Below are 121,896 nucleotides of genomic sequence, written 5' to 3' on the forward strand. Positions count from 1 at the left end.
TGGCGCCGAAGCGTCTTGGCGATGGGCTAGTGACCAGCTGGCCTCTCCGGTGATGTCAGCCCCAGCGACCTTCTCCGCCCCGTCCCGCGCCCTCAAAGCCCATCTCGGCTTCTCCCGGTTGCCCACATTCCCGAATTTCTGCCTGCTGGGTTGGTACTCATAGGTCATGTTTAAAAATAAAATATGATTTAAAAGATGGGACTTCTGACATCTTACTTCCCAGCCTCTTTGGTGGGAAATCTCATTCGGTGTTAGCGCGCAAGCACCTCGTGTGGTTTTGCAAAATGGACAGCGGTGAGCTTTGCTGGCTCGCATCGAAGTTCTCCTGGTTTCACAATCAGGTCCCCAAGTCGTGACTTGAGCAGAATTGAAAGGCAGCAAAGCAGCTTCTGTACACAGCCAGGACGCGGTGTCCCGGGATTCACTGCAGGCCAAGAGAGAGTGGGCAAGGGAGAGGCCTGTTGGGGAGCAGCAGGCACTGACACAGACCCATCATCCAGGAAACACTCAGACACCAGACCCTTTGCACATAGTCTGCCATTTAACAGGAAGGAGCCATGTAGAAGGGAAAGAAGTAAAGTCTCCAAGCTAGCGAGACCTGAATACCCATGAAGACTCTAGAAACAATTGATGTGAGGTTGGTTCTGATTGGTCAAGACCCAATGCACAGTGAAACAAAAAGCCACCTGGTCCCTTGTCATCCTCACAATGTTCTGCTGGAACCCATCGGGGCAGCCATGATGTCAGTCCATCTCGTCAAGGGCCTCCCTCTTTTTCGCTGACCTGCTTTAGCCAAGCATGATGTCCTTTTCCGGAGACTTGGAACATGTCCAAAGAAAGGTCTCGCCATCCTCACTTCCAAGGAACATTCTGGAAGTACTCCTTCCAAGACAGATGTCTGTCCTGGCAGGCAGTCCTTTCAATATTCTTCCATGTTCTACATCATTGTCATCGTTCACATGCATCAATTCACTGGGAACAACGCTCAACTTTCAAAACAAAACTCGCTGCCATCAAGCTGATTGAGACCCATAGCAACCCTGTAGGATAGGGTAGAACTGCCCTGTGGAATTCTGAGATTGTAACTTTTTACCAGAGTAGAAAGCTTCATCATTTTCCTGTGGGGTGGCTAGTGGATTCAAACTCCTGACCTTGTGGTTAGCAGCTCAACTCGTAGCCATCAAGGCTGACTTGTAAAAATCCTAGCAATCTGCTCTGCGTTGGACTTACAACCAAGGTCAAGTACAACTGCGTATGCACAAAGTCAGCTTGCTCCAAATCCAGGGTCCAACTGATGATCTCTTTCCATTCATTGGAATACTGTCTGGATCTGGTGTTGTTTATAATGGTGTTTCTGCCTCTGAGGTTGGAAATGGCCTTTCCCCACCTTTAGACAAGATGGGAAGCTGGCCTCTCAGGTGACTTTCCCTGCTAAACCTGAATCATGTGTATTCGGTGACAATGGCGTTCCCTATCCACTGTAAACATACTGTGTGACAATGGAGCTACTTGTACTTCTTGCTGACTTCCTCTCCAGCAAGGTTCCCTCTTTGTAAGCCATCTTCTCTTTGGGGCACACACCCTGCCCTCTTCTCTGTTCCCTCCCTCCCCTCCCCCCATCTCTCACAACACAAGGTCCATGCTGTTCACCAGCCTTTTCAGGGCTCCTGTCTCCTTGGTTGATCCTCTTTCAAGCAAATGAATAATTAAGTAATGTAAAAGTCTCCCCCAACTCATTATTCAGTGACTCAGCAATTCAGCGGTTCAACTTCCATTCATTATAAATACATACTTAAGGGCCAGCTTCTGGGCCAGGTAGACTGCTGGCCATAGAAGACACTATACAAAAGGATTGCTCCCTGCTTTCGAGAGGCCCCAGGACCCCTCAGTTCTTTTTTCCTTCATATTCAAGCTGGCACAGGCTCTTGCCATATTTGTACGGTGCTCACTTTCCATGTGTCTCTTTCCTGACTGCAGTGTGGCTTCTGTCCCTGCTACTGCTACGCGGGGGTGGGGGTGGGGGCAGGCTCTGCTTTTCCCCAGAAGAATTTTGAGCTCGTCAAAAGTACCGGGAGTCTCTCGGGGCGTTCTTTCTGCAGCATTTCTCACTCTCCATGCTTGTTCCTTTTCTGGACTCTGCTTCCTGACTTCCGGGATTCCCACGTCTCTGGGGTCTTCCAGCCACTTTGAGGGTTAGTTGTTACCCTTTTTCTCAGGACCCCTTTTCCCAACTCTGACCCTGACACAGGGCTCCCCGAGGCTCCAACAACAGCCCTCTTCTCTTCACCCTTGGCATAGGTTCCCAGGAAAATGTCACTCTCCATCACTTCTTCACTGTTCACTTTGCGTGCATGACGTCTAAATTGCTACTACGCTACTATCACCCACACTTCCCTCCCCTGGCCTCCAGATCCCATGCCCAGCCGCCTGTTGGGCTGCTTCTCGCCAGTTGGCCCACCTTGACCCACCTCTTCCTGCAGTGAACTTGTTCTGTTTGCTCTGCATTTTAAACCCGCTTCCACTGAACTGGTTTCCTCCCTGCGCTTCCTGCTGCTCCGTCTTGAGCTTGAGGCGTCATCTTCTGTTTTCCATGAAAGGAACTCTCTGCTCTAGACTCATTTCTCTCACCCTTTCTCCTAGCTCTGCTGGGATTCCCTTTCCCAAATGCCCTCAAGATTCTCTTGCTCCTCCATCTAAACGTCCTCAATACAGGCATGCATTGCACTGCCATATTCCTCAGCATGGTATGCGGGGGTCCTTGAGTGCGCCCCAATCATTTCTTCATTGCTGTTAGGTATACTGTGCTCTTTAGCCTGGCACCCCCACTTCATCGGCTTGCAGCATCGTTCCCTACCTTCGCCCCCTTCTTTACCAAACTGCCCACCCACCATGCATTCTCCTCATTTGAAGTTGTACCTCTCCTCCACCCAGGAAGTTTCCTGACACCTCCCAACCTGCCAGCTTGGCTAAGTGCCACCCCGAGCCTAACATCCTACACATGCCTGTTACCTCACTTCCCACCTGTTGGGACACTGAATTTTATTTGTTTTTAAATCGAGTATTAAATTGGTCTATAGCAGAGATTAAAGCTGCTCCGTGGTGTGGAGCCGGCCATTTCTCTCTACGGTGTTGTAGGGGCTGTTGAATTGTTAGTCACAAGGTCTAGTGGGTGGCTCTTGTGAATCCAGCGTTCCTTGGAAATTCAGTACTCAGCTCTTTCTCTGGGGCTCCTGGTTCTAGAAGGTTCTCAGCATAGGGACCCTGCGTCTAAAGGATCCCATGGAGTCCCAGCTCTTCTTTCTTGTTATGGAAGACTGTTCTTCGCTGCTGGCTCTAGTCAAACCCCGTGTGACAAAGAACTGCCCCACAGTATTTTCCACGGAATGATGTTGAATACATTTTTCATGTTGTCTCCCCATTATTGCCATCTCAATCCAAAATGCTCCACCATCGTCAACATAAACTCAGTGCCCCTGATGCAAGCATCTTCCTCGCCTCCGTCTGATAATATTTTCAGGCTGTCTTATTTCCCCAGAACAGATCACTAGCGTTTTCTCCCCTGGGGCCACTGGGTGAGTTCAAAGCACCCGTGGCAAGGACATAATGTCATGTCAACTTGAAGATATAATAAGGGTGGAGTCTAGCCTGTCCATCAGGTCACAGCCTAATGGTGCCTCCTTGTGGGTGTGGCCTTCTCAGAAGGAGGATCTTGGGAACCTCCCCTCTATCTCGGCCTTCGTCTTCCCGTGGCAAACCATGCTGAGAAATGCACAAGCCCAGTGATGCTGTGACAGCCATTGGAGCCACACAACTCTGCACCTACCGGCCTGTGGTCTCCCTGCCTTCTGCGTCATTGCAGGACGCCGCGTGAGTCTGAAGAGGGACTTATGGACCAGTTTTGGACTTAGGGACTTGAGTTGGACTGGGCTGGGATGTTTTATTGATGTGTGATTACTTCTTGATCTATAGCTCTTTCTTATACATATATGAGTGTCTCTGGGTTTGTTTCTCTAGTCAACTCAGCCAACATCACTGCCCATCTTCTGGCTATTAGACCATTGCTAAAGGCCTCCTTCCTCTCTACGCTCCCAGGCTGCCAAAGGAAATACACTTCTGTCCTTTATCCTCTCACGCTTATGTTTTGTAAATGTATTTTTACCATAATAATTTTTTTTAAAGAAAACAAAAATCCATCTGTTTTCCTTTGCCTTTAGGGACAACTCAGCCTAATTCTCTTGAGTGGCCAAGACCTGCGTCGTCCAGGGTTAGAAGTAGCTCTTGTTTGGAGGCCATGAGTGGAGAGGAAATAAAGGTCTGGCCACCCTTTTGGAAGTGTCTCATCTATTCCTTCTTGATGTGTCTTCAACAAAACACAGAGATCTGTTTAGGGATTGTCTTCGGGAAGTGCCGTATATACTTGAGTATAAGCGGAGGCACCTAATTTTACCAGAAAAAAAACTGGGAGACCTTTTCAGCACACACACACACACACACACACACACACAATCGAGTGTGGAATATAAAAAGACTTCCCCCCATCTTTGTCTCCCCCAAAGATAAGCCAAACATTAGAGGCTGTTGGCCAGCACATGGTGGGAGGTCAGATGCTTAAGAGATATTCTACCTGAAGGCATTCAGCCATCAGTCTGATCCACTGTAGGTGGGGCTCACACCCTACTGATAAGTACAGTAATTGTTTCCATGGAGATCCAGAGAACAGGTCAAACCTGCTCAGTGACATCCAAAGTTAGGCTGCCATCCTGAATCCAAGATCTGCCTATCTTGCCACATGTGCCCCTCAACCTTCCCCTTCCTACTGTGTGTATATCCCTAGATTGTCCCCCTCTCGTTGCTGTATTACCCAGAGCACAACCCCTTCCTGTGACGTATGTCTTTACCTATAATTAGGGGCTTGCACAGCCCCCAAGAGGCCTCTCTACCCGATTCCTTGCTCCCCTGCCCTCTCTTCCCCATCCTCCTTCTTTCCCCTCCCCCTCTCTCCTGCTCTCTCATCTCCCATCTCCATGTGGACCACGAAGAGGGGCTGAGGTAAGCATGCTACCATGAAATGTGTCTGACTCCTTCATTTTACTCTCTCTTCCATCTCTCTTATTTTCGATGACTTTACTATAATCTTTACTTATTATCGCCGTACAACTGTGCCTGCCGGGCCTGTGATGGTTTGTTAGGTGTTGGCTCTCCTGACACTTGAGTGTGTACAGTACTTATTTCTGTTGTGTTTGTTTTCAAACTTGAATGCCCAAAAGGGGTGCAAAGGAAAACAAGCGTGACTTTTAGGTTATACCTGCAGAGATGTAAGACAAGGCCACCTCTTGATGAGTTTTCTTCAATATCTATTCTGTCCTATAGGGTCAGGTGGAAGAATTATAATCTCGTGTCAACTTGACAAATAGAGTGAAGGGGCGGAGTCTAGCCTGATGATGCATTCTTGTGGGCATGATCTTTTCATGAGGATTCTGGGAAGTTCCTATCTTCCTGTCTGGAGACGGGACGCACTCTTTCTCTGCTTGACATTCCTGTTGACAAGCCACATGGAGCCATGCTGATGGCAGCCAGAGCCCTGGAGATATAACCAACACCTTGGGATCCAAGGATTTTGCACCCACTAACCTGTGATCTTCCTATATTTTGTATCATTGCATGAGTCTGAATGGGCTAATATCAGACTTATGGACTTGATCTGGACTGGGCTGGGATGTTTTCTTAATATACTATTACTCGTTGATAGAAAGCTCTTTCTTATTCATATGTGAGGGTCACTGGATTTGTTTCTCTAGTCAACCTGGCCTAACACAGGTCACTATCAATTGGAATTGACTCGACAATAATAAATGGGTTTATGGGAGGTGGGATGAGGGAAGGAACAAATCAGGTATCACGCCAAGATTTTTCGATAGAAAATAAATTATTAAATTGGATTTTTTAAAAAAGGAATAAAAATGAAGAAAATAGTTTTTTCAAGATTTAAGAAATAAAATATAAAGAGCAAATGTTGTAGAGAAACTCAAATCCATTGCTGGTGAGATGTAAAATGGCACGGGCACAGTGGAGACCAGTTGGGTGGTTCCTGAAAAGGTTAACCATAGAGCTAGCACCTAAGCCAGGGTTCCATGCTTCAGTGTGAGCCTGAGACACTTGGCAGTAGGGACACAAACAGCCATGTGCATTAATGTTCACTGCAGCTCTACCCACAATAGCCAAAGTATGGAATCAACTGACATGCCCATCATAGCTCACTGGATTAAAACAAAAAGTCATGCACACAATGTTATGCTATGCAGCCTTCAAGAGAAATGACATCTGGTCCATGCACATCATGGATGAGTCTTGCAAACATTATTCCCAGTGAACTAAGTCCGTTGCAAAAGCAGATACAGAGAAATGGAAGATCATTAGTGATAAGACGGAGTACAAAGGAAGGGGAGAGGAAGATATTTGTATCAGGGTCACTGAGTTTACGTTAATGGTGGTGGAGTGTTGTGGATGAGGATAGAAAACATGAGCAGACAACCTGAAAAATGAAAGTGATATAGTTGGATTGTAAGTGTGGAAGTTGGGTTGATGGAGGTTTTGGTGTGTATGTTTCACCACAATAAGAGAGAAAGAGGGGGGAGTGGGGAGGGAAGGGGAAAAATGAGTAGCCAATATTAAGGGCTTAAGTAGAAGGCAAATATTTTGAGAATGATGATGGCAACAAATGTACATATGTGCTTGACACAATGGATGGATGTTGGGATTGTGATAAGAGTTGTACGAGCGCCCCTAATAAAATGTAAAAAAAGAAAAGAGGAGAAAAAAAAGAAAATGATTAGGGCAAAGAATGTACAGATGTGCTTTATACAATTGATGTATGTATATGTATGGATTGTGATAAGAGTTGTATGAGCCCCTAATAAAATGTTTAATAAAAAAAGTAAAAAAAAAAAGAATTGTACAAGCCCCCAATAAGACAATTTTTTAAAAAGAGAGAGAGAAAGAAGACAAAGCTATCGTAATCAGAATAATGTGGGACAGACATATTCTTGATTCTTAACATCACTGAGCATGTTCAGTTGACCAGGCACAACTCTTTTTTAATCATTTTATTGGGGGCTCATATAATTCTTATTGCAATCCATATGTACATCCATTGAGTCAAGCACATTTGTACATTTGTTGCCCTCATCATTCTCAAAACATTTGCTTTCTTGAGTCCTTGGTATCAACTCCCCATTTCCCCTTCCTCCCCACGCCCCTCTTCCTCATGAACCCTTGATAATTTATAAATTATTATTATTTTATCAAAACTGACACTGCCCAATGTCTCCCTTCCCCCAATTTTCTGTTGTCCATCCCCCAGGGAGAAGGTTATATGTTGATCCTTGTAATCGTTTCCCCTTTCTACCCCACCTTCTCTCCACCCTCCTAGTGTCGCCACTCTCACTTCTGGTCCTGAAGGGTTCATCTGTCCTGGATTCCCCGTGTTTCCAGTTCATATCTGTACCAGTGTACATCCTTTGGTCTAGCCAGGCTTTTAAGGTACAGTTAGGTTCATGATAGTTGGGGGCAGAAAGAATTTAAGAACTAGAGAAAAGTTGTGTGTTTCATCGATGCTAAACTGCATGTACCGTGAGTGACTTGTCTCCTACCCGCTACCCCTCTGCAAAAGGGGGGTAGTTGCATACAGATGGGTCTTGGGTCCCCACCCCGCACTCCCCCTCATTCACGGTGATATGATTGTTTTGTTATTTGGTGCTCGATACCTGATACCTTTGTACACCTCGTGAGCACACAAGCTGGTGTGCTTCTTCCATGTGGGCTTTGTTGCTTCTGAGCTAGATGGCTGCTTGTTTACCTTCAAGCCTTTAAGACCCCAGACGCTATATCTTTTGATAGCCGGGCACCATCAGCTTTCTTCACCACATTTGCTTATGCACACATTTGTCTTCAGCGATCTATAGAGAAGGTGAATATCATGGAATGTTTCTTTAATAGAACAAAGTGTTCTTGTATTGAAGGAGTATTTGAGTGGAGGCCCAATGTCCATCTGCTACCTTAATACTAAACCTATAAAAATATGCACATAGATCTATATCCCCATCATCATATATAACTATATTTACATATGTGAGGTAGTTAGTTTATTGTGTCAACTTGGCTGATAAACACATGTGGGGTTAATTATAGGGTGGAGGGATAAATGGCTCGGTGAGCCTCGTCTTTCGAGTTCTTGTGTCTCTTGCTTTCTGATGGTTGGACCAGGGTGCAGCTGCCTTAGCCAGTTCCCTGCTTTAGCTCGCAAGGCTCACTTCCTGCAAGACATCCCTGAGGAGAAGCCACATGAACTTACCCCGATGTAGCACTGGGTGCTGGAGCACCCGTGTGGAGACCCTTGCCAGCACTGAGATGCTTACACATTCACTGACTCAGTTTTCTTCCTTCAGTTGGCATCATTGTGTGTGTTTTGTGAGATGGAGGACTTTGTGGATTGGTGTCGGACATATGGGTTAATGTTGGACTTGTGGGTTAGGCAGCACTGGGTTGAAATGTTTTCTTGATGTGCACTTAACCTTTATATAAAGCTCTCTTATGCATGCATTTCTGTGGATTTGTTTCTCTAAAGTACCCAGACTAACACAATATGTACATGCCTATATTTAGGCCTCTATATATGCCCATTGCCTCCTGGTTCTTTCCTCTATTTCCTTTTACTTTCCACTTGCCCCACTGTCATGCTCAGTCTTTATGTGGGTTTCAGTAATTCCTCTCAGTTAATTGCCCTTGATCACTCTCTACCAGGCCCCCCACCCCTTCCTTGCCACTGGTTTTGAACCACTTGTTCCCTTGTCCCTGGGCTGGTTAATTCTACTTCCTTTCCCCCACATCCCCATCTCCCATGTCCCTCTGGAACCATTGGTCCTGTTGTTTTCTTCTCCACATTGTTTATCCAGCCTATCCTATATAGATAGACCTGCAGAGATAATAATATGCACATAAAAATAAGACAGTCACAAACAAACACAGAAAAACAAAATGACGGCAACAACAAGAACAAAAAGCAATGACACACAAAATCAAAAAGAAAAACAAGAGAGAGGAAAGAAAAAAAAGCCTGTAAAAAGTTCAAGGTCTGTTTGTTGACCTTGAGGAATGTTTTCCAGTTGGGTCTGATGGAGTGCCAAGCCCTGGCCCCAAAGTCTGTTTTTGATATGCCCTTGGGACTTCCTTGTTCTGCTCCCCTTGCTGTTCTATTGCACGCCTTTAGTGTTTTGCCTTGGTGTGGTGGGGTCAGCTCAGTCACACATCCCACACTGTGTCTCCAGTGTTGTCCCATGTAGGGCTGTGGGTCAGTGCAGGAAGTGGCGCCTTGTAGTGGGGCCCGCCATGTGGTCCTCTCTGTGCATTGGCTGCTCTGAGCAGGGCTATTGTCCTTAGGGCTTGATGGGCCATGGTATGCCCCAATCCCTCTTTCCCCTTCATTTGTTTCCACTTCTATCTGTGTATGGTAGGTCGGCTCTCTTCCCTCACCAGAAGGTCTATGGTCATTCTCTGTGGCACACCCTTCCATGGTGGGGGTCAGGCTGATTCTGGTTGGGGCCAGGCATATAGTCCAGTCTGTTTTCTAGATTCCTCCACGTGTTACATTGTCATCCTGCTTTGGCACGTCATAGTGGGGTCTGTATGCGCATTCCAATTCTGTGGGGACACAAACAGGGTTAGTGCCCTGTTCCCCCATGTCATAACCTCAGTTTCTCCCCACCCCCATTCTCCCTCCTCCTTCCCCTTTTCCCCTTCTTTATGTTGGACTCACATGTACCTCCGTGGGTGTGGTCTGCCTTCCCCCCGGCTACCTATGCTGCCACCTGTTTATTGCAAGATAAGTGTCTGTTCTGTTCCTGCCATGATGCTTGTACTTACCTCAGGGGGCTCATGGTATACCTGTCCTTTTGAGATTGGTTTATCTCGCTTAACGTGATTCCTTCCAACTCTTCCCACGAGACGATGTGTTTCATGTGATCATCTGTGCTTTTCGGTGCTGCATAGTCCTCCATTGTGTGTATGTGCCAGAGTTTACTAATCCACTCATCTATCGATGGAAACTTAGGCTGTCTCCAAGTCTTTGTGATTGTGAATTGTGCCACAATAAACATTGGAGCAAAGATGACTGGTCGTGTTTTATTTGTTACCTCCTCTGGGTATGTGCCCAGTAGTGGGATGACTGGGTCATAAGGAAATCAGTTTCCATTTTCTTTAAGTATCTCCAGATTGCTTTCCACAGTGGCTGTGGAGGAGGGTTCCTACTTCACCACAACCCCTCCAACTTGTGTTGCTCTCTGGTTTTCTGATTTGGGCTAGCCTTGGGGGTGTTAGGTGGTATCTCATGGTTGTTTTAATTTGTATTTCTGTTATTGCTAAGGACCGGGAACACTTACTCATATGCTTGTTGGCCATATGGGTCTCCTCCCTAGTGAAAGTTCTTTTCAGTTCTTTTGCCCACTTCCTTAGGGGGTTAACTGTTTTCCTCTTTTTGCAGGTCATGAGGGTGTTGCAGGTTTTAGTAATGAGCCCTGTTTTCCTCTTTTTGCAGGTCATGAGGGTGTTGTAGATTTTAGTAATGAGCCCTTTGTCCGATGTGTCATTACTAAAAATCCTCTCCCAGTCTGTGGGTTGTCTTGTCACTCCTTGGTGAAGTCTTTCGAGGTGCACAGGTGTTTTATTCTTATTAAATTCCATTTGTCGATTTCCAGTTCACCTAAGGATTTACCCTTCCCTATTGCAGTGAGCCTATGAATTCCCTGGGCCTGATTCCCTCCTTGATGGTCCTGATGGTTTGGGGTTTTACTTCTACAACAGATAGGAGTCTACTATCTATTTTAAATCCTAACGCTTAGAATGTTAATGAGGCAGGATCAAGGCAGTTTCATTATAAAGAAACATGCAACCTAAAGGGCTCAATTGCATCTCCAGTCCATTTCTATTAATATATAAAAGAGACTAAACAGGGCACCAGAGAAGGAAGGTCCTTACGAACAAGAAAGAAGAGCTGGGAGCTCAGGGGAGCCTTTAGACCCAGGATCCCTATGCTGAGACTCTTCTAGAACCCGGAGACATAGAAAAATGACAGAGTGCCTGAATCTCCCAGAACACTGGATTCACAAGGACCACTCTCTAGACCCAGGAGAGAGACAAAGACTTTCCCTAGAGCTTGTTCTCGGACTCTGGACGTTTAGCTTCCAAAACATTGAGAGAATGAATTTCTGTTTGTGTGGGATTTCAGTAAGAGCAGCACTGACAACCAAGACAATAGCCAACTCATTTAATCTTCACAATACGTCCACAAGACAGATACCGATTAGCACGGACCCAGGCAGGAATTCGAATGTCACAGAGTTCTTAAGTGCTGGGGTACGCGGATCCCCGGGCACTTGAGGTCCAGAGTGACCGCGCTCTCACCACAGTGAGTTCTCCCTCAGCAGACGCAGATCAGATTGCTAGAGTACACTGATCGATTGGAAGATGGCCAACCCAACAAAGAGAAATGCTGCTCGGTCATCTGTCACCTGCATGATAGTTGTAGATCAGAAAATGAGGCACTGCGACCCACTGCCTTTTCATTGGCTGAATGTAGACCACCACATCTTCCTTCCAAGTCTGTTTCAGTCTGAAAGCCACGCTGAAATCTGCTCAGTTTCACAGCAGCACACAAGCCCCACCGACAGACAGTGGCAGTTACACGTGAGGTGCCTTGGCCTAGAACCTGTCCCCAATCCTTCTTTGTGAAGGCAAAGATTTTACCAATAAACCACCAAAGCTCCCCACCAGCCAAAATCTTAGTCGGTCATAAAGACCCCCTCCCAAATGAATGGAACTTAATAAATGGTGTCTCATTTTTCCCCCCAAATGATTTTGTAAAAGATTTTATTCAAATCTCTCTCGCTCTGTCGACGGAGCAGTGGTTTGAGGAGGAGGCTTGGAAGAAAGGTCTGGAAATCTACTCCCTGCCCAAAATCATCCATTGAAAACCTTATGGAGCATGCCGTGTTTATGAGTTGGGATGCTAACTGCAAGGTTGACAGTTTGAAACCACCAGCCACATGGAGGAAGAAAGAAGAGGCTTTCTACTTCTGTAAAGAATGACAGTCTCAGAAACTCACTGGGAAAATTGGACTCTGTCCTCCAGGCTCACTCTGAGTCAGTGTGGCAGTGAGTTGGGAGTTTGGGCCGGAGGGTGCAAAGGGCTTGCATTTGGCTGGCAATTGAAAGGTTGTCCCTCACCGACTCATAGCCCTACAGGGGACAACACTGGAGACACAGTGAGGGTATTCCGCCCGATCTGATCCCACCACACCGAGGCAAAACACTAAGGATGTGGAACAGAACAGCAAGGGGAACAGCACAACCAAGTCCCGAGGGAATACCAAAAATAGACTTTGGTGCCAGGGCTTGGCACCCTATCAGACTCAACCGGAAAACACTCCTAAAGGCCAACAAACAGCCCTTGAACTAACTACAAGCTCTTCTTTCTTGTTGTTTTGTTTTCTTGTCATTGGCTTGCTGTTATTGTTTTGTATTATTTTGTTGCTTGGTTTGGCTCTGTCTTGTTTTTGTGCATGTTATTATCTCCACAGGTCTGTCTAAATAAGATAGGCTGGATGAACAACCTGGAGAAAACAATGGGGCCAACAGTTCCAGGGGGACATGGGAGAGGGTAAGGTGAGGGAAAGGAAGTGGTGTTAACAAACCCAGGGACAAGAGAACAAGTGATCCAAATTGGCGGTGAGGAGGGCGTGACCATGGGAACTGAGAAGAATTACTGAAACCCAAATGAAGGCTGAACACGATAGTGGGACAAGGGGAAAGTCAAAGGAAATAGAGGAAAGGGCTAGGAGGCAAAGGGCATTTATAGAGGTCTAAATAAAGGCATGTACATATGTAAATGTATTTATATATGATGATGGGGAAATATATCTCTGTGCATATATGTATAGGTTTAGTATTAAGGTAGCAGATGGACATTGGATATCCACTCAAGTACTCCCTCAATGCAAGAATACTTTGTTCTATTAAACTGGCATTTCATGATGCTCACCTTCCCAACACAATCACTGAAGACAAAGCAGCTGCATAAGCAAATGTGGTGAAGAAAGTTGATGGTGCCTGACTATCAAAAGATATAGCATCTGGGGTCTTAAAAGCTTGAAGGTAAACAAGCAGCCATCTAGCTCAGAAGCAACAAAGCCCACATGGAAGAACACATCAACCTGTGTGGTGATGAGGTGCTGAAGGGATTGGTTATCAGGCATCAAAGAACAAAAAATCATATCATTGTGTGCTCACCGCCCCCCCCCCCCATACAATTGCTGAAGACAAATGGGGGCATATGCAAATGTGGTGAAGAAAGCTGGTGGTGCTCAGCTATCAAAAGATATAGCATCTGAGGTATTAAAGACTTGAAGGTAAACAAGTGGCCATCTAGCAACAAAGCCCACATGGAAGCACACCAGCCTGTGCAATCACGAGGTGTCGAGGGAATCAGGTATCAGGCATCATCAGAACAAAAATATCATATCATTGTGAATGAGGGGAGTGTGGAGTGGAGACCCAAAGCCCATCTGTAGGCAATTGGACATCCCTTACAGAAGGGTCGTGGGGAGGACATGAGCCAGTCAGGATGCGATGTAACAAAGATGAAACATATAACTTTCCTCTAGTTCCTAAATGCTTCCTCCCCTCCCATTATCAAGATCCCAATTATAACTTACAAAACTGGCTAGACCAGAGGATGTACACTGGTACAGATAGGAATTGGAAACACAGGGAATCCAGGACAGATGATACCTTCAGGACCAGTGGTGAGAGTGGCAATACCGGGAGGGTGGAGGGAGAGGGAATTGATTACAAGGATTTACATATAACCTCCTCCCTGGGGGATGAACAACCGAACAGTGGGTGAAGGGTTATGTCAGACAGGGTAAGATATAACAAACTAATAATTTATAAATTATCAAGGGCTTAAGTGGAGAGAAAATATTTAGAGAATAATGAGGGCAATGAATGTACAAATGTGCTTTACACAATTGATATATGTATGTCAATTATATATATCAATATATCAAATATATGGATCATGATAAGAGTTGTATGAGCCCCTAATAAAATGATTTTAAAAAAAAAGAAAAGAAAGGTTGTCCGTGAGAATCCACTCAGGGGCACTGTCAAAGAAAAGGCCTGGCTTCCATGCAATGTACAGCCATGAAAGTCCTATGGAACCGTCTGCTCTGTAACCCGTAAGGACTTCCTTCATGAGTCAGACTTGACTCACTGCAGCAACGGGTTAAATCTTTAACACAATTCACTGATAAAGAGACAAAAATAGTTTAAGGCGTTCAATGTAAGGAGGGGAACTTATTTTAAAACCAGAATTAAACATAGAACAAGGAAGCCTTTGTGGTTGCAAACAAATTACTAAAAAACACCAGACTTCACAAAACAAAGGGCTTGTCTGCAAAATAATTTAGAACCTAAATTGAAAAATAATTTGCTTTCCAAAAAGACAGTACCAGTTGATAGTGTGACTCACCAGATTGCACCCATTGATCCTCTTGCATGCAGCGCTGGACAGCACCCATTGTCCTCAGGCAGTGCGCTCCACCAACTTTTAGAAACATTTCTAAATTGACAAGGAGAAAAAAGAGGCATGCTTCTGTAGTTATAATTAGCATTTTTTAAAAGTCTGGTAGCTCTGAATGCTTCTTTGATATCTTGATTGGCCATTTGGCTCTTTGCATTTCCTGTTTGTGAAATAGTTGCTCATGCCCTTTGTCTATTTCTCTGTAAGGGTCTTGGCCTTATTGATTTGTGTGAGCACTTTAGAGATCAAGATGAGAATAGCTTTTTTTCATATTTGTAGAAAATGTATTGGCCCAGTTCATTGTTTGCCTTTTAGTGTCTATTTTCTATTTTCTTCTTTCAATTTTTATAGTTATTGTTAATGAGAATTTTTTGTTTATTTCTCAAACCAATTGTTGTGTAGATAGGAAGGCTATTGATTTTTTCTAGTTTTGTAACCTAGTACCTTATTGAACTTGTTATAGCTCTAAACATTCTCAGTTGATTCTCTTTAGTTATTTTAAAGCTTATAATATAATTTCTAAAAGGGAAGAAAGAGGGAGGGAGAAGAGGAGCAAGGGGAGAGAGAGAAATACTTTAATAATAGAAATACTTATTGTTTAGGGGTGATATGCTATTTCCATTTGGCCAAAACGTACAGAAAATTTGGTGACAACACTCAGAGCTTGGCCAAAACGTACAGAAAATTTGGTGACAACACTCAGAGCTTTCCCCTTATTCCATTGAGAATGGCTCCAATTTCATTATGAAATGTCAAGTTGGTGCTTGATTTGATATCAATATTAATGATAATATTTGGAATTTTCCTTCTATACTAGGCTATTTTTAATTAAAGAAGGTCTTCCTTGTGACCTTATGTAGTGTGGTAGTTATATAATCTGGTGTCAATTTGGGACTTCAGAGGATTAAGAGTGAAGGGGAGGGGTCTAGTCTGTCACTCAGATCATAGCCAATGAGGCCTCTGTGGGCATGGCCTTCTCCTGAGGATTCTGGGAACTCCAGGATTTCCTCCTTGGAGGTGGGAGATATCTTTCTCTCTCTGCTCACACCCAGGAAAACCTAGCGGCTGACAAAACACATGGACCTACCCTGATGCAGCCCTTGGTGCTGGAGAATCCGCGTGGAGACCCCTGCTAGTGCTGTGATGCTTACAACACTTTGGATCCAGACTTTCTACCTACTGGCCTGTGATCATCCTGCATGCAGTGCCTTTGCATTTGTGTCATGAGTCTGAAGAGGGCTTTATTGATTGGTGTTGGACATGTGGGCTAATATCGGACTTATCGGCATAGATTGGACTCGGTTGGGATGCTTTCTTAATGTACAATTAACCTTTATATAAAACACTCTCTTATACACATATGAGTTTCTATGGATTTGTTTCTCTCGTCTACCCAGGACAACACATACAGGTAGTATTATGGCTGCGTATCATTGCTATCGATTAATGATGATGAGAGCAGTCATTAAATAAATCATTAAAAAAAACAAACATCAAGAAAGCACATTGGCAACACCAGCCATGTGTTCAGTGGAGAACAAGGAAAAAAATCCCCCTCAGTTATTCTCTGTGTGGTGGACAATTGTACCTGGATTTTCCATGATGGGATCTCCCTCCTTTCTTTTTTTAAAAATTAGCCCCATTGAAGTTTAACTTGCATGCCATAAATGATGTTGGCTTAAACGTCTGATGTGTTGAATGTGGACAGACAAACACAGCTGAGAAAACACTGCCACCATGAAGAGACTGGCCATTTCCATGGTACCCCACCCCACCCCACACCACCCACACACATACAAGATCCCTCCTGAATTTTAGTAGCTCGTATTTCCTTTTGCTCATAGGCCCAAGCAACATTTTCTTTTTCATTAGAGATTCAATTAAAATTAAAATTATAGATGAAAAATTTTAAAGCATTGCTTTTTTTTAAGGACTTTATGTAAAACCCTGGTGGTGAAGTGGTTACATGTTGGGCTGCTAACCACCAGGTCAGCAGTTCAAAACCACCAGCCACTCCTTGGGAGAACGATGACGCTTTCTGTTCCTGTACAGAGTTGCAGACTGGGAAACCCATAGGGGCAGTTCAACTATCCTATAGAGTCATTGTGAGTTGGATCAACTCGATGGCACAGAGTTTGAGTTTAGGGAAAATACCATGGGGAAGTTGTACTTGTAGCACATGAGTCGCCTGAGCGTTGGAAGCGGAAACAGGACTGGCTCCACTCATGCTTCCTGTTCACTCATTGACAGAAAGGGAATAGTGCATCTAATCGATTGTTCTGAGCACTGTGATCATATGGGAAGGAACACTTGATAAAAAGTGGTTATCTTCAAAATTAAAACGGAGTTATTTCCAAATATCTTATAACTTTTCATGCTAGCTAAAAATTACTGGTCATTTATGCCAGTTGCAGAAACCTTGCTGAGAAGAAAAATCAAAATAGGCTGGTATGCCAAATACAGATCTTGACAGGGCCAAAGAGAGTACTTACGGTCTTAACGACATACATTTTGTTTTTAAAAGAGCAACCTGGGGGCCCACGGGGCACAGGGCTGGAGTCACGGTGGACATGCACCAGGCGTACAAGCACCTCTTCGAGCAAGTGGTCTCTGGCTTCCTCAGAAAGGCTTGCTGAGATTGCCTGTATCATCCCGTGGTACTCTAGTGTCCGCATCCCATGGATAAACAGGTCATTGCTGTGGAAACCATGCAGGAAAAAAATTGATGCATCCACAGGAATCATTTACAGGGAAGAGGGCCTCAGCCTGTCAAAAGGGGGTCCCAGATATGCTGTGGAAGGTGGGCATGTTAAAGAGACTAAAGCTCTGGTTAGGATAGGGCTCGTGGCTCAGTCTTCAAGGAGGCAACACGGCCCTACAGAGAGAGTCCCTGCCTTCCTGGACACAGTGCGCAGCTAGGAAGGAAGGATCTGTTTGTCAGGAAAGTGTGGAAAATCCAAATGGGACAGAATTGATTCCAAGAGGCAGGGCGTTTTTAAAACCGGGTGCCCAGCAGGGAAGGAGAGTCATGGAGATGCTGCTAAAGGGGCAGGGCCGTGCCCCGCTGCATAGAGTATCATAAGGGAGCTGTGCCCATGCCTGCATTTTCTCAGGAATAACTTTCTGGCTTCAACACATCCGAGACGTGGGCTCCTGGCATCCAAGTTTGACGACACAGTGTGGCAGTTTGAAGAAAATGAGGTCTTCCTACCAGTCCACGAAGCGACGTAGTCCAAACAGCATGTTTGAAACGAGGCTGCTTCAAACAGCAGGACTACGGCCATGAGACCTCCAAGCAGGATTTTTATGGCATCATCTCTTAACGATTTACAATAAAAAGACAACCCCCCCATGTGGTGGGTACAGAACTCCATGCCAACTTGTCAAATATAAGGGTGGAGTCTCACCTGTCCATCAAGTCATAGCCAATCATGCCTCTGTGTGAGCATGGCCTTCTCCTAAGGATTCTAGGAATTCCTGTCTTCCTCCCTGGAGGCAGGACACACACTCTCTGCAACACATTTCTGTTCACAAGCCACATGGAGCTACGCTGATGGAGCCAGAGCCCTGGGGCTGGAGGAGCCACATGGAGACCCACGACAATGCTAAGATGCTTCCGTTGCCACTGGATTCAGAAGACTTTCCACCCACTGGCCTGTGATCTGCCTGCATTCGGCATCATTGCATGTGTTGTATGAGTCTGAAGAGGAATTTATAAACTGGTATTGGACATACGGGTTAATGTCAGACTTATGGACTTGATCTGGATTGGGCTGGGATGTTTCTTTTTATTTATTTATTTATTTTTGGGGGGAGGGGTTTCTTAATATACAATTACTCTGATATAAAGTCTCTCTTCCACACATATGATTGTCTCTAGATTGGTTTCTCTAGTCTACCCAGACTAACACACACACCCCTTAAAAAAATGAAAAGATCAAACAAACGGAAAAATGCGTATGACGCACTCTACCAGATTCCACCAATTATAACAAAGGCACTTTCAAAAGCAAGGACAGACGGGCCTCACTCTTTGCAAGCCCCTCCCTTCAAGAATGTCATGGCTAAGAGTAATCATCGTACCTTCCCTGCTGAACCCCCGACCCACCCTTTAAACATTGCCTTAAAGCGCCTTATTCCACCTTTCTGCTTCGATGCTCCCTGTTCAAGAACAGCTTCTCGCCTCAATAAGCCACATTGATTCTCACTGAGTTCTTGATCACATGGCTCTTTCCCACATACCTTGGTGAATTGTCTCTCTGTTGACTCCTCGGCCAGGAGGGAGAGCTCTGCGCTCTCGGCTTCTTGTCAAGGGAGAGCGGATGTGAACCTTGCGGAGGTTAGCTGGGCCTCTGTACCAAACTCGCATGCACACAGGGCGGCCCATGTTTTAAAGAGTAAAACCAGTAACTAGCTGACCTGCAACAGGACCAAAATGCAATCAAGTGGCCTTTGAGGTGCTTTTAGCTCATTTGGATAATATTCCCGGAAAACCTTTCTCTCTGGATGGGCTGCAGATCTGTATGCCCTTGGATGGTGACATCCTCTCCCTGAGCGGCTAAAGCCATGGTTCTCACCGTCCTCACGCCGCGACCCTTTCATACAGTTCCTCATGTGCTGGTGACCCCACCATAAAATTATCTTCAATGCTACTTCATCACTGTAAATTTGCTACTATCATGACTCATAATGTAAATAACTGATATGCAGGGTGTATTTTCTTTTTCAAAAAATCATTTTATTGGGGCCTCATATGACTTGTATCACAATCCATGCATCCCTCCATTGTGTCAAGCACATTTGCATATTTGTTGCCATCATCATTCTCAAAACATTTGCTTTCTACTTGAATCCTTGGTATCGGCTCATTTTTCCTCTCTCTCTTCCACCTCCCTCATGAACCCTTGATCATTTATAAATTATTGTTATTTTGTTATGTCTTACACTGTCTGATGCCTCCCTTCACCTATTTTTCTGTTGTCAATTCCCCAGGGAGGGGGTCATATGTAGATCCTTGTAATTGGTGCTTTCTTTCTACCCCACCTTCCCTCCATCCTCCCGGTATCACCACTCTCACCACTGGGCCTGAAGGGTTCATGTGTTCTGGGTTCCCTGTTTCCAGTTCCTATCTGTACCACTGTAAGGATGTATTTTCATTGTTACAAATTGAACATAACTAAAGCATAGTGATTAATCACAAAACAATATGTACTTATAACAATATGTATAATATTTATTCCTAGTTATAAATTAAAAAAGCATGGTGTAGCATGGGTCTGCATGTGGGCCGACCTGGAGATGGAGGAGGAGCTGTGTCGTGGTTCCTAAGGCCATCAGAAATATGTGCATTCCAATGGTCTGAGGCGACCCCTGTGAAAGGGTCATTCGACCCCAAAGCGGTTGCGACCCACAGGTTGAGAACCACTGCTTTAGAACATAGGTTCCCAAACTTATTTGGCCTACCACCTTTTCCAGAAAATGAATGAATGAATAAACAAATAAATAGCTCAGCCAGGCAGTTAAAAACTTTTGCCATCAAACCAGTTGAACAACAGAACACAACCCTGCCCAGTCCTGCGCCATCCCCACCATTGTTCTCACGTCCGAGCCCGTTGCTGTAACCGCTGTGTCAGTCCTACTTGTCAGGGGTCTTCTTCTGTTGGCTGCCCCTCGACTTCAACAAGCACGAGGCTTCCAGGGGCTGGTCTCTCCTGACGACATGTCCAACTACGTGAGATGAATTCTCCCCATGCTCACTTCTAAGGAGATTTCCAGCTGTGCTTCTTCCAAGATAGATTTACTTGTTCTTTTGACAGTCCATGGGTCTTTCCTTAATCTCTGTCTGCACCATCCTCCATCTGCATTGATTCTTCGTTGGTCTTCCTTATTCACTGTCCAGCTTTCAGATGCATATGAGGCAATTGAGAATACTGTGGTAGTTACATAATTTTATGTCAATTTGCAATATAGAAGTGTAGGGGGCGGAGTCTAACCTGTCAGGTCATAGCCCCATGGCACCTCCTTGTGGGCGTGGCCTTCTGAAAAAAAGGATCTTGGGAACCTCCCCTCTCTCTCTGCCTTCACCTTCTTGTTGATGAGCCATCCTGACACTTGTGATGCGGCCACTGCCACGGGATCCACAAGACTCTGCACCCCCCAGCCTGTGATCCTCGTGCAGTCTGCATCATTGCATGTGGCTGCGTGAGTCTGTAGAGGGACTCATGGACTTGTATTGGACTGGGCTGGGATGCTTATAATACTTCTTGATATAAAGCTCTATCTTACACATATACGAGTGTCGCTGGATTTGCTTCTCTAGTCAACCTGGCCTACCATACTGGCTTTCTTCTTACCACTAGGCATACCCTGGTGAGTAAAATAAAGGTTTGTTCTCACGGAATTTAAATTTAGAAGAGAGAGATTATGTGGTAGGTAGAATAGTGCATCCCAGTACCATCAAAAACTTTTCACGTCTTAATTCTCAGAATGAAGCTTTGAATATGTTATGTTACATGACACAGGGGGTTAAGTTGGCCCAATGTAATCACTCAATCTAAAATCCCATGGTTGTCTAACTGAGTCTGACTCATAGGGACCCTATAGGACAGTCTAGAACTGCCCCATAAGGTTTAGAAGGCTGAAAATCTTTTTGGAAACAGCCTGCCACACCTGCAGTGTTCCTTAAGTGTAATCACCCCCCCCCCAACTCCCCACTGCCATCAAATCCATTCAAACTCATAGTGACCCTGTAGAGGCTGTCTGCAGCAGTACATCTTGATGGGCATGGGCAGCCTTGTCTTTCTCCCGTGCAGCAGCTGGTAGGCTTCAAACCTCTGACCCTGCGGTTAGCAGTGCGACGCTTACTCAACAGCGCTGCCATAGCCCCTTTAATGGAATCACATGGTCCTTAAATGCGACAGAGGGAGCCAGGGCCAGAGAGATGGATGGCCTGGTGAGATGCAGCCTGCCATTGCTGGCTTTACAGATGGAAAGAGTCTTTCCATGCATATGTCATGGATGTTGACAGCCTCTTGCTTTTAGGTCCTGTCAAGTTGGTTCTGATGCATAGGGATCATATGTTCTACAGAACAAAACACTGCCCAGTCCTCTGTCAGCCTCTCAATTGTTTCTATGCGTGAGTCCAGTGCAGCAGCCACTGTGTCACTCCATCTCGTCGAAGGCCTTGCTCTTTTTGTTGTTGCTGCCCCTGCACTTTACCAATCAGAATGTCCTTTTCCAGGGACTGGTCCCTTCTGATAACATGTCCAAAGCCCAAGCAATGCAGTCTTACCATTCCTGCTTTTAGAGCATTCTGGCTGTACTCCTTTCAAGACAGATGTGTTTGTTCCTTTGGCAGACCATGGTACTTTGAATATTCTTTGCCGCCACCATAATTCAAATGCATTGATGCTCCTCTAGATTTCCCTCCAGCAAGTGGGAAAGAAAAGGAAACAGGGCCCTCCACCAGAACCCAGAAGTAGCCCAGCCCAGACGACTTAGAGCATTCCCGTTGGAACGGCATCTGTCCTCTGGAATTGTAAGTGAACTTGTGTCGGTGTCAGCCTCTGAGCCTGCAGTGATTTACTATAGACAGCAGATCCAGAGATATGAAACAAAGTCAATAAATGCATAATGTCAGGACACATTAAGGGCTCAGATGAAAACAAACGGAAGCACAGTGAGGAGACGGGAAGTGAAGCGGCAGAGTGATGGCTGACATAATGGAAGTAGAGTTTTCTAAAGATGAGCCTGCTGCTGGGGGAGGTCAGAAGCAGGAGAGCTTGGCAGCAGAGAGCCCAGGCGCCACATCCCCTGAGGTGACCAAGGAAAGTCACCAGTCAGAGCACCAGTCGCCCCTTGTAGGTCTCACAATAGCTCTGAGCTGTGGAACTGAATGGGTATAAAATGCTAGTTTCTAAGCTAACTTAGTGCTTAGGGAAAGATAAATTGACTTAATATTCCAGGCAAGTAATTTGGAAACCGATGTGCCTCTTATTTCCTTGGTCTAATCTGTGACTGAATCTTTTTTTTAAACCCATTCATTGATTTTCATTCATTTATTCAATGAGCATCTGCGGAGCCATTTCCTAAGCCTTGCATACACAAAGGGGATTCTTTTTGCTTTTAATTAAATCATTTTATTGAGGGCTTGTACAACTCTTATCACAATCCACACATGCATCCATTGTGTCAAGCACTTTTGTACATTTGTTTCCCTCATCATTCTCAAAACATTTACTTTCTACTTGAGCCCCTGGTATCCGCTCATTTTTCTGCTCCCTCCCCGCTGCTCTCTCCCCCATGAACCCTTGATAATTTATAAACTATTATTATTTTGTCATGTCTTACACCATCCGATGTCTCCCTTCACCCACTTCTCCACTGTCCGTCCCCCAGGGAGGAGGTCACATGCAGATCCCTGTAATCAGTTCCCCCTTTCTACCCAACCTTCCCTTCACCCTCGCGGTATCTCCACTCTCACCACTTGTCCTGAGGGGTTCATCTGTCCTGGATTCCCTGTGTTTCCAGTTCCTATCTGTACCAGTGTACATCCTCCGGTCCAGCTGGATTTGTAAGGTAGAATTGTGATCATGATAGTGAGGGGGAGGAAACCTTCAAGAACTAGAGGAAAATTGTGTTTCTTCACTGCTACAATGCACCCTGACTGGCTTGTCTCCTCCCTGCGACCCTTCTGCAAGAGGATGTCCAATGGCCCACAGATGGGCCCTGGGTCCCCAATCTGCACTCCCCCTAATTCATAATGCTATGACTTTTTTGGTCTTTAATGCCCAATACCTGATCCCTTCGATGCCTCGTGATCTCACAGGCTGGTGTGCTTCTCACATATGGGTTTTGTTGTTTCTCAGCTAGATGGTCGTCTGTTTATTTTCAAGCCTATAGGACCACAGATTCTATATCTTTCAACATCTGGGCACCATCAGCTTTCTTCGCCACATTTGCTTGTGTATCCATTGTCTTCAGTGATCGTGTCAGGAAGGTGAGCATCTCAGACTGCAGAATTGTTAGAACAAAGTGTTCTTGTGTTGAGGGAGTACTTGAGTAGGGGCCCACTGTCCATCTGTTTCCTTAATACTAAACCTATAAATATATGCACATAGATCTATTTCCCCCTCATTGTACATAAATATATTTACATCTGTATATGCCTGTATTTAAAATGCCCTTTGCCTCCTAGTTCTTTCCTCTATTTCTTTGTATTTTCTTCTTGCTCCACTATCATGTTCAGCCTTCATTTAGGTTTCAGGAATTCCTCTCAGTTAATTGTCCTTGATCAAGCCCTGCCAGACCTCCCACACCCTCCTTGCCACTTACTTTGGATCACTTGTTGTTCCTTTGTCCCTAGGTTTGTTAACACCCACTTCCTTTCCCCTGCCACCCCCTCTCCATGTCCCCCCAGAACTGTCACCCCTGTGTTCTCTGTTCCGGCTTATTTATGCCATCTGTCCCTTCTGGGAAGACATGCAGTGACAACAATATGCACCATCACAAGACCAAGAACAATGAAGCAACATGGGGTGCCATGCCCTCGCCCCACATCTATCCCTGGCATTCCCTGGGGACTTCATTGCTCTGCTCCCCCTGCTGCTTTGCTGCGTGCCCCATGTTTGTGTTCAGCGTAGTGGGTTCAGGGCAGGCCCGATACCCACCGTGTGTCTCTAGTGTTGTCTCCCATGGTGCTATGGGTCAATGAGGAACATTGTGCCTCGTGGTGGGGCCAGCCCTGTGGTCATCTCTGTGCATTGACTGCTCTGAGAAGAAACATTTTCCTCAAGGCTTGGTGAGCCAGGTTATGCTTCACTCTGCCCATCCCCTACCCCCCACTGGCTCCTGTGTGCTCTGATCAGACAAGTCCCTCCTCTGGAGCTGTAGCTTCAGCGCTGTCCTCTGAAGGGAATTCTTCTGGCGGGGAGGGTGGTGCTGTCCACTTAGTTGGTAATGGGGCCGGCCCCTCAGGCCTCTCTATCGGTTCCCTGCTTATGTCAGTGTATTGCGTTCTTGTCTTGGAGCTCCAGGTTGAAGTCTGGTCCCTCTTTCTCTGTGGAGACACAATCAACACCCTCCCCCTGTTGGGGTTAGGGCCCTGTTCCCCCGGCTACACATGCCTTTCCCCCTCTCCTTTTTAGTGGGCTACCATATGTATCCCATATGTATCCCTGAGTGTAGTCTGGCCCCTGCCATATTACCTGGACCTCACCCCAGGGACATATGTATACAGTAGCTTCGTCCCTATGACCCACAAAGGGGATTCTTGATTCTGTTGTTGTTGTTCTAGCATAATCATTGTACTTTGTGGTGTCTTGATTATAGCTCTTTATGCCTTGAAGGCCTTGGACCACAGAGTACCAGTGCATCAGAAGTGGATGCTGTCGCTGCCGATATCTTAAACTGGCCGGACATTGAAGGTATATGCATAGAAGATTTTTTGGGCTGTGGTTGTTTTAAAACTTTTGTTATATAAGTGAACATTTGCGGAGCAAATCCGTTTTCCATTCAACAATTCATACACATTCAGTTTCCGGTCATTGATTGTAATCCCTGCTTCTGACTACGTGCCCCTTTTCCATTCCTCCTTCTACCCTAACCTGCTTGGCCTTCTGAAATTTGTCCTCAGGTAAGTGCTGCCCTTTGACCTCCGATTGCTGATTGGTCCAGGGAATGCGTAGCGCGTAATGCTGTTGCTCCCCTCACAGAGCCGTCTGTGGTCTGACTGCAAAGTGAGACATCCTGAGCGAGCTGGATTCCAAAGTTGAGGGTGATTAAGGCACACTCTCAGGGCTTCTATCAGTCTCCATTTGACCAGTCAACCTCGTCTTTTCTTTTTTAATTTTTAGCTTTGTTCCATATATTTATATATATATATATATATATATATTTATATCTGTATATAAATAAAGACTTTCTAATGTGATCCCTTTCCTTCCTTCCTTCCTTCCTTCCTTCCTTCCTTCCTTCCTTCCTTCCTTCCAAAATCACGTTGTTGGGGGCTCTCACAGCTCTTATAACAATCTGTACATCATTTGTATCAATCACATTTGTGCCTATGTTCCATCATCATTTTCAAAGCATTTTCTTTCTACTTGAGCCCTTGGTATCAGCTCTTGATTCTGTTTATGTTGCGATACTAACCACTACTATTCTCAGTATAGGGGTCCAGGTGACCTAATGGATATCCACTAGGCTTCCAACTGCAACTTCAGCCTTTTGAAACCACCAGGAGACAAAGACCAGGAGACAAAGACAAAGTAGAAAGACAAAGCTTTCTACTCCCTTAAAGAGCTGCACTCTCAGAAGCCCACAAGGGGAATTCTACCCTCCTATAGGGGTCACTATGATTCAACTCGATGGCAGTGAATTTGTTTTCTAAATAAAGGTTATTCCTGGCATGAGGAGCCTGTGTTAGGCCAATTGACAAGAGAAACAAATTCAGCGACACTCATATATGTGTACGAAAGAGTTTCATATCAAGAAGCATTTATATCAGGAAAACATCCCAGCCCAGTCCAACTCAAGTCCATAAGTGCGATACTAGTCTATTAAGTCCCTCTTCAGACTCACACGGCCACATGCGATGATGCAGACTGCAGGAAGATCGCAGGCAGGCAGGTGCAAGGTCATGTGGATCCAATGGTATAGTTCATCCCAGATCTCTGGCAGGTGTCAGAGTGGCACCAGCAGGAAGGTGGAAGCAAAGAGCGAGGGGGAAGTTCCCAGGACCCTACCTATGAGAAGGTCATGCCCATAAGGAGGCAGCATCAGGCTGTGACCTGATTGACAGGCTAGACTCTACCCTACACTTTCATATCTTCATGTTGACATGAAATTATGCAACCACCACAGAGCCCTAGTGACACTGTGGGTCAAGCCCGAGGCTGCTAAAGGAAAGATGGGTACTTCAGCCAAAATTGTTCTATTCCATCTGTGGGTCTGCTCTGAGTTGGAATTGTCCGGATGGCAGTAGGTGTTCGTGACATGCCTCCTGGTCTGTTTGGGGATACAGGAGCACAATGAAGTCTTCTGGAATCCCCATTCTTTACAATGCTGTTCATAATTTCTTATGGACCATGCAGCTGGATGCCTGCTGTTTTCTTCTTTTAGCCAAGATCTCTCTGACATTAACAATAATATGCCTCATCTCACATCCTCTTGTGAATCCAGTTTGAGTTTCTGGCACTTGTCTGTTGATGTACTGCTGCAACCATTTTTTCAATTCTCCTCAACAAAATCTTGACTTGTATGTGATATTAAGTGGTCATTTTCACATATGCTATTTGATAGCCTTTTGGGGGGAATGGATTTATAGAGGCATCTCCTTTAGTTGGTTGGCTAAATTTCTCCACAAAAACAAGCGGCGGCTTCCAGCATCATATCCATGTTTGAAACCTCTCAGTATTTCATCAATCCCTGGAGCCTTCATTTTGACAGTGCCTGTGCCGTTTTGGTGCAGTAAACCCTGTGCATTGCTTCCATCTCCCTTTGACGTGTCCTGCGTCCTCAATACTTTGCCCATTGTAGTTGTTAAGGTAGTCTAACCACTACCATGAAATGGATTCCAACTCATGGCCATTTAGGGCAGAGTAGAACTGTGCTTGAGTTTCTGAGGTTGTAAATCTGTACAGGAGCAGAAAGTATCACTGTTCCCCCTCCCAGGGACAGATAGATTTGAACTGCTCACCTTGTGGTTAACAACCCAACTCATAGCCCACTGTGAGTGGCGCTGGTGGAGACCAGGGCTCGTGGCTGTTGTTAGGTGCTGTACACACAATTCTCACTCATAGCGGCTTCCCCTTCTGCTTTGTTCGCCAGGGATCTTCAGGTGGCCTCTGAGAAATGACAGGGATCAGGGCTCCTGGACAATGTTCACTACTGAGGCCCGAGGCACTAACTTCTCCAGAAGCCATGTGCACAAGCAGACCCGCAGTTCCTCTTGGTTTGCAGGATGCCCTATTAAAACCTCCTAACACAGTTTATGAGTGTGGTTTTATTGCTCAATCAGTCCACCGCTGTAAGTGCAAAGACTAGCTTTGTAAAGCAGTCTCTGCTGCAATGTGAAATGTTGAGAAGTTGCAGTGAGTAAGGAGATCTGGAGGCATAGTGGGTGGGCTGGTTACACATCAGGTTGCTAATCACAAGGTCAGCAGTTCGAACCCACCATCTACTCAGTGGTAGACTGACGAGGCTGTCGACATCTATAAAGATTTATTGTCTCAGAAACTCACAGGGGCAGTTCTACTCTGTCTTGTAGGGTCGCCCTGAGTCAGAATTGATTTGATGGCAATGAGTTTGGAGTTTTGCTTTTGACCATCCATCTGTACATACCAATGAAATAAGTTTCTTTGTCATGAAGAGAAACAGTAATGTACTTAGAAGTGTGGTGTGTGTGCAAATCAGCAACTCTAAGGAGTGCTCTTTGACAGAAGCAGAGGGAATGTCAGAAATGTGATCGACGAAGCTTATTTGGCTTTCCACAACACATGTGGCTCATGGGAGCAGCGATGGCTGATGAGAGGACAAGGCTCGCCTGCTGCGTTGTCCCTGGGCCATGTCTACTGCCCCTCCACTGTTCACGGTACCATTGCACCGTGAAAAACGGCTTTTGCATTTATTGTGCAAATGTCTGTTGAGAGGAATTCCCAGGCTAATGGCTAAGGGGGCTTTAAAAAAAGAGGTAGAAACATGTGCTGGGCTCAGTGGCCAAGAGGGCATAGAGAATCCTGGTTTGACAGAGCAGGGACTGAAAGTTGTTGAAATTCTCCCTGGGTTTCCTTGGTGGTGCTGTTGGGCTGCTAACCTCAAGGCTGACCATTCAAATGCACCAGCTGCTCTACTGGAGAAAGACCAGACTTTCTCCTCCTGTGAAAATCTCCTACTTTGAAAACCCACAGAGGAAGGTCTACCCTGTCCTCTTAAGAATTCCGGATTGGAATAGACTCGATCGCAGTGGGATCTGTTTTCTGTTTTTTCCCCCCTAGTGCTGTTGTAACAGACATACCACAAGTCTCTTCAAAACAAAACAAAACACCACTTATATCTGCACAATTCACAGAACAGCAAGTCTAAAGCCAGGGTGTAAATCTTGTGTGAAGATCTCGCCTTGTCTATTGAAGCCCTGGTGACATGGGTCTAGTGGTGACTACTGGGCTGCCAACCCCGAGGCCAGCAGTTTGAAACCGCCAGCTGCTCTGAGGGAGGACGAGGCTGTCTACTTCTGTGAACAGTTGCAGTCTCACAAACCACAGGGGCAGGTCTGCCCTGTCCTATAGGCTCATGATGAGTCCTTATCAACTTGATGGCAAGGAGTGGTTTTGAGTTTGCCTACCCCAAGATGTCTTTGATTCCTTGGAAGTTTTGGTGTGTCCCTGGCCTTCCCAATCCACCCCCCCAAAAGTCCCCGCTCCCCACCCTGACACTCTCCCTTCATGCTTGTTTTGGTGTGGGATCTGCTCTCCTAATAACCGAGAAGGGATGAGGATTCATACATACCCTTACTCTACGACCACGTTCACACAATAGGGACTCAGGACCCCAACCAGGATTTTCTAGGGCACACAAGTCCCTCAAAACCCCTCACGTGACCTCAAACTACAGCTCATGCAATTGGTACTACAGGCTTGGCAGACTCTTGAACCCTCTCTTCCAGGGCATCTTCGTGGGGGGAAACTGGGGCCACTTTAATAGAGCTGTGGTCCCGCAGAGCCACAGACATTCCTTTTCTTGGTATTAACAAACATATATTTATTTTCCGCACAGTTTGGGCTAGATGTGTAAAGCCAGGGTGCATCTTTAGGGAAGACTTTTTTGCTGTGTCATCTCTGGGGAAGGCTCTTGTCTCATTTTTAGCATCTGTCCCTGGTCTTTTTGTTTGTTTGTTTTTAACATAGACATCTTACACAGGACAAAAAAGACAGAGAAACATCACGTGGATGAGGGAGACCATCGGCATAAGGCCATCATGACATCCAAAGTTCTACGGAAACAAGGCTGTTACCCAGGACATGGGAGGGCAAGGGACACTCGCAAAAGGGCAGTTGCTGGCAGAGCTATCTCTCACCGTTGCAGGTAGGACTACAGAAGCTGGCATGGGATTTTGTCGCATATATCATTCTGCATAGAAAAGTTGGCAAGGTTGTCTCAGGGCTCCGCTGACCCAGGGAGTGAGGCTACGACTCCTGCCATGCATGCACCCCGTGGTACCATCAAGGGAAAACACTCCCACGCTGCACTCACGGGAAGCAATGCTCCTCTGCCTGCGGAGACGGCTGGAGCAGAGATGGGGAGAGTGACAGCCGCTGCGGTGCTGTGTCACTTCCTTCTTTGTTCACACCACCTGCTGTGGCATCAGCTGCAATCCATGACTGCTCCCGTGCTCCATCGCTTTCACGGCTGGTTTTTCTGAAATAAATTTCTTCCAAGGTGTCTTTAGATCGGTGGTTCCCAACCTTCCTAATGTCTTGACCCTTTCATACCGTTCCTCATGTGGTGGTGACCCCAGCCATAAAATTATTTTCATTGCTCCTTCCTCACTGTCATTTTGCTACTGTGATGAATCAGGTGACCCCTGTGAAAGGTTTGTTCGACCCCCAAAGGGGTCACAGCCCACAGGTGGAGAAGCAGTGCTCTAGATAGACTGATTTTGCTAAATGGTCAAGCACAGTGACAGTTTGCACCAGCCAGGGGACTCGGGACTTAGAAGCCCAGCACACTAGAGAATTGTGAGGAACATTCTTTTGGTGCTGCTCTATGCCAGGATCTGCTTCACTTGCATAGAAAGACTGCCCTTCAGACGGTCTGGTAGCACAGGGTTAAGCAAAGGTCTGTCATCTGGGGCGCCTTGGGAGAAAGCCATGTCCATCTGGTCTGTGGGGTTATAAGGAGACTTTCCCCCAGCTTTGTCTCCCACAAAGACATACCAAACATTAGAGGCTCTTTGCCAGCATACGTGGGAGGTCAGGTGCTTACAGACATCCTCCCTGAAGGCAGTCAGTTGCAGACTACTGTCTGGTCCCACCACAGGTAGGGGCCACTTCCTACTCTTAAGGACAATGGGCTACTTCTCCCTAAAGGCTTGCAGCCGTCAGTCTGGTCCCTGTAGATGGGTTTACATCCTACTGATAGTGGTTTCTATAGCGAGCCAGAGAACAGGTCACACCGGCTCTGTGACATCCAAAGTTAGGCTGCCATCCTGGATCTAGGATCTGCCCTTGTCACATGTGTGCCCCCAATCCCTCCCCTTCCTATTACGTGTATATCCCTAGATCGTACCCCTCTCATTGCGGTATAACCTATAACGTGTCTTTACCTGTACTTAGTGGGCTTGGATGCCCCCAAAGATTTAAAAGCCTTGGTTAGCAATAAAGATCTCTCCCTTTCTCCACGTGGACCGACAAGTGAGACTCAGGTGAGCATGCTACTATGAAATGTGCTTGACTCCATTATTTCAATCTCTTCTCTCATGCTCTCTATGACTTTACTATAGTCTTTATTTATTTTACCCAGTTTCCATGGAGACCGTCAAAAATTGCCAGTGCCAACGATATTTCAAGTGGTCACGGCGGGGTATTGGGAAAAGTTTTCAATTAGCAATAATCGCTCCTCAGGTAAACCTCATTGGCTACGACATTGCCACTGCGCAAGGCTGTCTTTACTTATTACCGCTGTACAGTTGCACCTACCGGTGATGATGTGTTAGGGGCTAGTCTACCCCGACACTGCTCGGTGCTGTTGACTTGGTCTGACTCAGGCATGACAGACCACGGCCGGCCTGGTCTCGCCCCCTCAGCACTATCACTAGGTTGGAGCCCACTGTCGCCGTCACCTGTCAGTGGATTGCTGACCATCATCTCCTTTTCAATGCCTTGCTCTTTGAGCAAGCATGCTGCCTGCCCCAGGGACAAGTTCTCCTGAGAACATGTCAAAAGTCGGTGAGATGAGCTTTCTCCATCTTCTTGTCCAAGGAGTATTCTGGCTGTATTTCCTCCAAGGCGGACGTGCTCACTCTCTGACCGTCCACAGAGCCCTCGGTACTCTTCTTGAGCATCGTGACCCGATGCATCATTTCCTCTCCAGGCTTCCTTACTGACTGTCCGGTTTTCACGTGCATATGAGGTGACTGACAGGGCTGTGGCTTGCATCGGGCACACCTTCGTCTGCAAGGAGACAGCTGTGCTTTTGATATTTCCAAGAGGGCGTGGCAGCAGGCTTACCAATGAAGTTCGTCCTTTGACTTCTCCACTGCTGCTCACTTGGTCAAGTAACATGAAACCCAGTGCCAACTTCACTTTTTCCTCCATTCATTCTGATGTTGTTTATTGGTCCAGTTAGAAGGGTGTTTGTTTTCTGTATAGAATCTAAAGTCTTGTCACCCTCAGAGGACAGAGCCACTCTGTCCTATAATGTTGCTATGACCTGGAATTAACTCATGGCGACTGGTTTCTCTCTAATGGGTCTGTTTCTCCCTACTTAAGAGGTGACTCAGAAGTCCTGAAGTTAGTGATCCAATAAGATGGCATGGAAGCACATCAATCCACTGCTCCCGGGCAACTCCGACTGATAGCAACCCTCTAGGACCCGCAGAGTTGCCCCATAGGGTTTTCAAGTCTAAGTCCACAGTTTCGTTGGAGGGTCAAGAGGATTTCGCTGGAGTGGAGCTGGATGGCAGTGACTCTTCTGCGGGACTGATTAAACAGGCCAAGGTTCTGGGGTCTTTTTCTGCGGCTGCTTCTTAGGGGGGGTGGGTGAGAGAGAGAGAGAGAGAGAGAGAGAGAGAGAGAGAGAGAGAGAGAGAGAGAGAGAGAGAGAGAGAAGAAACACGGACAAAGAGAGACAGACAGAGAGACAGACAGAGAGAAGACTAGTTTCTTTTTCTGGCTGCAGGTGCTTCCTTAAACTTCACTCCGTGTGTGTGTGTGTGTGTGTGTGTGTGTGTGTGTGTGTGTGCGGTTCGGCTTCCGTCAGGCCACCTCGTCTTCAAGTGGAGCGGTTCAGCACCACTTGGGTCTGGTTCGGTGCTGCTCAGCAGGCTCTGAGTCCTGGCGATAGGCACCAGGGGAGGACAGCCCGCTGGGCCTGGCGCCATCCGCACGGCGGCTCTGATGTCGCGGGTGTCGCGGGAGTGTGACAGCCCGCGTGTCGTCCACCCTCCTGGCAGAGGCCTTCACGCCGGGCCCTGGGCAGGCGGCCCCTGCGCCCTGTGAGCCGCCATCCGGAAGCGGCCTCTGGCGAGCCGCGGGGTTGGGGCAGGGCCGCTGGGTCAGGTGACGCCGCGGAGCCGGCGAGGGCGAGCCGAGCAGGGAGGCGGCCGGGCGGGCGAGCTGGCGGCCATGGGCCCGGGGCGGCCCCGCCGGGCGCTCCCGCTGCTGCTGCTGCTGCTGCTGCTGCTGTTGCCGCCGCCCGCGCGCCCCGCCGGCGGCCCGCGCTACGCGCCCACCTGGGAGGCCCTGGACGCGCGGCCGCTCCCGCGCTGGTTCGACGAGGCCAAGTTGGGCGTCTTCCTCCACTGGGGCGTGTTCTCCGTGCCCGCGTTCGGCAGCGAGTGGTTCTGGTGAGCGCGACCCCGGTCCCGGTCCCGCGGGCTGGGCCCGGTCGATCCCCGCCCCCGGGGCGCCCCGCCCGTTCGGCGTGGGGTTCCTTGCCGGCCTTGTCCAGCACCCCCTGGACTCCGGGCTGAGATCACGCCGGCAGGTGACTCGCCCTCCAAGAAATCGAGCGATTTGGGTTGGCCCTTGCCCTCGAGTCGCTTCTGACTCACAGCGACACCACGTGTTCCGGAGCACAACTGGCCCGTCGGGCCCCCTCTTGGAGGCAGGAGCCCTGGTGGTGTCTTGAGCACCTTGTGACCGCGGAGCTTGGGCATCAGGGCTGGCCTTGCGGTCTCTAAGCTTCGCCCAGCGATTAGGCCACGTTCTCCCATGAGCACAACCCTCTGAGCCGGACAGCCGGAACCCATGTATTCCAACGGCCATTCGCACATCCCAAGAGCAAGTCAAGAAAAACAGGCGAGAGTGCGGGAGAGTTCTGCTTTGTTGCAGCGGTCCAGAAACTCTCCCCTCTGGGCTGTTAGCTGGGGGGTTGCTATACGATTTTGGGGGGTGGGGTGGGGTGTAGCCATAGGTGTTCAGTACAACCTCAAGTGTTTAGTCCATAGCCTTGTGTTCTGGCCAGTTTCCGTTTTGTGGCTGACTTCTCTATTCTTGGGGGCCACTTGTCAGCCTTGGTATTGTCTATGGTTACTCCATTTTTGTGTTGCTCTAGTCGTAGTGGTAACTCCTGGCTTAGGTGTGGTTCAGGATTGCTTCTGTGCAACCAGGACTGAGGCGAGTAGTTGCACCTGGAGAAGATGCTTCGGGATCCCTCCATGGGACCAGCCACCTCTTCCATCAGTGGCCCTCCCATCTTTTCCTTTGTGGCTTCTGATGGAGTAGTGGGTCCTGTGGTTGGGCTGCTCACCAGAAGGTCAGCAGTTCAAGATCATCGACCGCTCGGCGGGAGGGAAAAGGAGACTTTCTACTTCTGTAAAGTGTTTCAAACTCCAAAACCAACCTCACTGCCATCAAGTCGGTTCCAACTAGCGACTGGGAGAACTGCCCCTGTGGGTTTCTGAGACCATAACTCTTTTTAAAAAGCCCAGACTCTCTCCCACAGAATGGCTGGTGGCTTCGAACTGCTGACCTTGCAGATTGCAGCCCAATTTGTAACCACTATGCCACCAGGGCTCCTTGTAAAGCATTACTGTCTCAAAAACCCGCAGGGCAGTTCTAGCCTGCCCCTAGGGGTCAGAATGGACTTGATGACAGAGAGTTTAACTTTGACCTTTTGGAGGCAGATCACCAGGTCTTGCTCCTGTTCAGCTGTGGGTGGTGATGGGTGGGTCCAAAACCGCTGGAGTCATACATGTGTGGTGAAGGCTGGGTCTATGGAGGGACCAGTCCCTGGGAAAGGGCATCATGCTTGGTAAGGTAGAGAGGGTCAGTGAAAAACGGAAGTGTCTCCAGGAGATGGATCGATACACTGGTTACAACAAGGGCTCAACCAGAAATATTGTGAGGATTGGCGCAGGCCCGGGCTATGTTTGTTCTGTTGTCCTTGGGGGTTGCTGAGTTAGAATGGACTCCTGGGGATGACGACAAGGACGGTGACAAGATCTCTTTCAGGGCAAGACAAGCTAAGGGATGAATCTAGGCAGTACTTGAGTAGGGCTGGCACTGCGGGCTGGTGCAGCGCTGGCCTGTTCACGTGCATGCCCTTTCCTCCCTGTAGGTGGTACTGGCAAGGGGAAAAGAAACCGGAGTTTGTGAAATTTATGAAGGAAAACTACCCTCCTGATTTCAAATATGAAGATTTTGGACCACAGTTCACTGCACGGTTCTTTAATGCCAGTCAGTGGGCGGATCTTCTTCAGGCTTCTGGCGCAAAGTACATGGTCCTAACCACCAAACATCATGAAGGTAAGTGAGACGAACGTTGCCCCTGCTTAGGAAACGTGAAGTCGTTCTTAGGGGAGAAGAAACCAATAGCAAGATTATCTCTATGGAATCAGATTTTCTGCTTAGGAGCATCCAGAGCCACTACTGACACCTGCTGATAAATGAGGGACTCCAAGTTCCACCCAAGTGGGCAGGCATATAGAAAAATCACCCTCCGGGAAACAGGAAAAATGGCCACACTCTGTGCGTGTATCTTTAACAAGATTCCCAGGATTGGACGAAAGCACTTAGGGGGTGACACAGAGCATAAGGCAAAGTTTCTCATGACACCACTCCCTTGCACTCCACCCCTGTGATGGATCCTGGAGCTGGGCAGGGGGCCCCTGCGGGTCAGGAGGTGGCAGTCCCCTGTGATGGCCAGACTGGGTTGTACTTTTGGCCACCTGTGGAGGAGTTGTAGTGATGAAGGAGATTCAGCTCGCCTGGCAGAAGGGATTGGGTTGAGAATGGTGCCCTGGTCCATCAGAGGTGGAGGAAGAGCAGCTGAGGGAAAGAGGGCTGCGGCAGTGTGAGAACAGATGCCACTGGCTACCGTTCTCCTGTCTATAAAATGGAGAAAGACCCACACGCTGATACTGCCCACTTTCACGTAAAATCATTAGTGGCTTCTTGTGCGTGGCCATCGTGGCCTCAGCCTGCCTCACTGTTTTCTCCAGGGCCGGGGATACGAGAAATCAAAACCATGGGACGGAGTTCTGAGATGATTTTTCTCCTTGGCCTCCTTTTGGGCACTCCATAGTGATTTCTGCCCCCGCGCCCCCCCTCCCCCAACTGACATTTTTCCTGCAAAGATGGATATTTACAAAGTCTAGTTGCTTGTGATTACCTTGGTTTTCTGATGGCTAGGAACTTCCCTAACCGTATGGTACAACGTAGCCCCTCAACAACAACAACAACATCTCCCTGCCATTGAGTCAATTCTGACTCTTAGAGACCCTCTACTATGGGGTAGAACTGGCCTCTTTGGGTTTTTGAGGCTGTAAATCTTTACAGGAGCAGAAAACCTCATCTTTCTCCTGAGGAGCAGTTGGTGAGTTTGAACTGCTGCTCTTGCAATTAGTAGACCAAGATATAACCCCTATACCAGGAGGATTGGTTCGTCAGTATTACAGAAAGTTGAGTTTTGTTCTTGTTTTTAAAATAAGCTCACTAAGTATTATTTGTTGAATATTTCTAAATATTAGTAAGTTTATTTAGAAACACAAACAAATCAAAACCAAACTCATCATACAGAAGACTCAGCCCACAGTTATAAAATTCCCCGCCCCATGTAATCAAATGTTTTCATTGCTTCTATAAAATGCACCCGCTGAAGTATTAAGAGGGAAGGCCAAAGTGTGCGCTGTACCTGTGGTGACCACAGAATGGCGGTGACATTGTAAAGGCCCCGGTGGTTTTAGTGCCTTAGACAGGATCTGCCAACGTGGAAAATCTTCAATCGGCATACTGAGATATTGATACTGCTTTGAAACTTACTATGAAAATCTTTGAAAAGTTTGTTATAAAGAATCTAGAGAGTGAGTTGATCTTGTGCCAATTTCAAAGTGTTTCACCAGGAGCACTTTATACACACAAGAACCATTGTATTCCGACGCACTAAGGTTGAGACATGTGTGCTATTTTAATTCATACGACCTCTTCTACTGTTTTTATATAGAAAACCCTGCAGCCTAATGGCAAATTCCTTTTAAAATATGAATTGTTTCAAAAGGCTTGTACAGTGGCTTCCATTATCTTTCTTTTCCATTTAGGTGCTAGATAATTAATTCACTTTTAGGTAATTGAAAGATTGACACCCACGCATGTGGCTCTTGAGCAAGAGGGGAATGCAGTGGGTGTGTATGAAATTATAGAACGAGTGGGGATGGGCCTCATTAGATGAGAGTAAAGGCGAATTATCATACGTGGGTCGTTAGTGCTTTCAGAATCACAATGTAGTAACACACAATCCTAACAAAAACTGGAATGTGTGGTGGAGTGATATAGTTCTTCTACCCAAGTCTCTATAACTCCCACTAAATGATTGGGGGGACTATGCGGAAGGTTATGTGGCACACTCACCGAGGGGGTTGGCCAGTTTTCGGCACCCTCCCCCTGCCTATCAGGATGAGCCATCTTTGAGGGAGCAGTGGAGAGGGAAACCTGAGAACCTTGCCAGAGCACCTCCCAGATCTGACCGGAGGGGTGGAGGTCACCGTGACCAGCTGCATCAGAGACGGCAGCACCAACACGAAGGGGTATTTCCTCCTCATCTGGCCCAAGACTGTGGGACTGCGAGACAGAGTGACACATGGGCTGGCATGCTGGCCCATGCAAGCAAAGACCCAGGCTGAGGGCTGCAAAGAGACGTGGCTCCTGGCCAAGGAGAGCTGTTGTTGTGGACACGATTGTGTCCTTAGTTTGCAGATCCTGACTTGTGGTGACCTATTAACTGACCTTGATTGTGAATACTGTCTGCGGGTTCGGTGTGACCGCTGCAATGAACTATCCATGCAGCCAGCATAGAAGTAGGGGGCCGTGGGAGGACTAACTGGTATCCAAACAGGTAAAGCAGGACGGAGTATGCACCCTTAATTCTAGTTCCAATCTAAGAACAGTTGGTTCTTGTGATCTGGTTCTGCTTGATGCTCGCCCACATGAAGAGATCACTGCAGATATTGGTGTCATAGCAAGTTTTGCGAGGAAGCTAAATGGCACCTGGCTATCAGAAGGAGTAATGTCTGAGGTCTTAAAGGCTTGTCTTCAAGCAAGCAGGCTTTTAAGCGAGGCAACAACTAAATCCACATGGAAGAGGGATACCAGCTTGTGTGATCCAAGGACTGTAAACACTAAAATCCAAGTCCAAAGGAAGGAATGGTATCAGAGCCTAAATTGTGAAAGCCTGGTTTGCAGAAGGCTATCGATGACAGTGGAAGCCCAAAATCCGTTTGCAGGGATCTGCATAAATTAATCCTCTGGCTAATCCCACTGATCACAGTGGAAGGATGAGAACAGCCTTGTTATCAGACAGAAAGCAAGGTAAAATGGATTATGGCAGATGGAGTCAGGGTAAAATGTATTATCATTTGATCTCACTTTGGACCCATTTTAAAATTGTTTTGCTTTTTGTTTTTAACAGTGAAGGGGGAAAAATGTGTAGGGGAATGAAGTAATCCTCTGATCAAGCCCCTCTGGCCTTCAGTCAGAGAGACGAAGAACCATGCTATATGCAAAATAGTTTGGAAAGTGTATTATTGCAGATGTAGTTAGGCTAAAATTTAACGCCTCATCATTTGATTTCTCCCTTTTGATCTATTTTAAATTTGTTCTAGTTTTTAACATTTTCTGCTTTCTTTTGACCAAGGCTTTTCTCTATCATTGTTGTTTTTGTATATGAAATCCAGGACAGATGTACACTATCTGTCTATATATCTATTGAGATAGTAAGTGGAATAATGGTTTCTTGAGAGTCTGGCAGAAGGGGTTGGGGTGGGGAACAGGGGAGCTAATGACAATGACTATCAGAAAGAAGAAAATGTTCTGAAATTGATTGCAGTAATGATTTGTACAACTTTTAATATGATCGGATTATCAAATTGCATGACATGTGAATTATATGCCAATAAAATGTTATATATACAAAAAAGAAAACCAAGAAAGAGAGAGAGAAAATAGAGCGTGCGTGTCTGACCCTCACCTGGTGGCATTCGGGAAGCCAGAGGTCCGCTGTGGTCCAGCAGGCCGTTACTGCAGTGTCCTTTCATGGCTGGTTTCCAAGACTTCCGGGAGTATGCCACCGGACCATTATAAAGAGTAGCTACAGCCATTGTTCAGCCTGGCCCACGTGGCAAATGTTCTCTGTGGCCAGCTGTTACCTGCTATTGTCTTTGTGTTTGCCCCTGTGCTAGGAGGAGGCTGCAGACATGATGCTATTCCTCACGCAGCATATCCTCTGAGAAGGAAAATTGGGGCAACAGGTCAGATCCTAGAAATTGAAGGGTGGATCCTGGAAGTAACTTAAAAAACAAAAAAGGATCTGGTTCTACCCGTGGTAACCTCTCATTTATTTCTTGTACAGAAGTAGTATACACACTCTGAAAAAAAAAGACCATAAACTCATCATTTGTAGAGTAAGTTCTTCATGTATTGCTGAGATCCCCCGTGGCACCACCACTTTGGCAGTTGGAACCACCCAGTGGTGCTGCTGAAGAAAGGGCTGGCGGCCTGCTTCTGCAAAGAGGGCAGACCCTAGGGAGCAGGTTGGTCTGTGTCTCGCTGGGGTGCCATGGGTCAGAACGGGCTCGGCGGCACAGGGTTGGGTTGGGGTTGCGCGTCATCTGATTTAACAACAGGCAAATGGATTTGTGTACACACATTTACAATCCTCATCTTCTCCAGGCTTCACCTTGTGGGGCTCAAAGTACTCGTGGAACTGGAATGCCGTCGATGAAGGGCCTGCGCGGGACATTGTCCAGGAACTCGCGGTGGCCATTCGGAGCAGGACTGACCTGCGCTTTGGGCTGTACTACTCCCTCTTTGAGTGGTTCAACCCACTCTTCCTTGAGGACAAATCCCGTTCATTCCGTACGCGGCAATTTCCAGTTTCTAAAACACTGCCTGAACTCTACGAGCTAGTGAACACCTACCAGCCCGAGGTGCTGTGGGCGGATGGCGATGGAGGGGCCCCGGACGACTACTGGAACAGCACCGGCTTCTTGGCCTGGCTGTACAATGAGAGGTGGGTGTGCTATCAGATCGTCGTGCTGACCTTGACCTTCTCTTACACATGTCATGTTTTCATCCCCTTGCTTGAAATACTTCCGTCTCCCTTGTGGTAAGGGGCGTGGGACTCAATGCCTACAAGATAGGTTAGGGGCTTCAAAAAGTTTGTGGAAAAACGGAATGAAAAGATAATGGAATTTATGAACTCTCGGAAGTCTCATTATCAAGATGAAGAAGCATCAGGAACAAATAAATCAGAAGTCAAACACAGCACAACAGCCTCATGTTGAGATCAGACTATTAACGACAGGATCAGGGAGCTGGAAGATATTCCCCCACCGCCCCCACTACTGCCTCTGTTCTGGCATGTTATTGACCACTGTCATGCTGTGACATACTTTCAGTTCCTCCAGCTGCTTCTGTTTATCTGCTAAGCGGCGGTTAGTCCTTGCTGCCCAGTCAATGCCGCCCTTGTTCGTCTTCTCTTTTCCGTCATCATTGACATTCTCACTTCTTGTTCCTTCTGTGGCATGTTCAGGGCTGACCCCACTACATCAGGGCGTTCTGGGTGTCTTTGTTAGGCTGAAACTATAAGGCCCAAATGTATAGCTCGAATGTACTTGGTATTGTGCTGTAACAATCAAGGAACGATCTGCTTCTGCTCCATGGCCCACCATGGGCACCTGTAGCAGTATTCTGGCTAGGACTGGATTCTGGTCCAGATTCTAGGCCGCAGTTTTCCCAGTTACTTCCTATAAGGGAAAGGACTGGGAGCAATCCACTTTCAGTCGTGAACCAAATCGTCCCACCACTACCTGCCAGGGTAAAAAACCTTGTGGGGATGTTTTATGCCACAGGGGGTTGGTTATATCATGGGAGCAGTTACTTTTTCATGACTGAGTACAACCATTAGCTAGAGTGTAATGTATGAGATTGATTCAGTCCCTGGAGAAAAAACACCCGAGTGGAAATCCGTTTGGCTACTATTTAAATTATATCAGGGGGAAGTTTCAAACATGTCTACTACTTTTTACAAACACTATATATGCTGGGCCCCAGACTAGATTGTATAGCCGTTATCCCTGTTTGAATCAGCAGGTGAAGAAATGGGTTATCCAGTAGAATTAAGTCACTCATTTTGTCAAGGAGCTAAGAAATACAAGTGCCAGGATTTCAAGCACCCGAGCTTTATTTAACTTCTGACCTGCAGAATTTCCATGACAGTCTGCTGAGGTCATCTTTCAGGAGTGGATTGTGGTTAGAGCACTTAGCAGTGATGTTTTCTTGTATATTAAAAAGATTGTTTGTTTGCATTGAAAAAGTTCATTTTCATTTCAGCCCAGTTCGGGACACCGTGGTCACCAATGACCGTTGGGGAGACGGGGACATCTGTAAGCACGGTGGCTACTATACCTGTAGCGATCGCTACAACCCAGAACACATATTGCAGCATAAATGGGAAAACTGCATGACAATAGACAAGGTATCCTGGGGCTATCGAAGGAATGCTGGGATCCAGGACTTCTTCACAATCGAAGACTTGGTAAAGGTACAGTCAGCTCTCTGGTGACTATTGCTGGCATGGTGGCAGTAGTATGGGCGTGTGGGCGCTTATTAGGATTTGTATAGTTCAATGGCCTATGGAACATGGGCATATTTTTCCTTTTTGTTTGTTGGGCGAGATAGTGACTGCCACACGCGTGTCAATAAGGCAGTCCACTATACTGATGCCACATTTGATCTATTTAAGAGCTATATATACTCTTCATTTTAGGTTCTTGTAGAAACAGTTTCATGTGGAGGAAATCTTCTGATGAATATTGGGCCCACTGAAGATGGCACAATATCGCCAATTTTTGAGGAGCGATTGAGGCAAATGGGGGCCTGGCTAAATGTCAACGGAGAAGCCATTTATGGGACCCACCCTTGGAAATCTTCAAATGACACTGTGACTCCGGATGTATGGTAAGTCACTAGTGAAACCAAACGGTGTGCTAGAGGACGGCATTGAACATTTCCCACAGTTAGAAAGAGAAGACCAGGGGGACTTGGAGGAGTGCCTGCCTGCACAAGGTGCTGTCCAGACTTGACTCACTCGCATAGAAAGAAAGGAAGGGAGGGACCTAGCATGTTGAGGGTGTATGGTTTAGCGTCACTAGACATCTCCCATTGTTAGGTGTTGCTGAGTTGACGCTGACTCAGAGCGACCTAAAGGGCAGGGTAGAACTGTCCCCTGGGCGTTCCGAGGCTGGCCTCTTTATGGAAGCCAGATCTGGTCTCACTCAGAGCTACGGGTACATCCAAGCCACCGAGCCTTTCACCATTAACCACTGTGCCAGCGAGGCACCTAGAACTGAATGGTGGGTAATTTTGGATTCCAACAGTCACTGCACACAAAAACCAATTCAAGATGGATCAAGATCTAAATGTAAAACCTAAGACTCTATAAAGACTATCAAGGAAAACATAGACAAACGGAAGGCTCCCCAAAATGGCATAAATACACTATCAATCGAAGATGAAAATGTACAAAGAACAGAAGACAAACTAGATGACTGGGGACTCCAAAAACCTAGATACTTACACACATCACAATATTTCACCAAAAGAGCGGAAAAAGAGAACCAATCTACAGACTGGAAATTAAAATTTTTTATTTAGTTGGCTCTTTTGATTTTATTTTCTTCTTCCTATTTTTTAAAAGACTAATTGGCATATGCTTCATATGTCATGCAATTTATCGTTTAGTCATATTAGGAAGAGTGCAGTCATCACCACATCGTCAATTTCAGAACACTTTCTTCTCATAGTCATCGTTATCAGCTCCCTGTCTACCCCCAAGCTCTCCTGCCGTGGCCCTGGGTAATCATTAATCCAGTTACTGTCTCTATAGCGCCCCCGATCCTGGATTTCATAGAAAATAACACAAAACACAAACAGGGAGTAAAAAAAAAAAGAGCAACAACAATGAGCAGGTAAAGAGAAAAACCTCAAGAGAAAAGAAAGTAGAAAATATTAAAAATGCACAAAACTTTAAAATGGGTCAAAAGGGAGATGGAATAGTAAATCATCACATGGTGAGCTAGCCACGTCTGCCATAATCGACTTTACAGTGCTGCCTAATAGCAAGGCTTATCACCCGTCCATTGTGGCCAGAGGGCATTCCCTGCAGACTTAATCCACGTAGGGACCCAGCAGGTGGATTTTGGGCTTCCACTGTTACCCCATAGCCTTCTGCAAACTAGGTGTTTGTGATTTAATCATCCCTTCTTTGGATTTTATTATTTACAATCCTTCGATCACAGAGGCGGGAATGATTCTTCCACGTGGCCTTAGTTGATGCCTTACTTAGATAGCTGCTTGTTTAAAAACAAGTCGTTAGGACTTTAGATCTTACTTTTCCTGACAGGCACCTCCTTGTTTCTTTCCCACACTTTACTATAGCACCTGTATCTTCAATGCTCACTTCATGGAGCTACCTTTTGACCCTTTTAAAGTTGTCTCTATTTTAATATTTTCTGCTCTTAGTTTTGAGGTTTTCTATCTTTTGTCTAGTCATTGTTGCATATTTTGCTTGTTTGTATTCTGTATGATTTTCTGTGTATGAAATCCAGAACAGGGAGATCTATAGAGACAGGAACTGGGTTGATAAGTCCCTGGAAGCATGGCAGGGGAGGGAGGGGGAAATGGGAGCTAACAGCAACGAGTCTAAGAGAATGTTCTGAAATTGGCTGTAGTGATGATCGCACCAATCTTCTTAATATGCCTGAATGATTAAAGTGTATGATGTGTGAAGTAATGCCAATTAAACTATTTTTAAAAAGCAGGCTACTGAGGAGTTGTAGTAGTTATGTGCTGGCTGTTAACTATAAGGAAACCAACAGATGCTCCGGCGGGGAACCATGAGGTGTTGGTCTCTTGTAGAGTTTAGTGTCTCAGAAACCCAGTGGCAGGTCGACCCTGTCCTATGAGGTCACTCTGAGTTGGCATCAACTCCAGGGCAGTGAGGTATGTCTGTGTGTTAATAACGAATGACCCTACAGGTGTGGGACCACACTCCTCCCATGTTAGAATAATCAACCTTTTAAAATGGGAAAGGCAGCATTTACCCAAGGGTATTTACAAAGTGTGAGGAAAGGGGGAATGGAGACAGGAAACAGGGAGAAAGTGGGATCAGCGAGGGTCCACTGGGGATGGCAAAGGATGAGCTGAAACACAGCGTGTTTGGAATGTTGAAGGTACAGCTGACTGACCTGTCCTGTGAAATGTCACCTAATGTATAATCCTAAGTTTTAAAACCTGTTCTCTTCTAAGAACTTCCTTTTAATATTTGGGAGATGGGAAGGGAGAGGTTTTTAGGTCACCAAAGGCTAATTTTCTTTCCTTTCTTTAATGAAGATGTTGGTAAATGGGCCCCTGGAACATAATTGAAGACTTGGCCCTCACATAGGCAATGAGAAGAGTGGGACATATCTCTGTTATTACAGTTTTATTGTTGTCCACTTTAACTAGGTATACATCCAAACCTAAAGAAAATGTTGTCTATGCCTTTTTCCTTCAATGGCCCGCATCGGGGAAGCTGTTTCTTGGCCAACCCAAAGCTACTTGGGGTTCCACAAAGGTAAGAGGGGTCTTTGCTATCTCTTCACTCCCTTAAATTGCTGGCAAGGATAGCCTCTGGAACTGTACAACCTTTCAAACTTTAAGAAAAAAGGACTGCATGTGCTTAAAAAAATACCTTATAAAAGTACCTCCATCAATGGCAGTGTATTTGGCCCAAACTTTTGAAATTTTGTTTTCATTTCCTAGAAAACCAAACTTTCAAAGAGCTACACCATCTCTATGTACACCCATGCAAAACAGACGTTAACCTTTGCAGTGATTCCATGGTGTTGAGTCAGACTGCATGCAGTCAAAAGGATTCTTTCTGCAAGACTGGGATCCAGGTGCATGCCTGATGCCCCACCCAGAACATATCTGAATAAGAGAGAGCATGCTTTTCTTACAAATTTCACAAAAAAGCTTTGGAGAAAGGTTATGATTCATTTAACCGTTACAATCACTGTCATAGGTCTGACATTGGGCTCATTGTTTTATAGCTTAGTATCATTAAGAAATTAGACTCCAATGGAGGTGAATTGTCCATATACAATGCCTTTTCTACGTAAGCCTCACCTTTGTGGCTGGCAAGGCAGAGAGATGGAGTTCAGTGTTCATATTTTGTTACTGGATGAGTGGCCTGGATACGACACTGCTGATCTTGTCGTTGCCTGTGCTCTCACTGACGCCAAATAAACGTGCTGTCTCAAAATTCATGCAGTTTGCTTTTATTACTCCAGAAAGTTCTGGTTTTAATGAACCCCAGGACATATATAAAACTACTTATTTTCCAAGGACAAGGGAACAAATTAAGTGATCTAAAATCGATGGCGAGGAGGGTGTGGGAGGCCTGGTAGTGCTTGATCAAAGGCAACAGTAATCAATTTGATCAAAGATCAAATACCGATAGGAATTCCTGAAACCCAAAGGAAGGCTGAACATGAGAGTGGGACATGAGGAAAGTACAAGGAAATACAGGAAAGAACTAGGAGGCAAAGGGTCTAAATATAGGCAAGTATATATGAAAATATATTTATAGATGATGGGGAAATAGATCTATGTACACATATTTATAGGTTTAGTATTAAAGGTAGCAGATGGACATTGGGCCTCTACTCAAGTACTCCCTCAACACAAGAACACTTTGTTTTATTAACCTGGCATTCCATGATGCTCACATTCCCAACATGATTGCTGAAGATAAAACGGGTGCATAAGCAAATGTGGTGAAGAAAGCTGATGGTGCCCGGCTATCAAAATATATAGTGTCTGGGGTCTTAAAGGCTTGAAGATAAACAAGCGGCCATCGAGCTGAGAAGCAACAAAACCCACATGGAAGAAGCACACCAGCCTGTGTGATCATGAGGTGTCGATGGGATCAGGTATAAAAGACCCGGAACAAAAATCATCTCATTGTGAATTAGGGGGGAGTGTGGAATGGAGACCCAATTCCCATCTGCAAGCAACTGGACATCCTTTTACAGAATGGTATCGGGGAGGAGACAAGCCAGACAGGGTGCAGTATCGCACTGACAAAACATACAACTTTCCTCTAGTTCTTTAATACTTCCTCCCCCCTACTATCATAACCCTAATTCTACCTTAAAATTCTGGCTAGACCAGAGCATGTATACAAGTACAGATAAGAGCTGAAAACACAGGGAATCCAGGACAGATAAACCCCTCATGACCAGTATTGAGAGTAGTCATACCAGGAGGGTAAGGGGAAGGTGGGAGGAGAAAGGGGGAACTGATCACAATGATCTACCTATAATCCCCTCCCAGGGGATTACAACAGTAAAGTGGGTGAAGGGAGACATCGGACAGTGTAAGACATGAAAAAATAATAATTTATAAATTATCAAAGGGCTCATGAGGGAGGGAGGGGAAAAATGAGAAGCTGATACCAAGGGCTCAAGTAGAAAGAAAATGTTTTGAAAATGATGATGGCAACAAATGTACAAATGTGCTTGACACAATCGATGGATGGATGGATTGTGATAAGAGTTGTACAAGCCCCCAATAAAATGATTTAAAAAACAAAAGTACTTATTGCATTCACTTAGTCTAAGGATGTCCTGGGAGCTTTAGAAAGTTCATGGGAAAATTCCATTATCTTTTAATTCCATTTTTCCATAAAAATTTGGAAGCCTCCTTATTGTATAAAGTTAACAGTAATGACTGATAAAACACATGTCTTGTTGACTAGTGGTGATTCCTGGGGAGTCCGGGCCCAGGGTGTGGTGGGGTAAGTGGGAACAGTACAGGGTAAGCGAGGGCAGCCGTTCTCCCAGCATCCTGTGCAAGGAGTGGGCAGGCCATCGTTGGGCAGTTACTTTTCTACCGCCCCTCCTCTCTTCAGCAGTACCCCCACTTGGCCACTCCATCTAGTCTCTCTAGAATTCTTTCCCCGGGCCTTTGCTCTTTTACTTCCTTCGGAGAGTAGCATAGGAAGGAGCAAGACAGAGGCATGTACTCAGTTGAATCAAGGATTAAAAATCTCAAACATGAAAAGGTAAACAATGAATTGGTCTTTAATGCTTTTTAAAAAAAAACAACCACGCCATTCATTCCTTCCCAATTAAAAAGTGGGTGAATGAGAGGGAAGAACGTTCTGACAGTTGTGTATACATTTACAATTTCAGGTAAAACTGCTGGGACACGGACAGTCACTTAACTGGACTTTTGGGGAAGAAAGTGGCTTTGTGGTACACCTGCCACGGCTCAGCATCAGTCAGCTTCCCTGTAAGTGGGGCTGGGCCCTGGCACTGACCCACGTGCTCTGACGGGCAGCAGCACAACAGGGCTCCTGGAGAAACTCACTTGAGTACAAGGAAGAAGAAAATGTTCAAGAATTGATTGTGGCGATGATTGTACAACTCTTCTCGATAGGGCTGAATTACTGAATTGTAAAGCATCTGGGCGAAGGGCCAATAAAACTGTTAAAGAGAAAGCACATAAGTGAAACATATGCCACATTGGTCAAGGAAAGTGATTATTTAGGTAAGCGAACCCTTTCTTGGGTCAATGATCTTCACGGTGACATAACGCTCCCTGGTCTAACTTTCTACCACACTTGCACTTTGCCACTGAAGTCTTTCATAATGACCTTGTTTCAGCTTGTGGTTCAGAGCTGGGAATGTTTTCAGAGTAGCTAGGAATTGGTGATCTATAATAACTTTGCCTTAGTTATATTTCCAATGGTTCTGGTCATTGTCTTTTTATTAAAACTTATCTTTTAAAAATAAATAAAATGTATCATTTCACAGTAAATATTCTGAAATATCTAGAATACTCAAAGAAGAAAACAGAAATTTCAGGTAAACTTACCATTCAGTTAACTACTTGTAGTATTTCAGTGCAGATTCTTTCTGGTTTTGTCTCTCTCTCTCTCTCTCTCTCTCTCTTTTTTTTTCCTTTTCTTGGTGGAGATAAAGGATTGACGATATGGAGGTATTTTTGTAAAGGGGCTAATTTAAGGTTCAATTAAGATTTATGAATTTCCTTAGAGTATTTGCCTTTAATCAATTAAAAGTGAAAACCAAGGTGAAATAGGACACCTACTCAGATCTTCTCTAAGAACAAAGCAAAAGTGATCTGAATTTTGATATAAATTTAAAGAAAACTGATTAAACATCTACTCCAATTCGAGGTGATCCATCAATCTGGCTTTATCATTGGTGGAAGGGCTACAGGTTCACATTAACCAACGGCAGACAAACATTTTGTTCTCCCAAATGTTTCCAAAGAGCGTTGACAAAACAGACCATCATGTCCTTAAATCATGCTGCAGTTTAAAAACAAGCAAACAAAGACCCTCAAGCACCAAAAAAAACTTACTAATTTTTGAAGTTTCTACAACTATCAGAGTTTTGAAACCATCAAAAGTATTTATGTGGATACTTTAATAGCCTTAACTTGCAAATGAACAGTTTATTAGCAATCCAATATGCAGGTTTTTATATGATTCCAAGTATTAGATGATAGTACAAAACAAAACCCCAAATAAGTTAGAGGAAGTTTAATTCAAAAGTAGATCAGCTTTTTGTTTGAAACATGTGTTTTCTAAATTCTGACCCTCCTTTTCAAAATGAGGAAAGGGACAAAAAGAAGCATTTGGGTAAATTATTCCTAGGTATGGGGTTTAATGAGTATTTGTAAGTGGAGGACAAAGATAGAGCTCGACATCTGGTTAAGCACTGATAGAAGAAGACCAAACGATCCTTTTGTCAGCGTCAATACCCCAAGTTCACACTCAAACCACTGCCATGGAGTTGATTCGGAGGCATAATGATCTCATTTGGCGTAAGCTCACTAACTTCTTTGGTCTACCACTCCTTTTCAAGGGGAAAATTACTCAGCTTCCTCTTCGAAATTAAAAACTTTGTACTATAGCCCATCACACAGGAGAACATGTAGGTATCTGCTTGAACAGCTCCCTGGATTGTCGCGGCACCCCCAGCGGGCAGACGCATACAGTGTGTGGTGCACTGCGCTCTAGCTTCCAAGACGAAATCGTTACAGGCGCAGGCAGCCTCATTTTTCTGTAAAGTGGCTGGTGAGGTTGAACTGTCAACCTTGTGGTTAGCGATCCAGTGTTCTCTCCTAGCACCCCCAGGGCTTCCCAGGTTGCATAAGTGGTAGAAAACCACTGTTTGATTTTCAGTAACTTGATTTGCATTTAAGTTGAGAAATACTTATGATAAACTCTGCCAGATTATTAGAATAAACTAGACATGATGTTCATTTTCCTGTTTTAAATATGACCATCATTTCCCTATGAATGCCATATTGAAGCAATTCAATTGCTCCAGAAGGGAAGGCTATTCAAATAAACATGGATTAGGATAGCAGGTCTTTGGCTGAGGTCTTTGCTATCTCAGTCACGTGTTCCCGTGGTTTATGCCTTTGGGGGCTGGGAAGCTGCCTCTGCTCTGCCTCACAGGGTCACATTTTAAGCTCGCTCCTGTGCTCTGTCTCAAGGTCTCAGCCTGGCTCCGTTGCTCTGTTCCATGAGCTCTGTGCCAGAGCGTTTGGTGCCACCATCGCTTCAGACAGGGATTGTGTTCTTGAATGTGCTCCGCTTCCAGTGGTCCCGGGATTTCTCTCTGTTCCTACTTCTGAGGTAGTTCTTAGACACACAGCAATGGTGTTGGTGGTGGTGTGGTGTTTGTCTTCAAGTAGCCATACTCCCAAGGAAACAGGGTGGTATCTTGGCTCACGCCCTCTCCTAAACTGGAGACTTAATCTTACTGTTATCGGAGAGAACTCCTTCCTAAAGGGATGCTAGCCACAGGCACAGTGAGCAGAATTATAATACATCACAGAAAGAATTATGGCCAGAAGGGCTAGACTGACTACATTTCACCTCCTCTGCATCTTCCATACACCTGTTTTTAACCTTGTAGATCGGTGTTTCCCAAAGCGAGCAATAACGCACCCTGGAGCAGGGGTGGCTAGAATGATCCAGGGAGGCTATACAAGCAGATTCCCAAACCCATACTTTATGCTGAATTATACGTTATAGTACAAAGATTGTAATTGCATGGAATAATTTTTTTTAATAGAAAGGGGGTGGTAAGCCAAAAAAGCTTGTGAATCTCTGTTGTAGCCAAAGACTCCCTGTTCAAAGTACCATGGAGCGCCGACAGAACAGACACATCTGTCTTGGAAGGGCATCCAGAACACTCCTCAGAGGCAAGCATGGCGAGACTTAGTCTCACATACTTTGGGCATGTTGCCTCAGAGGCAAGCATGGCGAGACTTAGTCTCACATACTTTGGGCATGTTGCCAGGAGAGACCAGTCCTGGGAAGCGCATCAGGCTTGATAAAGTAGAAAGGCAGTGGGAAAGTGGCAGGCCCTTGACAACACAGATTGACACCGTGGCTGCAACCATGGTCTCCAACGTGAGAACCAGTGTGAGGCTCACGCAGGCCCGGGCAGTGTTTGGTTGGGTTGGACACAGAGGGGACTATCAGCTAGAACTGACACTGGCACTTAGCAACAACAATCTTATGCAACTAGATGCTATGTAGGCTGATGTTACAGGAAATATTGCTAATAATTTGATGATAGAAGATGATCCATTTATTTCCACCATAGTTGTAATTGCAGAGCTATTGATTTCTTAAGAGAAAATGGATTCCGGTATCCTTTTCCAAAGAGGTCATGCATTAATTTATTTTCCCTAAACAAACAAATTAACAGAAAGTAAACTTTGTATTACCAGTTAACATGCAGGTTGAAACCCAGGGAATTCTCCTTTTGAAAACAACAACAAAAATACTATGGGACAAATAAATCAATAGTTGAAAAGTATCAACTCAAGAGACCATATTTTACCAAAATATTTTATTGCAATAAGATATTCACTGTGCTCAAAATGAACTACAAAGTAAATTACTAAAATTATTTTCATACAAATGAATAAAACTATGTAGTTATTCAGAGTAAACAGCTTCAAAACACTTTGTGTCCAGCTCAAATATATAATTTTCTAAGGCTGGTTAACAGTAGCAAAGAAAAAAAAGGCTGATCATGTTAAAATTCACTGGTTTCTATACAAAAAAAGTCCTCATCAAGACATATTGGAGACAAAGCATTTAATCCTTTGAAGAGTCACCTCCGCTGTGTGCCGTAGTCTAGCTGAGTTTAGAATTCATCATGTTTCCTACATGTCATCTATCCGAGGATCATTTCCCAAACTGATTTTCCCCTCAATATTAATGTCAAAGTATATAGCCTTTTATTACATAAAAAAGTATTTACATTTGCTTTTAGTCACTTTGGAAATCATGTTCAGGGTGTAAGAAATAATTACCAAGCTGAAATTTGCATTGCTTATACACACAGCTATGCCCACAAAACTGTTCTGTTGGTAACTTTAAAAAAGGTATCAAGATGCCAAATAAATCTGTTTCATTATGAAATGAAGACTTTGATTAAGAATATATTTTTATTAGGCATTTTGGTAACAGTTACTTTGCAGTCGATCTATCCCGTGTGATATTTTAAAAAGTAAATAAATCTCACTGTACTTTTTCTTGAAGGAAGAATTATTTCTCCAGTTGCTGGGGGCTGCTAAATGCTTCGTACACGTTAGCAGCAAAGTCTTTCACTTGTTCCATGGTCAGAAGATCCTAGCAAGAGGACAATATGTTAGTTTATAGAAAGCGCATGTAAAGGTAATCCATGTCTGCCATTAAGCAATGCATACAGCTGAGAGTTTACTAAAGACAAAAAGGAAATCACGTAATGAGAGAACTTTTCTCTTCTGATAAATTCTATGAGCTATTTATTGATTGCCTACACGGTATCATAAGTATTCTGGTATGACTTTAAGAAGAAAAAAAAAGTCTAAGTGTAAGTTTTTTTTCTGTACATAAATTTATGTGTGTCAAGTACTATAAAAGTATCCGCTGAATAAATAACTAAAATGCTAAAAATACAAAGTAAAAGTAATTTTACTGGAAGCTGACCTAATATGGTTAAGGAATATGATGTTCTAAAATATCTTGTACCTATCCTTAGATGCAATTCATGCATATATTATATGTACATGTATACAAGCAACATAGAAAATACACTTTTGAGCATGGGTTCTTAATTCTCTAAGGTGGCTGTTGTGAATATAAAGATAAGGAAAAATATTAATATTTATGTTCACTATTCTCTGTTTGAAATCTATCATTTTCTTCAGTTATAAATGTAGGCAATTGGAATATCATAAGTAGGATCTGTGACTTTATCATCAATAGAAATCACAAGCATTTTCATTTAGGAAGCAGTCAAATTTATGAACTGTGTCAGAGTCAAATTTATGATAAAGCAATATTGTAACTGGAGTCATATGATAGTTGAAATGTTTTATTTCTCCAATTTTTTTGGTTTACCTCACAATTTGAAGAACTAATCACTGACTTTCAAAGGGAAATCTTCTTAAATATCACACTTTACTATACAGCGTTAATACGATCTAAATTCAACTGACTAGCGGCCATATATAGATTCAAACAGTCTAGCAGGTGCTGGGCTCTACAATATGGGGGGGGGGGGCGGGGAATACTCCCCGGGCCTAGTCTATGCCTTCTCCATGCAATTTCACGCTTCTTTCTTTTTTAAAAAACAAACAAACCTTGAACAACACAGGATAGAAATGTACTTTTATGTTAGACAAGCAAGCATGCAATTTTATGTTTGACAACCAAAAATCAGTATAATACCATGAGCTTTCTTCTTACCTGAACAAAATAACTAGGTGTTTCACTGCAGACTGAGTGGATCTGTCCATTTACTATCGGGATTATTTTAGCTAAAGGCAAGCTCACACTGGAAAGACTGGAAAATTATCACAGTATTAATTAGTTTCTGAAACTACCTGAAAAGAATCCAGCATTTTAATAATAAAAGTTAAGAAAATAAAAACCACATAATTTTATCACCGAGAAATAACCCTTATAGGTGACATCATGATTAATCCTCTCTGTTCTCTCTCTCTCTCTCTCTCTCTCTCTCTCTCTCTCTCTCTCTCTCCCTCCCTCCCTCCCTCTGTTTGGCACTGTGTGCCGTCAGGCTGATTCTGACTCACAGTGGCCCCGTAAGATCGAGTGAAACTACCCATAGGCTATAGTCTTTAAGGGTCACCAGGACTTTACTCCCATAGGCTCACTCAGTGAGCTGCCATCGAGTCGATTCTGATCTAACAGAGAGCCTATAGGACAGAGGAGAACTGCCCCTGTGGGTTTCTGAGAATAACTCTTGCTCCCAGAAAGCAGCTGGTGGTTTCAAACAGCACTATGCTGTCAGGATTCCTCCGTGGTCTCACTAGTGGTTTGATATGCAGACGTTAGCAGCTGAATGCCTAACTACTGTGCCTTCCGCGTTCCTACGATCTATACCATATCTACGCTTTTTGTTCTATCTTTTAAACAGAAAAACGACTGTTTTTCCTTTAAGTACACACATTTGCATTTTTCCTAATGCAGTATCTCTTCATCTTAGTTATTCCAAAGTTTTTGTTTTGTTTTCTGTGACTATATATAATTGGCTCCCAAGATTTGGACTTTTACATTTCTGTCTTATTGTCCCCTAGAAATAACCTGTCATCACAGAATGCTTTGCATTCTGTGATGCTCACCTTCCTGATACGATAGCCGAAGACAAATGTGTGCACAAGCAAATGTGGTAAAGAAAGCTGGTGGTGCCTGGCTATCAAAAGATATAGTGTCTGGGGTTGTAAAGGCTTGAAGATAAACAAGCGGCCATCTAGCTGAGAAGCAATAAAACCCACAGGGAAAAAGCACACCAGCCTGTGTGATCATGAGGTGTCGATGGGATCAGGTATCAGGCTAAAGACCCAGAACAAAACCATACCCAAGGTGAATGGGGGTGTGGGTGTGGCATGGAGTGGAGACCAAATGCCCATCTGTAGACAATTGGACATCCCCTCACAGAGGAGTCACAGGGAAGAGATGAGCCAGTCAGGGTGTAACATAACACTGATGAAACACACAACTTTCCTCTACTTCTTTGGTGCTTCCTTCCTATCATGACCTCAATTCTACCTTACAAATCAGATTAGACCAGAGCATGCACACTGCTACAGATAAAAGCCCAAAACACAAGCAATCTAGGCTCGATAAACCCCTCAGGGCCAACAATGAGAGTAGAGATACCAGTAGGATTAAGGGATGGTGAGGAGAGAAAGGAAATTGTTCACATGGATCAATCTAGAACCCCTTCCCAGGGGGACCAATAACGGAAAAATAGGTGAAGGGCAACAAAGGATGATATAAAATATGGAAATAATAATCTATAACTTATCAAGGGTTCGTGAGGGAAGGTGGGTGGGGGAGGGCGGGGGAAGAAATGGGGAGCTGATCTCAGGGGCTCAAGTGTGAAGAGAATGCTTGGAAATGATGATGGTGGTGTATGAGCAAATATGCTTGGCACACTGGATGAATGTATGGATTGTGGTAAGAGATGTAAAAGCCCCCAACAAAAGTTTTTTTTTTAAACAAAAACAAACCATTGATAAAGAACAAAACACTTCACAAAAGAAAAGCTTGTAGTTAGTTCAGAGATCGTCTGCTGGCCCTTAGGAACGTTTTCCAGTCCAGTCTGTTGGGGCACCATGCCCTGGCCCCAAAGTCCACTTTCAGCATTCCCTGGGGACCTTGCCACTCCATTCCCTTGCTATTCCGCTGCACTCCCCCAGTGATTTGCCTCGGTGTGGTGGGATCAGGTCAGGTGCAATTCCCACACTGTGTCTCCGGTGCAGTCCCCTGTATCGCCCTTAGTCACTGAGGAGCATCATGTCTCATAGTGGGGCCAGCCATGTTGTTCTCTCTGTGGACTGGCTGCTCTACTCAGGAACATCATCATCACGGCCTGGTGGGCCAGGCTGTGTTCCACTCTCTCCCCCTCCCCTTCATCTGCTCCCGTGTGCTCTGATCAGATATGTCCATCTCCCGGAGCTGCAGAGTCAATGTCGTCCTTTGGAACAAATTCTTTTCGGGGGAGGGGCAGGAATCCACTTAATTTATGGTGCTGGGGCCAGCCTCCCAGACCTCTCCACTGGTTCCCACAAAAGTAGTTTAAAATAAAAAGGAAAAAAAGAAATAACACGTCCTGTGGCTAGACCTCACATTACTGTGTGTCAATGGGTATCCGTGTCTTCATGGCTTACAACGTGCATCGCCAAAGGCTCTCAGCTTTTCCAGCAGGCATGATGTTGCCTGCTCGGCCACACCTGCTTTCTAGATGCAACCCTTTCTTCCCTTTAGTTTAAATCTGAGAAGTGACCAACCCATCTCACCAACTTCTCTACTAGCAACATTCACTCTCCTTCACTCCGCGAAACTGCTCTCTATTAGGCGATCAATCTGGGAGTTGCCCTCACCAATCCCTCCAGGAGTCCGGAGGATTCTTAGACGTGCCTTCTGCAGCATCACCAAACCTGGCCATGCTAACCATTAACTCTTGTCTACGGCACTGGCCCAAATGTGTTCAATGACTTGCTGGATGTATAAATAAGCAAATATATGTGTGATTGTGTGTGATATGTAACTGTTTAATGACACAATTGATTTGTGTGTGTTGCGGACTCAGTCCTATTACATTAAAAAAACATCAGACTTCATAGATTTAAACCTAGAGTTTCACTAAGAATGCCCTTTAAAATAGTTTGAAATTTCAGACTATGGTGGCCAGTCAGTGTGTTGTTCTGAGATGGGAGGGAACGCTTGCGGAGAAAAAAGGATGCGGGGTGGTTTCTACATTCCTGGAGAATGAAGCACTATTCCTTTTCACGGCACCTTTACATCATTTCCAAACTATCATTGTTTGCTTGCTTGGTGGCTGTCTCTGCAGTCCTGTCATGGAAGTTCCATAAAGTGAGCCCTGTGTCTGACTGATTTACTACAGGGTTACAGCATGTGGTGAAGCGTCAGGGGCACAGGGAGTGTTCAATACACAACTGATAGCATCAACTAATAAAAGCCTCCATTCAACTATTCCTGTGGCCCGCCCCAAACTCGGTGCCCCGGATTCCTTCTCCATCAAGCATCTGAGTCTATGACATCATCTATGTCACATCACGCTCTTGCTCAAACCCTTCTGTAGGTCCCCAGTGTCTCAGCATGAGAACCAGACTCCAACTTCAAACTCTCTAGCTTCACCTCACACTAGAGTTGACCCTTGAACATCCCTTGGGGCCGGGGTCGCTGCACCCCAGCCCCCACCGCCCCATGCAGCTGACAAGCCATGTGTAATTTTTGACTCACTAAAAACTTATTTACTAATAGCCTATTTTTGGCCAGAAGTCTTACCAATTAATAAACATTGAGCCCATATTTTGTATGTTATATATATATATATTATATACTACACCCACCTAGAAGCTGCATCTTCAGTACAAGATAAGAAGATATTTTGCAAAAGTGGGAAGTTTCCACACCTGCTGGCATAGCCGCTGTGAAGCCTGAATGAATTTCCTTTCCTGTTTCTACCGTGATCCTTGCATTGGCTGGTTTCATTTATCCAGAAATGGTATGCACCACAACTACAGAACTCAATCTATCACACGTACCAAGCACTTCAACATTTTCTTGTAATGTCATAACTTTTCTCTGTGTTTTGGGAGCACTTTCCAGCCTTACTAGTGGCACTTTGTATGGCTTCCGTGATGTTTTTAAGTTCATAGTACTGCACCAAATACTGTTACCAATGTGGGAGAACCGAGAGCTTCCATCGATCACCTTTTATTACGATATACAACTGATGGAGAGATGGATGGCTCAGGCAGAGATGATCAGCATCACATGTCATTAAAAAATCTGCATATGAGTGGACCCTTCCAGTTCACACCTGTGTTGTCCAAGGGTCACCTGTACTCTTTCTTAGTCCCATCTGCCTCCCAACACATCTTGTGGCTTCCGGTCTTTTAAAGCTTTTCCCAGGCTCTTGGTTTCTGCCCAGAGGGTCAACTGTCCCACTCTGCTCCCTAATCTATTTGCTGACTATCTTGTAGTTCTCAGTTCACATGCTATTTTTTCAGACACACTCCATGTGACACTGCACACTTGTTCCAATTTCTTATAATACAAAACCACTGTGAGCCCTCTGATTCTGACTCATGTGTGCAGTCTGTTCAGGTTACAAGATCCATGAAGGCAGAGATCCAGTACATGGCTTGATAAATACAGGTCTTTAGGAAATAGATGTTAACTGAGCAAACAAATTGCTATCTTCCCTTGAGACTTAATGGTTTGTGTCTCAGACCATTTATTTCTTTGGGCATTTTATTCTTTTGCTGACATGTGAAGATTTTTATATATAATTAACCTCTTTGTATGACTTCCATGTTTCAAACAATGTCATTCACATTTAATATTTATTGCAAAACTTGTTTTGGTACATAGTTTCTAAGTACACAATTATGTCATATTCAAAAAACCCACTGCCATAGAGTTGATTCCAGCTCAGAGCCACCCTCTATTCCTGAGGCTGTAAATTGTTATGGGAGTACAGAGCCTCGTCTTTCTCCCATAGAATGCTTGGTGGATTTGAACTGCCAAATTTGGAGATAGCTACCCAATGCTTACCCCAGAGTGCTCCTTATGTTACTGTCACATAATAAAAATATTATTATGCTTGCTCCCTTTCTAAAAATGATATGAAATTTTCTAGATGAGATGGATAGATTTAACTTAGAAAACCAAAGTAGTAAGGATATTTTCTAAGTCTCTTTGGAAGATAAAAATGTAAAAATTGATGGCTCTGAATTTAGTTAAAAAATTGCTCTTTCCTCGTCTCACTGCATAGGTTAGAACCATAGAACAACAGTGAATAAACAGACCAAGAATAACCATCTTTATTTTTTGAATTGAATGAAACTCTTCTATTGTTTCATCATCCTCCAGTAAAACACGATTACAAATCTTTCATATTATATAAAGTATATTTTAAGTATTTTATCAATAGATAATTGATTCTTTTCAGCAGCACTGAAGATACATTTTTCCTATTAACTTACTAATACTATGGAGCAATAGAATAGCTCCTTAATGCTTCATTCCTTCTTGCACCCTTCAAATGTGTCCCAGTAAGTCACAGGGCTGGCACATAATGGTCTCAGAGGGTGGGTTCTGATGTGAGACAGAAATTATTTGCCATCTGCCAATTCTGCTTGATAGCTGCTTGATTTGAAGTTATTTGTGCCTTAGTTTCCTCATCAATAAAATGAGGGAAATATTACTACTTAATTCCTAGGGTTCTATTAAGGACTCAATGAGGTAATGTTCTGAAAAATACCTATCAAATGTGTACATTGGAAAAGCAAAAAATATTGGATGCATTTCTAGTTGTTACATATTTCTGAATTTCATTTGCTAATATTTTATTTCTGATTCTTCTATCTATGTCCATTCTTTAGATCTGTATCATTCTGATTATTGATGATATCTTTATCCATTATATTTCCTATTGGGTTATGACTAGTGCATATGGAAGCTATTGATTTTTCAAAATTGGTTCCATATAGGTTAATACATACATAAGTTACACGTATAAGTAAGATGCATTATTTGAGTTTTTAGTAGTTTGAATCAATTTTTAGATGATCTTCTTGAGGGGTCTTAAAAAATCATAAATGATTATTTGTTTTTTGTTACTTTGCCAATAGTTAAAAATTTTATTTCTTGGCTTAGTACCATGGTTAAAACTTCCACATGCTAAGCATTAGGGATAATGGGATTATTTCTCTTGTTGAGTCACAGAGTGGGAAGTTCGTTATACATATGAAATAAACTGAGGAAATATTTACTAAGTTCCTACTGTGTAGAAAGAGGTATGAAAAGGCATGATAGTTTATAATGCCACAGTGGAAATATCAACTATGATATACAATTGTTTAATACCTCTTAGGTAGAAACTTTTTAGGTACAAATTACAACCACTACTAATAACTAATAACTTCTGAGGTGTGAAATCTTTTTAATTTGGAACATCTTGATTTAGAAAGTATGTAAAGGTAGTCTTAGATTGAAATTTATTTTTCTATAAATCGTGAAATAAGATTTTAGGGTAATATTCAAATTGCTTCAGAAAATTAAATTCAAGGCTCTTAATGTTCCAAGTGCTCAATATTAACTGGTAATTATTCATGCCTACACACTATCAAAGGGTCCCAGAGAGTTGGGCAAATAATGTCTTGATTTATGTATTTAATAATTACAAGGATACTGGATATAAATAATCCATAGAACTTAAAAGTTTCCCTAATTTTGTGGCCAGTCAACACTGACTTAGTGCCCATAACTTTCTGAGTTTAATATAAAAACTGCAAAACAGAAGTCCTTAAAGTGTGTAAGTTCTGATACAAGTTCAAGGAGAACCACATTGAGATGATAAAGATAACAAAACCATAAGTTAGTAACAATTGCACTATATACTCACAACCTTATAAAAAGAGCTGGCAATAAAGTCATGTATTTATAGAGTAAGAGAGCTAATAAAATTAATAAAATGAGATTCTACAATAAGAAGTTCTAATTATTAGATTGATTAATTTCATGATTATGCTGGCTCATTGTTTCTTTTAATAAATCATTTTATTGGGGGAACTTACATATAGTAATCCATACATCCATGTAAAATTGTGGGCATGAATAATTTCTAAACATTATCTTTCTTCCTGAGCCCTTTATATTATTATTTATACATATCTTACACCGCCCAGTCTATCTTTCTCCTACTATCCTGGCACTTGCCCCCTCGCGGGGTGTTATTCTGCAATCATTGCTACTTGCTCCCCCTTCACCCCTTTACTCCTTCTCCCCTCCTGGAATCATTACTCCCATTACTGATTCTGAGAGGGTTTGCCTTTCCTGAATTCCATATATTGAAAGTGCTCATCTGTGCCACTGTATGTACATCAGTCTATCAGGATTTGCGAGGTAGGGCTGAGAAAATAAGGGGGGGGGGGGTGCGGAAGGATTAAAGAACTAGAGGAGTGTGGTGTATTTCATTGGTGCTAAACTGCCCCCTGGATGCATTTTCTGCTCCGTGCTGACCCTCTGTGCTGGAACGTCCAATTCTCCACAGAGGGGCTCTGGGTCTCCCCACCTTGACCCCTCTCCACCACCTCAATGTTGTTGTTCATTTTGAATTTCTGATGCCAGCTCCTATTGATACCTCATGATCTCACAGGCTAGTGTGCTTCTTCTATGTGGGCTTTGTTGTTTCCCTGCTAATGGTTGCTTGTTTGGCTTTAAGATTTTAAGACCCCAGACACTATGTCTTTTGATAGCCATGTACCATCTGCTTTCTTCACATTTGTTTATATACCCAGTTTGTCTTCAGCCATCACGTTGGGGCAGTGGGCATCCCCCAGTGTCACATTATTAGAACAAAGTGTTCTTGTGTTGAGGGAATGCTTAAGAAGAGGCCTAGAGTCCATCCACTGTCTCAATATATTGCCATATAAATATATGTACATAGACCGATGCCCCTTTTTTATGCATTAGAATATTTATATATTTACACCTCTAGAAGTAGTTTTGCTTCCTAGTTCTTTCCTCTATTTCTTTTCACCTTCTTCCTGTCCCACTGTGGTAGTTACATAATCTGTTATCAATCTGAATATTAAGAGTAAACGGGTAGAGTTTAGCCTGTCAATCAGGTCTCAGTTTGATGACCTCATTTCAAGGCCCTAAGGAGATAAATAGCTCACTGGAGATGGGACACATGCTTAGTCCCTGATAGATATTCTTGTTGACAAGTCACATGGAGACAGGCTGATGGCAGTCAAAGGCTCGGAGCTGGAGAAGCCATGTGGGGACCCTGCCAGCACTGAGATGCTTATAAACACCACTGGATCCACAAGACTTCTAACCCACTGGCCTGTAATCTTCCTTCATCTGGCATAATTGCTTGTGTCTTGTGAGTCTGAAGAGGACTTTGTCTATGAATTTGTTTCTCTAGCCCACCCAGACTAACACACCCACATGTTCACCCTTCGTTTGCTTCTTGATAATTCCTCATGGCTAGATTATGGCTGCTCCACCACTACCTGGAACTCTATGCCCACTAACCATCGATTTTAGATCCCTCATTGTTCCCCTGTCCATGACCTTGTTTGCTCACTGCCCTCATCCCACACCTCCTCCTCCTCCTCCCCCAAGACCCTGGAACCTTCAGTCCTGTTGCTTTCTCCTCGGGCTTCTTCTCATGCCTATCTTATATAGACGGACCAAGCAGAAACTATGAAGACCAAACCCCAACCAATCATATGTTGGTTCACTGCAACACAACTACTGGAATAACATTAGAGGTGACAGTAAAATTTAGTACATTGTCTGTTCTGTATTATAAGGAGTTAAAAAGCCAATTGGAATTTGGTTTGTTGGGAGGTAGGTTCACAACAAAGTGTTCAGAGAAGATGCAAATTTTAATCCTTAATCTGAAAGACGCTGCCAGTAATGCATGAGTCACTGACTATGAAGAGTTCAATTGTTGAAGGATAAAGCGCTCAACTTTATCCTATTAGAGTCCTGTGCTACCTGCAACAAAAATGAAACACCCAAGATGGCTTTTTCTCAGAGTGCTCATGAGATGTGACCTTACCTGTTCACGGAGCTACTGTGCTGCAGGTCCTGCTCAGTGGGTCGGAAGAACTCAGCCATATTGTCTAGAAGTCTGCTGAAGCCCCGGTTTAAGCAGGTATCCAAAACCATACTAAAATCTGGACTGTGTCGAATAAGAAACATGCGTCAGGTTTTATATTCTCAAGGGAAAGAAAAGGTCAAGATATTTTGTGGTTGCCTTTGATGGTGACTAACATTTCTGGTCAAAATCTAAAACACTATATAAGTATATTAAGTAGTCAATTGAAATTTAACATTAAAAAGAATCCATTAATTAGCACAACACAAAGAGAATATTTATCTATTTTTCTAGATTTACTTAAATTTGTCAGCACCTGGTACAATATATTTTTGAAAATGGCAACAGTATCACTTCTCTGGATGAACTCTTGAATCCTTTTATAGTGAGTTAGGTTATTTTGTTTTACCTCTTCTACCTTCATATTCCAGTGAGGTAGAAAACAGTACAGTAAAATCTGTGAATGCTGGACCCTGTGTAAGGTAGAACCTGTGGCAGACGTGAGAGAGAGAGAGAGAGAGAGAGAGAGAGAGAGAGAGAGAGAGAGAGAGAGAGAGAGAGAGAGAGAGAGAAACAGACTATATCTCATCAAAGGCAGGAAAACTTGCCAGACCTAGGAAAAGTAGGTCCTGCTTTCCCAGATTTCATGGTCCTACTGTGTGCAGATGAGTAACTGCAGGCTTGTGGGAGAGTGCTCAGAGGTCTGTAGTTGGGAGAGAAGGGGCTAGAATTTGGAAGCAGGCCTTCTTGATCTAAAAGTTGAGGCTTCTTTCATATCATGTTGCTACCTCACAAAAACCTGCTAATCTATAGACTAGCCTACAAGCATATATGTAAGTTAGACAATGCCTAGCTATGTTCAGCTTAGCATGTGAGCCTGTGTATTTGCCGGTTCTTCTTCGTTTTCTTTTGAAACAGCTTTATTGAGGTGAATTGAATTTACCTGTTTGAAGTTTACAAGCCAATGATTTCTAGTGAATTCACATACTTGTGTAAGTGTAAAGTACTACTAAATCCATGTTTAGCACATTTTCATCACCCCTTAAAAATCCCTCATTCTCATGTATAGTTAATTCCTATCCCAGCTACACCCCAGTAACTACTAATTAACTGTCTGTCTTGGTAATTTTCTGGACATTTCATAGGAATGGAATCATGTAGCATGTGGTTTTTCATGACTAGGAGGTCCACCTGGGCTGCAGCCTGCATCCAAGGCCCATTTATCAGGAGAATTCTACTGTTTCTTTATTCACCAGCTGATAGGCATCTAAAATCATTTTTGCTTTTCAACTATTGTGAGTAATGCTGCTCTGAATAGTTATGAGTACATTTTATGTGGATATTTGTTTTCATTTCTCATGGTTGTATACCAAGGAGTGAAATTTCTTGGTCCTTCCATAAATTTATGTTTAATACCACTGGTTTTCTTTTAAAGGGAATATGGTAGGGCCAAAGAAAACTAAAATGACTAAGGGGAAATTGAAGCAGGAGAAACTTAAGAAAGGATTGCTATAATACCTACTCCACAGTTGGTTGCAAGAATGAAACACATTTTCCAAAAAAATGTTAATTTCTATTCTTATTGTTAAATTGAATTCAAATGGACCAATAAAGAACTGTAGATGACTTTTTAAAAAGTAAATGATCTTGCTTACTCTTTCATACACATGGCAGAATATAAACAACTAAAAGAAAACGTCCACACACTTGACCCACGGCATCTGCCAACATACATGCATCTGTGCTCAGCCTTGGCCATGTCTCCCGAATCTCCTAGAATTAGCCTTTCTACTGTATACTGAAACCAGGTCCCTCCTACTGAAAGTCCTTGTTCTTCAAACTATCCTGTTTTCCTATACCAAGTTCTCCCTCTCCCATCAGCTCAGTTTCAATCAGTGAGCACTCATTAAGCATCTGTTGCATGTACGGTACTGCTCCAAGAACCAGAGTGCTGATCTCATCAAGTTCACAGACTAGTACGGTGCTGTTTGAAAATGTTTGAAAGCAAACAAAAAATCTTCTGGAACCCATATTTACCACCCAAATAGCACTTAATTTCTCTGTAATTCAAAGGAAAGCCTCTCATTTAAAACAGCTGTCTGTATTCATTGTCTCCAGTGCCTCAACTCTCGTTCTTTTGAATCATGTTATTTTCATCTTGACACATCCAATGGTCCATTCTCAGACCTGCTATTTGACCTTCTAGTAGCATTTGCCTCGACCGATGCAAAAGTGGATGGGCAGCAAAGAGAGGAAGACCCTCGACAAGATGGACGGGCACAGTGGCTGCAACAATGTGTTCAAACATGAGAACAATTGTGAGGCTGGTGCAGGACCAGGCGGTGTTTCATTCTGTTGTACACAAGGTTACTATGAGCCCAAACTTACTCACAGCACCCAACAACAATAATCATATTTTTTGAAACATTTTCCTCAATCGTCTTATGAATACCTCACTCTTCTGGAGTTTCTTCTATCTAACTGGCTACCATGGTTCAGTCCCCCTTGATGGCTCTTTCTCTCCTTCCTAAACTCTAAACCCTGGTTTTGACTTCTAGTCTTTATTCCTTCCTATGTCTACGAATTTCCCATTGATTTAAAGTACCGCCTATAAGCCAACAAGCCCCAATGTTGTCTTTATCTCAGAAATCTCCCTAATGTTCTAAACTTGCATATCCAATAGCAAGCGAACACATCCATTTAAATGTCTCATAGCCAAAGTCAGCCTGTGTGAACTCCTCTTTCATAATGCACATCACGTTGAACAAATCCTCTTAGTTCAACTTTCAAAATAAATCCATAGATTGACCACTTGTAATTACCTCCACTGTTACCACCCATTCCAAACTACTGCTGTCACTCATGAAGATTACTGCAACCCTTGAACTTGGCTCGCTGCTCCTATTCTTATCTCTTTATAGTTAATTTACCATATAGCAATGAGATAAAGCTTTTAGAAGAAAGGTCATGTCATTAATCTGTTTAAAACTCTTCAGTAAAACTCAGAATCAAACAAAAAAACCCCAACAAATTCCCTATTCCCTACAGGGCACCACATAATCTCCTTGCTGTCTCTGATCTCATTTCCCCCTCTCTACAGTTCCTAGTGCTGCACTGGATTGCCTTCCTGGGTGCTCTGTGAACAAGTCGACCACGAGGATCTCTGCACTGGATCTTCTGTCTAGAGTCATCTTCTCCCTGATTGTATGATTCAGATCCAGAGAAACTGCAGGTTCTATTCAAATAATGTCTTGAAGAGCCCCTTTCTGACCAACTTTCCGAAAACAGTATCCCTGTCTACGCTTCCCATCCCTCATCTTTAATTTTCTTTTCTTAAAAAAAAAACATTTTATTGAGGGCTCGTACAACTCTTATCACAATCTATCCATCCATCATATCAAGCACATTTGTACATTTGTTGCCAGCATCATTCTCAAAACATTTTCTCTCCACTTGAGCTCTGGGTATCAGCTCCTCAGATTTCTCCCTCTCTCCCGCATCCTCCCTCCCTCCGGAACCCTTGATAATTTGTAAATTATTATTTTTTTCATGTCTTACACGATCTGATGTCTCCCTTCACCCACTGTTCTGTTGTCTGTCCCCCAGGGAGGAAGCTATATGTAGATCATTGTGACCAGTTCCCCCCCGACGCCCCTTGCCCACCTTCCCTTTACCCTCCTGGTATCTCTACTCTCATTATTGGTCTTCAGGGGTTTATCCCTCATCTTTATTTTTCATTAATAAAATTAAATTTACTTGATATTTTCTAGCATCTGGGACAGGGTCATAAATGATCAATGAATAATTGATGCATAAAAATTGGAATGAAATAAATATGCTAGTGAACAAATTATGTTCTATTTTTGACACGCAAAGATTTCAATCCATGCCATTTTATTCATGGGAGTGCACGTGACTACAGGCTCTACATGTAGCAGTCACTGACCAATCACTGACAGCAAAAGCATTGAGCATACAATTGCTTAGAGCAGTGTGAGGATGGAAAAAAAACAAACATCTAGGAAGTTTAAGGAAAGAAAGAAGAACCTAAACTGAAAATCATTGGAAGCGATGAGGAGAGGACACTAGCATGGAAGCCCTCAGAGAAATGAACTTCAGAAAGACTTGATCAGCAGTGTCCACGTCAGCGAAGGGATATGGCACATGAACACGTGCAGTCAAGGGTTTGGCAAAAGACCCTGCTACCCTTTTCTAGAGCTTCAGGCAGTGGCTGGTGGAAATCTTCATGAACAAGAAAGAAAAGGGGTGATCACTAGTCTAGTCAGTCAGGAAGACTCACATCTTGAAGTTCAAGATTTGGTGAATTCAGACAGTGCGTTTAGTGGTAGAGCTAATCAACATGTTTGCCAGTTCCCTCTCTGATCATAAAAACAATATATGAGAATATGTCACTCCATAGAATGAGAACATGACAAAATGGACTTATATGACCACAAAGTGATGCATGTTAGCTTTAATTCAAAAGGAACTTGGGCATTTTTCAATCACTTAAGATAAAATTAGAGAAGACAGTGATTACTGATCATTTTTATAATGATAAAATTACCACATAGAGATCAAGAAGCTCCACAGAAGTTTAGCACATGAGAAACTGGGGAATCCACTCACATATAGGTCTCTGGATACACCGCTTGCTGATTTTTTCCCGTCACATCAGCGGAGCTCTCTTGGGATGATTTGAAAGGGAAATGCTGTTTTGTAAGCAATGGCCTGAAGGTTTCAGGGAGCAGCTCTCAGTCTGGGCGGTGATGTGTGTGGGGAGATTAGCTGGGGCCGCCTTTCAAGAGAGGCCTATCTGTGTCTGTCTCCCACCTCAGCCTTCTGTGACTTCCAGGTGGAGACCTAAATCCCGCCTCTGTGAGATGGCTACCATCACCCAATTGGCTACCATTTGCAGATGCCCTCTCCCACAGCTGGCAGTTAAACATTTACATGCAAGAGCCCTGGTGGCATAGTGTTACATGCATGTACATACCTGTCCAACATGTCCCTGGTCTCATTGAGCAGCTTAATCGTGGTAACATCTCTAGGAGAGAGTCCACAGGCCTGTAAAGAGCAAACGTTGCATGTTAGTGCTTCAAATGATAGCAAGGGGTTGTAATAAACGAATCACAGGAAATTTAACTCTGGGCAGGTCCTATCAACAGTCCAAAACAACGTGTGAATCCTGAAAAATAGTAAAAGCTCATGTGCACAGTTATGTAGAGTTTTAACCATGAGCTAAAGTAAAATTCTACTTTGAAGATCTGTGTTTATCTGCTTGGGATTTGTAGTATGTATGCAGAGGTAGACATGGACTAGGTGGTGGAGAGGCAGGGACCTGCGCTTGTTTCCAAGTGCCGACTCCCCCCTGCCACCCCCTCTTTATACTTGGAAACCTTCTCAGGCTATGTGTGTCTTTTTTCACCAACAGCCTCTGGGACTCAGTGAGTGTCAACTTTCAATTTCAAATTCCATTTGTTTCAATTCAGTTCAGGGCAGTCCAGGTCTAGCACCTTTTTATCTGCTCCTTTGAATCAGTGTCTTCTTCAGTTCTCCTGTTGAATTCTCAACTGTGGCTATTGTTCCAGAAATACTCTTTTTAACATAACAAAACAAAACAGAACTATTTGAGAGTTTTGTTCTATAAGATTCTATTCCTCTGCAGCATCTAGTAATTTGCTGCTGGTTCCACTTAGCCTCTACCTCTCACTTCTGAGGTTCCTTTCAGTGGATTAGAACTTTCCTTTGTCTAGTCATGCATATGGGGCCCCACAACACGGGCAGAGGTGCCCCCCAGGGTTCTCGGGAGAGGAGGCCTAGGGCAATGGGAACAAGCAGCTCTGTTGGAGTGGGCACTGAGGCCTCTTTGTTCTAAGACTTCTCCAGTTGCCCAGTGAGTGACAGGTAGCGAGTCTTCCTCCAACTGCAAAGAATGGGTGTGATCCAGCTTACGAAGGATGACTCAAACAACTAATTTTGCAATCATGACAGAAACAACCCAAAACATTTGGCGTTTATTATTCCTAATCAATCCCTACTGCCCAGAAAACAGGGCAGCCACACCCTGGTGGGCGGCTGTTAGAGCGGGCCTCCATGCTTTCTCATGTGAGTGATTACAATGCTCTCCAGGCGCCTTCATACTGCCATCATTCATTTAAGATGGGAAAAAGCAAATCTGCGTGTGTCCCGGGCCGACTGACAGCTGTCTTTGACTACCCCAACTCCTTATGTTTGCATACAAATGTCTTCATGATCTTAGAGGGGCCCGGGGATCCGGTCATAAGAAGAGCTGCTAACTAAGTGTCTTCACCAGCTTGGCTCAGTTTTCAGCCATATTCTGAAACTTGACCTTACATAAATACACTCCAGGCACATGAGATCGAACTTGCTTCTAGTTCCCTGGGTGAAGTAAGCACGCCTCACTGACAGCACTGAAATACATCACAGGGTCCACCACATAATGATGTTCAATAAAAATGTAAGTGGAAACCAGTCATACGTGCTGCCTCTTTTCTAGAGAATGGGATTTTACTTACGATCCTGAAATATACCCATTTCATTCACTTTCGAGACACACAGAAACTTACTTTTCACAAGAGAGTAACAAACTTAAAAAGATATAGCATGACATGTTTGGTTAAGCAGATATGAACTGAGTACCTGGACTGCTAATGGAGTTTCTTCATCAGGCATCATATAATGGCATAACAGAGATTTGGACCCATCTTTATTTATCCAAGGAGAAGATTTATGCTGCTCCACGAGATTTCTGATTCCTTTTAGTTTTTGCTCCAAGTCCAAAAGGGACAAAGAATGTTTCAGAGAAACACTAGAAATAGAGGAAAGGGAACTGGGATAAGTTAAAATTAAAACACACAGTACACACACTCTTACTAGGCTAGTATCTGAAATCCTGTTCCGGCCGGTCAAATAGGACAAGGTTAACAGTGAAATGACTGGATGAAACTGGACACCACAAACAGAGCCAAGCGAAACAGGCAAAGCGTTGTGATGTAGTATTACAGGAAATTTCACAAGAAAACTCTTACTGCAATTATAGCCCAGCGCTGGTATGTACACCAGATGTAAAACCTCAGATTTTAAGTCGGTCTTCTATGTCACAACCCAAATCTTTTTTATTTGCTTAGAAACCAATCATTAACCAATGATATATAAATGCTTCCCCGGCCCTCCTCAGTCCCCTAAGGCGGTATATGTTTTATTAATGAAGTCCGGGCGGCAGCGTGGGTTCTCAGGCAGGCTGCTAACTGCGAGGTCAGCTGTTTGGATACACCAGCCACTGCTCCTGTAAGGATCGACAGTCCCGGAAACCCTAGGGGGTACATGTCCTCTGTGCCGTCCAGTTGCTTTGAGTCAGAATCAAATCAAGAGCAGTGGTTTGGCCAGCTTCACGAAAATCATAATTCTAAGTTTTCTTTTATTGATGAGAATTAAAAAGACTGTTAAGCAGAACTCCAAGGTTTTACCTTCCTAAAATCTTCTGCACGGCTTGTTTAATGACTGTGATCAGTTCGGTCAGGCCTGAGGGGAAAACAAACAAGCTCGAGAGTCTGGCCCACTTTTTAAAGGCCGTCACTGCACAACCAATCCATCACACACACGAGGGCCTCACCATCTCCAAGGAGGTGTTGGATACTTGATAAGTATTGCTGCTGGACATCTGGGGGAGCAAGAATTGTCTGTGTAAAGAGAGGTAAGGTTCTATTAGGCAAGTTGTTTCACTTTGTATTTCAGTAAGTAAGTATTCTTTTCAGTATTAACATGAACTGAGATTTTGGGGCCTGGAATGAAAGGAACAACAATATACTTTAACATGACAAAAGGATCCATTTAAAAATAGAATAATTAGTCATTCTACAAGTTCACAATCATCTGAAGCATAAAGATACTTATTTCATCGCTATTGACAGCATGAAAAATGATATTCAGTCAAATTCTGAACCCTTTGAAAGAAAAGGACACTAGTTCGTGCATCGGACTTACAGTGCCGTCCTTGCCGGCTGCGGCGTTGTCCAGGTATATGTACCCACCAATGATGTTTAACTGGACTCTCAGAAGGACCACCAGCATACACGTGCTGTAAACAGCTACAATACTTCTCGTGAAGCCTTCATGGAAGCAAGCAAACCACCTGGTTTTATTATTAAAACACACGCACATGTAAAATCGCAAACCAACTAACTCTATGGCTGTTTTTTCATAAAGTGACTTTCAAAATATGTCTGCCATGGATGCAAGTGCAAAAGGTCTCCACTCTAAATATTCCATAATTACTCCGTCACTTGCTAGCACCCTCCGGTGAGCTTTCTTATTTAGAACAACAGCTAATACAGTATGAAAGGTACCAGAGTTATACAGCATGACGCCACTTCCCTTCTTCAGGGAAACCAGAAAGGCCTGGGAAGCACCAACAGGGCTCTTAAAGCTGTCCAGGCCATCAGTGTAGCGTCAGACCAGGAGAGAACGGAGCCTGGAAGACCGCAAGCTTTTCCTGGCAGGTAAAAGTGGATGAGGCTGTGAAAACACGGGAGGACAGTTCAGAAGGCTAAGGGAAACAGCATGGCTAGGAGTCACAGCTGCCAAGGTCAAGGTTTCAACACAAAGGAGAGCGAAGATGTTGATGCCTGTGGAGAGGTGTAGCAGGATAAGAAAAGTGTGCAAGGAGTCATAAGCAAAGCACAGGCCTTGGAGATGGGTTTGGGTGGAGACACAGTGTGTAAGCAGGCTACAGTGCACGCAAGAGTGAAGGGAGAGAAGGGAAAAATGGTCATGGAAAAAAGGTCTTTGGTCATAAGGGTGTGAGAAAGAACAAGTCAAAAGGAAATACAGGATACAAAACCCCAAACCAAACTCGCTGCCATCAAGTCGATTCCAACTAACCACCACCCTACAGACAGATCAGAGCTACCCCATAAGGTTTCCAAGCCTGTCATCTTTGTGGAAGCTGACTGTCGCATGTTTTCCACAAAGTGGTTAGTGGGTTTGAACCCCTGTGTCACCAGGGTTCTGAATAAGATACCCAAATAACTGATTCTTACTTCTAGGGACCAGGGATCTAGAGGGATTGAGTTTGTTTACAAGTCTGGGAGCATCACACAGTCAATCAGGACCCGATGACTAAATGAGGAAATAGCAGCGAGTGGCAGGATAAGGGAAGTGCTGAGACAGGTAGAGCTTTAGGCTCCAGGGCAGTCTTTCCTCTTTCTTTAAAAAAATGTTTTACTGGCATATAATCCACACAATGTAAAGCTCACTATTTCAATTACAGTCAGATTTGTGCAGTCATCACCACAATCAATTTTAGAACATTTCCTTCTTGCTTACAGTCTTTGTTGTTAGTTCCACACCCCGATCCCATCCCCAAGCTCCCTTTCCATGGCCCCAGGCGATTATGAATCCAGCTATTTCTCTACAGATTTATCTATGCTGGCTTTCATCTACAGAAAAACATACAAAATAAAAACAAGAGACAAAACCAAACCAAACCAACAAGGACAGAACAGAGAACAATCTCAACCAAAAAGGAAGAAGATAATATTAATAACTGAAACAAATTTTAAATGGGCCAAGAGAGAGATTAAAAGATAAGGTGTTACATTTTAACTGAACTCCATTTACTACAAGGCACTTTACAATGCTCTCTGTCTGACAGCCAGGCTATTCACAGCCACCAAAGTAATTTTTAGTTTCAAAGTGTCATCAATACGAAACTTTGCAAACAATAACAAATTAAAGTAACTATCTCAGTTGGCGTAAAAACTTACTTTAGGGTATAATATTGTCATTATTATCATAAAACTCTGCTATCTATCGGGTACTTTCTATGGCAGGATATTGACCTATTTACTTTCTGAGAATGATTTATTTAATCCTCACAACAACTCTCTGAAGCAAGTGAAGGAGTCACAGAGTACCAAAATTACCCTGGATCAACGCGTTAAGGCTCTATGTCACACAGAACGCGAGGGCTTACTTATTATCTTCAGATCCTCCCATATTTCTAGCTTGTTTGAAGGCCTGAAAGAAAAAACAATCAGAAAACAGTCATTTAGACCATCTAGTACAGCAACAGAAATGAGTTGATTCTGACCACTGACACTCATGGACCTGGCTCACAGGGACTAGAAGAGAAGAGGAGACCAGGTTGGCTGGTCTGAAGATGATGACCTAACCCAAGGGGGCCAGGGCTGTTGAGAATTTGTGATGGGGTCCATGGTCTAAAGGCGAGGAGGCCAATGGGCACCTGGTGAGCTAAGTGAGGCAGCCCACCTTGAGTTGACTAGAACCCAACCAGATGAAGGTAAGATTTTTGAGCCTGTAAATTGGTGCATATTGCTGTTGACTTTGTGGATGGCCTGCCCTGATTTGACTTTGCTTATGGATGTGGACTCACAGGATCCAACTGGAATGAAGATTCTTCAAATCAGAGAACATACTTGATATAAGTGGGCAGTATAGAAATTGGATACCCCAAAATGGGGAGGATAAAGCCATGAAGTGACTTGCTTACAAACTTTCAGGGGTGGGAAAATATTTTCATAGGCTTATGGTATAGGTGTTCACATAACTGCAATTGTTAAGGAAGAATATTTTTGTTTTGTTCATTTATAATTAAATTATATTTCATTTATTTTTATATTTAAATGAGGTTGGCACATTTTGAGTTGTATGCATTTTAATTTTATCCTGTTAGGCATAAATATGATTTTACTACTGCCTTTGTTTTAAAAATTCTGCATGGCTAAGGAGTTATGTACAAGTGTCAAGTTGAGAAGGGGTGGTCTGTGGTAGTTACATAATTTCACGTCAACTTGAAGTGTAGGAGTGGAGTCTAGCCTGTCAATCAGGTCACACAGCCTGCTGGTGCCTCCTTGTGGGCATGACCTCTTCCTTAAGGAGGGTCCTGGGCACCTCCTCCTCCCTCCCCCGCCCCGTTTCACCTTCTTGCTGATGAGTGACATGAAGAGCTGCTGGAGCCAGGCTGAGACCTGTGAGAACCCTGTGATACTTCCACAACCATTGGATTCACAAGACTTTGCACCTACCAGCCAGTGATGTTCCTGTGATCTTCATGCATTCTGCATCAATGCATGTAGCTGCGTGAGTCTGAAGAAAGACTTATGGACTTGTTCTGGAATAGGCTGGGATGTTTATTTGACATAATTACCTCTTGATATAAAGCACTCTCTTACGCCTACATGTGTCACTGAATTTGTTTCTCTAGTCAACCTGGCCTAACACATTCATATAAGTCAGCTTCTCTGATTATTTGCTCAGCATTCTCATTGAACAAGTATGGTGAGACAATACAACCCTGATGCATATTGTGCATCAAAGATCAATTATATACTGACAAAACATCCCAGCCCAGTCCAGATCAGGTCGATGAGTCCGATATTAGCTCCTATGTCCAATGCTAGTCCATAAATTTCTCTTTAGACTCATGAGACACATGCAATGATGCTGAATACAGAAAGGTCACAGGCTGGTGGGTGGAAAGTCTCGTGGATCCAGTGACCGTGGAAGCATCTCAGTGCTGCCGTAGGTCTCCACATGGATCCTCCAGCTCTCTGAGTGTGGCTTCTCAACAGAAAGGTGAAACAGAGAGTATGGCCCACCTCCAGGGAGAAAGAGAGGAAGTTCCCAGAATCCTTACGAGAAGTCTACGCCCACAAGGAGGCATCATCAGGCTGTGACCTGATTGATAGGTTAGCCTCCACCCATATATTTATTCCAAGGATCTGGGAATGATAGGTAGAGACCACAACTATTCAATTAAGGATATTCATAGCTACTGAAGAGACCTTTTAGTGGACAAAGCCAATTAATAGGTGTGTATGTAAGTGCTTATCTAGTAGATATTTCAGGTCTAGTTCCAAATCATTGCACCAATGCGCTCTTGGCGCACAGGCGTAATGTGCTGGGCTGCTAAGTGGAAGGTCAGCTGTTTGAAGTCACTAGATGCACGGTGGGAGAGAGACAAGAATTTCTACTCCTATAGAGAGTTACAGCTTCAGAAACCCACAGGGGCAGTTGTACTCTGTCCTGAACTGAAGGCAGTGAGTTTTTGAGTTTAGGAAGAACGACCTGGAAAGGCATGCTATGGGATTTATCTTGGAGCTGTTTGCTAAAATGATATTTCACTCTGGAAGATAAGGCTTTCTACTCCTGTAAAGCTGGTCTCGGGACCCCACAGGGGCAGTGCTATCCTGTCCTATAGGGGTGTCATGAGTTGGAACCAACTAAAAGGGGTGACTGACTTTGTGGGAGAGGACAGGGTTATAGCTACTCTGTACATTTCTAGGTATTTACATTCACCATTGTTAGACCAAGTTAGATGTAAAAAGTACTGACTCATGTTTTTTTTGGTTTTTAAAGCAAAATGTTAACATCTTCAAAATATTTTTGTTCAGAATAGATAGAACTGAACATTTCTATTATTTTTTAAATGTTTTAATGCCAAATCTAAACAGAAGAACTAGGAAAAGTTCTTTCTATGTGAAAATTCCTTTCAATGATTTGTTTGATGGAAATCCAGTGTAGTTCAATACAACTACTCTTTCCTATGACTAAAATGCCTGTTTCAGAGTCAAACGAGTCCTCTTTAAGTGTTCTGTTTCTCATGCGACGGAGAGTACTTACCATTCTGTGCCAATGGAATGTCATTGCCAATATCCATCTTGCAGAAGAATGAAAACGATTTAAAAAGCTATAGCTTTTTTGTTAGTTACTATCATGACTAGCTGAAAAATTAGCCTTCTTCCAGGTCTTAGGAGATGAGAGTTACCTGACCGCTAGCAGAAAAGCAGCAGCTGCAGAGTAAAAGGCTTAGCTGAGCACACTTTTCAGGGCTCTGGTTGCAATGGGGGTTAGGTGTCATGCTCCCAACTACAGCCCGAGGTTCAAAGTCACATGCAGTTCTGTAGGGACCGATGAAGCTGCCTGCCTCCCCTATGACTGACAGTCTCAGAAATCCCACCCAGGGCTGCCAAGAGTTGGAGTTGGGTTTTGTTTTTTTATTTTAAGGAGGCAAACTTCTCTTTTTCCAAGTGCTTTTCAAGTGAAGATCTTTCCCTCATATTGTGAATACTTTCAATCAAGACAAAAGGAAGAGTCACACCCTGGAGCCATTTAAAGAGGGCAGAGTGGGTGGGAAGAGCTGTGCCCATGAAAACCTGCATGTTCAGAGACTCCCCCTCTGGGCGCGGCGGCAGAACAAGGCACAGCTCCTTGGCTTCCAGCAGCCCAGGGGGAGCCTTCCTTTTCTGCCCTCTGCAGTCCCCCTGTGCCAGCCATGGCTTTCACTGGCACAGCACTGAACGCCATCCAGTCTGCACCATGATGGCTAATTTTTGTTGGGATGGATTTATTTGATGGCTCTTATTATTATTTTGCATTCCCTAATTCATACACATTTTATTTCACTTCAGTTTCTTGGTGTAACATCACTTTATTCCACTTCCTCCTTCATTTCTTATTTTCATTGCTTTTAAAAAAATCATTTTATTGGGGGCTCATACAACTCTTATCACCATCCATCTGTCTATCTATTGTGTCAAGCACATTTGTTGCCATCATCCTTCTCAAAACATTTGCTTTCTACTTGAGCCCTTGGTATCAGGGTCCTCATTTCCCCCCTCCCTGCTCGCCCCCCTCTCCCTCATGAACTCTTGGTAATTTATAAATTATTTTGTCATGTCTTACACTGTCCAATGTCTCCCTTCCCCCACTTTTCTGTTGTCCACCCCCCAGGGAGGAGGTTATATGTAGATCCTTATAATTGGTTCCCCCTTTCTACCCCACCCTCCCGGTATCGCCACTCTCAGCACTGGTCCTGTAGGGATCATCTGTCCTGGATTCCCTGTGTTTCTAGTTCCTATCTGTACCAATGTACATCCTATTATTTTTTGATACACACTCTGCATTTTATACAGGTCACATATGTGAAAATGTTTGTAATCAGTAAACTTTGTTATTGCATAGTCATGTCATATTTGTACATAATGTAAAACATTGAGTTCATGTGTATTGCTTACTTAAAATGCATATTCATGTGATATATCAGTTTCAAAAGGATAATATTTAAGGTAACTTTATCAGCCTTACAGCACCTGGTTCAGAAACACATTTCAAAAGCACTCAATAACTGGATGTCAAATATGTCAATTCTGACTTAAAGTGACCCAATAGGGTTTCCAAGGCTATACACCCTTTCGGGAGCAGAAAACCTCATCTTTTCCTTGAAGTGGCCGGTGGGTTTGAACCGCAGAACCTGAAGTTAACAGCCCAATGCCTAACCCAGCATGCCACCAGCGCTCCTTGAAAGCGATGTAAGATCTAATTAGTTACATGAAAAAGCAGGCTATATGCTTTGTACAACAAGGAAGAGAATATATATAAAATATGGAGTCCATGGTACAGTCAGTTAATATTTATCCTCACTGAGTCCACTAGACAGAAATATAGGGTTACAGGGACTTGGGAATAAGTCTTCCAGTTCATTCTATAAAGAAGCCTGACGCGCACTGGGTAAAGGAAAATTGCTGCCGCATGTGTTTACCTGTTTTTCAGCAGAGCGGTGAGGCTCTCAGAATTGAGTTGCTGCATTAGGGCCTCTCTCAATGCTGGGAGCATGGAAAGCACTGTAACAGAGAGAAAATAAAGGGGGTCACAGGCCTGTCACTGTCCCCACTGAGAAATCAACACACTGTGCTTTACACTAAAAGATAAAATCAGCAACTGACAAGAGTTGGGAGAGAAGGTCAGGGCCAGAGAATTCAAATTATTATTATTAATACAAATTACTTTAGATGAATAAATTATCTACTTATGTAAAATGAGCAAAATTATAGTACACAGTGTGAACAGGGTATGAACAATTACACAACAGAAAAAACATTGGAAAAGGTTATTCCCAAGTATTAAAAGTAGCGATCTTTGAATTATAGATTATAAATGGTCTTTCCCACGCCCATTTTCTCCAATTTCCTTACCATAAATATTTATTTGTTATCTAATGAAAATGATCAAAACCAATGTCTTTCTTAGCTTTTCCCTTTGATTCCTATTTTGTTTCTAATTTTAGAAAAAGGCTATTGCTTAAAAACCACAAAGCAACAAGCATTATTACAACCAAGATAAAAAGTCTACCAGGCTAGGATTTAAGAACTGCAGAGTTCTAATTCTGGTTTTGCTAATGGCTACTGCATGCCATTAACTCCTGGGAATAATGTGCAGACACAACGGAATGTCTTATTAAAATATAAAAATGTGTGCAATTTATAAGCCCACTGGCATCGACTTCTGATTCAGAGAAACTCTATAGGACAAAGCAGTGTTGCTCCTTTGGGTTTCCAAGACTAAATCTTTAACTGAGAGAAAACCGTGCTTTTCTCCCGTGGAGCAGCTGGTGGGTTTGAACTGCTGACATTGCGGTTAGCAGCCCAGCACGTAACCCACTGTACCACCAAAACACCTACACCTCACACCTCCTGTGTAACTTGTAGGAGTTCCTTTATTTATTGGCTCTATACAGGGTATCAAAATAGAAATGCACCTATAAATTGAAAAGACGTTCTTAACACTAAATTAGTAACAATAACAAAATGAAAGCATATTCAAAGATCAGAAACACCACACTGTGAACAGGAAAATTTTTGTGGATGATTCCTAGTTCTTGACCCAACTTGTCTATTCATTGCAAAATCGGAGGGTTAATCATTGGGTTACTAACCTCAGGACCAGTAGTTCAAACCCACCAGCTACTCCACAGGATAAAGATGCGGACATCTGTTCACATGAAGATTTACAGTTTGGAAACCCTGTAGTGCAATCATATTCTGTCCTATAGGGTTACTATGAGCAAGAATTAACTAGATGGCAGTGAGTGGGTGGGTTGGTAGCCTAATGTAGACATCTGTTCAATGTTACACTCTGTGGGTTGAGTGAATTGGCACAAGTCTTAGGTTTAAACTACCTATGTTATTTAGAGGAGCCCTGGTGGCATAGTGGGAAGCCCCTGGGCTGCAATCTATCTACAAGGTCAGCAGTTCGAAACCACCAGCTGCTCCGTCAGAGAATGATGGGGTGTTCTACTCTCATAAAGAGTTATAATCTCACTCACAGGGCCAGTTCTATCCTGCCCTATAGGGTCTCTATGAATCAGCATTGACTTGCTGGCAGTGAGTGCTATTATGTAGACCACTCCATAATAGAGGAGCAGTTCAGAGCCAATGGCAAGAGATGACATAGGAGTTAGTGTACTTAGTGTATATCTAGCCCAAACACAAAGTTATCTCACAAGGAAAAGCAAAGATTAGAGTCCTTGCATTCAGAAAGTGGACATAGTAGGGATTATGTAATCCATAGTAATTTAAGGATTATATAATGTAATGATATAGTTTGATAGGATACTTCCATAATTCTCCCGAGAGATAACAGTTTACTTTCCATTTCCGACTATTCAGGCAAAGACAAGACTACTCTTTCCTACTAGCCATCTCTACTAATACTGAACAAATATGTTCTGCCTGTAGAAATAGTGGACAATAGCATTCATGTCTTCCTTTAGCTAACTTTCCTCTGAATCTCTTGATCTAGAAAATGAGGCGTATTAACCAATAATAGAGCCCTTTCATCTGAAAGAGAATTCTACTTCTAAACTAGGTCATGGAAAACCTACCTTTATAAAAACTTTCAAAATCAATTGTTATTAAGGAACCTGTTAGAGAAAGCACCAAGCTTTAAATAATAAAGCAGAGCAGCTCTGACAAGGACTGAGAACTGGTTCTTCAGGGAGTCACACGAAGTGGAACATGTGCCCTTCAAATTACGGGCAGGCAGAATTAGGGCCATTTTAAAAATCATTTTATTAGGGGCTCATACAACTCCTACCACAGTCCATACAGACATCAATTGTGTAGAGCACATTTATATACTCATTGCCCTCATCATTCTCAGAACATTTGCTCTCCACTTAAGGCCCTGGCATCAGCGCCTCATTTTTCCCCTCCCTCCCCGCTTGCCCCTCCTCCATGAACCCTTGATAATTTATAAATTATTATTTTGTCATATCTTGCTCTGAGGTCTCCCTTCACTCCCTTTTCTGTTGTCCGTCCCCAGGGAGGAGGTCACATGTAGATCATTGTAATCGGTTCCCCCTTTCCAACCCACCCTCCCTCCACCCTCCCAGTATCGCCAATCACACCACTGGTCCTGAAGGGGTCATCTGTAGGACCATTTAAAAAAATAGTTTTCTTGGCATATACATCATATATGATATACCTTTAGGGCCATTCTTACAGTAGGTTTCCAGCTCTGTGGGATGACTTAGTAGTCTATGCGTTAAGATGCTAACTGTGAAGTTGGCAGTTTGAAACCACTCGTGCCCCTGTAGGAGGAAGATAAAGTGTTTTCTTCCTGTGAACAGTCTTGAAACCCCACAGGGGCAGTGCTGACTATAGGACTGCTATAAGTCAGAACTGCCTCAATGACAGCTAAAGATGCTATACTGTATCTGAAAATGTTTATTAAATGCTTTTTATATGTAGAAAGGTATATTACTCGTATATACTAGGTACTGTTTACAATCGAGTATAAGCTGACCCGAATATCAGCCGAGGCACCTAATTTCACCACAAAACTGCATTAAAAATGTGCTGAAAAAACTCGGATTATACACGAGTATATACGGTATGTTAGATTTGATCTGCACCTAATATTTCCAACTTATGTACAAATTCAACTTATAGACAGCCTTAGGAACAGAACTCATTCGTATTCTGGGTACTGCCTGTAAAGGAGATTAAAGAAGCAAGCAAAAGGGGCAGAGAAGGGGATGAGAGGCATCAAGCTGCATGATCGTCCAGGAGCAGAAACTCCAAAAACAGCAGGACACCCCTCCAGAGCCAACAGAGAGACAAAGAGAAAGTCTGCCTCCACAACCACACTCCGCATTTAGATTTCTCTCGTGTGCCTGTTCAAGGCACCCTCCTGTGTTCGCTGTTAGAGCGGCACTGGGTCACTGTGGTCTGCATTGCTCACTGGCTGGTGAGTTGTGCTTGTGTTGGAGATCACCGAGACCAGGCCCACTGCGACCAGGCCAGTGTCTGCAAGTCACCACTCTCCCTTTGTTCACGCCACTGGCCTCAGCAGCCTCTCCGGTGCATCTAGAATGTGCTGAGCTTACTTTTCTTCGAATGTCACCTCCTCAAAGAGACCTAACTATTGGTTGTCCCATCGGCTTTATTTCCCTGTGTCAGTCATGATTGCCAAAAGTTACATATCTGTGTGTGTCATCTTTTTCTCTCACTAGACTAAAATCTCCAAAGCTCAGGGATTTTGTCTTAATTGTTCACTTCTTGTTTTCACAGTGCTAAGCACAACTACCTGCAAAGTAAATAAATAAAATGATGAACAAGCATTTAATATTAAGTTTATTTTAGAAATCACTATTAAAATGATGTATTTCAGTTAATGAATGTAAGTACTTGCTAGGTTTACCATTTGTTCTTTGTCTTTTTCTACAAAGGTGATCCAGGAGGTATGCAAATCCAGGCAAATAACAAGGAGAGATAGAAATGTGTAAGATTTCTTTGTCTTACCGGTCATATTACACGTCCTCTGGTTACTCTCAAAATGATATTGTCGTCTTGCTTGAGCAATGTATTCTGCAGCCTCCCTTTCTTGTATTTCTCTGATTTTCTTCTGCCCATATTTTCCCAGGATATATACTCCTAAAATCAATATGAAACACGTTAGTACATTAATCCCACTAAGTGTTACGGATGCCAAGTAGTATGTTTAATTTGCTGTATCCAATGATAAGGCTTATGCTAATGAAAAGCTTAAAAGTTACCTAAAAAAGGAGGCGTATTCATTGGGCTGCTAACCGAAAAGTCAGCAGTTCAAAACCATCAGCTGAACCTCAGGACATAGACGAGGCTTTCGATTCCCATAAAGATTTACTTATAGTCTTGGAAACTTGCAAGGGCAGTTCTACCCTGCCTTAACATTGTCACTATGAGTCAGAATTGACTCTATGGTACTGAACTTGTTGTTTTTTTCCTAAGAAGAAGAAGAACAACAACAATAAGGAAAAAGGGAGCGGCATCACAAGTCCACAGCAAAGGGAATGATGGGCAAACAGAAACTGGACCGGAAGGAAAGGAATCCGTCTGGCATTATTTTTAAGAATGAGCAGGACCAGCATAAGAAATTGCTTAAATAAATTATGGCCTAGACATGTAGTAAATTCCTATGCAGTTTGTTACACACTCTCCTGTTAATTTGAGTGAAGGGATGGAGTGGAGTCTAGCCTATCAATCAGGCCATAGCCAATCATGTCTCTGTGTGGGCAAGGCCTTCTCCTGAGGATTCTGGGAACTCCTGTTTTCCTCCCTGGAGGCGAGACACACCTCTCTGCGTTGTCTTCCTACTGACAAGCCACATGGAGCTATGCCGATGGCAGCCAAACCCTGGAGCTGGGAGGAGTCACATGGAGACCCATGCCAGTGCTGAGATGCTTCTACCACCACTGGATCCACAGGACTTTCCATCCACTGGCCAGTGATTTTCCTGCATTTGGAATCATTGCATGTGTTGCATGAGTCTGAAGAGGAATTTATGGACCGGTATGGGACACTTTCTTAATATACAATTATTCTTTGATATAAAGTTCTCTCTTATCCATATGTAAGTACCAATGAATTTATTTCTTGAGTCTAATGAGACCAACACATTATGGTACCAGGAGTGGGGTACTAAAGAAACAAATCATGAAGATGGAGGGTGGATCCTTGTTTGACCTCTCCCTGATAGTAGTTTCTCTTTTTTTGGCTAGTCAAAGGTCAGATATGACCAGGCAGTTTACTGGGTTGTTTTCTAGAATATGGGAAATTAAAGTTTTTGATTATTTCCTTTGGTTATTCCTTTTTGAAATGGTGAAATGAATGTGATTCATGTATATTTTGAACTCAGGAGGAGAAATTCCTCTTTGAACTTTTTCTCAGAGACCATGCTGCTTAGTGAAAATGGCTGACAGAAGGTCAAAATGGCTGCAAATAGGCCTTGGCCCTCACTCGATTCAGTCAGGTCATACTGTGTAGCAGTAGAATAGTTAAGATAAAGCTTAAATAAGATAGCTAAGGATTAAACTTGACTGGCGTTAAGATTTGAGTTTAGGATCTGGCTCTACTAGGTATATACAGTTTTCTTTTGTTATTAATACAGTGATTGATAGAAATGATTATTGAGGAGTATGAAAATAGAGAGCTTGTAAGCCCACTTGCCTTCCGCCATTAATTAGAATCTTTAAATGGGTTAGGATAGCTTACAAAGAAGGCTCTGAAAGCATAAGCCCCACCCAGTGCTTTGGAGTACTCAGGATATTTGCATTCTGAGAGATACTTGCCTAGGGGGCTTCTGACTGACTGAAGTAAAAGGGAACTCTGGTTTCTTGAATTTTCAACTAGTGGTTTGTGCCTGAGGCTGGAAAAATTTGGAGCTCTTGGCAGGCTGAAATGATTGCTAGGTGACCACCTGGATCCACTTGTTGAGTGGAAGAGAGAAAAACACAGCAATAAAAAGATACGTTGACTTACCATTGACACTCATGGATCTGGTTCACAGGGACTAGAGAAGATGAGAGTGGGTTGACTGGTCTGAAGTTCCTGACCTAGCAAAAGGGGGCTAGAGTTGTTGAGAATTTGTGATGAGGCACATGGTTGAAAGGCAAGGCAGTCAGTGGGCACCCTGGTGAGACTAAGCGAGGTGGCCCATATTGAGGTGACCAGAACCCGGCCAGAGGAAGAGAGGATATTTGAGCCTCTGAATTGACACATAGTACTGCTGACTTTATGGACGGCCTATCCTGATTTGATTTTGCTTATGGATGCAGACTCACAAAATTCCAACTGGAATGAAGATTCTTGACATCAAAGAATATGATTATTTCCTCAGAGTACTGGGTTGATGTAAGTGGGAAGAATAGAAATTGGATACTCAAAATGGGAGGATAAAGGCATGAAGTGGCTGGCTTACAGACGTTCATAGGTGGGGGAATATATTCACAGGATTATAGGAGTCGGGTCTAGGTGTTCAGTTAACTGCAAGCGTAGGCATAGAATATTGTTGTTTTGTTCACTTCTAGAATATTATGTCTAAATGGGGCTGGCACATACTGAACTGTATGTATTTTAGCTTTATCCTCTTAGGTACAGATATTATTTTATTAATGTCTTGTTTTAAAATTATATATGGCTAAAGAGTTGTATAAAGGTGTCAAGTTGATGCAGGTATTATAAACCACATGGTTTAATAGTTGATAAGTCAGGGAACTGTCTGTCATACCAAATATCATGTGTTAGATGATAAAATAAGATCTTCAAGGTTTTGTGCTTTAATGTAAATAGATATGCAGAAAAATAGATAAGTTTTCACTTCTCTCATAAATAATGATCATTGTTAAATGGTGGGATAGCAAGTGATTCCCCCACCCTGTGTTTATTTCTTTATATATTTTTAATAATTTCTTCGATGAACATGTTTTTTTTTAAATATAAGATACATTATTTAAACTAGAAGCGAAAGAAAGGAAGTCAGGCAGACACTTGTGTCTTCATTCACGTGTTAGAAGATGTTCCTGAGGAAAGGAGGCGAGAACAACTGAAACGATTAAAAACCAGTAACTCAAGTGGAGAGGAAGGCAGAAGGTAAAGAAAGCCCCGGTTACCCAGGTTACAGCCCCAACGTATAAAAACAGGTGGTCATGCAGTCTGATCCACGCGGAAACCGTTCCGTGTACACCAGGGTAATCTAAATGTGGGCATTTGGGTCTATACTTTAGGGGCAATTAGTTGGCTGACCTGGAAATATTAACACACCTAAGTGCTTGGTTAGTTAACAGATGATCAAAGCCATATTTCCAGACAGAAAGGCTTCAGCTCATTTCTGATCAGTATCACATTACTGACTTCTGCGTAATGAATGCCAGACATGGCTTTTCATAGATTAAATTAGGAGTGTTCAAGATACTTGATTAACATTTTACTAACATGCCGATGAACCAAAATAGAAGAATCTTTATAATACACTTTACCTCAGGAATGGTTAACTCTGAGTCTTTAGCTGCTACGGGTAAATGAGCTATCTAGGCGGCCAGCTAGATGTGACCACTGGAATCCTGCTGCCTTTGCTTCAGGCGACTCTTTATGCACGGTTCCCTTGCAGCTCCACAGAAGCACAGCGTCCTGAGACTTAACTGAGCTTACAGAACAGGTTGCACAACTGTTTGATCTGGTTGATAATAGATACTCTTATGTGTGGCAGGATGTGGTTTCATTTAGAACTCAAAGGAAGGTTGCAAGGCAGTTGATAACCCTTACCTACTTTCAACCATTCGTGGCTCCCGGTGTCAACTAAAAAGAACCTAAGAAATCGGCATGTCCAATTACCTGGGTTTGACCTGTTTGCTGGTAGCAAAAGGGCAGCCCTCTAGGGGCTGCAAAAAAAAAACATGTTCTGAATTATTTTCATCAATAAAGTCAGGATGGATTACTTGGTGAGATGCTATATAGTCTCAAACCTAATAGTTTAGGAAAAGGGTGTGTGCTACAAACCAAATGCACTATCACTGAGATGATGCTGACTGACAGTGGCCAGAAGGGACAGGGTGGAAGTCCCCTGTGGGTTCCTGAGACTGCCCCGTGGCGCAGTGCTTATGCTTTGAGCTGCTATCCTCAAGTCTGCCGGTGGAAAGCCCAGCGCTCGCAGGGGAACAACAACGCTATCTACTGCTGGCCGCTGCGGCCTCGGAAACCCACAGGGCAGTTCCACCCTGTCCTAGAGGGTCGCCCTGAGTCAGCCTGGACTGGATGGCAGTGAGTTGCTTGGGTTTAATTCTTTACATGAGTGGAAAGCCTCTTCTTTTCCCCCAGAAGCAGGTGGTGGTTTCGAACCACCACTTTGCATTTAGCAGCTCAATGTTTAACCACAAGGCCTCCAGGGCGCCTTGATTACCTAGAGATACACATGATTTGGGGCTATGTTCCTATGTAAGTAAAAGTGTGATGATTATGTTTAAAGAACAAGTATAATTTCAAGTGGCTTTACCTCTCTTTCTCTCTCGTTTTTTTTTTTTTTTTTTTGGTAATTCATCCTACGTCCCAAAAGGATGCAGAAACTTTCACAAAGGTAGCCCTTGGCAGAGAATAACATATCATTCAGAGCTAGTGCAAAATGAATAACTTCTATCTTACTTTACACAACTAGAAAACTAAATTATATGTAAAAGTATTGCTCAAATTTATATTTCATACAGAAATAACACCCTTTGCATAGCTAGGACTTTTTCTGAAACCTGAACAACGCTGATTGGTAAAGTGCAATTCCCTGGGGGCAAGGACTACCACTCTCATCAGAGGCGCAAAAGTGTTTAATTAAAAAAAAAACCCAAACAGGAACTGTTGTGTTTAGAAAAATGTAGTATATTCCAATTAAAGAACAGAAAAAATGAATTAAGCCTAAACCCCACAATGAATATTTGTCTTGAGTTATACAGAAAGAAGTTCCTATCCACCATGTACTCATGCAGGCTCTCATCCATTCTCACTTCCTCAGGGTGGCTCCCTAGAAGAGATGAGGCAGAGACTGGACTAGTTAACACAGGAGTTCAGGGCTGTGTGCACCTGACTATTAGGCTGAATTCTGACCAGGAATATAGAATATATTGATGATTGGGAACAAACAAGGTAAGTGACACTGATCAAGTCTCTTCCTCTCTCTAGGTCTAAATTTCCTCATCCAAAAATGAAAGCTGGGTTATATGAGCTTTCATGGTTTTTGGCCACTAAGATCTTATTTTTGAATAATAAAAACCTGTTGATTTCTGCGTAATAAATGTCAGATGTGATTTTTCCTAAATTAACCTCGAAGTGTTCAAGATACTGGATGAACTATACATTTGAGTAATATGCAGATGAACAGAATATATGAATCTAGGACATCATCCCCAGAACAGTTTGGCTTTGAGTCCTTTCAAAGCATTGCTGAAAAAATACTGCTGGAAGAAAATACTTTTTCCTTGTTATAAGTAAAGTTGTTCTAAAAACCCTCTCAGCCTTCTCTTCCTGGATGAAATCCCTGCAATGCAACTATTTTACTAGGTTAATGATTTCAATAGCAGTTTGGAAGGCAGCCAGGCTCACCAAGGTACCACTAACACTCAATAACATGAAAATACATATATTTATTTATAAAGTATAAGAGCAGCAGTGGATTGGGCCTCCACTCAAGTACTCCCTCAATGCAAGAACAATTTGTTCTACGTTCACCTTCCCTGACATGATTGCTGAAGACAAAATGGGTGCATAAGCAAATGGGATTAAGAAAACTGAAGGTGCCCGGCTATCAAAAGATATAGTGTCTAGGGTCTTAAAGGCTTGAAGTTAAACAAGCAGCCATCTAGCTGCGAAGCAACAAAGCCCATATGGAAGAAGTACACCAGCCTGTGTGATCAAGAGGTATCAATGGGATTGGGTATTAGGCATCAAAGACCCAAAAGAAAACAAGCAAAATCATATCAATCAGAATGAGGGGAAGGGAAGAGCGGAGATGCAAATCTCATCAGTAGTCAATTGGACACCCCTGTCAGAGGGGCCACAAAGAAGAAAAGAGCCAGTCAGGGTATAGTATAGCACTGAAGAAACACACAACCTTCCTCTAGTACTTTAATGCTTGCCCCCAACACACTATTATGATCTCAATTCTATCTTACAAATCTGGCTAGATCAGAAAATGTATACTGTTACAGCTAAAAGCTCACAACACAGGGAATCCAGAACACATAAACTCATCAGGACCAATAAGGGGAGCAGCGATATTAGGAAGGGAAGGGAAGGGGTGGGAAGTAAGAGGGAACTGGTCATGATAATCAACGTATGGCTTCCATCTCAGGGGGATGGACTGCAGAAAAGTGGGTGAAAGGAGACAGCAGTTGGTATAAGACATAGGGGGAAAAATAATAATTTATAAATTATCAAGGGGACATGGGGGCAGGGAGGAAAAAATGAGGAGCTGATACCAAGGGCTCAAGTAGAAAGAAAATGTTTTGTAAAAGATGATGACAACATATGTGCAGATGTGGTTGACACAATGGCTGTAAGTATGGATTGTCATAAGAGCTGTAAGAGCCCCCAAAACAAGAAAATGAAGTCCTTGGTAATGTTGATCTTTTCTCTAGTTATCATGTGCTGAAAAACTTGGCTTATACATGAGCATATACGGTAATACCTGTCAACCCTGTAGCCTATTGCTTCATCTCCCCTCCCTTGCCTTTCCTCCTCCCGTGTATTGGCTTTAATTTCCAATATGGCCATTGTTAATAGAGATAGACTTTTTAAAGCTATTGACGGTCGTGAATGATTTTTCATGGAACACTGGTGGCGCAGTGGTTAAGGGCAGTTAATCAAAGGTCAGTGGTTTGAACCCACAGTCCTCAGGAGAGGATGTGGCAGTCTGTGTCCGGAAAGATCACAGCCTTGGAAACCCTATGGGCAGCTCTATACTGTCACTAGGCGTTGAGATCAACTTGACAACAAGGGCTAATATTTTTTAGGAGCACAGCTCTCAGATGAAGAGTTTGAGAACAAAGAGTTGTCTAGTCCTTCCGGTAACTGGCCAAGTTGCACAAACTAGTCTATGGCAGTTATCTATCCAAACTGTAGAGAAGCAGGAATTCCTACCACCCAGAGTTACAACTCAAGGTTCTTCCCACTGTGAACAGCCAAACTCCTTTGAGTAGCTTATCTGGGCCATCTCGTCTATGCGCCAGCTGGTCAGTGTGTGCCACTCCTGGGAGATCCTTCTGCTTTAGTTGTTGTTGTTTTCTTTTATTTTTGCAACTGCATTTACTATCTGCAGCTGCTCTGTGATCTGTATAGCTACCCCCACCTCAGTTCTTTTATGGTTTTGTATTTTAATTATAAGGTGCCCTGGTGGCATAGTGGGTCTATATAAGGCTGCTAACCAAAAGGGCGGCAGTTCCAAATCACCTCTGTGGGAGAAAGAGAGTCTTTCTACTCCCCTAAAGAGTTACATATAGGATTGTTCAGAGTGTGCATTGACTTGATGACTGTGAGTTTTAAACATCATTGGTTTCCTTGTTGTTGTTGTTTTCTACCATACCAACAAATCCATGATAGAGTGTAGGAACAGAATGTGCTTTGCTATTACGCAGACTTGGGTTTAGATTCCAGCTTCCCTGTTACTAATTCTAAGATCCTGGGCAAGATTCTTAGTTTCACTGAGCCCTCATTCCTAGGTCTTTGAATGAGGATAATAATTAGCCTATTGTCACCCTCACTATAAAGAAAAAGCTTAGCAGAACCAGGGCATATAGTGGGCCCCCAATAAATGGGATAGTTCATGCTTCCTTGCTAGCCAAAAGGTTTGTGGTTTGAAGCCACCCAACAAAACCCCAGAAACAAATCAAGTAGCCTCTGGTGTAGCTCTCCTCTGTGCCATGTGCAGTTGCCATGAGTCACAACAGATTATAGCAACTAGCAACAACGATTAGCATCTCTATAAATCTTGTAGCTGCAATTATATTACCTTCAACAACACAGACTCTCAATGTATTGGTTTAAATTACAGTGACTGAAATCTAACATGTTACAAGACTTTTCCCCTGAAGCAGAAAGAATAAGAAACTCAAAGAAATATAGATCATGGTCAACTTTTTAATTTTCTTTCCAGGCTTACATTTTTTGGGTTAAAAATACTAAGATTATTTTCTCTTTCTGTCCCTCTGAACCCTTTTTAGTCTTCTTCATCTGTGTTTATCTGGAACATATCCTTTTGATTATTTCTCACCTAACATTCAAAAAAACTAAACTCAATGCCACTGAATCAATGCTGACCCACAGCGACCCTACAAGACAGGATGGGTTTCCCTGTGGTCTTCTAAGACTGTAATTTTTGTCGGGAGTAGAAAGGCCAGTTTTTTGCCCAGGAAGCAACTGGTGATTTCAAACTGTTGACCTTGAGGTTAGCAGCCCAGTGCTTAATCACAAGTCTTCACTATTGAACCAATAGACGACATCACCATAAAAGAAGAAAGGCCCAAGGTTGGCAAGGATTTCAGTTTACTTGGATCTACAATCAACACTCATGGAAGCAGCAGTCAAGAAAGTAAATGGCATATTGCATCCAGCAAAATTACTTCAAAAAACCTATTTAAAGGGTGTAAGAGAAAAGGTGTAACTCTGAGGACTAAGATGAACTGGACGTACGCTATGGTATTCCCTTCAGTGATCTCCCACACCGGTGAAAGTTGGACAATGAATAAGACAGACCAAAGAAGAAAGGATACATTTGAATTATGGTGTTCGAGAAGAATAATGAAAATTTCAGACTTCCAGAAAACCAAACAAATCTGTTTAGGAGAGAGTACAAGAATAAGGTTGTCAGGGGCCATGAAAGGATGAAGTCAAAGAATTGGATAAAATTTCAAAAGGCAACTTGAGAAGACAAAGTCAAATATAAAAAAATGTGCAAAGATGTAGAATTAGAAAACTTAAAGGGAAGGCCACTCTAAGCATATCTTACATGGAAAAAACTCAAGAAAAATTCAAGCTTCAAATTGCAATCTTGAAAGATTCTACGTACAAAATATTGAATGATGCAGGAAATATCAAGAGAAGAATACAGTCACGGTACCAAAAAGAATTACCATATATATTCGTATCCGTTGAGTTTTTCAGCACATTTTTAATGCAGATTTTGTGGTAAAATTTAGGTGCCTCGGCTGATATTCGGGTTGGCTTACACTCGAGTATATACGGTAATTGACATTCCACTATTTCAGGAGGTAGCCTATGAGAAAGAACCAGTGGTGCTGAAGGAAGAAGTTCAAGCTGCACTGAAAGTGTTAGCCAAAAACAAGGTTCCAGGAATTGATGGAATTGATATGTTTAACAAGCTGATGTAGAACTGGAAGCACTCATTTGTCTATCTATGCCAGGAAATTTGGAAGACTTGGCCAACTGACTCTAAGACATCCATATTTGTGCCCATTCCAAAGAAAGGTGACCTAAAAGAATGCTCAAATTAGAGAACAATATCACCGATAGTGCATGCAAGCAAAAATGTGCTGGAAACCAGCCATTGCTGCAGCCACCGTGTGCTTCCAATCTGAGGGGCTCATCTTCCAACACTATTGCTATTCACAAGGTTTCCAGTGGCTAATTTTTCAGGAGTTCTCAGTGTTCCCTTCCTAGTCTTAATCTGGAAGCTCCCCTGAAATCTGTGCTCCATGTGGGACTCGGCTGTTAGTTAAAATGCAGATGGCATAGCTTCCAGCCTCATAGCACACACAAGCGCCCAGGGTATGACAACCTGGCAGATGAGTAGTAGAACATAGCATGAGCCTCTACTCATCAAAAGGAGTCAGTATTCTCAGCACAATGTAAATATACATAAGATATCAGAGGCTGAGGTTATCGGAAGATGCATTTATCTATACAGTAGTTTACAAAAAATTAAGTAAAAACAATATATATATATATGTGTGTTCGATTTTGATTTGTGATCGACCTGAGCCTATCCTTTTTTTGATCAATAAGGCACCTGTTTCAAATGCTTAAGATGACAAAAGAATCAACTCAGACTTTTTTTTATCTGACTGCAGCATATTTGTTTATTTATAAACAATTTTATTGGGACATAATCCAAATGTCATGCATTTCAATAGTTCAATCATATCAAGAAGAGTTGTACAATCATTACCACAATCAATCTTTAGAACAAATCTGAATTATTGATGCTAAAAGCACTGTCAATTAGAAATTGGGGGCAGTGGTGTGGTTGGTTAAGCATTGGCCTACAAAATGAAAGGTCAGCAGTTTGAACCCACAAGCTGCTCCTTAGGACAGTGCTTCTCAACATTTCCTAAGGCCACGACCCTTTAATACCGTTCCTCATGTTCTGGTGACCCCAACCATAAAATTATTTTCATTGCTACTTCATAACTATAATTTTGCTACTGTTAGGAATTGTCATGTAAATATCTGATATGTAGGATGTATTTTCATTATTACAAATTGAACATAATTAAAGCATAGTGATTAATCACAAGAATGTCATGTATTGTGAAATATTTTTAATTACAATAAATGAAATTTTGTCTTGAAGCATGGTGTAGCATGGGTAAGAGTCTTCATGCTGGTATGCGGACTTGGGCGCATCTGCAGGTGGGAGGGCCCGCCTGGAGGCAGAGGAGCAGTGTCTAGGGTCCTAAAACCAGCAGAAATACGTGTTTTCGGATAGTCTTAGGTGACCACTGTGAAAGGGTCATTTGACTCCCAAAGGGGTCATGACCCACAGCTTGAGAACCCCTGCCGTTTGGGGGGGGTTAAAAAAAAGGAGGTGTTCACCTTCTGTAAAGATCTGGAGCTTTGGAAAGCCTAGGACATAATTCTACTTTGACCTACATGGATAGCATTGTTTCCCAAAGTGAGAGATACTATCTGTCCCCTGAGGGGATTGGAAAGCTGGGGGAGGTGGGGCTGGATTATGGACTGTGGTACAAACATTTTAAATTGCTGGGGCAGGGTGGGGTTTGGGGGTGGTGTGGTGGCGAGGGCCTTGAGTATTTTTATTTTCTTAAAAGGGGTAGTACGTCAAATAAGTTTGGAAACCTATATCTTATAGGGTTACTCTAATTCAGAATTGACTTGACCTAAGTGGGTTTGTTTTGTTTTAGAATCTAATATTGAGAGAAAAGCAACCAAAATATTTGAGAAACTTCTATTTTTGATTGCTAAGCATTTCTGTGGCTAAAGCATGTACTTATAATTAGTGATTCGACTAGTTCTTAAAAACTCAAGTTCTAAAAAGTCCATTCTTGCTAGCTTAATGCTTTCCAATTTGCTTCTTCTCTGATTCACAAGGCTTCTTGTTCGCTCCTTCAAATGTGCATATTATTACATGAGCATGTATGAAGTAAAAATGTGTTTTTCAATCTTTATCTTATTTATTTCTAAATACTCTCTCAATCATGCTATGTCAGCCAGATGGGCACTTACCCCAATTGTGACTATCCTGACAAAGACTGCGTATCTCTCAAGCATTTTCTTAGCATAATTTGTAGTCTAGAGTGGGAGAAAAAGCTAAAGTATTGATTTCTTTGTCTGTCTACAGCAACATCTTCTAGTCCTTCAGTACAACTGAGTGGTTTTCAAAAATCCAAGTACACTTTAAGGATCACTTAAAATGTAGGCATTAAGAAACCACTAGAATCGTGTGCAACTCTTGTGAAGGGTCAAAGCCATTGCCATCCAGAGACTGTGGCTCAGACCATCCTAGAGTTTTTGCAATCTTTACAGAAGCCGACTGCTACAGCTTTCTCCCAAGGAGCACCTGTGGGTTGGCACTGAGTAACCGTTTGTTAGCAGCTGAGGGCTCCCCACAAAGCTCCTTAATGTATTTAAATGTACAAGTTCTGAAAGCACCCCAAAGAGGTGAAGACCCCTTCTGAAAAGCAACTCCACCGCTCACTGCCCTTGAGCCGATTCCGACGGACAGTGATCTTATCGGACAGCAGAGGACTGCCCCTGTAACTTTGCTGCGATAGAAAGCCTCATCTCTCTCCCGCAGAGCGCCTGGTGGCTTCAAACTTCCGACGTGGAGGTTAGCAGCCCACGGTGTAACCACTAACCTACCAGGGCTCCTTCTCACGAGAGCAAAGGTGAGCATTCAAATCCAAACAATCCCACGTGTCCAGTGTTCACGCAAACCACAATGAAGTGGTGCCAAACAAAAGAACAACAACAACAACCAAACATGTGTCTTGACACGGACACTTAACTGCGGTGGGTTTCCTCAAGGTCCGTCCAAGAAAGGACTGGCGGAGGCACAAGAGTGAGAGGCAGAGAGGGGTCAGAGGGCACCGAGAAAGTTCTCGCTTGGAGGGCAGGGAAGAACCTCGGAGGGCTGTCACCCTGCTCCCCACCCGATGATGGGCACACACCCACGGACTGACTAGGGTGGGCCCAGTTTCCCTTTAATTTAAAAGGAAGCGACTCGTCTCCCCTCACCCCCTCCCAATGCCCGCCTTCCACGCAAGCTGTCACCCACCTCCGAGGACCGTGCCCAGGAAAATGCATTTCTTTTTGTGACGTTTCAGAAAATTCCACGTGGAGCTCAGCATCTTCAGGCCCCCGGGCTGCGAGGGTCCTGGGGGCTCGGGGTGCTTCGCCGGGAAACCGTTCCCCCGTCACCAGGCCCGGCGGGTCGGCGGCGTGCTGCCCGGCGGGCTCAGGCGTCGGCGACGGTCCGCGGCGCCAGTCACCCGAGCGGGCAGGGGGCGTGTAGTTCAGGCGAGCAGCTGCGCCGTGCGCGCCCCCGCCCCCGCCGACGCTCCTACGCTCGGAGCGCGCACGTCCGTCCCGAATGGGCTCCCGGGCGCCGCTCCGTCCGGTCCCTCCGGAAACGGTGGCCGCGTCCACTCCGTTCCGCCGCCGGCAGTCCTCCTGCCTCGGCCTCCGGACTGGAGAGCGGCGGGTCGGGCATGGAGGCGAAGGCGGCGTGCGCCGGCTCGGAGGAGGAGACGGAGAAGTGGATGGCGGCTGCCATGCGCATGGTGAGGAGCCTGGGCCGTGGGGACTTTCTCGGCTGGTGGCAGCGCCTGCCTCCGGACTCACGCACGGGCGCGAAAGCTCCGGGCGCGCTGTCTCGCCCCCGAACCGCGATGGCGCGCAACTTCTCTGGGTGCCCGGCTGGGTGGACTGCCAGGAGATGAATTTCTGCCCATTCTCGCAGTAGCTCTTGGGGAGGAAGGATGGAGCGAAAACATTTCTGTCTTGTTGGTACAGAGCTCGCGCCAAAGTGAACTCTGACCGGACACTTGCTGGCACGTCCTGCTGGCCTCAAACTGTTCAACCCAGTCACGGTGTTTTGTGTGGGGTCTTTTGGGCCCTTACAACCTGTCTTGTAGAAAGAAAGAGTTGAAGATGGGAGAGATGCTTCTCGTAGAGAACCTTTTAAAAACAAGCCCTGTACACGGTCACCGTCTATTCATGCATTCACTCACCCATTCATTCATTCATTCATTCATTGCATATCTGTCTGCAGCTTCCTTCCCTCATTTCCTCAGGTCCGATGATTAAAAAGGCCCTAATCAGATTCGTGTATAATCCAATTTCTGTGAGTGTTGCTGGGCTGCTAACTGAAAGAATGGAAGTTCCAGGTCACCCAGAGGCATCGTGGAAGAAAGGTCTGGCGGTCTACGTGAAAATAAGCAGCCATTTGCAAACTCGGCAGGAGCACAGTTCTACCCTGAGACATCAGGATTCGCCATGGGATGGCAGTTAATTGTGCGTTTCCGAAAAGAGCGATTAGATCCAAATTACCCATAAAACCCATGCTGTGGAGTCTGTTTTGACTCTTAGCAACCCTTTAGGACAGATGAGAATGGCGCCATAGGATTTCCTGGCCAGTTTCCTTTATGGAAGCCGATCACTACATCTTTCCTCTCACGGGGCCGCTGGTCCATTTGAAAAGTTGGTCTTTGTGAGCACTTAACCATTGGTGACCATGGCTCATGAGAGTGCATTTGCCAGGAGCTCTGTTGGTCCAATGGTTGTTACACAGCTGTTTACAAAATGGTGGGCAGCGGGAACCCACTAAGATGCAATAAGCTGTATGGGTTACATTTTGGCAACCTCCTGGGACAGTTCTACTTTGCCTTACAGGGTAGTTATGAGTCCAGATTCATCACAGCAAATATCAAATCTGGAGGCAGCAAATTAATCTCTGATTAACTTATACACTGAAAGAATCTGCATCTGAAATGTCCTGTGTTAAATGCTATGGAAAACATACTAACAGTGACAACGGACATAGTTAGATGGCCAATGCAAAGAACTAGAATGGTATGTGGGTGGGTAGATGAAATGAGTAGCCAGAACTTAAGAGAGCATCACACAGGGGCATTATACAAGGCTTTAATATCTAATCTTTGCTTGGGTGGCCAACAGAACCAAATCCTTTAGTGCCTATGTTAGTTGGGTTGACTAGAGAAACAAATTCATAGACATTCATATGTGTATAAGAAAGAACTTTATATCAAAGAGTAATTGTATATTAAGAAAATATCCCAGTCCAGTCCAGTTCGTCTATAAGTCCGATATTAGCCATATGTCCGATACCAGTCTATAAATTCTTCTTCAGACTCATGCAACACATGCAGTGATGTTGAATGCAGGAAGAACACAGGCCAGTGGGCAGAAAGTCTTATGGATCCAGTGGCAGTGGAAGCATATCAGCACTGGTGTGGGTTCCACATGGCTCCGCCGGTTTCAGGGTTCTGGCTCCATTAGCATAGCTCAATGTGGCTTGTCAGCCGGAAGACCAAGCAGAAAGAGACTGTGTGTCCCACCTCCAGGGAGAAAAGAGATCCCAGAATCCTGAGGAGAAGGCTGTGTCCACATAGAGGCCTCATTGGCTATGACTGGATTGACAGACTAGACTCTACCCCTATAGCCTATGTAACAAGTTGACATGAAATTACTTAACTACCACAGTGCCTGAGTCATTGTTTCTCCCTATAACTGAAATAAAGGGATTACATTAGGAGATTCCCACCCTGGTCATTTAGACTATAAAGGAAATAGGTCTTTAGAAGGCTTAAAATCTAATTTTATGAAGTTAGAGGGCTGTACAAAATCAGTAGAACCTATATTAAGGTTTTCCAGGAAAAAAATATATCATACCTAGCCTATTGCCACCACGTTGATTCCAGCTCATAGCAACCCAAAGGGCAGCCTCACTGCCCAGATGATTTACAAGGTTAAAACCTTCCCAGAAGCCAACAGCCACAGCTTTCTTTCAGAGGGCCTGTCGGTTCAAATTGCTGACCTTCTGGTTAGCACTTGGCCACTAGAGCTTCCAAATAGGAGGGGCATTCAAAAACGTATGGACAAATTCCATTATCTTTTGATTCCATTTTCCTCAAACTTTCTTAAGTCCCCTCCTACATACCAAGGTGCACTGGTTACGCACTCAACTCTTAACTGAAAGGTTGGCAGGTCCAACTCATACATGGTTCCGTGGGGGAAAAGACCCAAGGGTTTGTTTTAGTAGAAACTACAAATTAGGAAACCCTCTAGAGTAGTTCTTCTCAGTCTGATAGGTTTTGCTATGAGCCAGAATCACCTGGATGACATACAACAATACACGCCTCTCTTTGAATCCCACCTCCTCTTATTTCACCCTGCAATATGCGGATGATACAATGTGACTTGCTGAAAGTGAAGAGGACTTGAAACACCTAGCTGATGAAGATGTAAAAATGACAGCATATAGAGAACAAAAATCCTCACAACTGGACCAGTAAGCAAGGCCATGATAAATGGAGACGACAATGAAATTGACAAGGATCTCATTTTCCCTAGAGTCACAATCAACATCAAATGGCATGCTACACTGGGCAAATCTGCCCAAGCCCTCTTTAAAGTCTCAAAAAGCAAAGAGGGAACTTTGAAGGTTCAGGTGTGCTTGACCCGACCCGAGGTATTTTCAGTCACCTCACCAGTTCATCTGCTTGTGAATGGTGGGCAATGGAGAAGGAAGACCAAAGAAAAAACTGATGCACTTGAATGAAGGGGATTGGTGGGAAAAATGGAATCTACTGTGGCCTGCCGGAAGAATGAACAAATCTATCTTGGAAGAAGTATGGCCAAGTGTATCTTGGAAGAATGCGCCTTACCTGCAAGGATGACTCGCATCTCATCATGTTAGGCTTATTAAAAGACGGGAAATGCCCCTGAAGAAGGGGATACCTAGTCTCACTGCCGTTGAGTTGATTCCCACTCATGGGGACATTCCATGATGGGTAGAACTTCCCCTGCGGGTTTCTGAGACTGTCACTCTGGGAGTAGAAAGCCTGTCTTTCTCCCATGGAGTGGCTGTGGTTTCAGACTGCCGACTTTGTAGTTAGCAGCTCAATGTCTAGGAATGATCCCAGGGGCTGCAAAAGCAGAAACCTAGACTTTATCCTGGATTATGGGCTATAGTTAAAACTTTTTCATTGTGTTGAAGTTTTTGTTGTTGTTTTTGTTTTTCTTCCTGTAAGGTACAGTAAGCCAAATAAGTGTGGAAACTTATGCTTCTAGACTGGGGTCGGCAAACTGGTTCGTGGGCCCTATGCGTCTCTTTCCGTACATAACATGTGGCTCTGAAGTAAGATGGAAAATGTTTAACGGATACTATTCAGATCATGGCAATGTCATTTGTAAAAATATATTTGTGCATCTCGAATAATTTTTAACTTGTTGTGAGGGACAGGATTGGCTCTTCCATCTCAAAAGTTTGCCAACTCTTGCTCAGAACAAAATGATCATGACCAATGCTTAAACTATAGAAGTTTAATATGTGACTCTCATGTTTGAAGAGATGCTTTCAAAGCACTTATCATGATATGCTCTGTAGGGGGAGCCAGCCCCCACAACTAATTACATGTTTGGTAGGCTCAATTGTATGGTATATATATACAGTCATAGAGAAATTGGAGAGATAGGAGAGAGAGTAAAATGAAGGAGTCAGACACATTTCATGGTAGCATGCTCATCTCCTGGACAGTCATGATCTCAACAGCCAGGTCCACCCAGCATGGGCAGAGAGGGCAGGAGCAAGATAGATTTATTACTAACCAAGGTTTATATATCTTTTGGGGGCATGCAAGCCCCCTAATTATAGGCAGAGATATACGTCACAGGAAGGGGTGTACTATAGGTAACACAGTCATGGAGGGAGTCAATCTAAGGGTATACACGCAATAGGAAGTGGAGGGATTAAAGGTATGCATGTGACAAGATGGGCAGATCCTAGATTCGTGATGGCAGCCTAACTTTGGATGTCACTGATCAGGTTTGGCCACTTCTCTGGCTCTCTATGGAAACAATTACTATCCTTATCAGCAGGGTGTGAGCCCCACCTACCGTGGACCAGACAGACCATGGGGACAATTTCTCTAAGCATCTAACCTCCCACCTTGTGCTGGCCACCAGCGTTGGATGTTTGGCATATCTTTGGGGAAGCAAAGCTGGGGAAAAGCCTTAGTCTCCCTCAATACCAAATGGACAAAGGCTAGAAGAGAACACACAGGAGCAGTTGGTCACCATGGTAAAATTTGGCAAATTTTAAAGAAACTTGTCCATATGTTTTTGTAATGCAAATGCAAATATCTAATTCAAGATATAGGGTTAGAAAATGAAGGAATAGAAAAACCAATAATAAATAAATGGTACGGACTAGTCTTGCATTGGAAAAGGACTATTTAAAGTGTAGCATCCAGGTCTGAAAACAGTAAAAGAGAAATGATAGGTTTGAACTACATAAACGTAGAACTCTTCTGCAGATTAAAATATACAAGAGACAAGGTGACAAGACAAATAAAGAAAATATTTGCAACATACAGGCAGTGGAACCAGTAGTTTTAAAGAGTAGGGTATTAAAAATTCACAGCTATGCAATGGTTCGTAATAATCAACAGGTACTACTGTGTAACACGCCAAAATATTTTTACTGTTCTGTTATGTTAACGGTGTTTTCATGTATGTATAACTGTTCCTTCTTAATTCACTGAAAGGTATTTTATATACTAACCTTATTAAACTGACTGACTTACATAAAAATTTGACTTAAAGGTAGATTTAAGAGTTGAATTCATATGTAATCCGGAGGACTGCCTGTCTATAAAAGGCTGTTTTGATAGGCTTACTAGATTTAGAACATTATAAAGCTAAAAGGGGAAAAATGTACACAGGGAATATGGTGCACAGAGTCTGTGCTTTATTTCTCTTTTAATTTAATTTTTGGAGATCCCATGTGGCCCGACAGCTTCCTTTCCCCCAACTGTGCTAGCGTCCTTCTAACAAATTCACTTTTTTCTGTCTTAGAAGAGATTGATTTAAGGCAAACCCTACAGCAACATCGCCTCATTCTCGTGTCTCATCTCTCAGTTTGGTGGCTGATGTGGCACAAGAGGTACCATTGCTGATGTCAGATGGATCTTGGGTAGAAGCAGAAAATACTGCGAAAATGTTTCCCTGTGACTTGCTGACTTTGCCAAAGTATTCAGCTGCGTAGATCATAGCAAACTATGGGTAGCATGGCGAAACTGTGAATTTTAGGACACTTCATAGAACCCATACGTAGACCAAAAGGAACTTATTGACCAACACGAAAGATCTAAATTTGGAAAGGTGTGTGGCATTCTTTCACCATGCTTATCAGCCTGTACACTGAGCAAGTAATAGAAGAAGCTGGCTTAAAGAAGAACGTGGCGTCAGGATTCAAGGGGGGCTCATTAACAACCTGCAGGTGACAGCCTTGTTTGCTGCAAGCCAACAGGACCACAAATCCTCACTGCTTACGGTCAGAGACTCCAGCCTCATTCCTCAACGTAAAGAAGACCACAGTTGCCACACTGGACAATAGACAGCATCATGATAAAGGGAGTTTCATGGAATTAATTTTGCTTGGATTCACACCTGACGCAAGCGATGGTATTTTTAATTGTCCCGCATGTGTGGAAAAGCTGGACAGTGAATAAAGAACAGAGAATAAAAATGGTATTGGTGAAGATTTTAGAATATACCATGAACTGCTGGAATAACAAATCTGTCTTGGAAGGAAGTACAGCGGGATGCTCCTTCGAGGTGAGGATGGTGAGGCTCCCTCACATGTACTGCGGACTTGCAATCAGGAGGGCAAAGTCATGACAAAAGTCTAGGGTCAGAAAAAAGAGGAGGAACCCCTGGCTATGGGCAAAGAGACACCTGATTGGTGGTGGTGCTCTTATATCAGTCAGGGGCAGAGCCGACTGGCAGCCCTTTGTTCATCCTAGCTTGATGCCTAGATCGTGGCCAGAGCAGTTTCATGCCTAGGGTGCACGTGCGCGCGCGCGCGCGCACACACACACACACACACACACAGAAAATATGTGTTTTCTGTCTTGTGAATACGACAGCATCGCCATTCCACGATAAATGGGACGTGCCTAGTGACAGCAGTAAAAATGCGATCATTCTTCTGGAGAGTCTAGAAGACAGCAGGACAGTAAAAAGTGCCTCCCTGCACGATGCAATTTTGAGATTTACTAAACAGCATAGAGTTATAACCTCAACCAAAAAAAAGAAAAAGAAAAAAGAGGACGATGGATTGACATTCAAGGAGATGGATTGACACAGTGGCTGTTAGAATGGGCTGAAACGCATAACTGATTGTCAGGCTAAACTGACTCAATGGTGTCTAACAACAATATTCCACGGTGTAGATCAGAGTTTATCCAAGTGGGTGATACTGGGGCGCTAGGACAGTGGTGGTGGGGTGGTGCCGGCAGACTGCAAAAGCAGATACCTACACTTTATCCTGCTCTGTAAGCTAATGTACTAAAGTGTTTCTTTGCCAAGGGGATGCGGAATAATTTGCGGGGAACGTATGGTATAGAAAATTTGAGTTGCTTCTGGTTTGGGCAATTATGAATAAAGCCGCTGCAACTTTCTAGTTTATACACAAACTTACATATTGTGTGAACACATTTTCACTCCTCAAGGATAAATACCAGGAGTGCCACTGCTGGATAAGAGGGTGTCCAGTGTTTTAATTTTTTTAACAGCCAACCTGTTTTCTATAGCGGCCATACAATATCAGTTCCCATGAGCAATGCACGGAGATTCCATTGTCCTCCTGGCCTCTGTCATGCTTCTCAGTTTGGGTTTTTCTGATAATGGCCATCCTAGTGGTGTGAGCCCTAGTGGTCCAGTGGTTACACGTTGGGCCATGGTCCTCAGGGTTGGCAGTTCGAAGCCAGCAGCAGCTCCAGAGGAGACATACTGGGCCTTCTACTCCTGTAAGCAGTTATAGTTTCAGAAACTCACAGGGAGTCAGTATGAGTCAGCATTGATTCAATGGCAATGAGTGGTTGTTATTTGGAGTAGTGTGAGTGTTATCTCATTGTTCTTGATTTGCATTTCTCTCTCCTTTTAAATACAGTCCTATTATTGGGGCCTCTTAGAGCTCTTACAACAATCCATACATCAGTTGTATCAAGCATATTTGTACATATCTTGCCATCATTTTCTAAACATTTACTTTCTATTTGAGCCCTTGGTATCAGCTCCTCTTTCTTCCCTCCTTCCCCCCTCCCATCCTCATGATCCTTTGATAAATTATTATTATTTTAATATCTTACATGTACCGCAGTCTCCCTTCACACACGTTTCTGTTGTTCGTCCCAGGGGTGATGGTTGTGTTATGTATCAATCATTGAGATTGGTTTCTCCTTCCACCCCATCTCCCTCAACTTTTCCCCTACCCTCCTGGTATCTCTACTCCCATTTCTGTTCCTGAGGGATTGATCTGACCAGGATTCCATGTGCACCTGCTCTAGTCTAGCCCACAGTGAAAGGCAGGACTGGGGTCATGATAGTGGGGGGTAAGAAAGCCTCAAAGAACCAGAGGACTGATTTTGTGTTTCATCAGTGCTGCACTGTGTCCTGGTTGACTCATCCCTTCCTTGTGACCCTTCTGTGAGGGGATGTCCTATTGTCTACAGATGGGTTTTGGGTTTCTGCTCCAACCCCCCTTGTTCTCAACAATATATTTTTCTGTTTATTTGTTTTGCATCTTCTGGTGCCTATTACCCAATTCTTTCGACACCTCATGATCACACAGGCTGGTGTGCTTCTTCCATGTGGGCTTGTTGCCTCTCTGCTAGATGACCGCTTGCTTAGCATCAAGCCTTTAAGACCCCAGACACTATATCTTTTGATAGCCGGACACCATCAGCTTTCTTCACCACATTTGCTTATGCACCCATTTTGCCTTAAGAAGGGTTGTGTTGGGAGGGTGAGCGTCACAGAATGTCAGGTTGTTAGAACAAAATGTTCTTGCATTTAGGGTGGGCTTGAGCAGAGGCCCTTAGGCTGTCCATTTCCTCATTGTAGTGCCATATAAATATGCGTGGATAGGCCAATACCTTTATTTCTATGAATTCATATTTTTACGTAAGTGCACACCTATGTTTATACCTCTGTTCTTAGCTTTGTTTCCTAGATCTTTCCTTTGTTTCCTTTTACCTTTCTCCTGCCCCACCATCACGCTTGCCCTTCTTCTGCCTCTTAGTACTTCCTCTCAGCTAGATTGTTGTTGCTTCAATACCACCGGGATCTCTATGTCCTCCTTGTAGTTGATTTTAATTCCCTAGTTGTTCCCCTGTCTATGGTGTTGATTGCTCACTGCTCCTTTCCCCTGCCTCCTCCTCCCCATTGGTCCCTCCAACACCAACGGTTCCATTGCTTTCTCCTCGGGCTTGCTTCCCATACCTATCTTATATAGGTAGGCAAACCAACAATAACAGAGACCGAACAAAAAGAAAATAAAAGGTTGAATAAAAACAGAAGAAAAGAAAACAAAAACTAGCAAACTTATTCCATTTCTTTCTACTGACCTTTGTGCCTATCTCCTCACTGGTCGTGAGAGTTTCCCGGAACGGCCCCCTTAGCCTGAAGTCTATTTGGGGGTTTTGTGGCTTGGCTTTGATCCCGTTGCTGCTCTGTTATGTTCCCTTCTTGGTTCAAACCACTGTGGGGGCATTTCTCTTATGATTAAAGGCCTTGAGCCTCTTTTCATCAACTTGTTGGCTATATACAGATCTTTTATGGAATTATTTTTTTATTCTAGACCTTTGCCCATTTTAAAATTAGGTTGTCTTTTAGTTGTTGTATTATAGGAGTTATGCATTCTGTATATTGAATAATTCCCACGTGTTTCCTCCCTTTCTGTAGGTTTCTTTACTTTCTTGCTGATATCCTCTGGTGCACAACAGTTTTTTAAAAGTAATTTTATTGACATATAATTCACATATAATATAGTCAATAATTTAGTCATTTAAAAGGAGTTACACAGTCATCACTAAATCCGTTCTAGAACATTTTCTTCCTTTTTACACTCATTGTTAGCTCCCCATTTCTACTCAGCCTCCCCTCTCATACCTCCAATAAGTCCTTAATCGAGTTATTGACTCTATAGTTTCACCTATCCTGGATTTCGTATACTGGCAAACAAACCAAAACAAATAAACAAAAATAAAACACGCACATAAACAACCCCACAACAATAACAAAATAAGCCGGAGGAAAACCTCTTGGAAAAGGGAGCAGGAATAGGTGGACAGATTGGTGTAAGACACAGAAAGGAATAATAATCATATATAATTTAGCAATAAGGAATCCTGGGGGTATGGCAGGGTGGGAGGGGATGAAGGGGAGCCGATATCCAGGAGTTCAAGAAGAAGGTAAATGTTGGGAACGGATGGCAGCAACAATTGCATAGTTCTGCTTGATCTAATTGAATTATGAATCATTACCACATCTGCAAGAGCACACAATAAAGTGATTTTTTAAAAATGGGGAATGAGAGCAGAAAATACTAAAAACTAGAATAAATTTAAAATGGGTGAAAAGGAAGACCAAATGATAAGGTGTTCGATTTTAACCTGACTGGTTATTCAACCGTTCATTTTCCATTTCACTCTGCACGACAGCCAAGCTTTGCACATCCCCGATCTGTGGTCAGAGGGGAATCACTGGCGGCTTGATCCACGTGTATTTCCCCTTCACTTAATTTTTTTTTATTGAAACAACTTTAAAATGGATCAAAGGGAGATCAAATAATAAGGTATTACATTTTTACCACCAAATCTGTTGTACTGGGGTTTACCATTGCTCTCTGAAAACAGCCCCACCCCCAAACCCTTATTCTAATTTTTGTCCCTCTAGACTTATCAGTCCTGGGTCTCATATATTGAACAACAGAACAACACATAGCAAAAGTTCAAGAGGGCGAGCCCCAATTAATTGGATTTAGTTAGTGTCTTTTGAGTCCACTTTTGTATCTTGTATGAAGTGTGGTTTCCCTCTTTAAAAGAATGGAGGCAGCCTCTGTTGTTAGGCACCAGTGAGTCAACTCCGGCGCTCAGAGCGGCACGGACACAGCAGGGTGAAACACCGGACCTGGGCCGTCCCCACCTGCTACCTGTAAGCCCTGAGCGCCACCCTGTGTCATCCCGTCTCCCTGGGGGTTTTCCTCTTTTGCTGACTCCCTACTTTGCCAAGCATGATGTCCTTCTACAGAGACTTGTCTCTCCTGAAAATATATCCAAAGCGTGTGAAACAAAGCCTCCCCATCCTTGTTCCTCAGGAGCCTTCTGGCTATACTTTTCCCAAGACGGATGAGTCCTTTTTTCCTGGCAACTCTTGCCAACGTCAGCGTTCTTCCCATGATCGTCCAGAAGCTTCAGCTTTCCTTTGGTCTTCCTGACTCACTGTCCAACTGTCACATACACAGGAGGCGGGGTGGGGGGGGGGGGCTAAAACTGTCAGGCTCTGGTGGGGCTCCCTTCACCCTCAAGGCACCATCTTTGCTTTGGAACGTTTTAAGGCCTCTTCAGAGGCCTCTCGCAGCAGGTTTGCCTAATGCAATGCAGCATTGATTTGACTGCTCCTTCCATGGGTGTGGCTTGTGGATCCCAGCAAAGCACATTTCTTGATGGCCTAAAAGTATTTTCCATCTATCATGATGTTGTGTATTGGTCCACTGGTGAGGATTTTGTTTTCTTTATGCATACTTTATATGTGGTGAAATGCATCTTTTACAGATTTTATATGTATCGTTCAATTAATTGTAAATAACACAGATAGCTGTATATATCATATCCTACCAAGACATAGGAGCCCTGATGGCATAGTGGTTATGAGTTGGGCTGCTAACTGCAGGCCAGTAGTTCAGACCCACCAGCTGCCCTTGGGTGAAAGATGTGACTCTCTCTTCCTGTAAAGATCCACAGTCTGGGGCACCCTAGGGAGCAGTCGTACTCTGTAGTGCCACTATGAGTCAGTGTTCACTCAATGGGACCATTTATAACCCTAGGAAATTGCCTTGGGGTTTTTCTAACCAACCTACACACACACACACACACACACACCTCTTTGGAAAGCAACCACTGCTCGAGTCTCCATGATCATGATGTAGCGTTGCCTGTTCTCAGCTACCTTCGAAGGGAATCAGCCATACAGCATCACAGGCGCTTTCCTGTTTGAGGCCCTTTGTCCAGCCTGATGGCTGTGAACTTCCTCCACGCTGGAGACCACACTGGAAGTGCGTCCCCTTTTTATTGTTGACCCTTCAGCTGAGTGCACCCCACCGTGCTCATGGACACCGTACTGTTGCCACTGTTTACTATAACCAGGAATGCTATTTTGAGCCTCCTTTTACAAAGCTTTGTGCGGACACAGATTACCCTATCTCTGGAGTAACTACGAGGAATGGATTTGGTCACAGGCTGTATCTGCATTAACATTTTGAAGTAACCTCCGAAGTGTTTTCTGTGGCGGTTGTCCTACTGTTATCTAAAGTTCTCCCAAACTTTCATTGTTGGCCTCAGAGAGCTGTTTCGGACACATCTCCTGTTATGCTACCTGAGACTGTAGAACAGTGGTTAGGACCCTTTCACAGGGGTCACCCGATTCATAACAGTAGGAAAATTACAGTTATGAAGTAGCAACAAAAATAATTTTATGGTTGGTGAGGGGGGTCACCACAGCATGAACTGTGTGACAGGGTCATGGCATTAAGGAAGGTTGAGAACCGCTGCTCTAGAATACTTTCTTTAAGTTTTAGAGACACAAGTAAGCAAGCAAACAAAAAACAGTAGAATATTTCAGCAAAGAACATTTTGATAAGGGTTTGCCAGTGTGACTTGTTCTCTACCTTGTTGAGAGGTTTCTGTTATCTCTGAAAAGGGACTCCCAGAGCTGGTAACTTCTGAGAAATCATTCGAATCAGCCTTCCGGTCACATCTGCTCTCCAGGAGAAGGAAAATCAGGGGCAGAGGACCTGTGGAGGGATTCATCTCTGAGTCCCCCTTCACAGGGACACAATAGAGAACATAGCACTAGGTACCACTGACGGCACTAGATCTGAGCAGAGACAGACAGATGCTCAGCTGCATCTCTTTCTTCCGGTGTTGGCCCGTGTACACACTGTTTGTGCTGAATCTATTTCTTGGCTGGCCTTGCCTCACATCTTAGTGTTTCCACTTTGTCTTCCAGGCCCAAGATGCCCTAGACAATCTCGAAGTTCCTGTTGGCTGCCTCATGGTCTACAACGATGAAATTGTGGGGAGGGGAAGAAACGAGGTCAATCAAACCAAAAACGTACGTTGCTTGACTCGTGGGGTTGAACGCCATCAGCTGTGGCGGTAGGAGTGGAGCGAACATCTCCCAGCCGGCGAGAAGACAGGTGTTCCGTGCCAGGCAGTGCTCTTTAACTTTGTCCTCAGGGTTCACAGGAGTGATGCTGTTTTGTTTTTTAATCTGGAAGATCTATCAGTGTAATGAAGTCATAATCTTAGGGGTGGATTTAGATCTGATGCTGCTTTAATGTTAACACATGAGTGAAACAGCCTTTTCCCCCTTCCTCATAGGGGAATTTTCTACATAGATTTGTCAGTATGGAAGAAGTAAGTCTCTCTCCCCTTTAAATCCATCTGATGTGTGAAAATCCCACTTTGTAAGAAACATCAGTCCCATTTCCACGGCGTTGATTCTGACTCCTAGAGAACCCCCTCTAGGACAGGGCAGAACTGCTCCCTAGGGTTTCGGGGATGGTATCCCTTTCTGATAGCCGATACCTGCTCGTTCTCCCCGTGAGGGACGGCTGGGTTGGAACTGATGGCATTTAGCAGCCTGATGCGGAACGCACCATGCTATCAGGACTCCAAAGCATCCGGTAGTCCTTTACTTGTGCCCCGCACAGTGGGCGAAAAAATGACCCTCGGTTGATAACTCTGCGTGACACGAGGATTGTATACAGGAAGCTCATCTCCTGATGTCTCTATGACTGCGTGCGGTGTGGACACGTTAATAGACTGCGTCTTGTGACCCATGTGGTTTGGTTGGGACATTCCTGATGATCACCATGTCACCATGATAAATATACATGGGAAGTGTGAGTGATATATCAAATTTTATTATTTGCAAACAACCACTAGGGGGCAACAATCACTAGCTGGACTACACTAGGAGCCCTGGTGGCTTAGTAGGTTATAAGTTGAGCTGCTAATCACAAGGTCTGCTGTTCGAAACCACCAGTTGCTCCTCAGAGAAAGATGAATCTTTCTACTCTCATAAAGCATTCGAATCTGGGAAACCCACAGGAGCAGCCCTGTTCTGCCCTATAGGGTCACTTTGAGTCAGATTCAGCTCTATGGCTGTGAGATTGAGTTTTGACATGGACTCTTGGATAGCTTAGAACCCACGTGTCATTCACAGGGCCCTGGATTGTGTTAGGTGATCTTGGGGGCCAACGCACAAGCTGGTGTTGGTGCCGACGTGCTAGGAGCTTTCAAATTCATCCACCACGTCCCTCACCAGATGGAAGCGAAAACTGAGACTCGGCAAAAGTCGTGCAGAGGACAACCCAGATCACTGGGCAATTCCCATGAGGATATGAAAACATCTGTGAGATAAACACTAAGCACAATTACTGAATGTACGGGTACTTATTTGGGGCTGGAATGCTTAAGATTTGAGCAGGCTCTGTCTTTTCAAATGACTACCATGTCTCTGTATGACTCTTCTACAGTTTGGTGTGGAATCTTTTACGTGGACGCAAATTTGGGATCTCCTTGAGCACTGGGTTTGCAGAAGGTTGTTGTTTACAGTGGGAACTCCAAGTCCCTTCGTGAATCTCTGTGGCAAGCCAGCCCCCTGAAATCCCTCCTGACCAACCAACCTCCTGAATAGCCTGGCCCTTGGGCAGGGACCATTAGAGATGAGACAGCTGTTGTTTCCCTAGCCAGCCGTGAGCGAAACCGCTTAGCCTTTTGTGACTTGGCCTGGGTGTGCCCTTAATGGAAATCGGGCTGTTAGGGTCCCCTGATCAGAAGGAACTCGATGGGGTTCAGATTTATGCAGAGACTCCTGAGTGGATTGGGGGTTCCACTGTAGCCTAGACCCTTCTGCACACTCAGGACTATCAACACCTGTACTCCCCAGTGACCTGGACTTCTATACCCTTAAGTCAACCCGATTTATTGTGGCTCCTATAGAACACCTCCTGTAAACACACAGGATAGAAAGGCTCTTGACCCTAAATGAGGAGATCTGCTTTCTAGGCTCCCATGCGCCACCACCTCTCCCAGATGTCTTGTCTTTAACCCAGCACGAGAGCCCCTCTGGCATAGCGGTTACACATTGTGCTGCTTACACATGGTCAGCAGTTAGAAACTACTGTCTCTCTGAGGGAGAATGATGAAGCTTTGTACTCCTGTAGGGAGTGACGGTCTCAGAAACTCACAGGGGCAGTTCTACCCTGTCCTAGCGTATCACTATGAGTCAGCACCGACTCCATGGCAGGGAGTTTGAGTGAGTCACCCAGAATGGACTGTTTCTGCAGCAGCAAAGCAGAGCTGGCCGAGTTGATTCAGTTAAAAAGTCTTGATTGTGAACTTAGGGCAATTGAGTTAGAAGTTCAGATTTTTAAGAAGTTCCCCACATGGTTCTGGTACGTGGTCATGTCTGGGCGCCTCTTCTGAGCAGACCTTGTGATGCAGTGGCTCCCGTCTGCCTCTGGTTCCTGAGCCTGCTGGGCTGTTATAATCAAACGGATGCCTTTCTGTGTTGAGATTTTTCATCCCGCACTGACTTTCACCCAGTTCTCAATGCATAGTTAGGACTCTGAAACTCAAACCTGAACTCGCTGCCATTAAGTCGGTCCTGATTCATAGTGACCCTTCAGGACAGAGTAGAACTGTCCTTGTGGGTTTCCAAGGTTGTACATCTTCGCAGGAGCAGAAAGCCTTGTCTGTCTCCATAGAGCAGCTGGTGGGCTTGAGCTCCTGACCTTGTGGCTCACAGTCCAGCACAGAGCCCCCTGTGCCACCTGTGAGTGTCTTAAAATGTGGAAGAAATCACTGCAGACCGCTCGTGTGGTTTTCATTAAGTTACAGTGGTCAGGGGAAAGACAGAGAAGCATCATTGCAGAGGACATATGAGAACATGATGCAGCACGGTGCTCCATGCTGTTCAGCTTATGTTAGGGGGGTACCTGTTACCGTGGAGATGCTTCCCACTCACGGTGACCCCATAAAAACCCATACCCAAACTCACTGCCATTGAGTTGATGCTGACTTATAGTGATGCTATCGAACAGGGCAGAGCTGCCTCCTGTGTTTCCAAGGCTGTAACTCTTGATGGGAGTCAAAAGCCCCATATGTCTCCTGCAGAGTGGCTGGTGGTTTCGAACTGCTGATCCTGTGGCTAGCAGTCCAATGAGTAACCACTATACTACCAGGGCTCCTAGTGACTCCGTAGGACTGAGTAGAACTGCCCAATAGGGTTTCAAAGGCTATAAATCTTTACAGAAGTAGACTGTAGGGGTGTGCAGGTACCAACACATGCCATCTCATACCTAGGGAAACGAAGGCTCAGAGAAGTCAGGTCACTTGCCCACAGCCACATGACTGACAACCCTGAGGTCAGGGGTCAGATGTACATGCGGTCAATCCCAAATGCTGTGTGAAGTCTCCTGTCCTCTCCTGCCTACTGTGTTTTCTGGAGACCAGCCCCTCATGGCTGCCTCTCTCTGGAGTTGACCTGTCTGTAGATCTCATCCCAAAGCAAGTAGAAGTGATACCATTCCTGCCTACCGAGTGGAGGTTGGCTTAGGGAGCAGTCAGCGAGAGCCTCGGAACCCCATCTGAAAGAAGCATACAATTATGAAAATTTCAAGTTTCGATTAAAATAGGCAGTAACCCGTCTTTGGAGACTAAATTTTCTTGAAGTCACTTCTTGACGGCATTTTGATGGGAGTCCTTCCCCAAAGCTACCCATAGACGAGCATTCAGTCAGGTGAGTACAACACGGCCGATTTGGTGGCTTTTGTTGGTGCACTTACAGCAAGCACCGGGACAGAAAATCACAGGGTCAGCTGCTCAGAGGGGAGTGTCCTGAACACTTCACTCCCTGAAATGCGGGCAGCAACAAGAGGCACTAAGGTTAGGTTACCTTTCTGTTGAACTTTTTTGGTGAAGGAGTCGGCGCGTGTAGGAAGGGCATCCATCCAATCACCTGCCCTCGCTCTCTCCCCAGGCTACCCGGCATGCAGAAATGGTGGCCATCGACCAGGTTCTGGAGTGGTGTCATCGCCACGGCAAGAGTCCCTCGGAGGTGTTTGAGCACACGGTGCTCTATGTCACGGTGGAGCCATGCATCATGTGCGCAGCTGCTCTCCGCCTCATGAGTATCCTTGTCCTGACGGGAGCCTCCGGTCTCCTCCCCGCAAAGGCAGGGGTGCCTGCCGACAGCCTGCTCTGATGTGTGGGAGCCAAGTCCTCAGAGGGCCCTGTTACGAAATAGTGGGTCCCTTGGCAAGAAAATTAAATAACGACACCATCCTTTTGCTCTTAGCTCAATAAGCATGTAACTGATTATTATGATACAAGTACGGTAGAGAAGGCAAGGTTAGCTCGACACTGATCTGTGTAAGTCAGCCTCCAGTAGGCCATAAAGCACCGTGCACAGAAAGAGCTGCCTCTGGGTCGCAGATGGCAGGTGATCTGCAAGTATTCCTTTTTATCTCGGTGTTTAGTTTGAAAGTAAATAGGTGAAAAGCAAATGAGTCGTTTATGATCTGACTGTGAGCAGGTGGAAAATGGAGGAAGTGGGAGCTCTCTGTTTCTGTGGTGTGGCTTTCGACTGTGAGTTGACTGAAGGTTAATGGAGGACATCCATTTCCCATTCAACAATTCACGCCCCACTGCTTCATGTTGTGGATTGCCGTCCCCTTAGCCCACCTCCTCCTGTGCTGCTTCCCCCTTCATTCCTGCTTCTTTCCAACCCCTTCCTGCCCTGGAGCGCATTTCCTTAGACAAATGCTCCCCTTTTTTTCTCAATTGGTGGGTTATTCTAAGGAAGGCATGTACCTTATTTGTGTGTGTGTGTGTGTGTGTTGTTTCCCATTTACAGACCTATTTTTTGACTGAAAATTGAGCCATGGGGTAAATTCCATTCCTGGCCTGATGGGTGATTAAGCGCCTGAGTCCTAGGGGCCCTACCAGTCTCTGTCTGACGAGTAAGTCTGTCCTGTTGTGGATTTGAGGTGTTGTGGTTTTGTTTTTTTAATCATTTTATTGGGGGCTCGTACAACTCTTACCACAATCCATACATCCATTTATTGTGTCAAGTACATGTGTTGCCCTCATCATTCTCAAAACATTTGCTTTCTACTTGAGCCCTTGGTATCAGCTGTGAATTTGAGTGTTGTTCCACCATTTTCTCTCGCTCTCTCCAGGACCTTCCAAGGGGATCCATTTCAGAGGGACCAGCAGTGGTAGTGGGGTACCACCTGTTCTTCTGGTCTGCAGTCATGGAGCTCCATGAGTCCGTTGGATCTTCTTCGCCCTTCTTAAAGTTACAGCTCCTCAGATTGGGTAGTAAATAGAGTAAGCACAGATATTGAGTCGAACAGGTTCATGTCTTTTAAAAGAAATTATTTGGAAACTCAAAGGCCCTTAGTTTTATACTTACGTATTTTTCCACAATTTTGCTTTACTCTATGTGTAGGAATCATTTTTTTTACTGTCAGAAGATTAGATAGTTTTGAGTATGATGAAATTTATAAACTGTACTTTATGAAAAGGGAATCATAGACGACTAAAACCCGGAATTAATCCACTGTAAACACTGCTGTGAGTCCCACAAGCTGATGGATCAGGCTTCACTTCTTGGATCAGCAGGTAGACCTGGAGCGGTGGGATAGTGCAGCCAATGCCAAGCAGCCTCTTATTGGGAGATTTAGAACCCGAACCAGATCTTCTTGCTTTGGACTGAGTGACACTTATATACAAGTTGGGGTGCACTGCCTGGTTATTGTGCTAATGGGTAAACTTGCTGGGCATGACCCTGTTTGCATACGTGACCCATGATCTTTGGAGTCAAGTCCTATTTGTGGATCGGGCAGTGCTACCTCTAATGCCCGCTGCTTTCAGTCCTCATTCTGCTGGTCTGGGACCTTTTGGAGACTTCTCATGTTCTGCTTCCAAAGAGGTTGATGCATTTACGTCGTACTTAGCAGTTCATCAGTGCTAAGTTACATTAAAACAAACCAAACCAGTCAAAAGCCAGTATTTGTTGCACTGATCCTCTCTGCATGAAAAGGTTTCAAACTTTCATCTCTAGCAACTTATGAAATCTTACAGCCACACTGGGAAGTAGGTGCTCCTTGTGGTTAGGTGCCCTCAAGTCACTTCCAACTCTCAGAGGGACCCTGGGTACAATGCGGCCTGCTCCGGGGCCACCCGCACGGCTGTTCTGATGTACATGCACTCTGTTGCAAGCACTGTCACTATCTTGTCGAGGACCGTCCTCTCTTTCCCTGCCCCTCCGTCTTACAAAACACGATGTCCTTTTCCAGGGACTGGTCTCTCCAGAGATGCCCAAAGTGTGTCAGACCGAGTCTCGTCATCCTGTCCTCTCAGGAGCACTTTGGCTGGACATATTCCATAGAATACCTTTCAAACTGGTTTAACACTCAGAGTGTAAAACACATCCCACATTTCCCTCAGATACTAGGGACAGGCAAAACACGGGTGTGCTTTTACAGGGAAGAGTTCTTCACAACCCTCAGTCTGCATCATGAGGCGTGACATGCAGTGAAGGAAGCGGGGGAGTCTGCCTCTCGGCTCAGCACATCACAGCTTCTTTGCGGGCACCTGACTTCATGGATAAAATGACCAGAGCAGCGGTTTGCAGACTTAACTGCTTCAGAGGTGCCAGGGGTCAGGAAGAGGCCTTGGAGGTCCATGTTCAAGTCCCCCCATCTCCCATCCTGCTCCACAGGAAGGTTGCTTTAGTCTATGGTGTGAGGGTGGGGGTAGGGGGTCATATGTTATATTTATTAGGTCAAAGAACACGGCATACTCTTTTCTAACTCCCTGGATTAAATTTCTGCCATCTTTCTGGCTCTAATGCTCTGATGATTCTGAAAACAAAAATAGAACCCTAGCAGCACCCTAGGGGTTACAAATTGGAATGTGTACCACAGAGTCAATAGGTCAAACCCAGCAGACTCCCCCAAGGGAGAAAATTGAGACTTTCTGTTCCTGTCAAGATGTGCAATCTTGGAAAGCCACAGGCAGTTCCTATGGGATTGCTATGAATCAGAATCGACTCAATGAATTTGATTTTGTTTTTCGAGCAGAACACTAAACTATGAGCAGTTAGAAAGTGTATTGTCAATTTTCATTCAACTTGAGCCTCTTGAATGTTAATTCCCCAAACACTTTAAACTTTTCTCCTTTGCATAACTGGGTCATGTGACCTTTTTAATAGAATGCCAACACTTCACTGTTTTTCAGCGGAGGCATGACTTTTCAGGATGCCAGGCACAAACCTATCATTGCTTTCGTCGTGCACGGTACATATTTTTACGCACAGGACCTTGACTCTTCCTTAGAAATCCCACTGGTTGTCTATGGCTGTCAGAATGAGCGGTTTGGGGGATGCGGATCCGTTGTGAACATTGCCTCTGCAGTCCTGCCGCATACGGGGAAGCCGTTTCAGGTAAAGCCACTGCTGGTGCCTTCCCTCCTTTCTCATTGATCTTTCTCATTGATCGTATAAAGAGTTTGGGGGTCAGGAAATGCCAAGCAACTACTGCAGGCCCAGCCCAGACCTTTTAAGGCTCCGTGTAAAACTACAGATAGTAATTTCCAAACATATTGATCAAAGATTCTAAAACACAGATCCTGACCAAAAGGGGGGCTTGCGGCACAATGTAAAACTCGTAGGAACCAGGATTCCTGCGGCCACGGAGTTCATGGATGAACCCATGAAACTGTTACCCTCAGGCAAACTTTAAACCTTAGGCCAAAATATCTCCCGAAGTCTTCTTTAAACCAAACAGTATTTCAGCTTAATGAGTCAGCAACAGCTGCCACGAGCACTGTGCTTTTTGAAAACTGCTTCTACGAGATCAACCTGCCGACAGCAGCTGGACATGCTGTGCTGGTGTTGATGGGGAGGAACAGTTTGGCCAAGGAGGGTGAGAGGGGTTACACAATTTGAGTGCCCTCATGCCTCCCACTTGACCATCTAGAGACCGTTGCATTGGTGTGTGTTTGCCATGTGTAAAGAAGACTAGTTAATAGTTTCTATTAACAGAAGTGCTCCTCAAGGAGTCCTGTACCTTCCTAGGTAACTCCTGACAGTTTCCCGTTCCGCTCCATGTTTGAAGAAACACCACTGCTGATGTCTTTACTCAGTGAGTGTTGTTGTCTAGTTCTGCTGTAACAGGAGCACCACAAGGCTTTAGCAAACGGAAACTTGTCCTCTCAGAGTTTGGGAAGCAAGGAACCCGAATCCAGGGTGCCAGCTCCAGGGGAAAGCACTTTCTTTATTCTCTCTAGGGGGTGGTTCTTGCCATCAATCTTCCTTTGGGTCTAGGCACAGGGGCCCTGGCTCCAAAGGACTGACTTCGCTCCAGGCTTTTCTTTATTGGTGGTACTGAGTCTTCTGATCTCTGCTTGTTTGCTCTCTTTTCTATCCCAAAAGAGGTTGATCAATACTCAGTCTAATTCTACAGATTGTACCCTGCCTCATTAGCATAACTACTGCTAATCGAGCCATATTAACATAGAGGTTAAGATTTCCAGCCCCCAGGATAATTATATCACAAAATAGAGGATAATTACATAATACAGGGAAATCATGGCTCAGCCAAGTTAACATATTTGGGGTCCAATTTAATCCATAAACATCAGCTCCATACTATTCCGGTTTCACATGGGGCGAAATATTTTGACACTGATTCAAACCTTGTGCTTGGTTGCCATGTACTGATTTGGGTTTTGGTCAGAAGCATTGGTGGTAATATGGGTTACAATTTGGACTGCTAACCACAAGGTCAGTAGTTCAAAACCACCAGCCAGTCTCTGGGAGCAATATGAGGCTTTCTGCGCCTGTAAAGATGTGTAACTTCAAAACCTACAAGGACTGTTCTACTCTGTCTCTTGGGGTCAAGAAGAGTCAGAATCGACTTGATAGCAGTGAGAGTTGTGTGTGTGTTTAATTGGTGTCTAGCAATCAACAGGAGTGCTTAACCAAAGACCAAACTCACAACTATCAAGTCAATTCTGAGTCATAGTCGCCCTACAGGGTCGAGTAGGATTGCCCCTGTGAGTTACCCAGGCTGTAAATCTCTACGGAGCAGAAAGCCCCTTTTCCCCTCAGAGCAGCTGGGGGTGTTCATGCGGCTGGCCTTGTGGTGAGCAGCTCAAATCGCAACCCCTCATACCACGCGGGCTCTGTCACGAGTCCTTAGGTGGTGCAAATGGTTAACATGCTTGGCTGTTAATTGAAAGAGGGGTGGTTTGAGTCCCAGAGGCACCTGGGAAATCAGGTGTAATGGACCTGCTTCTGAAAAATCAGCCACTGAAAACCCGAGAACACAGTTCCACCCTGGTGCACGGGAGAACGAAAAAGTTGGTGTCAACTCTACTGCAACTGGTTTTCTGGTTTAACAATCAAATCACTGCCCTCCCCCACACTCCCAAGCCTTTGTAATCATGACAATTTCTCCAGACCCAAGAATCCATGTTTCCTTATCTTTCAGGCGTACTACTGGGTTTTTCAATCTTGCCACTCCTTCCAATATGTGTACGGTTAAGACTGCCAGCATTAGAAATTTCAATTTCTTATTTGTCTGCCTGAATTTTCTTCAGACACTGGCCTGTGAGCCCATGCCAGTTTTCATAAAGTAGCTTGATTGCTTTTGTTTCCAAAATGTAAGGTTAATCCCCACGCATTGTGCTCTCAAAAAGTGAAGAACTTGAGGAATGTTTGGTTATAGTGACCAGTTTGCTTCAAAGACCTGCAGAACGTGCCCAGGAGCCACAAGGGCTGCATTTGTCTGAGTCCAGCCAAAAGCAAGCTTTGTAAAACCTCCCTTCTCGAGATTTCCTAGCTGGACACGAGCTTCTCTAAGTACTTCAGTGCCATTGAGAAAAAATGGCCTTGAAGGCTGCTTCACAGAAAAGCCTGTGGGCAAAGTAAGAGGTACAATAAGTTTGATCGTTGAGAACATCTACAAAGTGATTTTCCCTATCACTTATCTCAGTGGCTCTGCTTTTGCTTATATACTTCTTTCCAAATGACTTAGTGGCTTTCTCCGTGTCATTTATGAGAAAGATCCAAAGAGGTATTCCAAGTTGTCGGGCAGAACAAAGAGCCCCGATGTCCCGTGTGGAGGGGACCTGCTCCTCAGGCACGCTGGTGATATGACACGTCCCTCAGCCACCCACCCGCACAGAGCTGTCCTGGCTGAGCCAAAAAGACGCTTCCCTGGCTGGCTGCCTGGCCACTGGCTCAGCAACCAAAATGAAAGGCCCTGGTTCCAAGCCAGATCTCTTGTTTTGATGCCAAAATATGTTTTTGAGGTGGTTTGAGATTCAAAGGCAAACGGTGGTACCTCGGACTTCTATATGCTGAATCTTCCTCCTCATTTGACCGGACAGGGGTGGAGAGAGGAATCCTTTTTCTTAAAGCAGAATTGGAGATTAAAGAAAAACAAACCATACCACTATAAGCAGGAGCCTTGTGTTGCAGTGCTTATGTGTTCCACTGGTAATGGAAAGCTGCTGGATTGAACCTGCCAGCCCCCCTGCGGGGGGGTGGGAGGGGCAGTGTCTCAGAGGTGCGACAGAGTACAACAAAAAGACTGGAAACCCTGTGGGGCAGTTCTGCGGTGTCCTATCCAGTCACTATGAATTGGAATGGAATCGAAGGCAATGATTGGGTCTTTAATAGTAAAAGCAGCATCAAAGTCCATGTAGAATGTTATTCTAGAAGAAGATGGTGGTTACGTTTTTTAAAAAAAACATGTAGCTAGAAGGGGTACTTGCACATCTTCCTTTGGTTTCTGAGAGAGATGCAGTTCCGCACTCTGCGGGCCTGCAGCTCGCGGCTCTCTTCGTGGCTCCGCGTGAGAACCAGCTGGGGAGCTCCGCAGCCCTGCAGGGCATGGTCGCACATGGCCAAACAGCAGGGTGGGGGGACCCTGGGGTTCGGAGAACCCCCAAGTTATCCCAGTGAGCAGCTGAGCTGAGAAACGGGCGCTCTCTCTTAGTTGGAGAGGACAGTGCTTTGCGGGGTGCACTAGTGAGAGGGGAGAAGAGACCCGCTTCCTGCAGCAGGGAGCCAAGAGGAGCCCCCGGTGAGAGATGGTTATGGAGAAGCCAAGGCTGGAGCGTGAGCCAAGAGCCTCGTGCCTGTGACCAGGAGTCCGCTCCTGCTGAGACACCACGGTCCCCTCAGTGGTGGCCTCTGGGTTATCCGAGAGCCAATGGCCATGGGGTGGTGGGAGTGCCCGCCAGGGAAGAGGAGGTGGAGGAGGAGGAGGTGAAGCCAGGCGTCTGCAGTGTTTCTCCTCGGGGAGGAAGGAGAACTGCGGTATTTGTTAGGAGGAGCGAGGCCCATGCAGGCTGTGCAGACCTGGGCACAGGCAGCCAGGCCAGAGTGGCCTTCCTCGTGTGCCGGCTATCCGGGCTCCTCCTCCTGGAGCGATCCCACCCTCGGCTGGCTCCCCAGGCCATCCTAGAACCCGCTCGCTCTCCGACTCTCCTCGGCACTTCTCAAGGCCCCCTGTATTTTCACCGGATCCTTTCTCTCCGCTTTCTTTCCTGGATTTTGCCCTTCATAAGACCCCCATGCATCTCCTCAGTCTGCGAGGATGTTCTCACTGAGATTTCTCATCAGGTCCTTTACTGATTTATCATTTCCATGCGTTGATTTCTTCTCTCCCGTTAGGTCCCCAAAGCAGACCAAATGGAACACTTAAAACTTTTTTTCTCCCCACTCCAGCACAGAGTGTCTGTAACGGACCAGCCAGTCGGTTTTGGTACCTGTGAGTCCCTCACGCTGGCTGTCGCAGTCTTCTCTGGGGACGCATGCCCTCCTTGGCTGGACAAGATGTGCCCACCAGCTGGAGTTTGCCAAGCCGGGCCTAGAGCCAGGAACACGTAATGGGTAGCCACAAGTAACCACCGTAAAGTAGCGCATGCTTAAGGTGCCCTTACAAGGTGCCCTCTGAGGAGCCCTGGTGGTGCAGTGGCGAAGTGCTGACTGTGAGCTGCAAGGCGGGCTAATTGGGTCCACCAGCCATTTTACAGGCCAACATCGTCCTCATAGCCTAAGACCCTGTTTGGCAGTTTTACTCTGTCTGGTAGGGTCCAAGTGAGGGTTTCAATAAGTTTGTGGGAAAATTCTTTTAAGGTTCAATTCCACTTTCCCGTGAACATTTTGAAACTTCCTTATGAGTCGAAAGGACTCAACTACCACAGGCTTCTGGATCAAAACCCAAACCCACTGCCATCGGCTGCTGTGCTGCCTCATGGCGAACCCCCAGGACAGACTGGAACAGCCCCCGTGGGATTCTGAGACTAACTCTACTGGAGTAGAGAGCCTCATCTTTCTCCTGTGCAGCAGCTGGTGGTTTTGAACTGCTGACCTTGTGAAACCACGGTGCTTAGGTTCCCACTGTGCGCTTACCCTCATAAATTCCCTTTGAAGGAGGTGCTCTGACTGCGCTGTACACTGGAGGAAACGGAAGCACAGAGAGTTACCCAAGATTCCCCGGTTAGTAACTTGAATGGTAGATTGCTAAGGAATCACTGGTTGATTTTCCAATGATGTTGGACGGAGGTAACGCGCCTACTGGAAATGTACATTTCATCCCTGTTACTGTCGTTATTCTGAAAGCGTTCCAGCACACCTGAAACCTGATGAGGGAATCCTCCCACCGGGCTGCTGTTTTTATGGGATGCAACACTTACTTCCCCAGTCTGATGTTGTCCCCTTCTCCCCCCTCAGTGCGTTCCTGGATACCGGGCGGAGGAGGCAGTGGAGATGCTAAAGACCTTCTACAAACAAGAAAACCCAAATGGTCAGCGTTCTTCTGCTGTAGCTAGCTGATCTCGTGAAACCACTGGGATTGGCCGCGCCTCACGCTCTCCCTTTCTCTCCTCTCTCCTCAGCTCCAAAGTCCAAAGTTCGCAAAAAGGAAAGCCAAAAGCCTTGAACAGGCCTTGGATGCAGGACAGCTGCCCAAAATGACCGGGTCTCATCATTGTAACCTGCGACTGACTTTTCCTGCGGAGCGCGCGTCGGGAAACGCTGGGCTGCTACCACGAGGCTGGCTGTTCAAGCCCCCCAGCTGCTCTTCCGAGAAAGATGAGGTCGTCCGCTCCCGTAAGGATGGACAGCGTGGAAACCCGCTGTGGGGGAATGGGCTCGCTGACTGGGTTCGGGGGGTTTGCTGGGCTCTACCACGCCCTGACCGAGCATCTCGACTGGGAGGGGAACGAGCGGGTCGCACCAGGTCCTCCCGTCAACCATCGTGCCAGCGCCCGAGAGGGCTGGCCCTGCGACCGGACGCAGAGACGTGGCGAGAACCCTCGCGCACGAGCTGGCCCCACGCTCCAGCCGGAAACGGATCCTCGCTCTGCAGACCTGGGGTTCTCCCACGTGTCCGGGACCCGGACTTCGTGATCACAGAAGTGTTGCAAAGGGCTTCAGCGTGTTCGCGGGAGAGTTCCGTTATCTTGTCATTGCATTTCCCCGCGGGCTTGAAGCCCCGTCCTTACGTATATGCGTGGTAGGAAGTGATGCGTGCTTTCATAAAGCACTGCGGGAAAAATCATCCTTTTACACCAGGTTTGTGAAGGGTCATTCAGAAAATGATGGCATGTCACCGTGATAAGACCACACTCAGGCCTTCTTCGAGAGGAATCGTTTTCAGAATAAAGGGACATCCGAAAGGGTTGATTCTGTGTGTTTTTGAGCCCAGTCCCGGCCAGTGAACCAAGCACAGGCCTTTACGCTCTGGGAGTGGTACCGTTAAATAGTGTGAATTTCTGCGAAGAGAGGAAAGGGTGAAAGGGCTGGGAATTCGGTGGTGGGAATACCGGTTTGCAGAATTATTCAGTAGATCGGTCTCTTTGATCTGCAATCGAATGGTGTCTTGTTTAAAAATTCAGAGAATGCTAAAATTCAAAGGGGTGACCACCACCCTGGCAAGGACCTCCGCAGCGTGCCCCCGGGACTGCGGGAAGCGTGGGCACGGACGAAGCCCTGTGCTGTGCGCTCGTGCCCAGAAGAGGGCGCGGCTGCTCCACGGGATCCGGCCCCGGCTCGGCGCGGGCAGCTCGCGCCTGCTCCATCGCATCGCTCCCGCGGATTCGTTCCCTTGATGCAAAGCATCTGTATTTGTTGGTTCTGCCATTTGAGCGATGTCTTTGACTTGTTTGTTTTGAATTACATTACAGGCTGGAATGTAATTGTGGTGAAAGGATTTTTATATTGCTGAGAGTAGCAGCTAATCACAGTTACATGCTTCAGAAGATTTATAATTGCTTGGTTTCTGTGCATGCGTGTTTTTAATGGCTCCGGAGGAGTTTAATGGAGAAGAGGCAGGGCGCGAAATCTACAATCACGTTCCCTGCACCTTATTTCGAGTTCCACCGACTTTAAAAATTATCGTCTCATTAAATTTTAGTGCTTTGACTAGTGTCTTCCTTTTTGCAGTGGATTATAATTCATTTCTGGCTCCTAATTGCATCTGCAAGCTGGCTTCATTGCATCGATGGTCTTATCATTTTCCCGGGGATTATTTGTAGAACAAATAACCTGGAACTGTTCCTCTGTAGAACACCATTCAGTAAATCTGGCTAAGTACTTTTGGCACAATAGGTCCTTGGCCAACATTTGAAATATATGTGCTGATTGATTTTTAGGGGGTGCGGGTGGGGAGGAATAACAAGGAGAAGCTTTAGGGTAAGAAGATCAAAAATGGTAGTATTTTATCTCAGAGGCAGTCTGGGAAAATAAACGATCAATAGGAAAGGATTAACCAGGCTCACCAGTACCCACGTGAGCTGTCTTTACTGAATTTTGGAGAGTGGACATGTCTTTCTTGAGCCCCAAGTGTGGCTGCAGAATTTGATTTTAGTTTACAGCCTTTTTGATTCTTTCTCTAGTCACTGAATAACATGAGTCTCCTAAATCTTTGCTCTACGTCACTTTGAGGGACATCAAACTGCACCTGGACTACCTTCACAGGTGGGAGGCTAGCATCCTCCTCAGCGACACAGGGCCGTTGGTCGTGGCCTTTGTTGCTGTTAGTTGCGTGGCATCCGCACCAAATGTTGCCCTGGATCACGTTCATGGCCTTTACTGTGTTTCCGGCCAGTGCGACCGCATCAGGATTTGCATCCTTTTTGCTCACACGCTTTCAAACAGCACATCTTTCTCAAGCAGCTGGATGATAGACGTTGTTGTTCCGTGCCATCGACTTGATCTGACCTCATGCACAACAGAACAAAACACTGCCAAGCCCTGCGCCGTCTCACTAGTGTCCCTGGACTCGAGCCCATTGTTGTAGTTACTGTCCATCTAGAAAAGGACTTCCTCTTTTGCCCTGCCACTGTTTTACCAAGCAGGTTATACTTTTCCAGGGACTGGTCTCTCCTGATGATGTGTCCAAAGTATATAAGAGGAAGTCTTGCCAGCCTTGCCTCTAAGGAGCATGCGGGCCCTCCTTGTAAGATAACCTTGTTTGTTCTCTGGCAGCCCACTGGGCTTTACGTGTCCTTTGCAAGCACCACCGTTCAAATGCATTTATTCTCTTGGGTCGTCCTTACTCAGTGTCCATTTTTCACATGCATCTGAGGCCACTGAAAATATCATGGCTTGGGTCAGGCCCACCTTAGTCCTCAAAGTAACGTCCCTGCTTTCAATTTACCTGATGCAATGCATCTTTTGATCTCTTAACTGTTACTTCCATGAGCATTGACTGCGGACCCAAGCAAGACGAAATCCTCGACAGCTTCAACCTTTCCTCCATTTGTCAGGATGTTACCTAGTGGGTCATTTGTGAGGATTTTGACCTTGAAGGCTACTGATTTTGGAGGCCTGCAAGGCTGCTGAATTCTGACAGCCGTTTGGAAGAAGTGGGGAGGCATCCAGGATGCCTAGTGAGCTGATCAGGCTTCCTGTTCACTACATCCTCCAGCAAGGTAGAAATACCTTCAACCGGGAAGACATCCTAGCTCAAAAGCTCAAAGCCTGTGCGTTGTTACTGACTGTGATCAGAGACCAACTGA

At 44.4% G+C, this 121,896-nt stretch overlaps 3 protein-coding genes and 2 non-coding genes across 6 annotated transcripts; 3 read left to right on the top strand and 2 right to left on the bottom strand.

The window, feature by feature from the left end:
- Nucleotides 1-31,147: 31,147 nt before the first annotated feature.
- LOC142453905 (U4 spliceosomal RNA) lies at nt 31,148-31,288 on the bottom strand. Its single transcript, XR_012785464.1, has one exon. It is a non-coding gene; the product is annotated as a U4 spliceosomal RNA (small nuclear RNA).
- Nucleotides 31,289-32,697: 1,409 nt separating this feature from the next.
- Nucleotides 32,698-47,386, top strand: FUCA2 (alpha-L-fucosidase 2). Of its 2 annotated transcripts, XM_075554444.1 has the most exons (7): nt 32,885-33,191; nt 34,907-35,094; nt 39,511-39,850; nt 41,173-41,383; nt 41,609-41,799; nt 44,347-44,455; nt 47,079-47,386. In XM_075554444.1, the coding sequence occupies exons 1-7, from the start codon at nt 32,971-32,973 to the stop codon at nt 47,217-47,219; spliced, it is 1,401 nt and encodes a 466-aa protein (XP_075410559.1). In that variant the 5' UTR covers nt 32,885-32,970; the 3' UTR covers nt 47,220-47,386. The 2 variants fall into 2 exon arrangements, with proteins under 2 accessions (XP_075410560.1, XP_075410559.1); XM_075554445.1 differs by lacking the exon at nt 47,079-47,386 and having other exon boundaries at nt 32,698-33,191; nt 44,233-44,366.
- A 3,411-nt stretch (nt 47,387-50,797) lies between these two features.
- Nucleotides 50,798-92,995, bottom strand: PEX3 (peroxisomal biogenesis factor 3). The gene is made up of 12 exons (XM_075554446.1): nt 92,754-92,995; nt 80,225-80,356; nt 76,183-76,264; nt 71,596-71,639; nt 69,606-69,730; nt 69,235-69,301; nt 69,089-69,143; nt 68,262-68,430; nt 66,595-66,665; nt 61,560-61,682; nt 52,676-52,772; nt 50,798-51,574 (listed from the first exon to the last, which is right to left on the bottom strand). Exons 1-12 carry the CDS (start codon nt 92,824-92,826, stop codon nt 51,491-51,493), a joined length of 1,122 nt encoding a protein of 373 aa, XP_075410561.1. The 5' UTR covers nt 92,827-92,995; the 3' UTR covers nt 50,798-51,490.
- Nucleotides 92,996-93,104: 109 nt separating this feature from the next.
- Nucleotides 93,105-120,803, top strand: ADAT2 (adenosine deaminase tRNA specific 2). Its single transcript, XM_075554447.1, has 6 exons — nt 93,105-93,258; nt 105,791-105,895; nt 109,832-109,982; nt 113,196-113,302; nt 118,607-118,679; nt 118,771-120,803. The coding sequence occupies exons 1-6, from the start codon at nt 93,187-93,189 to the stop codon at nt 118,812-118,814; spliced, it is 552 nt and encodes a 183-aa protein (XP_075410562.1). The 5' UTR covers nt 93,105-93,186; the 3' UTR covers nt 118,815-120,803.
- On the top strand, nt 99,431-99,574 carry LOC142454123 (small nucleolar RNA SNORA48). The gene has a single exon (XR_012785644.1). It is a non-coding gene; the product is annotated as a small nucleolar RNA SNORA48 (small nucleolar RNA).
- Nucleotides 120,804-121,896: the final 1,093 nt, after the last annotated feature.

The sequence above is a fragment of the Tenrec ecaudatus genome, chromosome 7 (genome assembly GCF_050624435.1).
Source record: "Tenrec ecaudatus isolate mTenEca1 chromosome 7, mTenEca1.hap1, whole genome shotgun sequence".
In the NCBI taxonomy this organism is placed as follows: Eukaryota; Metazoa; Chordata; class Mammalia; order Afrosoricida; family Tenrecidae; genus Tenrec; species Tenrec ecaudatus.

Coding starts and splice junctions, on each gene's coding strand:
- FUCA2 (XM_075554444.1), top strand. CDS start 32,971: ATGGGCCCGGGGCGGCCCCGCCGGGCGCTCCCGCTGCTGCTGCTGCTG. Junction 35,095..39,510: donor AACCACCAAACATCATGAAG/GTAAGTGAGACG, acceptor CATCTTCTCCAG/GCTTCACCTTGTGGGGCTCA. Junction 41,800..44,346: donor ACTGTGACTCCGGATGTATG/GTAAGTCACTAG, acceptor CACTTTAACTAG/GTATACATCCAAACCTAAAG.
- ADAT2 (XM_075554447.1), top strand. CDS start 93,187: ATGGAGGCGAAGGCGGCGTGCGCCGGCTCGGAGGAGGAGACGGAGAAG. Junction 105,896..109,831: donor AGGTCAATCAAACCAAAAAC/GTACGTTGCTTG, acceptor CTCTCTCCCCAG/GCTACCCGGCATGCAGAAAT. Junction 113,303..118,606: donor ATACGGGGAAGCCGTTTCAG/GTAAAGCCACTG, acceptor CTCCCCCCTCAG/TGCGTTCCTGGATACCGGGC.
- PEX3 (XM_075554446.1), bottom strand. CDS start 92,826: ATGCTGAGCTCCACGTGGAATTTTCTGAAACGTCACAAAAAGAAATGC. Junction 69,731..71,595: donor GGAGGATCTGAAGATAATAA/GTAAGCCCTCGC, acceptor GCTTCCATGAAG/GCTTCACGAGAAGTATTGTA. Junction 66,666..68,261: donor AAACTCCATTAGCAGTCCAG/GTACTCAGTTCA, acceptor TGCTCTTTACAG/GCCTGTGGACTCTCTCCTAG.